The sequence below is a fragment of the Enoplosus armatus genome, chromosome 18, assembly GCF_043641665.1.
Source record: "Enoplosus armatus isolate fEnoArm2 chromosome 18, fEnoArm2.hap1, whole genome shotgun sequence".
Classification (NCBI taxonomy): domain Eukaryota; kingdom Metazoa; phylum Chordata; class Actinopteri; order Centrarchiformes; family Enoplosidae; genus Enoplosus; species Enoplosus armatus.
Window position 1 is genome coordinate 14250684 of NC_092197.1, and position 130265 is coordinate 14380948.

General features: G+C 41.8%; 6 protein-coding genes across 6 annotated transcripts; 2 read left to right on the plus strand and 4 right to left on the minus strand.

Moving 5' to 3' along the window:
* Positions 1-3624: 3624 nt before the first annotated feature.
* Positions 3625-5115, plus strand: LOC139300882 (coiled-coil domain-containing protein 106-like). Its single transcript, XM_070924049.1, has 4 exons — positions 3625-3718; positions 3950-4123; positions 4488-4679; positions 4808-5115. Exons 1-4 carry the CDS (start codon positions 3625-3627, stop codon positions 5113-5115), a joined length of 768 nt encoding a protein of 255 aa, XP_070780150.1.
* Positions 5116-6027: 912 nt separating this feature from the next.
* LOC139301665 (SOSS complex subunit C-like) lies at positions 6028-7859 on the minus strand. The gene is made up of 4 exons (XM_070925106.1): positions 7686-7859; positions 7079-7175; positions 6772-6859; positions 6028-6500 (listed from the first exon to the last, which is right to left on the minus strand). Exons 1-4 carry the CDS (start codon positions 7708-7710, stop codon positions 6402-6404), a joined length of 309 nt encoding a protein of 102 aa, XP_070781207.1. The 5' UTR covers positions 7711-7859; the 3' UTR covers positions 6028-6401.
* Positions 7860-8905: 1046 nt separating this feature from the next.
* snx30 (sorting nexin family member 30) lies at positions 8906-20056 on the plus strand. Its single transcript, XM_070924965.1, has 9 exons — positions 8906-9028; positions 12328-12543; positions 14473-14583; positions 14687-14845; positions 15534-15723; positions 16948-17147; positions 18002-18091; positions 18565-18717; positions 19481-20056. Exons 1-9 carry the CDS (start codon positions 8906-8908, stop codon positions 19556-19558), a joined length of 1320 nt encoding a protein of 439 aa, XP_070781066.1. The 3' UTR covers positions 19559-20056.
* A 5981-nt stretch (positions 20057-26037) lies between these two features.
* LOC139301760 (solute carrier family 46 member 2) lies at positions 26038-33568 on the minus strand. The gene is made up of 7 exons (XM_070925229.1): positions 33089-33568; positions 32411-32581; positions 30612-30827; positions 29965-30136; positions 28101-28184; positions 26566-26722; positions 26038-26095 (listed from the first exon to the last, which is right to left on the minus strand). The coding sequence occupies exons 1-7, from the start codon at positions 33566-33568 to the stop codon at positions 26038-26040; spliced, it is 1338 nt and encodes a 445-aa protein (XP_070781330.1).
* A 4210-nt stretch (positions 33569-37778) lies between these two features.
* On the minus strand, positions 37779-44045 carry LOC139301658 (PALM2-AKAP2 fusion protein-like; the record flags this gene model as incomplete). The annotated part of the gene is made up of 7 exons (XM_070925100.1): positions 37779-37922; positions 39289-39327; positions 40241-40419; positions 40653-42099; positions 42338-42439; positions 42545-42643; positions 43725-44045. Coding segments are annotated over 7 exons (2331 nt in total), but the record flags the coding sequence as incomplete, so codon positions are not given.
* On the minus strand, positions 44030-102617 carry LOC139301659 (paralemmin-1-like). Its single transcript, XM_070925101.1, has 10 exons — positions 102554-102617; positions 92624-92704; positions 87051-87172; positions 74214-74328; positions 73558-73585; positions 72437-72562; positions 70242-71069; positions 63156-63241; positions 44403-44653; positions 44030-44087 (listed from the first exon to the last, which is right to left on the minus strand). The coding sequence occupies exons 1-10, from the start codon at positions 102602-102604 to the stop codon at positions 44060-44062; spliced, it is 1716 nt and encodes a 571-aa protein (XP_070781202.1). The 5' UTR covers positions 102605-102617; the 3' UTR covers positions 44030-44059.
* Between the last annotated feature and the right edge of the window lie 27648 nt (positions 102618-130265).

Here is a 130265-nt window from a genome sequence, read left to right on the forward strand (position 1 = left end):
CATTTCAAAAGTCCCATAGCTGGAGCCAAGACGTCTCCTGCTCCACTGAAAAGTCCATTCTCTGTATATGTTATCACATCACACTTGTGTCAGTTGTATATTGGCCCATATTTGGCTTCCAAACTAGCTGTGCTGTGACAAAATCCTGCTCATATGTACATGTCTTAAACTCTTAAACTCTAAGGTAAATACAGTGAAATATTTGCTAACAGCCTTCAAGTGTCAAACTCTATACTGTAACAATAAACAAAACAACGTTTTGAATGGAGGGGGTGCTTAAAATTTACAAAACAGCCCAAAGACTGACAGAAAAGATCCTAATGCAAGCATAAGAATTACAAAAATTACAATATATTTGCATTTCTGCTATATTAGAGGCATATGGTACTAAATTTAAAATTAATCTGCACAGGGTAGATGCCAAAACCTCGAAAACTATGAAAACTAGTCATTTTAATAGAATTGTTCTCATATAATATGTTATAAAATGATATAATATAATTTAAGTGTCCGGGTGCGTTGATGTCCCCCGGCCACTAGAGGTCAGTGTTACATCATACAGTGATACAGTGAGAGGAGGCAGCAGTTCCTCCTCCTGTCCAGCTGCCGGCAGTAAAGCGACTTTCACGTTGGATTCTGGCTCTGTTAAACCTTCCAGACAAAGAATGTGATAATTAAACAAATGCTGTACATGTGAAATGATATTCATGATATTTAATCAAACATCATTTACGTCATAACAAGATTAATAGTCGCCTCTGTTTGACGCGGCCGACGCATGCGGGATAAATGAGGACGATGCGATGATGTGAAACCCGCCTGGACTCACAGCTGGAATGTTTTAATTTCTAATAAAAAAGGTAAATATGAGACATGTTGATGGGCTGCAGGAGCTTTATTCTTGTGCCTGGTGAATTGTGGTTTGCCTGCAGACAGATATGTAGGCAGTCTGATGATCAACAGGACGTCTATTTCTCGTCGGTGATGGTTTGAGTGTAGTTTTAAGTGAGAGTTGCATGCTGGACTCACTCATCCAGCTGTGTGTGTGTTATTGTGTGAGCGCGTATGTGTGTGTGTGAGGGAGAGAGAATGTATGTGTGTGTGTGTGTGTGTGTGGGGGGGGGGGTCTGGGAATTTTTAGGGCCTGCTCATTCTGTTCTCAGCACACATTTTTACACATTTGAAAATGTTGCCTTTTTTAGGAATTAGGAAGGACAGAAAGGAAACGTCTGCAGACCTCCATAAAAATCTCGAGTAACAGTCTTCCTCTAGAAGAACCTGCAGGTTCATTAGTATAGACAATGAGTAGGAGGACCAGTTAACTGTGTGACAATTTATGATTGATTATAGAGCTGGAATTATTATCTGATTAATCGATTAGTCAATCAACAGAAAATTAACTCTTTTGATATTCGAATAATTGTCATTTTGCCAGCAAAGAAACTAAACATCTGCTTGTTCCAGCTTCTCCGATGTAAGGATTTGATGCTTTTCTTTGTCATACATGATTGTAAACTGAAGATTGAAGATTGAACTGAAGCCATGTTAATCGATGATGGAAAAAAAGTCTCAATCTTAAGTAAATTCTGTATTTATTTTAGCAAATAAACCTTGGCCTATAATCTGTTTGGACTTCTGACAGATCTGAGCCTTGTAATGTTTTAAGCAAAGTTTAACTCAAAAGTCCATCTCAGGACCAGGCCCATTTGAGTTCAGGTCTGGGATGGTTGAGAGTAAAAAGAAATACCTGAGCACTGGAGAACTGGCTACACAAATAACATCATCTAAAGTTATGTCAACTGGGCAGATATATAACAAATATAAATAAACTTTTGTACTTTGATGAAGTGATCTATGTTTTGGCAGCCCTAATAATTGTTGTACTCTAAACCACCAATGGCTGCAGGCTGTAGACACCCTCTCCTCTCTGTCTTCTCCAGGTTTCTATCATGTCCGATCAGATTCAGACCTCCTCTGACAGTCTGTGTAAACTCGTCCGCTGGGCTCACAGCCACGGCACCATCTGCAACCTCATCCCCAGCCTGCAGCACCTCACCTGTGGTTCCTACGGTAACGTGCTGACACCAGAATCCGGTCCCCATGGCAGCAGCGTCCCTGTCGCCATGTGGGGTTGTGGTGCTGGACACGCCTACCACTGGCCCCTCAGTGACCGTAGCAATGGCTGCGGAGGCTCAGCAAATACCATCCAGGGCCAGGTGAGGTTTGTTGGAGGGCGTCCGTCCAACAAGGTAAAGTAGAGATTTGAGGTATTTTGTCTGCATAATCTTGTTCAACACAACCGTACTACTTTGGAAATTCATCAAGATGCTCTCCAAATGCAGTTTCAGTGGTGCAGTCCCACTTTAAAATCAGCAGGTGCTTCAGGGCTCTCCAAGCCTTTAATGCTCAGTGAAAAATCTTGAAAAATCAAGTCAAACCTGTTGCACTTGGACAGTTCTCTCAAATCGAACCATTCCTACACCTGATTGGATGGATGCATCTCTTCCTGAAACTTTATCCTTAACCTTTGTAGGCAAGAATCTTCAAGGGAAGCAGCCTACCAAGTTGTGGTCATCTGAATTTGAGGTTACCAAGATGAGATGGTTTACAGAGGATTCAAGATAGCGTCATCTCGCTCATTTTGGGATTCTGAAAACTAAAACAACAGTTCTATCATCTAAGGGTGAAGGAAAAAGGACACCTTTCTTGGCTGGAATGTATTCAGTCTTGAAACGCAGATTTTGAAGGAGGCAGTGATTGTCAACCTTCTCCTACATTGTCTACCAAATAGAAATGGATTTCTGAATGAACTTGAGTTGAAAGATTGGCCATTTAGTTTGGCAGAAACATGGTTCATTTTATTTTGTTGTTGTATGTTTGTAAGTTGTATTTGAGGTGCTGGAGTTGATGTCTACCAAAATGTCTTTTTTGATAGAGGCTTTAAAGGCGCTCTAATGAATGGCGGTATCGCACTTCCACAAGACTGGGGGCTTGCAAGAGACACATTTAAAAAAAGAATGGTCAAAATCGATGCAGCAGAGGCAGAGAGATCTCAACTTAAGCCTGGTAAAGTACAGGTGAAGCTCCTACTGGTAAATGCCCAAATCTGCCAGATTCCATGTTTATAACGCAGGTTTCCTGTCAAAAACTTGTAGTCTTCACGCTCGAGCCAGATAGAGATTCAGACTGTCACTTTAATTTCTCATCTATTTTCTCTTTCTTACCTTCCAGGTGGCCGTGAGGGCGTCGTGTGACCTTTCTTGCAGCGAAGCAGCATCAGAGGGGGAGGAGTTCAGCAGCCGGCTGTTTGACATTGCTGGATGTGATTCGTCGGCAACAGATGAAGATGGCGACTACGAGCCCCGCCCATCCAAGAAAAGAGGCGGGTCACCGGGAGGGGCGGTTTCTGGGAAGAAGGTCAAGCAGGAAGTGACCTCAGCAGAAGATTTTGACACTACTGCTAACATGGCTAGCAGGAGGCTAGCAGTGACAGACGATGTTTCGCGGGATCGTCAGGCACCGATCACACAATCTCAAATCACACACACACTGTTGCCCGACAAGCCCCTCCCTCAGCCCCAGCATGGACAGGACCTGGGGTGTGAGGGATTAGTGGACCCAGAGATGGAGCTGCTGGGAGGAGGCAGCTGCATGACAGGGACCACGGAGCAGGCCGATAGATGCAGCTCTGCCACAGAGACTACAGAGAAGACTGCAGGTACAGCTTTGTTGTGAGGCTTGGAAAGACGTGCAGAGACAGAGCATGCATGTTCTGATTGGATATTTCTTTTTTATGTCAGTAGGAATAAAGGTTTATTTTCCAGATAGTGAAAACACAAGATTAGATCATCATTATTAAAACACTAGATTATTTTATGAGACAAAACAATACAGAAAACAGTTGTATATGTTTGTTTGTATCCAACTGTCCGGCTTCCTGTTTGTGTAGGGGGGCAGAATGAGCTGGAGAAGCTGCGAGCATTACTTTGTGAAGAACGCAGCCGCAACCAGCAGATGACAGAGATCATCTCCAGCCTGAAGCAGGACAAAGAGCTGCTGCAGCACGAACTCACTAAAAAAGCTGAACTCATCTGTGACTTCCTGCAGGACAAACTGCGGCCAGGTAGAGTTTGGTTTGAAGATCCACCGATTATCGAGAGTATCTTTCATGCAAAATGGCCTTTTAAAGTCCTCACATCATAGTGATAAAATAAATAATAGCCTACTGATGACAACAGTGGTAAAAGAAGTGAAACAAATCAGTATACTAATCAGTAAACAGTAAATTAGCACTCTACATTAAAAACTTATGGAAGTCCAGGAATGACAAAATCAAAATGAAACCCCCATTTAAGAATAATCTTTAACGTACTCTAAACTATAATACTGCATCTAAAAAGTTTCTCTTGCCGCACTGTATAACTTTTTATTGGTATCTTATAATGTTAACCAAATTCAATCGACATTTTGTCCATTTCTAACTCTAGAGAAGAGATGGTCTCGCTGCTCTAATCAGATGGAACCGGGAAGTTCACACATGACCTCTCCTGACGATGTGGCGGGGTTTGATTCGCCGACACTGTTTGACTCGTTTGAGGAAATGGAGCTTCACCCTTTGGAGCGCCATCGGACACTGAAGACCAAGAGGAGCCGGGACGGAGAAAACACCAGAGTCAGGAGTAAGGACACGACACAACAAGGAAGATTAACAGCTGTGGTTATGAGTGCCCAAAGAGTAGAATGTATTATTATTGTTAAATATTGCATTAATTGGCTTTTTGTTTGTGCTGACGTGTCTCCTCTCCAGTGAAAAACGTGGTGGGTGTGATAGCACGCTACATGGCAGCCCTACAAGAGTTTCGCCGCAGCGTTTCCATGAAGGTGGCCTTTGACCGGGTCGGCGTGGACCGGAACACGATCTCCCGTACAGCGGCCATAGCGGAGCTCAGCCTGGCCGCTCCGGAGGTGTTTCACGCGCTGGCACCGTGGGATGAGAAAGAGGAGACGCTGGCTCATTATGCCCACCGCTGCCGACAGGCGATGGACGACAACATTAAGGCCAAGATCAAAATGATGAAGGCAAAAGGGGAACTGCTGCCCATTGTGTCAAAGTGACAGTTAGAGCTAGTTCTCTGACTGACGTCTTCTGACTGAATCAGAGGCCTAAAATGCACACGTCCTCTACGTGTAAAAAAGAAAATCCAACACAAAGAAAAAGGCCAACCTTGGATTCTCTTCTTCTGCTGTTAGATTCTCTACCATCTGAATTATATTGCCAGTTTGTTGTCGTTTTCAAAATCTCATGTACTTCGGATCATCACGTGGCTGCCATAGATTCTGGCCACATTTCTGCTACTGCGGGTGTAGAAGTCTTTCTGCCTCCTGTCCAATTGATTTGTCCATGTATCGGTGCAATATTGTGACTCTGGACAGAATAAGCTCTTGTTCCTTGATCCTCTGGGACAGTCACCAAAACCATTTATCATTATTTTGTTTAGAATTCATGATTATCAAGTTTCAACTTTTGAAAAAACAAACAATAAAAATGACATCCAATGAGTAATTGGTTCATTCTGTGGTGGTCACCCCAAACTCTTTATAATGAGGTGGCTCTACCTTTGATGTTCCAGTTTTTTTAAGCATGGTAATGTGCAGTATTTATTCTGTTGTATGTGTTGTTTTTGTGTGCTGCTGACCGCTGTTTTACAATAAACCCAAAACGCAGTGAGCATTATGAAGTTATGCAAGTCTTTCATTTTAGAGAGGAAAAATATGCCTTCTTCTATGGGCACGGTGTGGCATAGGAAATCCAATTTCAGGCACTCAAGTGGATGGTTAAAAGTGAGAGCCCTTTAATAAATATGGGCTAATACATTTTAAGGAGACACCAACGTGGATCGGCACACTTGCCTTCCTATGGATGCAGACGTGTCCCCCCCCCCCCGTGCAAAATAAAAACTGAAATTCAATGTATATACACATACACAATTGAATGAAACTATTTTATTATGCAAATATTGACACAAATCCATTTCAAATGTAAAAAACCTGACAAAATGTGCATTTTATGGAAAGCCTTGCGATTGGTGCCGTGACAGGCAACAGAGCAGGATAGTTTATTTACAGTGTTTCTGTAGCTGACAGGATGTTTCACAGCTGTCTGGAATCATCTCCCGGCTGCTTTGAAAGCTTTCTTAAATTCAGCAGCCAGCTTGTTAGTCTGGAAAACGTAAAAATGATAAGTCACACTCCCCTGAGATCGTTTACCAAGTGACGAACAACTGTCCATTAATCACAGACTTAAAAGAGAAAAACCTGGAGAGACACGGGTCTGACACGCATGTCATTTCGAAGCTTTGTCTCACACCAGGCAGCAGGAGCAAGAGCAAGAGGTAAAAAGGTCAAGACTCGGGCTCCAGGCGTGGAATGACGGGGAGGATGAGGTTCCCAAACGAGGAGTCCTGAGTGATGAAGAAGCCTGAGGAGTGTGTGTGTGCATGCTGCAAGAGAAGACACAGTTAGACAAAGGCAGAATTACAGAGAAACCTTACAGCACAGCAGCCATGGTGAAAACAACAGTCCTTTTTAGTTGATGTAGAGAATGCAGGAGGTGTTTGTTTGTTATTTTGACTTCATGAAGTGTTTGTGTTTTCACCCTCACCACATTAAGCTATTCAAACACGACTCAGTACAGGTGCAACTGCATTAATAGCAATTTGTTGTGCCGTGGGAAAGGACATGAAGTTGCATTTGTGTTTGCTTGTGACACACCTGCAGGGCAGCTTTCTGCTGGGCAGCGATGTGCTGCTGTTCTGCGTTGTCCCTGAACTCCTTCAGACTCGGTCTGGACAGAGAGATGCTACAGGATGAGAGGGAGGAGAGGGCAAGGGGGGAAAAAAAGAGATAGTTGATAGTAATGTTAACTTGCAACTGGAAATTTGGTGACAATACCATCTAGTATATATTGATGTATACTATGGATATACGATATCAGTGCTTAATGTCCCCCCAATACAAATGCTTCTCCATGGTTTTGACTGAGATAAAACTACCCTCCATGGCTGTACACTATCCCTACCTGGCTCCAGGAGTGTTCATGGACTGATTCTGCATCAGCCGTCTCCTCTCCTTCTCCAGCTCAGCCAGGATCGCCACCCGTGCCTTGTTCGGGAAGGCTAGATGGAGAAAGAAAGAAGAGGAAGAAACAGGAACAATAAGCATCAGCTAACATCACTTACACTTTGAGTAAATACAGATGTCTGTGCTAACCACAAAATGATTGTGATAATAACCAATGGTAAATGAGAAAAAAAAAATCACCTGCATCTTATTGTCTTGAGTTGCAGAGATAAAAAAGTTAAAAGGAGTATAAAAATAAGATAATGTTTAACATTATATAAATTATGTAATGCTTTACAGAGATTAGAATGACATTTAATTATATCCTAGAAGACAGATCAGATTAAACAGGACAAATAAAAATTAAATCCATCTCCACAATTGACCAGATATTGGTGGTGAATATCATAAAGGGGTTGATACAATTGATTTATTTCGCTATCATGCATCAAACCCTTTGGACTGTGGAGCTCCACTAGATTATTAGCTACGCCCTCGGGAGTGGTAACAGAGTGATTGATAAAGACAAAGAACTTCAATACCAACACCCAACACAAAACAATTACCTTGTCCTGGAGGATTAGTAGCCATGTCGGAGCAGGTAGCAAGAGACAGGTCAAAATAACAAACTACAGAAAGGACGATATTAACGGGGTAAGCTGTATTTGTTCGTGTTTCCTTCCGACCATCTAATGCTGCACCGGTGGCTAACGGACAACGGTGTCCCCCTGGAAGATGAATGTAACTTTAACTTGAGCCGGATAAATAACACAGAACTTGCTGCTGTACAACACAACAGTAACTGAAAGTTTAAAATACCGATAAAACTCGTGGTTATGTGCGGTCTGTCCGTCGCATTTTGTCCGTCTCGAGACCGAGTGCCGGTTTTTCAGCTAGGCAGGCTAGATAAGAGTGAAAGAGACGAGGTCTCACTCTGCTCCTATTTCCGGTAACCAAGAGAACGGCACAAAGGCAAGCAAATGAGAATCATGAAGGTATATTACCTAAAAATAACTGTTATAAAAAATGTTGTGAGCTCTTCAAATGAATCAGACATATCATTATGGAAGCCCACTTATTTGCTCAGATTTCCTCAAATATTAAATGTATACGTCCAACAAACTTAGTATAAAAGTCATGAGTTTGCCATGTAATTACTTGGTCATATGCAAGTTATTTATTAGAGAGCACAAATTTCTAATAGCACATGACAACTACTGGCTTGAAATTATCAATACATCTGAGTGAGCTATCTCCATGATAAATTAGACAAGTCCATTGATACGGTTGAAAGCTGTGGGAAGAAAACTAGTAAATAGACCTTGAGTTAATAATGTTTTTCTTGTCTAAATACATGTGTATTTTTAATAATATTTTATTCATATTGACTGCTTTTTAGATCATTTTCCTTGTAATTTTTGTTGTGCTGTGTGGTGTTACAAGCTAATAAACATTGGTAAAAATTAGCAGGCTTTGCACTTTCAGTAACAGTTGATTAGCTGACAGCTGATCCTCTCAATAGACGATCTTGAGAGTTTCATTCGTTGCTTGTTGTCACGTGACGCATATGTTTACATCCGGGTTCGTGTAGTTTAACCTCCGGAGCTGCGCAGTGGGAGTCAGCTGACAGTTGTGACCAACCACCGGGTGAAACATCTCAACTGAAGAGACCCTGAGCGGAGGAAAAAAGCCTCCCTCTGTCTGTAAGTTACTAACCGTATCAACCGCGGAGAACCGGGCAGCCGTAACCCCCGATACCCGGCCACGTCTTCCCCCCTCCTGCAGGATGAGTGTCGGCGCTCCGAGAGGCCTGGCCAGCTCGGGGCAGAAGCCCATCGCGGAGATCCTTCATCCGCTGTCCGCTGCCGAGGAGCCGCTCTCCGTCACCGTCAACGTCGAAGGGGACAAGGTAGGGTCTGCCGGGGCTCTACCGACACCAGTGTGGCGGTTTGATAGCAACCAGGGGATGGAGAGAGGACGGTTAACCAAACTAAACTCTACACACTAACCTGTTTTCAGGCTGGGACCAGTGTTTAACGCTACATCCATCAAGTAAACAGCAAACAGATGGAAGTTTAATGGAGAAAATGTTAATCAGCGCCTTTTCTGGCTAAAGTCCATTATTTTGATTTACTCAACCTGTGCTTAGGTTTACTGTCCGTGACTGGATGTTAGAGTTGAGCCTGAACTGTTTGATTTTTGCCACTGATAAGATAAATCAAAAACAGTGTTTTAGCTAGCTATGTCATATAAAGGGACTTTTTTCATTATTACAATACAGCAACAAAGAGGGAGAAAATGCTTTTACTATTGCACACAAAAGGTCACTATGAGTAATGTGTTTAAACGATTTAGATTATGTTTTAACACGTGTTGCATTGCACTGAATCCAGTTTACACATATTTTGGTTTGAAAATTCTTTCTAATAAAAGGACCTGACATTATTTTCAGCCTAGGTGTGCTGTGTAAACAAATCACGAAGCTTTTATTCTTCCTGCTGTTGTTTTACTTAGGAGTAACAACCTCAGGTTTTGCAGTTAATTATTGCCAACAGGAGATGTTGTGGTGGGTCTGGCCGACAAGGTTACATTGCATGGTAAGGTACTTTCCTGAGGCAAAAACAACCTCCACACAAATTAACAATGGGAAGCCTGTGTCTTCTCCCACCTCCAAGGAGGTAATGGTTCTGGTCCCAGTCTGCTTGAGTATTCAATGTGTCAACACATTTCAGTAACATTTGCTGACAGTTAGGTCATGGTCCAGGGAACAAGTGATTCTTTTTTTTGCCGTGGATCAGGATTTTTGAAGGATTTCTTAACATTGCATTCTTAACATTTTTAACCATTTTTGCTATTGTCTAATGAGCTGGTATATTTACTAGAATGACAAACGTTTGACCATATATCTCATGATTGTCTGTAAGTGATTTTTTTAAAATGCAAATTCAGATCCAAATGCAGATTTTAACATTTATAAACATTTCTTATTATTGAAATAGTATTGTGCCACCTTGGTGGATGAATGTGCTCTCTGGGTATTGTCTCACGTCATATTTTAAATATTTATCCAAGCAATATTTTTATGTGCACCACTGCTGTGAACAGATTTTGTATAGCAAAAGTCTGTCTCATTGTTTGTTTGTTTGTTTTTCTTTCTTTTTATTCCTCCTGGGGTCCATGTGAAAAACAATGTGCAGTACTTTAGTGAACATAGCACACTAGATGTTAAACAACCAAATCACGTCATTGACCTACTGCTAAGGGTTCAGTCTCCGTTGCCTAACCTGAGTAAGCAAACAGGAGTTTGTGTTCATACAGACATTTTTGAAAATCTGGAATTTGCAGTTCATGACTTATCGTAACATTTTCGACTCAGTCCCACAATATCAATACTGTAGGGATATGAGATTTAGGGTACAACTATCACTGTCTCACTGTCATGGCTCACTGGGACACTTGAATAGAACAGAGCCATCGTTAATGCTATTATGCTGTAACACATGTTTCCTACTATGGTTATTAAAATGTCTGCTGTGAAAAAGGCCCATGAAGATAGTGATGTGGATATGATGATCCCTCATCTTTCTCAGCTAATAACTGTAAAGCCCTAAAAGCCCTAGAACAGAGCCCTCAATATAATATTTCCAGATTCTTCCCCCCTGTCTGTCTGAGTGTGGCTGTGTTGCAGTGGCCTGGTTGTTCATTCACAGTGGTGTAATGATGCAATGCAATGCAATTATCTGAACTGTGATTACCAGTGCAGGTTAGCACCACAGTGTAAAAAAAGAGCACTTACAACGTCAGCAGCCTGTCCCTCTGAGTGTGTGTGTGTGTGTGTTTCTGTGTATGTACAGTAGCAGAGAGAGTGGTGTGAAGAAAATGTGTTTGTGGTCAGAGTGTGGAGTCGCAGAGTGTGTATGTTGGCGTGAGAGAGGGGTAGCACTTTTCTCGACTCTGCACACTTTGCACACATGCCCACTTCAGGTGATGTATATAAAAATAAAAGTGTGTGTGTGGCAGAAAAAAAGTGATTAAGGTTGAACATTAGCTTCTCTGCACCTTAACCTGTTTCAGGAAGAAATGAGCTCCTCATGTGAGGCAAGATGTGGCCCTAGAGCACATTGGCGAGTTTAGATCAAGTGAAATGTAGTGAGCGATTTGGTTGGTGGTTTTATTATTCAGAACCACTTTTGATGCCTGCAGCCCTGCTGACTCTGTGTTTTGCCTACCTTCCTGTTGCAGTGTTTACATTTTGGCCTTTGTTTACATTTAACATTCTGTTGCTTACTGTCCCTGCTGCTGTTTGCTAATGAGATCTTCTGGGTCCTTTCTAAATGTGCACGAATACATTAGTCCATTGTAGAAATGTGTTGTTTTTTTTTACATATCTGTTGGACTTGAATGAGATGAAACAGCATTTAGAAGACATCAACCACAAAATTCTCTTTACTCTGATGTCCAAATCCACAGGTTGACACTTTCTGCTGCCTCCACTTTTGTCCATTTTTCGCCTTTTTATAGCTTTTCCGATCACTCATGTTGTGTTTGGATGGAGCCTGCAGGGGAAAATTGTTGTTTGCTCCTCTACTTGTTGCTATAAAAAAACACTGAAAAATTGAGAGTGCTAGAATGAATTTGACATCACGTATTTTACACCGACCCGTGGAAGAGTGTCGTCTGTGAATGGTCTATAAATAGTGATGTTGATCAGACCTGTTTTTGTAGACTTGTGATTGTGTTGATTAATGCACCAAACACCTTGTTTGTCCAGAGTAAGTAAGAGGACGTCATGAAGGGCACAGATCTGTCTGTATAAAATAAAAGTCACCATCTGTTAATGGCAAAAACACACTAACAGTTTCTTTCAAAAAATATAACAAAGTGAAATAATAATTAGTTATTTTGTCAACAGATTATATAACGAGCCATTGCTTTCCCACAATTGGATTTTTTGTATTAAGTCTGTGGAAATGCATCCCCAGTCCACAAATGCTCCATTTCTCGCCTCTCGTCCATCATTCGGTTAGAAAGACGGGAGCAGTGTCGGATGATGTAGGGTGTGTATGCAGCAGCAGCCTCAACAAGAGCCCCATTGACCGAGAGAAACAACTGCATCACCATCAGCATCAATCTATCAGCTCTTTGTTTGCAGCTTTTCCCCCATTGCAGCATCTGAATTTGATGTCACTGTGGTCTCTGTCTACGCAGGAAGCGGGCCTGACCAACGGCACGCCAGTGGAGACGTCAAGTCCCGCCTCCGCCTCCTCGCTGTTCAACAGGCTGCAGCTGGATGACGACCTGGAAGCAGACGTCCGGGACCTCTACGTCTCCACAGAAACCCGTGACCTTTTTGTCACGGTCGATGACCCAAAGAAGCATGTCTCCACTATGGAGACCTACATCACCTACAGAGTTTCCACCAAGGTCTGCTATTGGCTGGTGTCATGGTAACACTGTCTACCTGATTTTCTTTGGACCATAGGGGCTGTACTAAACGTAATGGGATTATAGTGGTTCTTAATCATGTTTTGGCTCACCTACCAGTCATTTATACTTAGTGTTACTGCTTCAAAGCGTACAGTTAATATCTCTGCACCTCTTGGGAGATATGTATTACATCACAGTGAACATTTAGTCCTCTTAATATTTGTCATGTTTGGTTGCGTTACATTATTATAATAATTATATTTTGTTTATATAGTTTTTATATTATATGCTCCTCAACATCCATGTCTGCTTGTACTCAGTCAGCTTCTCAGCAGCTGACTCTTAAAACCCAGACAGTTGGACCTTTTTCTTGCTTTGTAAAATGCTGTGCTGTGATCTTAATACAGTATTAGTATTTAATGGGATAAAACATGAGAAACTGCCAGTATGGAAGATCAAAGTTAAAGGTACCATGTGGTGTTCTTGAGCGCAATGGAGTAATGTTTTTATGAGTGGGTCCCTGTTTTGTTTGCAATACATTGTTTCATGCTATTCCACTGATCGACAGTTTGTGGCGGCAACGCGTAGCAATGTGCCAACAAAGGCAGGGAAGAAAAAGACTAAGCTAGCAAACATGGATGTAAACAAAGGTTTCAGATTCTTCCAAAAATCATGCAAATGTTTTATCATGAAGGACATTAACTCAACACATTGTTACATTCTCTATAATGCACACAGTGTGTTTTGGTGAGAAAAACTGAATGTAAAAATATCTTTGTTTGTCTACAAGAAAACTCAAGAGAACATAAAAGATACACATAAAATAGGAATTTCCGAAATTTCCAGAGGGGAACCGCCTCATGGTATAGGTTAGTGACTCTCAAACTCACTCACTCACATTTAGAAGGCTGCAGATTTTCCACAAGGGGGAGCCGTCCAGTCATTGTCAGACCAGTTCTACACAATGCTGCAGCAGAACTACAGACATGCCAGTGTCGCCACCTTCAGGCAAAGGATGTATCCCAACGGTGATGACACAGATTCCAGTTAGGAAAACAGTTTTACCTCAACCTTCCCATAAAAACTGTATATTCCAGAGGGGAGATCATGTTCAGTAACTCAGGTTTACCAGGTGGATCCTCAGTTCCACCCTTCAGATCTCTCTGCCAGTAAACAGAGCAGGAGGAGATCAGAGCCACCACTCTGCCTGACAGAACTTGACTTCCAGCAGAGAATCGTAGCTTTGGAGCCCTCTCCATCGTGTAATGAAAGAAACAGATTCAGAGGGAGACGCTGCCAGCAGTCGTCGGGTGGCGTCATGGCGACAGTTGCTATGTGCACTATGGTGCTTCAGCTCAGAGGCTGTAGACAAATATCACAGCCCAATATGAACACAAAGTGTTTTTTGAGAGCATGTGGGGGGGGGCGTCTTTTAACACTGTATTGTCAGAGAGAGTGTGTGTGGGTGTGTGTTTGTGTGTGTGTTTGTGTGTGTGCACAGTCAGCTGTATTTCAAGGTCAATGAGCGTACAGTAATCCTAAATGGGCTGAGATGAACTGAGACATGGCAGCCCTCCAGTCTCGTGTATATATGAATTCTACTGCTGCATGCTAATGAAAACTAGTTGTAAATAACTAAACTAATCATAAATAAATGTATGTTAATGCTGTGAAGTAATCCATCAAGCCCTCGCACATTCTATAAAAAGTAGGTGCTTGTTTGTTTATGATGGTCCACGCATGGACTTAAGTTGGCTTAAAGTTTATAGTGTTCTCAGTTGACAGAAACACACAATTGGCCCCCCGGTTACACAAGGTAAATACATTTGGGTCCCCTCTCAGGGTTATGTTAAATTTAGAAGGTGATATACATTCTGTATTCTACCAGGCGAAACAGCACATGTGTTTGTGTGTGTTTTTCTTCAGACAACACGGATAGAGTTTGACCTGCCGGAGTACTGCGTGCGACGGCGCTACCAGGACTTTGACTGGCTGAGGATCAAGTTGGAGGACAGCCAGCCGACCCACCTCATCCCTGTAGGTCAAACGAGCCACGACGCAGCCTTCTGTCCTGCTGTTCATCGAGAAACGCTTAATTTACGTCCTTTGCTTCTCCTCTTTCCTCCTCTTCCTTCTCCAGCCGTTGCCGGAGAAGTTCGTGATGAAGGGCGTGGTCGACCGTTTCTCGGAGGAGTTTGTGGAGACGAGGATGAAAGCTCTGGACAAGTTCCTGAAGCGAGTTGCAGACCATCCCGTCCTCTCCTTCAACCCACATCTCAACGCTTTCCTGTCTGCCAAGGTAAGACAACACAAGGGTGGAAGTTTTGTTTTGTTCTTATAAGAATGTTCATAATCACTCTTTCACCCCTTTAACAACAAGTTTGTCACAGTTTTATTTTTATTGATGCAATAGTTTATAAACTGCTTATAAACTGTAGTGACTCCTTCATTCATTAACACAAGGTGGACAGTCAGTCCTTTTCCTGTCACATGCCTGTGTACAATACAGTGTATCTCAGCAGCGACCTTTCAGTAAAAAGCAATACCACAAAATACTTTTGCTTCCTTACTTGTGCATGTGTGTGTGCTTTCTCCACATCTGCCATCAGTCACAAATTTTGTCTCTAAGTAGCTCAAGACACAAGACTTTATTGATCCCTGTGGGGAAATGAGGTTGTTGAAGCAGTAAAATAATTGGACTGAGAAAGAAGACATAGAAAGAAAGTAGGGCATAAGCATAACAGTATTAAATCTACAGTGTAAAATGTGTGATGAGACACATAAAACAGCAGAAGAGGCTGTGGGGTTTTCTAAACATGTGGGTGACGAGGCGATTTCTGTGTTTAAGTTGTACAAGTTACATGTGAACTGTGTGCGACTCTCTTCACAAAATGTCCTCTTAGCTGTTTTATTGCCATGTTAACGCATTTTTGTCGCTTCGCGCCTCTTGATATCATGTGGCCTGTCTTGTCCCCGTGTGTCTGCAGGACCTGAACAAGCGTCAGGGTCTGGCCCTGCTGACCAAGGTGGGCGAGTCGGTGAAGCACGTGGCCGGAGGCTACAAGCTGCGGGCGCGGCCGGCCGAGTTCTGCGCCATGGGAGAATACCTGGACACCTTCACCCAGAAACTGGGGACCATCGACCGCATTGCTCAGAGGATCCTCAAAGAGCAGTCAGGTAGCAGACCAATGATGACTGGTTGATGATTCTTCTTCTTTTTCCTTTTTTTAAACTGACTCATCCTTTAAAACTTATAGAGGACCTAGTGGGCTTGTAAATGCTCATTAAAGAGTTTATTGATTCATTGTAATTTGACAATAAAGAGAGGGATCAATAAAATACTTATAGAAATAACAAATGAAAAATGTATTCCATTAAGAATAAAAAAAAAAGGCATGAGCAACATAAATAAATAGATCAATTAATACTAGATTCATTCATACAAAATGAATAAAACAACTTAGGAACTAAAGGTTTTAAACAGGAATGTAAAAGAAGCATTTGTTTTTCTCTTTGATCTTCCATTTACCACTTCGATTATCATTTCCACAGAGCCTTATTGCGGTGAAACTTTACATATGTTCCCTGGGATGTAACACTTTCACTGGAAGAAGCCACTTCTTCCAAACATATATTTTAGGCACCAGGAAGTAACATTTTGAAACATCAGTGTGTGCTGCTTGCAAAAGTAGTACTCCTTATACTCTACTTCTTCTCTCAGTAGACCTACTTACTGGCAGTTATTTGTGTGTGCCACATTGTGCTTGTTGTTAGCTTGTTGTCATGAGATGGTTGAGTCTTCAGCTGGGTGCCTAACACTAGCTTGTATGATGAATTTATCTGCAGTATTGACTTATTCAGTGCTATAGTGTTTGGTTTGGAGAAAAACCCACAGACCTTTGGTCCTTGAGGGTAGCTGGTTGATAAGTGCAGGCCTAACTCATGCATGACAAGTGATTCCGTTTATACCTGTCATCTGCTGTGTGAAATGCTCCATGTCACCATCTGTTCGGGTGCCGCTGTCTTTGGCCTAAATGTCCTCATTTCCACATTGGAGGAGATAAGATACCTGTAGATAATGACGGCCTATGAGCTGACGGTTAGTGTCAATAAGCAAATGCCATGCATGCTCGACTTAGCAGCCTGGCGTTTAGCCATCACCCTCTCTCATGTGTAATTTACAAATATAGATTTTTCAGTTAAACATGGCGATCCCTCCGTATCGCCTGTGAGGAGAGAAGAGAGAAAGTTCAGCTGTGATTCGTTTTCCAGTCCAGCAGCGTCTTGTTACGGCGTATTAGCCATGCAAACTTAAAATCTAGACACAGAGTATCCACAAGTCATTAAGTAGACGCTTCTTTTCTTTAATTCTTGCTTGGCTTTTTTTCTTCCACCCTACAGAGTACCTGACAGAGCTGCGGGAGTACGGCAGCGTGTACTCCAGCTGGGCGGGGTCTGAGGAAGAGCTGCGGCGCCCCCTGGAGGGCGTTGCCGGCTGCGTGACGACGTGCTGCGCATCGCTGGAGGACCAGAGTGACAGCATGAGCCAGGACTTCCTGCCCGTGCTCAGAGAGTACGTCCTCTACATAGACTCCATGAAGGTGAGAGGGACGAGGGATGGCGTACGGGAAAGTTTGTGTTTGCTTGATGTTTGCAGAGAGCTGGATACGGTACAGTCAGTCAGCCTGGCGTTAGTGCAAAAATCCCCTGCTGCCCAAAAAGCATCACCCCCATAGACTTCTATTATAAAACAATATATAAAAAAACTATTATTTAATTTAAAGAGTAGATCCGTCATCTTGCCTCATACACTGTGTCCCAAATCCATACTACATACTAATTCTAAACAGTGTGTACTACATACTAATCTTCATAGTGTAACGTATTGTAACAGTAAGTATACAAAAAACATACTTTACCATTTTAAATGAACAGGAAATGATTCAATAAGTCCAACATCGTCAATCAATTTGGAATGTGACTGAAAATTAAACTTCATAAATAGAAAACAAAATGTTTTTCCTATGATTTAATACTTTATTTGTTTTCCAAAATCTTTCTGCTGTCTCACCACCACCCACAATTTGTTGAATTGCATTGTGGGAGACTAGCGTGCCTCAACAGCACATGCAGAACTCATCCAAATTTAGTATGCATGCTGTCTGGTTTGAGGAAACTCAATTCTGTCCCTTTTCCAGATTGAACATACTACATACTAAAACTGAAAATTCGAGTGCAGTGTGGATTTGGGACACACCTACATCTTGTTTGACCCTGAATAGTGGAAATGGCATCTGAGATTCTGCATGTGTCACGTCCTGCTCCTCACCAAGCTCCTGACTCAGCATGTCTCTCTCTGCTTAATAGTGTTGTCTCTCAGAAATGTTCTACTATCGGTAAATGCGACACTAACAGTGCAAAGTAAAACAGCTGATGTTTTCCGCTTGATTTACAGAATGTTTTGAGGAAGCGAGACCAGAGCCAGGCGGAGTACGAGGGCAGACTAGAAGCAGCCATATTGCGCAAACAGGAGGACAGAACGCCAGTAAGCCTCCTCCTTCCTCTCATCTGAATCTAAAGCTCCTTTCAGGCCTTAAAAATGCTGTGCTCACTGTTGCCATTTCCGGTAGTGTCTGTACTTTCCCAAAGTTCACTTCACCGTATTACTTTCTATCCCTAAAATGTCCCTTTTGCAACCTTGTGACGTGACATTTAACCATTTAATACAAGTGTTTTAACCATACAACTAATGATGTGTAAACAAATTGGGTGAATAGTAGGATACCTTTTGTCCATACGTCATACTAACTCCACAAAGAAAGACTCTCAGGACATGAGAGGGAGAATTGGTGAAAGTCTTTTGTCACTTTGTCAAATTTCAAATGTCTCCAATACAACCCTCCCCTCCAAAACTCCTGCACCGCCCAGACTCCTGTGGTAGTAGTCCTGAAACCTATAGTCTTAGTATTATGTCCCCTGAAGGCCCCTGTAGCTGTAGTTGTCTCTGTCTCGCCGTAGATGCCGGTGGAGGTAGAGAAATGCCAGGACAAAGTGGAGTGTTTCAACGCTGACCTGAAGGCAGACTGGGAGCGCTGGCAGAGCAACAAGAGACAAGACTTCAAACAGCTTCTTACCAACATGGCCGACAAAAACATCAACCACTATGAAAAGGTATGCAGGCGGCTGTCAAATGTAATGACTTTAAATCTCTGTGGGAAGATTTAAGTGTCTTGTGATCACTGATCAAAACATTTTCATTGTTAAAAGGAACATAAAATATGATCTGTGCTGTATTAGGACATATTCACACATAGAATCACCAGGTAACTCAATACTCAACAATTCAGTTGGTATTCAGTAGCATTGTTTTTAAAGACTGATACCCACAGGTCTGCAGTAAACACATAGTAATAAGTCAGTACTGTTAAATAATGTAGTATGTGTAACAAGCAGAGCTTTGAGACCAGGTCCAGTGGCGTTCTAGCTGAGTTGAATGAGCTGTCAGCTGTTGACCTTTATTTATCTGGGGGTAGATTCACTGAACATGAATGCTCTTTAGCAGAACCACCCTGCTCACACAAGTTGGCACGTACAACAGCAGTCTGATCTACTGAAACAGTGGTGGCAGTGAGGGAGGAGCCAGGGCTAGTTTTTCACCTACACACCAGATTATCTCACCAGTACAAGGGTCAAAGAAGGGGTCCCAGACAGTCAGAGGCAACAGAAAGTTGGCTTGTCAACATGAATGCCATCAGTGAGAGTTAATCTAAAGTTGAACAAAATGTGTAGCAAAAACAGATGATACTGTATTTATATGAAGCTGCCACAGATTGTTACTTCTCCTATCACTGCATCTCCCCGTCGCTCCCTCTTTCCCTTTCACCTAATTTTTTTGCCTCTGTCGACCGTCTTCACCCACCTCCACCCTCCGCAGTGTCAGGCAGCATGGGAGTCGCTCATAACTCTCCTCCAGGACAAACAGACTGAGGACAAAACGAGTGAGACGAACTGAAACACCTCCTCATGTCTCTGCCACCCCCCTCCCCCCTGTATACCACTACTCTCTCATGCCAAGGACAAGGACCAACCGGGGCAGCAGGCTCGAACTGCTGGACTCTCTCTGCCCCAGTTCTCCTGCCAGATGATTGTACGGAGGGGAGTCGTGTCTCTCGGAGATCACAACATGTGAAGGAGGTAACAAAGCGGTGCATTCAAGGACAGCGGGGATAGAGACCTGCTATGTACAGACATTTTTTGTTTTCTTTGTCGTTCTTATTGACTTTTTCTACTTCACATTTCCAGTTAACAGTCAGTTGCCAATGCTGCTTGTGTTTATTTAACCACGGCCTCAGAGAGGTGCGTTTGTGTGAAGGAGGACAACTCTTTAGCGTTGCAGAACACTGATAAGATAATAATATTGTGCGTGAAGTATGAAGTATTCAGAGCATCCCCAAGATTTCCTGTCAGGTTGTAAAAGCCTCTGATGTAACAGTAAAACTCTCCACTGAAACCAGACTCATGGAATTCTCTGTCATCTCTTAAAGGCATCACATTGGCTGTAAATTAGAAGCTCATATCTTATACTTAATTTAAATATATCTGTTGTTTCTGCATGTTTCAGACCATAAACTATTATATACTTGCCATTACTGTTGACCATTTTCCAAAAGTTCATAAACTTCCTATTCCCTGCAACCATTGTTATTATGAAAATCAACTTGCAGATACTTGAAACTCGCTGTGGCGTCAGAGCATCACAACACGGCCTTGCGTGCATGGGTGGAGAAGAAGCAGGAGGTGCCGTGGCAGACTTCAGTAAAAGCCTCTGATAGTTCTTTGAAAGGGGAAACTTTAGGATGTATTTTTGACCCACATCCTTAAAGAGAAATAGAGAGATGATGAAGCAAAGCCACATTTAAAGGGAAATTCCGGTGTTTTTAAACCTGGTCCCTGTTTTCTTTTTTTTGTCTTTTTTTTTGTTTTTTTACAAAATTTGGTGTCTAAATGAGTAATTACCAAAAGCTGGCTGCCAGTTGAGGCGATCTACTGGACCAATTCCAAAACATTTGGTAACTATTACTCATTTAGACAACAATTTATTTGCAAAAAAAAAAAAAAATAGGGCACAGGTTTCAAAATACTGGAATTTCCCTTAAAGAAATGACGCCAAAAGTGTGGGCGTATTTCGAATGTTGAGCTTTATCAGGAAAGTGATTTGTGTTGGAGATCATTTTGTGTTTTTACTCCATGAAGCTGAGCACGGATACACACAGCAGATTTGTGTTTTGAGAGCAGGGTAACAGCACCATCTGGTGGTTAAGCTGCTAATTGTTTTCATTCTTTTTAAACTGGTGGCTTGTTGGTTTCTCTTGATATCACATGTTTTTACCATGGCCACTCATACCTGCTGTAGGGGTTTCACCTCTCTTCTTCAAGCAAGGGCTTTAACTCAGTTGGGGAGGTTAAAGGCAGATTTACTCAATGAAAAGCATGCAGGGACACTGTAATTTATTGTCTTTAAGCAAATCACAAAAAACAAAACAGTGCGTTGGGAACATGTGACACTATCGCACCCCATTAACAAAATGGGTCTTGTTTTAAGAGGGGTACGTCTCCAAGGCTGGATATGACCTGAAATGTCCTTTAGAAAAGAGTTAAGATCTGTCTTATTTAACTGATTTAAGTTGGAGTTGCTGAATTTCTTACACATGAAGGAACAAAGAGCACAGAGGCTTCTGGGAAATCTTTGCTGTGTCAGAGGAGTTGGATAAACCAGTGCTCAGAGGAGTTTTGTGAAAGCTTTTCTGGTTTACTATACTTTAAAAGCTGAAGTCACTTGTTTGGTGTGAGACTAAATGACTCAGTAATGTGGAAATGGTTTGCGCTTCAGTTCTGCTAAAGCCTCTGACAGAGACGTTTGACGATGTGTCCTCGTCTGCTCAGCTTTGACTCATTGGAGTCATTTTTAAAAAGGTGTAGCAGCATTGCAGCACGTACGACCAACAGCATTTTTGCGTCACACTTGTTTCCTTTTGTGTTTGGTTTTTTTTTTTTTTGGCTCAAAATGTTGCTGAAGTGGCCTTGCATTAAAGGAAAAATCAATTCTAAGATATCCTGTTATACGTCAACCCGTAATCTTTGCTGAACCCACTTTATTTAGGGATTTCTTTCCCAAAATGGCTTTCCACCATAGAGGACAGACGCAGCTTGCTTAGAGTTTATCGTTATTCGCTTAAATATCCTGGCTGATTTGAATTTCCTCGCCCATCCTGCTAGCTCATTACACTCAGCATAAAGTAGCAATAGCTTGACCATTGATGAGCAGGGCACACTCAGTCAGGGACATCCTCATCAGAACCACATTTACAGTGACACTGATTTTAACTTGTGTTCATTTGTGGCACCGATCCCACAGTGCTGTAGCCTCATGAACAGGAAAAAAAACTTTATTTTTACAACAAATGTAATCATTTCTGTTTGATAAAGAATTCCTTTAGCGTCATTTTTTGTTTATTGACAGGATTTCCAGAAATAAGGTGCTGTTTTCATTTTTTTCAGGTCTGTGCTCATAGAGGCTTTGTCAAAAAGAGAAAGATCTCCTGTGTTTTCGTTGTTTCTTTTAAACGTCCTTTAGTCAGATTGTCTTTGAATGGCCCTTGTGCTGGCTGATGTTACATTACTGAGCCTCCCAGTGTAGCCAAATGCGGGTACTGTAATACAGCGATAAGAAGAAAAAGAGGAAGTGTCTGTGGCTGCTTTGCCAGTTCTCTCTTTGTCTGTCCTTCTTGTTTTCCCCTCAAGCTTTCAAAGCACGAAGCAGCTTCTTCTTACTATGAGAAGTCAGCGAGGTAGACAATAGGACTTTTATTTTGGCAATTTGAATGCAGCCAGTAAGATAGAGAGAAGCTTTCTGAGTAGCTGGCAGCTTCAGCGGACAGTTACTACAGATGCACTGATGCTAAATTCATGTATTTATACCGAAATATTAAGTCCACTATGAACAGCCAGAGGTGTTTGGAACTTAAAACAAAGCCTCTGTATAGTCTTTTTCTTTCACATATACTGTAGAAGTCCCTCTATAATAAGATTTTGCTAATTTTCCAAAAATTTTTCTGTTAATTTTCACAACTTGCATGAACATGCACTGCAATTAAAGATATTTTAAAAAGTGTTCATCCAAACCTCACAGACTGAGTCACTGTTATTCACTTCAACAGCAGGAATTTGGGAAAGAGAATGTTCAGCAAAGTTAAAGGTGCCCTGTAGAGTTGTTGAATACTTGTGGCACCATGGAGCAGTGTTTTTGTGAGCGGGTCCCCAATTTGTTTTGTTTGTTTACAAGAAAACTCCACAGGGCACCTCTTTAAAACCAGATTGTTTTATTTGACTGTAATGTTTTAGATGTCAAATTCTGTTCACCATACCATATTGGTGCATTGCACTCGGGAACACCACGAGAAATGAGACAGAAAGTTAATATAATGACTCGATAAGAGCTAAGGAATAGGAAATGTAGCAAACATGATGAAAGTTAAAAAATGATCTGATGGGACTTTGATCACGCTGTCCTTGTAGTTCTGTTTTAGTTACTGGATCAGATCGATGCCTGGTATCTGTTTACAGCTGAGCACTGTCAATCGTGGCAGTAATTTTAAGAAAAGAGGCATCGGTGCATCTGTAGACTTTCCTGCTATCAATGAAGTAATTGTACCGACCTGATGGAGTGACCTGACATGCACTGAGCATGCACAAGTTTCGGGATCAGTCAGACTTGTTTGAAATGTCTTTTTGCTCTAATGGCAATATACTGTATATTCAATATACCCCAATGTACAGCTGAATTATATGATACAGCTGAGTCTATTTTTGTATAAAAGAAGCAGGAGATCATTGTTGGGCTTCCAATAAGTATGTGAAGATCATAATAATACATTTTAAAAGGGATATTTTTAGAGATTTGTACCTACAATGTCAAACTTGCATAGCCAAATATGAGGAATGAAACATTTTATTTTTACTTTTGATGCTCATTGGAGCCCCAACAATAGTTCTCAGATTCATTTACTTCTTCTAACTCATAGCCATTGTAAAATCGCCATCTTATACTGGGTGCCTGCTGATTTAATTTTGCACTATATACTTAGCTCCACCCCCTGGCAGAAATGTCTGCTGGAAAAATTAAACTAAAAAAACTACATTTGCTTTCTTTCAGTTGCCAAAAATGGCAATAAATAGTCTGGGGTCGAGTTGGTTGAGACATATTTTATGTCTCAGTTTGGAAACTCAGTCCTGTAATGTAAAGAAAGGCATTGTCTGCAAACAGGGAGGGTGATTGCTGCCACTGTACAAGCCTGTAAAGAGCGGAGAGTCGGGGGAGACGGGATTTTTGTTTTTCTTTCATGTACAAATCAAATGTTTCTAAGCCAAATGTCCCCGTCTTTTCCTGCTGTCTCCACACATGAAGAGGAACTCTGATTTGCAGCAGAGGATAAACCTGATCAATCAAACCTGTATGAAAGTTGTGTAAATCTAGCTTCAGTCTTTTTATTTCTGCCCACCCCCCTCCCTCCCAGAGTGTACTGTTTACGTTCAGAGTTTTTATTGTACATTTGGATGTTAATAACATCTTGTTGTAATTGTAAATAAGCTTGTATATTGATGTTGTTTTGATGCAATTTATCTTTACCTCAAATGATTTTTTGGATATATTGGACCAATAATAAAAAGGACGAATGCATTTGATAATTGTCTGCTCAGGTCTGATTTCTTTTTTCTTCTGTAACATTTTGTTATCTGAAAGTGCACAAAAAATAAGTCATTATTTGATGAAAATACAAAATATATAATAATGTTCTTAGGAGTGTGCAACAAAAACATGAATGAAACTAAATGTTTACTAAATGTTTTAAACACTTATTTTCTGAATTCAGGTGAATTTCATAATACATTATATCCAGTTAGTTTCATATAAACAAAGTCATATTACAAACCATACCTCAGGAATGTTTTATTAAAAAAAAATAATAATTAAACTAGACTATTATACAACCTGCAGCTCGATGGCCCATTACTGCAAATCTTTTTCTTTTTGTTCTAAGCCTTACACCAACATATATTGTACCTTAGATGTAATAACCTTTATTCAAATTGAGAAACTCATTGACAGGCGATGTGTGTGCGTTTCTTAAAGTGACAACAAATGAAAGTGCAATGACAAATGAATGCATCAAATAAAAGTAATAATAATGCAGGCTGCATATTCTTCCCTTCAGATTCTCTATCGGTACCATAAAGCAAACTGACAAGATACACACTGATCTTTTCCAAACCTCTTTTCAAGGTGACTTTTGAAGGCTCATTGTCTCAATAGAAAAAAAACACATATTTCTTGAGTCTGATTTCTTTTGTTAAATATGTTGATAATTTCATGCACAAGCAATATGGCTGTCAACCAAACAAAATCACACAAGCTACAATTTAAACAATAAGTCAGACTATCAAACCATATATAGTACCTTTCAAACAGGTCAATGCAGTTCAAAGTGCCTTACAACCAAATACAAACTTAACTGACCAAACATACAACTATAAAGAAGTAACTGCAACAAAGCCAAGTGAACAGAAAAAGATATGATAAAATGCACAAGCGAGTAAACATGAAACACTCATGACTGAAGACTGAAATAAAGGAGATAAAAAAAAAATATCAGTGAAACAATGAAAATCATAAAAACACCAAAGTCAAAAAATGTCATTTTAAAACTACATTTTCCTTTTCTCTGTCAGCCTTTCCTGCCGCATGTAACTCCTGTTGCACTCCAAAATACCAAAGAGTGCATCTATTTACAGAGCATTTCTATTGTGGAAGACAACAGTTGATGTGTATGGTATTTTGATTTTTGGTCACACTCTCACTACTAATATATTAATGAATCTACAATTCATAGTCTATGGACGACACACTGGCAGTCTACACATCTCAACAAGTACAAAATCCCAATAAAAATATAATAAAAGATGCATATAATAAAAGATGTACTGGTTACACAACATGAAATGTATGAAGTCAGTCATTCAGTCACTCACAAGGGACTTTTCATGTCTGACACATTCAGTGACAAATCCACATTATGTTGAAATCACCTTGGTTGTGTTGTTGAGGACATGGCGTCAGTTGTTTTGAAGCAGTCCGGACTGGCTGATGTCAAAAGTTCAACAATTTTTGTCAAACTGGACAATTTCATGCAATAATCTGTGTCATTACATGTACAATCATACATACATACATATTACAAAATGTTCCTGTAAACACAAAACCTGCTTCGTGCTCCTCCTGTAACAGCCAAAGCCTGCAGGAACTCCTTTCCTGAAGTGTCAATAGTTTTAACTTTATAGGAAGTGAGATTAAAGGCACGGTTCTCCTTTTGCCCATTTCAAGTTTCACTTCCCGTCTGCCTTGTACCAACGCTGTTGGTGGTGATGTTGCTGCCATCAGTCTCCCTGAATCCTCTGGTACTGTCGCCTCTGAGGTGATCTGCAGCCGACGATGCTGGAGGGAGGAGAGAGGAAATATTCTTGAGAAGACGAGGCAGCGTGTGTTTTTAAGTCCGTTTTTCATTCAAGGCTGTATATCATATCAACACTGGACATAGACAGTGTAGACACAGTAGATCTTTTTCTCATACCCTGAATGATTTTATCTTAATAGGGTATAGAAAAGATTTACTGTTTTTTATTTTTATACCCAGATTTTTAAAAAGTAGCAGATTGGTTTATACTGATTTTATTTACCCATGCACCCAAAACTTGTTGTGTTCCACTTTTCCCAAGATGATGCTGACCACTGTCGTAACCCTACACTAAAACTACAAAGATATCGTGTTTACAGAAGTGAATAGAAAAATGGTAAATGAAGAGCTCTGAGAGTGCCTGTAAAAAGTAAAACAAAACAAAAAACATGTAAGCAAAAAGCCATCAGTTGTCATCACTGCCAGCAACATTATATCGTGCACACCCTACCTGACAGGTATCATCCCCAGTACTGTAAAGACGCTGGAGAGCATGAAGACGAAGCCTGGGAACCAGTCCAGGGTCCTCTGATAGATCTTAGTAAAGGCGGGGATGTACGCCAGACCGGCAAACTTCAGAGCCAACTGCAGGGAGGTGAGAGTGATGCCTGATGGGAAAGAGGACAGAAGGGTCAAAGGAGAGAGTAGGGGAAACATATACATACATACATACATGTTCTTTTGATATAAGTAACGAAGTGTAAAAAGAAATGGGTGGTTATGTGCTGGGCTATTTTTTGGCTGTAGGACCAGTTGACTCCAGAAAGTTCAAAATGTCGAACTTTTCCTTTAAGGTTGTCTAGTCTTGTTTTCATATATATTTTTCTATTTTCTTGCACGTGTGTGTGTGTGTGTGGGTTGGGTGTTTTGCATTGCACTGACTTCTTACACAGACATCATGTCAAAGCAAAACCCTGACAATGAATAACCCTGCTTCTCTAATCATCCGTGAAGGAAGCAGGAAGCACGGCACTCTAACCAGCAGCAGAACAGGCTCTTTATGATGCGTCATCTTCTTGGTATAAACCAGCCTGACTGCAGGTTTCCAGTACAAACCACTCCCCCATGTGTGCATACCTGTCTACAAGTTACAAGACTTCTATCACAGTGAACATCATGTGTGCTTTTATAGTGGTCAAAGTTATTTTCTGCCAGGTGACAAATACTAACATGTTTTTATCACACAGTAACTCCTTAAACATCACATATTGATAATATCAGTGTCAGAGGATCAGTAAGGTTTTTTTTCTTTACCTCATGACCTTTAGACTGCAAACTCAACTTAAGGGGAAATGTCGTCATCCCTCTTCCACAACTTCCTCCTACATTCACTCTGACATACTGGGACCCTGCACTTCTCACTGATCTTTGACACTCGTAGTATTTTCATACTACAATATGTGAATACTAGTTCCAACTACAATGCAACACATTATAGTGTGTAAAATAATAAAGCCAGGTGTCGCTGATTTGGCAGAGTTTTGATTTGCATTGTGAGGGAAAAGAGTGATGATCGTCTTCATATGTATTTGCATTTTAAAATTTTCATCTATTTTCACTTTATTTTTGCATCCAGCACTAATTTTATATATTTAAAGGATGAGTTCACCCAAATCCCGGTTACTCTGGATAATCCATAGACCCTGCTGTGAACATTTTTCTTCTTCTACCGAAGAAATAGTCCCTCTAAATATCCATTTAATAACCTTAAACTGTAAGCAGCAGCAGCAGCAGCTTTTAATAGCAACTACAAATCACACGTGTGCTGTCCCACGTACTCTCCTTATGTCTTACTCGTCAAATGAACATGTTGAAACCATCAGTAGCATGTGTTTGCATAATACTGCTGTATATCTAATAGTTGTTTTCACTGTTCAATTATCTGTACTGATGTTATTACTCATCTGCAGTGCTTTTACACACACACACACACACACACACACACACACACACACACACACACACACACACAGGTTGCATACTCACCACATGAGGATGCTGGAACCTGCTGTGACAGCAGAGCTCTGATCGTGGGCATTGGGATGAGAGCAAACAGGGTGAGCGAGCGAGCTGCGGACAAATGAACACTCATTATTTTCTTTCCTCTCAGTTCTCTCTCCGTCCACGACGTCCTTTTGTACACCCCACCACCCACCACCCAAAATGCAGCTACTATTGTCTCTCTTTGGCAGGGTGTGTGTGTGTCAGATCTCTAATGGAGCTGCAGCCAGTGTGGTATCATCTCACCCACGCCATGTAAACAATCAGTATTTTGTGTGAAAGTAATACTGTAACCTGAAGACTGGCTCAACATCATATCAGTTTGGATGGAGGCTTTTCCATTTGCTGTTGTGTGCAGCTTGTGTCTGCTAACACTAACGTCAGCTCGTTAGTTAGCTAGATGTGTTTTCTGTTTGGAATTAACAGAAGAAGAAGAGCTGGGTAGTTACCATGTTCAGCAAGAGCTGAGCGGTAAAGATGGAGACCAAGTCGGCTAAGCTAAGTTATCTGGCTGGCTGCTAGTAGTAGCTTCATACTTCAGATACCAACTTTGTCAAATTAATATGTTAAATTGACTTCATTCATGTCTATAAACAAAACATCATTCTAGTTACAATAATATCATTTTGTATGTAAAATAATGTGTGATTTGTGCAACTATCGAGCCATTGGGGAGCAAATTTAGTGCCACTGGATAATTTGTTAATGCACTAAAACATTTAGACATTTCCAGTAGTGAACGTGTAAACATAATGTAAACAACTACCACAAACACTAAAACTGTTGTATGTCTCTCTCAACATTTATGGAGACATAAATCTTATTATTTATATAAAATACGATTACTATGGCTCCTACTTCCTCATTTTAGTTCCTACATTCTTATCATTTGTGCTGATGACCTAGATCGGTCAGAGCTTGACTTCGAACACAGATAAGATGAATTCAGTTCCTCATTAAGCTCATTGAGTTGAACCTAGAAAACCAACAAAACATGGATACCTAGTTGTTTCTCTGTTTGTTGTGTTAGCCACTTGACTAAATGAAAGTGAAAAAGTAAACTAAACCTGATCTTGTATTTATAGAACAACCTGTTGAACCACCAAGTCACGTGTGAAAGACAGTGAGGGAGTTTTTTACTCTGTGGGACAGCGCTGCCACCAACAACAAAACAACTGGGTTTCTGCTGTGAACAGAGGAGGCCACATAGGGGAAAAACAAACGGCTGCATTCATTTCTCTTTTGATATCCACATCCAACATCTCACTGATGCTGGAAAAAATATGTTAAATACATTTCACACTAGTGCTGAAACAATTTGAAGATTTTTTAGCAGAATGGTAATCAATTGATTGTTAAGGTCATTTATCAAGCAAAAATACTGGTTCCAGATTCTCAAATTTTTCTCTTTCATATCAATGTATATTGGTTATCTTTGAAGACATCACCTCAAGCACGGTGGGCTTCTTTTCACTATCTTCTGACAGACTAAATGATTAATCAAAAAGTAACAGATTAATGACAGATTAATTGTTATTTGCAGTTCTATTTCAGTCCACCGAACGGATTGAATTTAGGAAGACCGAGTAACCCAGTTTAATACATTTAAGTAAAAAATGTTTAAAAAGAAGGGTTATTATTCCAGTATTTAGCCTGGTGATACAATATAATGGGACGCATGTTAAGGAGGAGATGATAGAGTATGTTTGTGTTGTAGCCTTCGTCAGTGGGTAAGACAGAAAACATGGCATGAACTGCAACCTGCACGGATTTTGTTGGGAGGGGTTAAAATGTCCATTAGACACGATGCACCACAAACCGTGCCTCAGTCTGAGATGCTCAGTCTTACCGAGATAGAACATGTAGGTTGCCGTGACGAAGGACATGAAGTAAATTCCCGAGGCGAACGACAGCATGCCGATCAGGATGAGCACCACGTCGCTGACGCAGCGGCGAAACACAATGACACCCAGGAAACTGGTGAGGAAAATCGTGCAGCCTGCTGCGTTCCCATAACCCACCTGGAGGAAGAGAAAGAAAGTGAGACAAAGTAAAGGAGAAAATTGGACAGAAAAAGGGAAAAAAAACGCAAAAGTGAAAGAAAGAGAAAAAAGAGGGAAAGTAAAGTTAAAAGTGAGACAAAATAAATTTGATAGACTGAAAAAATTAATATATGCTACATTGTAGATAAAAACACACAATACATGAATCTACAGTATGCAGCTACATACGTTGCAATAATTCACATTTAACTGAGCAATCAATACAGACTGTGAAACTGAAACTAACAATTCAATGTTAATCAGCATTTTCCAGTCTACGTAAAATGTGACAAGTGACGGCAGCAACTGTTAATAATTTCAGCTGATTATATTCTATGTTGCTGCCTAATCATTTTATTGGACCCTGTTATTATATCTTTCATGCATCAAAATCACAAACACAAAACCTTAATACATACATACATACACACAAAGAGAATGAAAAAAATGTGACCTGCGTGGCGCTCCAGCTGAGCGGCTGTCTCAACACAAAAATGGCCAGTATTTCTACGGCTCCACCCACTGCAGAGCTGTACAGCACGGCAGCTGCAAACAGCAGAGCCACGTTCACCCTGTTTCTCCCAGCAGGAGCCTCCACAGGGTCATTACTGGAGGCGGGAGAAAGGATGTGGCAGTCGTCGTCTGGCTCTTTGTTGGAGACTTGTTTCACCTTAAATTAAGATGGACACACACATTTAACATTTGCATGAGCTGAATACCGCTCAGCTACATATATATATATATAGACATATATACACATTGTTTCCTGTTAAAGTAAAGTGAATGTTTAGGCTAAATTTGGGCATAGATCTCCTCTGACTTTCCCTCCTTTCCCCATCACCTGACTGCCCCACCCATCTACACACCTGCTCCCACTTCCTCAAAACCATTTATTCCTATTCCCTACCTGTCCAGAGTTCCTCATTCACCTGCTCACCTGGGCTTCGGTCGGAATAGTCCAAAAAAAATGACGTCCTGTGTCTTTTCCTAAACACTTTTGACCTCAAGATGTGAAGGAGAATTCATTAGGACTCGGGAAAAGACAACCATGGTGCAAAGAGAATCCGACTGCAATTACACTAGGTTACATAATTACGCGATAGCAGATGTTATTGACGAGGCTCTGCCATGGTGAGTTTATATGTTGCCGCCACAAGGAATTGTGGGACGGCAGATAAGGAAGGAAGCACTGAAACACCTTTCCTTAGCATTTAGAGAATTCGACCAGCTCTTATCATGGCTGCCACTGAGATACTAACCGGTTCATTTCACTCAGTCAGCAAAAAAGACTACTTGACCTCATTCTCACTTCCCTCATCGGCCCTACAGTTCCCCTAACCTTCTGCTCATTCACCTGTTCTCACTTCCCTCACCAGTCACTCAGTACGTATACCAGCCCAGATCCTTTATTCCCTTGTCAGTTCGTCCTAGTTGATATGTTCCTGTCTAAGCTTGTGCTTTTGCTTTCAAGCTTCTGTGACGGGAACCTACCTGCCTCCCTGTTACCTGCCTCTAAGCTATTTTTGGTCATTAAACTACTAAAGTCATCCTGCTGCCTTGGTGTGCGTTTGGATTCATTCCTGCATTTCCTGAGTCGTGACAAATCAGCAGCCACAGAGAAAAATAAATGTGCGTACCTAACGGCCAATCACTGGTCCCCATTAGTTGTCAAGAGCAACTCCTTCTCCTTTGTTTAACTATGTCATTCTTATTTTGTCTTAATATACACAGAGTTTACAAGGGTGAGTTTATTTCAGTGTCTGGATCCGACTCTATTTGTGACACTTCAGTTCCACAGTATTTACAACAGCCTCCATGAAAAAGGTTTAGCCTGATCCAGGGAGCCATTACAGTCATGGGATGTACTACTCACTGGGTTTTACCTCTTACAGAAATTGGCCCAGTGATTTATCATCAATCCAAAATATTTCCAAAGGTGCGGCAAGGTTGAGTGAAAACAGCGAAGCAGTTCTCCGACTCTGGCTAGATATTAGCTGTCAGAATAAAATGCTTCAAATACATTACACATACAAAATTAAAATAAACCTAAGCTCGATAAATCAGGCATGTTTAACACTGATCCATATATACATCTAAACTACTGTATATCTCAACAATTATTGCCAGATACCAATACACTGGGCAATCTATGGTGCAGCCTTAGCTTACAGAGACACAAAAAATCAAAACACACACATCCATACAGGATACCCTCTGTATATTCCACACACACACACACACACACGCACTGACCTGCAGCAGGACTATGGAGTGTATGAGGCTGAGCAGGTGCAGCAGTGTGCTCACGATCAGCAGGATGGTTCCATGTCCCAAACTGGAGGCGTACAGCAGGAACAGATGACCCGACACCAAACTGCCCACCAGACCTGCGGCTCCATACAGCAGCTCCACTCTCATCATCATCTGAGTGGGACATGGACACAAATTACTTGGGTTTAGGCCAATAATTTCAATGCATTTGTCATGTATGTAAATATCCAGATTATTTACCTAAAGAAAAGTAGCAATACTCCAGCGTAAAACCACTCCATTACAAGTGGAAGTCTTACACTTAAAATGCTGGAGGCTATGCAGATTTTGAACCCACCAACATTTGTCACAGCATATCTACACAAAACTCAAATCACTTTATTGGTGAATGCACCTTTTGTGAATGTTTGTGTGTGCTCCAAATGAAGGAAGAAATCGCTGAACAATTAAAATGTGTGCAGTCATCCAGGTAGTGAGATGCCAAACAAGATGATTATCACTAAAGTAGTCCTATAACGTCAAATGCAGCCTTACAATGAACACAGTATGCAATCATTTTGTTGTGATAATGAATGATGTTTAGATCATATAATACTTCTATAAGTAGCTTACTGACTGTACTATGGTGTGGATCTGGGAACTCTAACTGAGAGTACTGACCTTGGACCGGTCAGTCGCCGTGGAGCCGATCGAAGCCAGCGTCATCACGCCGGGCCAGTAGGCGCTGTACCCGCCGGACAGTCCGAAGACAACCGCCGCGCCGAACATCGCCTCCAGCGGGAGGCGGAAGATGACCACCAGGAGCAGGGCGAGCCTGGACAGCACGTACCCGCTCAGGGGCACCACGATGGGGGCTCTCCTCCAGCCGCGGTCGCTTAACCTGGCGAGGAGCAGCGCGGGTAAGATCGGAGTCAGCTGGATGATGAGCGTGTACGTCATGTAGAAGTCCGACATGGCTTTCTGCTGGCTGTCCTCCCTGGAGAGATGGGCATCCGGGTAGGTGGCGTTGGTACTCCGGTCCCGGACCACCATCTGCAGGGCGGTGTCGAAGAGAGTGCTGCCCAGCTCCTCCAGCACGAGGATCGGCTCTATCTGCCGGAGCACCGTGAAGGACGTCTGACACAAGTTCGGCAGGACCATGACTGGACTTTGCGTTGAGGTTACTCAATACTGCCAGCCTCAAAACTGAGACTCGAAATCAGACTAAACGTGAAGAACTGCGCGAGTCAACAAAGCAGCTGCTGAAGTTCTTCTGACATGATGAAGGACGCCTGGACTTGTCGACCCTGTCCTCCTCAGAGTCAGCTGTGAGTGTGTGTGTGTGTGTGTGGGTGTGGTAGAGAGAGATTTGGGAAACCACCGTCATCTCAACCTAATAGACTTATTTCTTTATTACTAAGAGACTACCATCTGTTTTGTTTTTTTACGGAACATCTTTGAGGAATACCTTTGCGTTCCCTCACAATAACGTTATTTTGCTTCAGCGTTTCGCATTCCCTCTGATCCACATGAGGCTGAGCTGTATCATGATATAGTATCATGACATAGTATCATGATATAGTATCATGATATAGTATCATGACATAGTGTTATGATATAGTGTTATGTATTCTGCAGCAGACCGAGTGGGCTTCCAGAAAACAATTTTCGGTTCTGGGAATGTTCCGCGAATGTTGCCTGAAGGGTTGGGGGACGTTCGCTAGACCCCTGCCGCGAACGCCCCCCCCCCCCCCGTGGTTATTCAGGAAAGTTTTCTTAACGTTCCAGAAACGTGCGGACTTTCTAACAACGTTGACGGGCCGGAGCCTGGAGGATAGGGGGACGTTCGCCAGTAATACAGACAGTTTGATTGTCATACACTAACTTTAGGAACTGTATCAGAGGGATGTCTTCAGAAGCAGAAAATAGTCACAGAACACGTTATCTTCATGCACCCAAACCTTGTCAAACGCTATTCGAAACACTTGAAAAAGTGTCTTGCTAATTTCAGAGGTAACATTTGAATGTGATCTAATTTCATGTGATTTACCTGTAGAAGAAAACCCCGGGTGGTTTAAACTCATGGGCCTGTCCTCTGCTGAGAAACTGTGCATTCACACACACTCCATTGCACCACATGGTACTTTCAGAATCAGAATCAGAAATACTTTATTGATCCCCGGGGGGAAATTCAGAAGCTGTATGTTTACAAGACTAAAGCTGATTGTGAGAACAATACAAAACCACAGGTACAGGTTGTCTTGGTTAAAAGCAATAACATGCACGAATGAAGTACTCAGGAGTCCCACACTTACAGGTTTTGTTTTTAATGAGAAAATATTCATAATATGTATAGTAGGTGTATAACTGTGAGTCTTACATGTGCTACAAAATAACAAGGAAGCAGAGTATGAGCGTACAAGTGGTTAACATAGGAACAGAGGTTATACTGTATACTGTAGAATAAGATCGCTTTAACACACACAGACAGTGCGAGTCCCACGCTGAAGCTTGGGGGCTTCTGCAGGCCAAAAACAAGCTACCAGCATTTAAAAATGATAAATAAATCATCTCTGCACCATGAATTCAAACAACAAAAGCATAATAATAATAATAAATCACACAATTATAACTCCTCTGGTTGTGCATGATGTCTGTTACCATTTCAAAAGTGTATTTAATGAGAACTCAAAATGATTTGGGGGTTTGATTGTGTCCTTTGAAGCTGAAATATGGACAGTGTGTGTGTGTGTGTGTGTGTGTGTGTACAATAATAGTTTGTCCATCTGGCTGATTCCGTTTGTCCCTTAACTCTTGTGGCAAAATGAATCTCACATCAGCACCAGTGACACTGTACCTCTGTCTCATTTGTGGTCTCAATAAGACACTTCTTTTACATTTCTGCTGCACCGCAAAAAAAACACGTCTCCGTCTCATAAAAAAGGGACATTAGTCCTTTAAATACTTTTTTTTTCCATTTTATATATTATTACAAGAACAAGGAGGATTCTCTGGAACCAATGTGTGTTTTCTTGTTTCAGGGGGGGACACACATCACACAGGCACGAGTCCTTGCTTTTCACTTCAGGTCTGTGGAGTCAGTGGCACTGCGTTTCCCTCAGAGAGCATATCGCAAGAAGTTGGATAAGTTGCTAAGAGAAACTTGTCCTGCACTCAGGATGGGACCGTCCACATAAATATAACAAGAGAGTCAGTATTGTCAAGGGTTAGTGTGTCCCACAAGTCTTTATATTTTACCTCAGTGTACATTTGTATTTCAGGCATTTAGCTGAGGATTTTAGCCAGAGAAAGGAGGACACTTGAACAGGCCATGCCAGCAGATGTGGTGATCAAAACTGTGACCTGTGGTCTGCAGGGAAATCTCTTTCTCACCATCCTCCTGACGTTCCTAACGCTGAAAGAAAATCTCAAGGGCTTCAAAAAACAAACTAACAAACTACTGACAAGTAGAATCATTTTGCTACTTTTCAGCTAAAGTGGTTCAAAAATACTGTTTCTGCAGCCATGTTGACACATTTCTACTTTGAATTCTCATATAAAGACAGTCCTGTAGGCTCCAGGGATTATTCCGATTGTGTTTCAACGTGTTTACTGTTTTCTTTCTGAACCTGAACTTTGTTTTCTACACCTGCGACAATCCATAGTATCACCACACTCATAGAGGCCTGCATTGTGGTCATTTTTTCGTTCATTTAACAAAACAGAAAGTCACATTGTCCTGCAAAATCAAAACTCAAGATATATTAGTAAAAAACCCCAACTCATGAATCTCCCCGTGTTATATGTTATTAACATATCTTTCTACTGATAGTCATTTGCCGTCTTTTTGCTGCTTGTTGTGTGCTTGTTTCAGGTTAGGAAAGGAGTGTAATTTCATGCACACAATCAGTACTTCTTAAATAGACTTAAGGCTGACTAAATAACAACATTCTGTTTTGGTGTAACAACTTTTTTTTATAAAAAGCTTTTTTCAATATTTTTCATCAAACTTTATCCTCAGCTAGCAAGGTTAAGCAGATACGCACTGGAATCTCAACATACATGTTCATATATCAAATACACAGTCCTACCTCAGTATAATACATGAAACAACTGCTTACACCAGAAAGCACAGGTCAACAAAGCGACGTAGCCAGCAAAGGTAAAATAAGTGATTTTTAGAATATAAAACCCCCCCGACCCAGCCCTTTAATTAACACACACTGACGCAAACATGACCCGCAGTTAGCTTCCCTCCTGTTTGAACTTACTGCACTTAATAGAAATTACGTCACTGCAGAATAGTGTTTTATACACAGACTTTCTATCTAATGTGGTTGCGTATTTTCTCTAAGGTCTACTGAAACTGTAGTAATACAGAATAGGAGAAGATAAAATGCATCATACATATCGTGCATCCAACAATTAGTGACTGGTCTAAGGCAAAAAAATGAACCTTGATGCTAGTTTTGCAAATTTCCTCGCTAGCATTCAACAGTTCGAGGACGCTGACACTCAAATCGGCACTTAAGATTTAATGCAGATACTTGAAAGGATCGAGAAAGCTCCCACCAACATGTCATATTGTGTGTTATATCTGTACTGTGGTGTACTGTGGCACTGCAGGACACAGAAGATAAAGCTTTCTGAAAGTGATGCTTCCGGGTGGTTCAGTTTTGGGAAAACATCGCAGCATCCTCAAATCCAGGTAAAAATTATTCTGAAATAACAGAAATGTCAACTTTCAGTCAGCCATTTCTTGATAGTCACTCTGAACACACCTGGTTGTTGTTTGCATCTTTTTATGTCCTGTTGGTAATGAAAACCTTTCCACACATTTTGAAGGTGATTGGGGTTGTTACCAAGCACCCATTGCCAAAACAACAAGTCCCAGGCAACCTGTCAAAATAAAATCTTTAGATTTCAGACCATATTTCAATAACGAAATTACAGGTAAATGAAAAGTCCTATGAATATTTAAGTCATTCAGCGTCTACCAACTAGTAAAAACCTTTTTTATCCCAAATACACCTCTGAACAGCGCTCTTAAACCACCGTTAAACCTTCTCAAAGTGTCTCCAGACTCACCTCAACACTTCAAATGTCTCTCACATGCTCAGTCACTCAACATACTGATGCGCCTTCAATCCTCAGGTCCAAAACACCACAACTTGATGCATCCCTTCGATGAGCCCCATTGGTCAAGTCAGTGGGTCATGTGATCATCAGAATACTATTAGTAAAATAAATACTGTTTCCTTTCTCTGTCCTTTATCCTTCGCTTCCTCCTCATCCTGTTTGCATTTTTCCTTCAGTCTCTTCATCCTCCTCTTCCTTCTCCTTTCCACTCAGCCCCTCAGAAAGGAGCTGTTTACTCCTCCTCCTCCTCCTCCTCCTCCTCTTCCTCCTCCTCCTCTTCTTCTTCTTCCTCTCCTTCCTCATTGGCGTAGATACCGGCTTCCCACTTTCGTGCCATGTCACTTTTCCTCCTGGTGACACGAGTGGCCTCCAGAACCTGTCATTACAAAACAACCCGTCAGATACATGCACAGTCAGAGCAATGTAACAGTTAGCATGAGCCAGCTATTTACTGATAAAACCCATGCTCTTTATATAGGGGATATAAAGGCAACACAATCACAAAAAGAAAACACACCACAGTGACTTTAATATGGCATGCAGTGTATGTCAAAAACTGAGGGAGCGCTTGGTTAAACCATCCTGCCGTGAAGGTCTCACAACTTATGACCTTAAGTTGAACCTATCCACCAAATGAAGCGCACCTGCAGTATTTGACAATAAAAACACATTTTACACCATTTCAGGGAAAGTTTCATGCTTGAGCACTGGATTTGTTCCATATTTTATGTTCCCCGATCACCATCGCTTTCACACACACTCATGCCAAGACACACACAAACATATAATCACATCTTCACACACAGGGAAGTTTTTTTGTGAGCATGAATCCACGGTGAAGTGGATTGTGGGTAGAGGTGCTTTGTTTAGGTCTGACACAGTTACTGAATAAATGTTTTTCACTGAGCCCTATGCAAGCTTTTAATCTACTGTAACTATGACCTCCAGTCGATGATGATCGCAACACAGACGTCCACCACAGAGACGTACAACTCAGAAAAGTTTTAACAGTTAATGCATCTTTGAATGCCTCTATATATCCAATTGGTAGAAAAATACCATTATTTATTATCTATATATCCAACATTTGCACATTCATAAAATGTAATGTAATGTCATTAGCTATTAATTTTCTTCTAATACTTTTAGCGCACATCTTTTATTTGTTTTAGTTTTTTAAACCGGTGATGTACAGTATATGTTTTGTATACAGGGGGCAAGTGCATAACATTATGCATGGGGGGGGGGGCAACCAAATCCATGGACAAGCACATGCAGCACCACAGAGCACAACAATACGGCAGTGAGACCACATGCAGACCTGGGACCAGATAGAAAACTTTGTAGGTTTCTTTCACAGGGTTTCAAACTAAAAGAATACATCCCCATCTATATTTTCTGTTTATGTTTCCTATCTGGGAGGCTGAGTGGAGTGACACTTATTGTTGACTCATCTATGATGTGTACATTTAGTGGATTACCAGCGGAAATCTCCACTCTTATGACTTGAACTTTCTCTTCTTTCATAGTTCACCTGAAATAACCCTCATGAAAACAAACGGCTTCAAATCGCCATGAATAAGCAGTTCCTTCAATGAAATGTGATAAACACATATATATAAAAAAAATCTACATATAGACAGGAATGTATTACTTTTTCTAACAGTTTTCTCTTTAGTCTGACCCAGGTCTGTCAGTAAAGGTGATAAATGGAGCGAGCAGGTTTGGGGTGCAACAGGTACCTCGGTGGTTACCTCGTTAGCCAGCAACAAACGGGCATACTGACCGACCAGCAGGAGGGAAGCAACAGTACATATAGTCAACACATGTGATGTCATCAGGGATGAACAGTAACAAGATCAGCAACAACATCAGATGAGCCTGCTGCATGTTCAAGATAAATGCAGGTAGATATCTTGAAAAATGCTATGAATGCAATGTTTCATTGTCAGTTTATGATCCGCTAACGGTTGTAATGTAATGATTCCCTCAAGCGTCTCTTTTATTGTATTTTTATGTTAAAGCGAGTGTGCTGTCTGGTGCTCATGAGTTAAGAAAACAGGTCGTGTCTTAATTTTCTGGTTATGCAACTTTTTTCCATCATGTAAGCCGTTTTGCAACTGAACCTTTACAAACAGTTTAGTCTGCCAAGATTCAATACTTCCTCTCAAGGGAGACCTAATTCTGAACAACGAAACACTGCCAGAAGTAGCCTGGAAATAAAAGACCTATTCAGATACAAAAAAAAATGAGAAAAGATGGACTCAGGACAGAAATCCCCCAGCGTCTGTGCCTTACTTTTAGTTTCACTTCTTCCTTCATGGCTGGGAAATTCCCTTTGGTGTTGTACAGTATTTGCTCATGCCATGGGGGGAAGCATTCAACCGTGTTGACATTAACAAATCCCAGTGAACCACGAGAGTCAAACAAGCACGTAATGTGTGATGAGCTGCAATCACCTTATTACTTTCACTCACTGAGATATATTTTGGAGTCATGTTGCATGCTCTCTGTGGTCGGAAGTTCAACAAGAACTTCTGTTTCATTTATATATTTATCATATTTTAAAATTTTACCAACCAACAAACAAGGGTTACACTAGCTGCTGTTCACTAAAAGTAAAGTAAAAGTTTTTTTTTGTAACAAGTCTTCCAGTCTCTCTGCTAATTTAGTTTCTCCAGGTTTAATACTTACACTGTTGTCCTCCAGTTTCTCCCTCCTCTTCACCTTGTGTGACTCATAGTCTTCCATAAGCGTCTGCATGAAGTTTTTGGGCCGTGATCCGCCAGAGTCTTCGCTGCCGGCGTCAGACAGGGCTCCTTCTGAGGGTGAGGGCGAGACAGGCGGCGCAGGTCGAACCTTCTCGATCTTTCCTGCACATCAGAGAAAGTTTGACACATGATCAATTAGCATGATCACACCAAGAATGAGCAATTTTCTATACCCTTTCTCACAACTGACACAATGACACACAGGCACAACTAATAATATTAATGATGACTGAATTGAATTTAGTTTTTTTTTGTTCTAGTCTTTTGCATTCTGGATCATTGTTATAGCCAGGTGTCTCATTCAGGGACAAATGAGAAACACGTTACTGACTAACCTGGTGCTGTCCTCGCTGTCAGTGTGAGTCTAGCTGGCAGGCTGTTGCTTTTCATCTTATCTGCTGGGGAAATGGTGGTTTGCCGCATCCCTGTCCTCATGTGACCATGACTGCTGCTGGAAGCGTTGCTGGGGCGGACGACAACAACGGGCAGCGTCTCCCTCTGTTTCTTCAGCTCCTCCTCTCTCTGCTGAGCTGCTCGGATCTCCTCCTCGATCATTGACAAAGTCCGCTGCTTCTTGGAGCGCAAGCGGAACGGGCCGCTGGCCGGCTCAACCTCCGGGGCTCGAGATGCTGCTGCTGTGCTACGTAGCTCAGCCGCCTCTGAGTATTTACTGAAGTAGCTGAACTCTGGTTTCTCTGGGCTTGGAGGAGAAGGGGGGCGGTAGACTGGGGTTGGCCTGGGAACTGGAGCCGCTGCGGCAGGGGCAGGAACTGGAGCCGGAGCTGGGGCTGAGGAGGCTAGCGCTCTGGCGTAAGAGGACTGGATTTTGATCCTGGGGCCTCCATCTTTGGGTCTCTGAGGTGGTGAGATGGGTTGAGAAGGAGGCGGAGAAGGCGTCTGGAGCTCTGGCTGCTGTGCTGGACTGGAGGGCCGAGGCGCCTGCTGTGATTCTGAAGGCTCTTGGTAAACGACTCTTACCTCTGGCCGTCTGTCTGGCTGAGGGGACAGGTTGGGTGGAGCAGGACTGGAAGACACGGGTGATTGGAGACTGGGAGCTCCACCAGAAGACACAGGAGAGGAAGAAACTGGCACTGGGCTACTTGTAGAAGCTGAGGATGGAGACACAGGGGCGCTCAGCTGTGAAGAATTCAAGTCAGATGGCTGCCACTCCCCTCCGTTCTGAGCTGCCAGGGCATTTTGGATGGCATTTTGGACAAGCACCCCTGCGTGGTACTCCAGCTCTTCTCCTATCAGACTGCCACTGGTCTGCCCATTGACTGGCGTGGTGGGCTGGGGGGTAGGCGGTGACACAGGGGTCAGTGGCAACGGGGTAGGTGGTAGTGAAGCCCCGCTATCGGAAACATTATCCAAGCTAAACACAGTGGTGTCCTGAGAACGGACAGATAAGTCGTCTAATCCCGAGTCAGACTCCTCTGGGTGAAAAGCTGGATGGAAATGGCTCTTCCCTTCCTCCTCCTCTCGCAGGATTGTCATTACGGCTCGGGCACAAGTAAATTCTCCCGCAATGCCTTCATCAGACCAGGTCACGTGGCCCTCTCCGGTTTCTGCAACGACGTCTCCACTCCCCTGGCTGCCCCTGGGTATGGATTTCGAAAAGGGTTTGGCGGAGTATATGTGTGGAGCCACGTCCCTCTTGGTCGCCTCCCCTTGCAGAAACTGCTTCCTGGCAGATGAGAAGTCGATCTGCTCCTCCACAATGTCCACCTTCCTGGTTAGCTCCGGGTCAAAGGTCACCATGGTGGGAGGACCTGACACCTGGGGCTGCAAATAGAGATGGGAGGACAGGATACAAAGGAGAGAGTTAGAAGAAAAGAAAGGAACTAAAGGTGAGACAGAAATGTAACAATAACAACAAGAATTGCCCTTACATATATACATAAATATAAAAGCTCACTAACTACTCAACATGAGCTTGGATGTCAACCACACACATTTTGTAACACAACCACTCATCTGCATTGCCTCAGAATGGCATGCTGCCTGTGTGTGTGTGTGTTACCTGTGTATAGGTATAAGTAGGACTTTGCTTCTGCTGTTTCCTCTCCTGGTATTTCTTCAGAGATTCAAGCTGATCTGCGTCCAGCTGTTCCTCCAAAGGAACCTTGAATGAATGAATCAATCAATCAACCAAAGAACCAATCGGTTAGTTGGTCAGGAAGTCAATTTAAATGGTAAAATTGAAAACAAAGATTCAATGGTATGCTACCTCCTGAGGAGGGTTCCACCAGCGCTGGGCGATCCCAGGGTTTTTCTTCACTGCCTGGTCTTTGATCAGCTCCTGGCGCTCACGCTCCAGCTCCTCAACCTGATGGGGGAAATGAACCAGGAGAAGAAGAGAAAGGAGGAGAAAATAATATGAATATGAGCATTTCTAATAGTTTGATATTGGCATAAGCTTTTCTTGATGTATCAGTTGACAGTAGCGAAGTATTTAGTGTTTGAAGTCACTTTGCCCCTGCATGCAAGTATCCAACTTGCAACTAACCCTAACCCCAGTCCAGTCCAACGAGGCCTGTTTGAAGCCTGCTGGCCGGTGATACAGGTAATAAATGCTTTCCATTGCCTCACCCACCAAATGTATTGCCCTTGAGCAAGGCTCATAAGCAGTGTGACTGAAAATCTTGTTTTCGAGAGAATTTTGTTTTTCCACTGGTCATCACTTTCCTTACCTCTGATGAAAATTTGAACCACAACTGAAATTTTGGGCACTGCTGTCGCATCATGTGCTTGTGTTACTCAGAAATGAACTTACGACACACTTTCAAATTTCATAAATCCTTTGTTTCAGGCTGATATTTCTTGATTTCATGAATTGCTAAACTAAAGCGCATTGTGGTAAGTACACTATAAACTCATACAACACTGTAGATGAAGAAAATACTACTACTGTAGCTTAAAAATACTTTTTATTATATATGTATTTCAGACCTCTGTTGACAATCATTAATACAATTTTCAATATTTCTTAAGTCTTTTTTTACTTTTGGTTTTAAAATTGTTACAATATAAAGGACTAGACTTTTAGACAAGGATCGAGAAGTATTAATACTGTCAATATTTTGTTTTGTTCTTTTTATCGTGTCTCATACAACAAAGCAAGCAACTTATACTCATTGACAAAAGGCAATAATCACAGCCTGACTTTAAATGGACTAATCCAAGTAAACCTTTATTTATGCTTGTTCACATTATGTTCATTTGGTAGGACTTACTCAAACATACTGTAACTGTCTTGTCCTTTCTCAGAACTCTTATTACTTATTAATACTTTTGTCAACACAAACACTGAGTCTAGATTCAAAACAACAGTACCGCTGTATTGCTTTTTCAACTGTGTGTCTGCGTACTGTATCTGTTACAGCTGATACATAATCTAAGCCGTTTACCTCCTCTGTGGGTCGTCTCCTCGTCACCCTGACCTGCTGCCCCTCTCCGGGGGAGAAGAGCTTCGCTGGCCGTCTCTCCTCCTGAAACGCTCTCAGCTCAAACTTTGCCCCGCTGCTCCCCGACTCCTCTCCCTGCACGTGCCCATTGGTCCTCGCGGCAGGGTCCTCCTGGTGGAGGAACGTGGTTTGTCTCTGCCCCTCCACAACGATTGATTGGTGATTGACAGGAGAGGAGGCCGACACACAGACAGAAGGAGCGTTTCCATCTATGCTGATTGGTCTGGTGTGTTCTGATGGAGAAGAGTTTCCGTTGGTGGGTGTTTCTGAGGCGGCGTCTAAAACCTGGTCCAAGTAGCAGATCTCCTGTAGACACAGCAGATAAACAAATTGCTGTTGTGTGTGGCTATTGTACTATAATGTTCACCAAATTCCTCCCACTGTTATAGTCAGGGGATAATATGCAGATGAGATCAGCCATATCACTATCCAGTAGTAGCTATTGAAGGGTGTGAACATGCAACTTCATGGAAACGGTGCCAAATTAACTAAATTACTGAGCCATATGTGGCAGAGGAAACCCCTGTCTGTTTAGGCTAATATTGATCAGAATGCTGAAAAGAAAAAAAAAACCCAGCAAGGGTTTTGATGTTGATCTCCATTCCAAAAAAGAAACTTAACATTTGAGCTGGGTCTTGATCAGAGAACCTGTATACCTGCACCACCTCGCTGTCGGGAGTCTCTACTTTCACACCATCTGCATTGTGGGCTCGGTTACTGGGGCTGCTGAGGCAGCCATGTTGGATCTGCTGGCTCTCCAGCTCCATGGTTGCTGGCCTGTCAGTGATGACGCTGACCGATTCCTGGAAACTGACGCTCTTCAGGGCTCGCTCTCTTGGTATTGTGTCATCCTCAGCTGCCCGCCACGATTTCTGTGTCAACAAACAAACAAAAGACACGAGGTTCAGAGATACTGTACGGAGAAGCTGCACACTGTCTCAAGATCACTTTAATAAAAACAGGAATTACTTAAGATTTTTCTCAGAGAGGTCAGATTCTTCCAAATTTCAAAAAAAAAAAACACACACACACACCTAAATCTGTCTGTCTGCATTGCAGTAGTGCAGTGTGTTCAGTTAAACCTACAGTATACAGCAGCAGCAGGAGTGTGTTCTGACTGGCTCCCACCACTAGGGGGCGCCAACGTCCATGCTGCTGCTTTTTGACAGACCATAAAATCTGCCACAGTGCTGAAAACTGTTGTGTCTTTGTTGAAAGACCTTCACAGTTCTGTGAAGGAATCGGTATTCTGAATAATAATTCAAATACAGTCACTCTTCCTGCCAAACATTTCTTCTTTTCCACAACTATTACACAACAGCCAAACTGGCAGGTGGGATGGCAGATAATTCATTTTATAGTTTTTGGAGAAATGTTTCCAAAGAAGAGAAAGACGTAGGGAGCTATCATGAGCTTTTACAACTGTGGGTGGGGACAACCAAAACTTTATGTTCCTGTATCACTGGAAAGTCAGTTGTCAGCAAAGATACTTCAGGTTCTGCAGCTTTAAATATATTTCAAGATGGATAGCCTCACATTTGCTCTGTTACACACATTCACTCCCTGCATCTTCCCAACCTCAGCTGTTCACGGAGCAGTTTCACTGGTGTTTTTGAATTAAGTGCCTGGCTAAAGGCCACATCATTAGTAGTTTCTATGAGAAGAATATGTCTTCCAAAACCTTAATTGCCCTGCTGAGTTGGTCACGCAGCCAGTAGAAAGTGGTCGTATAACTGCTAGACAGCGAAATAAGTTGTAAAAAAATGCAATAAAATGCCCCTCAGAATGAAATGAAATCTTACTGTAATACACAGCATATGTTATGAACAAACACAAGGAAAGAGGAACACTTTTATCCAGTGATGTAATTATAATATTGACAAATAACAGTTAACAGTTACTCAATACAATTATTATATTATCACTGAAAAGTATGAAGCAAAAATCACCAGTTAATGCAATACTGTGATGTTACATCAATCATCGTTTCTTTGTGACTTCATTTTATTTTCTAAACTAATAGAAATGTATAACCTTAATACTTTACTGCCACACCAACTGACTTATCTATTGTGGTAGAGATTTCACTGACAGTGTGATTTATCCAGAAAAGGAATGTACAAACGGGGGTCGAGTGTCTGGTTAAAGGACACGTCGGCATGCAGGGATCAAACCTGTGACCCTCTGTTTTTGTGAACCATCCGTCCGACACATTCCAGACCCACCGTTAGCAAGTAGCTACATTTACACACTCCTGTCTTTACTGACCTCTCTGTTTCTACACAGGCCGCTTAAACAAATACTCTATTGGCTTCCTGTTTTACTGCCTTGCACCCGCAACACCTCTATTCCAAGGATGTGTTTACTTCCATGAGGGATTGTTGACCCCCGTGAGAGTGAGTGTGGTGGTTTAATGAGGATCACTTCAGTGAATTGGCTCACTGTTCAGTTAAAGCACACAAAACCATAAGGAAGAAGTCTTTGCTTTTTACCCTCTTAAAGACTCAGACGCACAACCAGACTGCCAGTTAATGATAATCATGGAACTTTCACCTGATGTGAACTGATGTGAACTATCTACATGAGGCATAGTTTCAGCAGAGATCAGTGGCAGATTTCAGTCAGACTTAGTATCAACAGAAAGAGGGCAGCCTAGCCTTAAATCTAGATCATTTCCTTTCCCTTACCCACCCCTCCTTCTCTTCACTCCCTTTGGGTTTCTTGGTCCCTGTCCCCTCTTCCGCTGAATCCCCCCCTCTCTCTCTTTACTGCTCTTTTTGCATCTTTTCCTTCTTCCATTGCTTCCTCTGTCCTCTCTGAGATTGTTAGGAGTGAAGAAACAGTGGTCAGTGAAGTCACATGGTGGATTATAACACCATGCTTCTCCTCAATAAGCCGTCTCTTATATATACTGAAGCAACACTCTCCTCCTTCTCACCCCTGCTTTCAGTCCTCTATCCTCCCTCCCTCCCTCCTTACCTCCTATCCTCATATCTTCTGTTTCTACTGAGAGAAAAAAATTCTCTGGGGGCATTTTAGTGACCGCTCTGGCTCAGTCACATGCAAATTCCTCACTTTATATTGTCTCATGAGATTGTAATATATATATAAAGACATATATGAGAATAAACACATTCTACTAAAGGAATACCTCACACATTTCCATTTCAAGACTATTGAGACTATATAATGGCTATAGACTAAAGACTATATAATGCTATAATGATAATGCCAAGCAGGTGTTATGTTTACCATGTTCGCCATCTTAGTTTAGTGTGCTAGCAAGCTAATTAGCACTAAAGTTGTTGATAGATCAGTCTGGCCCAAAGTGGTGGACCTATCGAACAACTGTAGTTTCTTTGTTTTCTTCTCTTGACCCATTGTATATACTGTATGTGTATGTGAGTGCATGTGCAGGAATGTGTGTGTGTGTGTGTAGGAGTGTGTGTCCAGCAGGCAGGACAGTACAGAGGGGGAGGATATCCTGTTACTGCCTCAGGAAAACAGCACTACAGTACAGGAATGTCTCATATGCAATATTATTCTGCTACACACACATACACACAATACACGAAGTGTGTATGTGACTGTAGTTGTGCAGCAGTGCATGCCAGCATGAGGGGGTTCTTTCAAGTGTGTGTATTTGTACAGGAGGTGTGTATTCACGTGTGTTTCTGACTCTTATTGAGGTAAGCTGACATTCCAGACATAACTAGCTGTCCTCAAGGCTCGGACTCTAATACTTGTGATGAGGGACACTGTACACCCTGCCTGGCCAGCTAAAGGAGCAAATGTGTGTGTAAGTGCAGAAAGAAACCATGTAACTGCAATGAAAAAGCTAAAACTCTTCGGTCTGAAAACATCAGAATGTGTTATTACCCATGGACTAAGGTTCCATTAGCATGTAAATACACATAAATGTCTATGTCGTCTATGTATAGCCCTAACAGTCACGTACCCTCACCACCATGATGTGTCAGCTGTGTTTGCTTTTGGGTTTTTCCAAAAAAGAACAGAAAGTTACGTAAAATCTAACAAAGCGAAGACATTTTTACCAGTCTAGCCTAATTTGTGGGTCTATTTCAGGGTGAAGATGTGGCTTTAGAGTTTTGGATCAGCATTAAGTTAAAATGACGGTATTAAGGTTAAAATGTGGGTGACAAGGTCAGATAAGAAAAGGATTATGTTGGATTTTAGGGTTTAGATAAGTTTAGATCACAGTTAAGGTTAACTTATTATTTTATGGCTCGGATTTGGCTTTAAAGCTAAGATTAGGGTAAAGATTAAGTTGCTTAAATATAGCCTAACCCAAAGATCTGAGTCTAGTGTTATAATATCATTAGGCTTAGCTTAAGTTATTGTACTATGCACTGCAACGGTTTTTGTTTAATAACTTTAAAAGAAAAAGAAGAATCCCCCTTACATATCAACCTAGGAGTAATGGTTAAGGTTAGTGGGAGTGTTAAGGTTAATATTATAAGGAGTGGGAATCAATGAATTCAATGGAAAGTCATGGCAAGTATAGTAATACCATCATGAGCCTATCTGAGTCAGCTATGACTGTAATATGTTCCGTCTAAATGCTGTCTCATTCTCCGCCTGTCGCCATTCCCATCACATCTGGAAATGCTTGAGCTCTGACTGTGATGCACAAAAATCACAAACACACACACACACACACACAAACATACACACCGGGCTGCATGCTTGAGACGCAGGGTGTAAGTTAGAAAACATTTACGAGAATATGAATGCACCCGAATACTCGCTGACTGGAAGTGAAAACACAAGACCTTGACGTATCCCACACTCTGCGGTTTTTCTCTATCTCACACACAAACACATTTTCCATGCCTTTTATATGGCGTCATCGGCTTCCATCAGCACATGCTGTAGCAGGAACACATGGCAAATGTAAAAAATGGAAGCCTGATGACGTATGTCCTCAAACACACATACATTCACACACACACTAAGCTCCTGTGTAACCCAGTGTAGTCAGTGTTCCCGGCTCTGTTTCCTGGCTAAATATGATCCCGTATAGTAACTGGAGCCGGCTGCTGGTTCAGCCTGGTGTTCTCATATCCAACCAGCCTGGATTGTGAACCCAGGCCAAACATTCATGATTTCTGTCAGTCTCCACTTTAGACAGTTTGGAGATGTTGAATAAGAGCGACTAAACGAGTGGCTAAAATGACACACCGGTTGGCAGAGTAAGCACATACAGACGGGTGGGCTGGGTGAGGGAGCTCACAGCTGGCTGAAGAGAGGACTCAGTGAGGTCTTCAGGCCAAAGTGTGCAGAGGACGCAGTTCAGTTCTCACGACAGTATGTTGTAACATCTGGACAACCTGCTCTTGAAATATCAATACTCTAAAATAATATGTATCTATAAAAATATGACTATAAAAACAAATGCATGGGTTGGACTTTTGTCTATTCTGACACTTATTCCTCTTTTCTGTTACAGCATTCCAGTTTGCCCTCTGTAGCTGACATTTCATTGAAGCTTGCAGAACACAATATTTTGCAATGGGATCAGAGCCATTAGATTTTATTCTAAGTAGCCATCTACTCCTTTTCTCTCCTTTTTCTAATCACAACAAAATATAATCTATCTAATAAGACAAGACAGACAAGCCATAACAATACCTTAAATGAAATAACAGAACTGTGCCACAACGCTACACAGTTTTATACAGTTAGTACTCACCTGCTGCTATGACAATTACCTTGTGTCTCAACAGTAGATTTCTTTATTTTAGTGATATCTGTAAATCCATGGTGTAATTTTCAAAAGCAAGCTTCCTTTAGTTTAGTTTTCTTTTAATGAGCGTTTTTCCTATTTAGCTCTGTTCACTTGAGTCCAGCCTTGGTCCGTCCTGTTCCAGATAGTGGGAGTGCCGGACTTTTCCCTGGCCAAGCCTTTTCCTCCTCTTCTTCTCCTCCTTTTCCTCCCCTCCCGTCTCTTTCCTCTCCTCCACAAAGCCTCTCCTTTCTCAGTAACATTCCTGCCGGCTGCTCGGTAAGCTGTGATGTCATGGGCTAAGTGTGTGTGTGTGTGCGTGTTCCTCCAGATGCCCTCCCGCACAAAGACCCCATCTATGCAGGCCCTCATACAAACACACACACACACCAAAAACATCCACCCTGTGGCTCCCCACTCCTCCCTTCCTGTGTAAGACCAAGCCCTCTCTTTCCCCACTCCTTACGTATGTCGCTCGCCCACTTTCCCTTTAACCTACAGCTCCTGTCAAAACTGAGGAGATGGGGAGAGAGGCTGGCAGAGAGGCCATGATGAAGAGATGATGACTGAAGAAAGGGGGAGGAGGTGATAAGGGAGGTAATGGTATTTTCTTCTGTCATCATCAGTCTGTTGACTCAGTCCCACATGAGGATTAGACTGATGTACTAGTTGTATTCACCTTTTAATAAAAATGGCTGCTGCCTCATTCTGCCTTAAAACTTCAAAGTATCTAATAATTAGTGCTCCTATATGACTTTACATGTAACAGGCTGGTCTTAATGCTGTTTCAGAGGCTAAATAAGACTTTATTGGAGAAACCATGGCAACTATCAAATAACCAAACAGCTATTGGTAACTTCAATGCCACACTGAAGGCATACAGAAATCAAATTTTAACGTCTCAGGGTGACTTTAAGGCTCCTCGTCTGTATTGGTGGTGTGTGTGAGTGTGTACCTGTTGGGTCATAGGATCAGGCCAGTGGAAACTAGAGCTTAATTAATATATTTGAATATCCGGGCTGAAATATCACATTTTTCTCAAAATTGTGCAACAAAACAAAAGTTTAAAAAATTAAACATACTTCAAAAGACAGTTTTGGAGGACTTCTTTTTGACCTGTACAATAATTAGTCTTTTAACTTGAGGTTTAATGCCCCTGACATTATCTATCCAACTGACTGAAATCAGGGGAGTTTGTTGAGAAGAGCAGGGTGGTCCAGAGGTCAGAGAGGTTATCCTATTCTGTAGCTGCAAAGGAAAGACTGCAAAAGCCATTGTGTGCAAAGCATTTCTCTGGATAACATCATTGTTTACGATGCAAAACAAACAAAACACAGAAATTAAATGTGACTTGTGCCATTAAACAAAATCCTAACACCCCCGTCCCTTTCAAGCGTCCCCATTCATAATGACATATCACAAGTTCTAGGCGAGTTCCCAGGCTAAAAATAACTTGGAGCCATATGATGAAGAGAAATCAGTCACACAAAATTGGGACAGTAACCCAATTATTGCATATGCACTGGGGAGTTCAATTCCTACATGGGTTGTAACACACAAATGGTCATTATGCCAGTGCTGGTGATATATAGAGGGAAGAGCTAACGACTACAGAGTCCAGTAATGGACAAGCTGTGAAAGATGAAAAGAGATACTGTTAGAAAATGAAAAACAGAGGAAAGAGAGGCTGAGGAAGACAGCAGAAGTATATGTGACGGTTTATTCATGTGTGTCTGCGTGTGATCGCACCCTATCTGGGTCAACACCATCCTGTCGATAAAGAGTAGTGCCCAGAGCAGTCTTATGTCATGGAAGTTGATCATGATTGATCAGAAATACAGTGAATGACACACTTAATCATCGCAGCATGCAAGAAAGACACAAATGCCCCTACACACACACACCCGCACATATACCACACAGTACAAACATGATATTGCTGATACAGTAAGAAACCAGACAGAAAAATATGATCAACATGTAAATCACATTTACTCTTTTAGTAATTAGGTCATGTCCTGAATGGCTCCAGGGTGTGCACTTTGTGTCTCCGACCGTGAGCGTGTGTGTCAATTTAAATAATGTCAGTAATTTTGTATATGAGAGAACTGAGTGATGCTTGCAACTACGTTTCTGTTAATCTCAGGTGACAGACAAAGCTAACCACCCTGTGTGAAGTGTATTTAGTCACCTTTGAATCCTAAAGCAGGAGAGTCTTTGATATTCAAAATATGGGTTTTTGGCAGAGTGTGCAAACAACCACTTGAGTGTTAATTTAGAACAGTCAAATATTCACAGTGTCAACATGAGATGAGAACTCCTTAGCTTTGTTAAAACTAGGTGTTGAATTAATAAAGACATAGGTGCACTTTTTCTAATGTATTAAAACAGAGGTTTTAAAGGGAGCATTTAACAGTGTTACGAGTCCTTAAATGAAGCATTACTCTCTATGAGCATGGTCTATTTCTCTCTGTACTTAAAAACGGATTTTGCTGGACATTAAGGAGACATTTGACATTTCCAGAACAGGAAGGAAGGGTTCATAATGATGTCTGAGTTGAGGAGAAAAGTGTCAATTAGCTATTGTACCTCCTAATTGACATGATGTCTGTGTCGAACAAAAAGCAACCCCTTTCACATAATAGCTGCCAATAGCTGAGTCCAGCAGTGCCTGCAGTGAAGGGTAATGCCCTCTTAAATCCTTCAGTCTACGGTCACTTTAAAAACACTCAAGTCCTGTATAGTACACTTTTAAAGAATTAAAACAAATGATGCTGCAAAGTGAAGGAAGCAACTGATTGGATAAAAGCCTATCACAGCTCACAGGTTATCTAAACAGGAAAACCAGGAAGCTGCGCTAACTTGTATCCATGGAAATGGCCCTCAACACAGGAAATACACCAAAAACTAGAGGCCACCTGCACTAGAACACACACACACACACACACACACACACACACACAACCACAGACTACTGGCAACATGCTGTGAAGTTCACCGAGGTCAACATAAGGCAAAATAAATAGTCTGAAAGACAACAACTGGATTGGCCAAGTCAATACAAAATAGATATAAAAACTATGAAAAAAGCATTAAGCATTGTAGATTCTCTTTAGTGTGTTTGAAAATTTGCTTAGTTTTACATTTTAAATTTAAATATTTCAGACCTAGCTTAACCTAATGGATGGTTAGCTGTTAGCAACGCTGAAACAACATCCCCAAACCCACACAAGGACTTCTGGGGATTAAACAGTTCACAGCCAAGCAGTACAGTATCAATAAAGCAATGTCCGTCCCTGTTTGAGAAGCACTAGTACAATAAGGCACACAAGCACAGTGACAGCATACTGCAGCACTGCAAAGGAATAACAAAGAAGGCGATGCTCACCTACCCAGTGCCAGAGAGCTTGAAACAACAACAAGACTGAAATCATGTTAAGATGCCTTTTGAGTTGTGAGAGTTACAGAGGAATGCACCGCTTGTCTGGACTCATGGCAACTATTTGTGTCCCTTTTCAAGTCTCTCATGACACCACTCACGCAGAACCCAGACCCCCCTAAGACCCCTTCATGAAACAACAACAAAGGGCCCGACAGGCGCTACAGGGAGACTCTCAAGGCTGAATACTAATGTTACACTCCACACATACACACACACACGCACATACACTTACGTGTCCACAGATGGAGGGCTCTTCTTAAGCAGAAAGGTCTGTAGTCAGAGAGTGTGACCACTTGTGTGCACAAGCACTGGACAGAGAGCTTGATTAAGACTCCCAGCACAAGTAGAGGACTAACTGGGATAAAACACAGTCTTGCAGTAACACCGAACAGCCATCCATTATGAGTTATGTCTTGGACTGAGTAAAAGCACTGACTGTATTGCTTTTTTTTAAACTGGGGCCCAGATCTGTGTGCACAACAATATTTCATACTGTGAAAGTAAAACAAACTGTACTTTGCTGGGCTTGTTGCCCAGTGAAATGGCACACTGTGTGTATATTATGTGAGCATTAATGCACGGTTGCAAAAATAAGCTCTGTTTAAGACTCCTATGCAAAGTAGAGATCATCCTGATTGCCCTCGACAGATTTATTTGGCAACACTTACAGTTTGCTGTAGATTACATTGCCTATACACAGCTATGGATCATAAGATATTAATCATGTGAAACTAATTACTGACTAAAACTAATTTTATCAAAAGTCATTTACTGACTTCTGTAAGCAGGGACCCAGAAACAGCTATAAAGCCATGAAGTGTAATAAGTTCATTTGATTAGTATGCAATCAACCAAATGGACCGGACGTCTTCAATGGGGAGTAATATGGTTAGATATTACAGAGGCCTGCAGAACTGTGACAATTAAACACAGCCTAATACATATAATATTGCACAGGGTATACTGTCAAATAACCCTGTCACCTACTGTTATATGATATATGCCTATATGTAGGTATATCAGAAGGGATTGGGGGTACATTTTGTATCTGGTTATTTTGAGAGTGAAAAAGTATTCAATTTAAAATGGTATTAAACAGAAAAAAGTTGAATAAACCTGAATTTAGTAATTAAATGTTTGGATGAATTTAAGAGTTAAAATCTACTGCAGCTATGCCAAAAATCTCTGTCATGTTACCTGTATCGTCCACTTATGGCAGGATTGACAAAATGTCATGACCAAATGACAAAACTTTCCCGGAAATCAGGATGCATTGCCAATAACTTTTTTTAGCAGTGTTCCCTTCCTTTCCTCAGCCTAACTTGGTTATGCAACAGTCCAGCTCTCTCCTGCTGTTAATCCAGCATGACACAGTACTTGCTGTCAACTATCATTCCCTTTGTTTCATATCACATCACACACAAACACACACTTACACACAGTGAACACGACAATTCAATGACCACAACCATTTCAAAACACCACCCTTTAACTATACAGTATACAGGTAATGACTGGTTCCAGACTTACAGGCAACACAAACAGCACTACTCAGGTTCATCTACAGCCAGATTAAACTTTATTCATAAACTTTAACTCCAAAAAAGTCTGTTACTAAAATACTGTAAGTAATCTCAAAACTGAAAGACAAATATGAGCTTCTATGGAATCAGACAGACAAACAGAATCAAAAATAACAGGAAGATTGTGCAGGAAACAAGCCGAGGACAGACGTGAAGGAACAAATCTTCACTAGAGGAGGAGGGGGGACACATGGACGGCTGAGTTTGAGGGTTTCGAGGATGTGGTCGTGCCTGCTTTCTGTGTGTGTATGTCAGTTTGTGTGTGAGCGAAGAAAAAGCCACCGAGCATATAATTGTAATCCTTTCCCAGCATGAATCAGTCCATTTAGTATTTTGTCCCACAGGACTCTCAGTGCAGAGACCACACAGTGAGGCTAGCCAACAGGCCACTGGGCAACCCTTGAATAAAATTAAGACATGTGGTCAGAGAATCTAACATGTAAGCTCTTTTTGGAGGGACTTTATCTATAAGCTTCACACACAATCAAAAAATGGTGTATAATGATAAATTGGTTGCTGGTTTCCAAGAACAGATTTATCACAACTGCGTGCTTGTCTGATTTTTATTTAACAGTGAGGTCAATCTGCATCATTAACATCATCAGCCAATCACACGTTAGTACTGTATGACTATGGGCACCACCCATAACTGTTAGCTCAAACCAGCACTTTAAAGTTAGCCTGACCTTAAATGCACTGTTTGAGTCAAAGAGTGGAGAAAGATTAGATCAGTGAGTTACATTACGGCACAACGCTCACTGGGATGGCAGCTAGCTATGTTTAGAAAGCTTGACACACTTACCCCCCCCCCCCCCAAAGCTAGCTAATTAGTTGGTTTGCTATCACTACATGTTGCTGACTGGATAACACAATTTGTCAAAGAAATGCAGCACATTTAGATAGCAAGCCAGAGCTAACACACTTTCATAATAATAGCTCTAAATTTATCGTTTTGAGGAAAAATAAGTGAGTTACTCAATTGATAAAGTGATCATCCTGTCAAACACAAAGAAAGCTAGTCTCAATAGTCAAGCAACTACAGTAAAATCACTGACAACACTACTGATATGCTGACCTTATTATCGATCACCAGCGCAATCTTCTTCAGCATGACTTGATTGATAATGTAACAGCCAATTGGTTACATTATACATATTTGCACTGTTTCTAGAAATAACATCTAGTCCTTATGTTTTGATGATGCACGGCTACAGGGGACCCAGCCTGAGCAGCACATAAAATAATTATTAAAGACCTGCAGCATTAGCTTATTCCCAACATTTAACAGATCAACACTGTTGTCCTAAGAGAGTGAACCTCTTCCCAGTGTTAGCTTATAGCATTAACTAGCTCTGCTCTGCCCCACAGTAAAAAGAGCAGTGTGTTAATCACCTGTCTATTTCAGGAAACTAGCTCATTAGCTGGCAGCAAAGGAGGCGTCACTCAGGAACAAAACAGCCTTGTGACAGCAAACATGTCTGAGCCTGACAACTGCACTATTTCCCATTTATTTAGATTTTTTTCCCATCAGTGCTATTTTCTGTGGTTTCAAAGGAATACCATGGATTCAGTACAATTTTGAAATACAGCAGCAACCACTTAACACCATTCTGAGTGTAAATAAAGTTATATATACACATACATATATATATATGTGTATGTGTATATATATACGACCAGAGAGAGTTAGAATGACATGACCTGAAATAAGCTGACCTGCTGATGAGATTTAAATTGAATTTATTCCTGTCTCTGCTTGCGCACGTTACCACTGCATAAACAAAATGTCTGAACTAATACACTCCCAGCAAATTCCTGAAGTGCATCTTATCAAAATGTTTTCAAATCAAATAAAAACACGAAAACATGAAGTTTGTGAGAAGATTGTCCATTGACTTAGTTCAGCTCCAACACTTAACTCTTATCACTGACTAGTTTTGATATAAAACCAAAATCCAATCCTAACCTTAAGCTAACCTTTAAGGAAAACTCCCCTCAGATTCAGATTCCTCAGAGTTTGTGACGTTCAGCACATTCCAAGAGTTATTGAATGAATTATTGTTATTTATTTGGTGTTCCCTCACTCCAGCTACCTTATCTTCTTCTGATTCAGTTACTGATTTCTTGTATTGTATTCTCCAAATAACTTTTGTCCAGCTGAGAGAGCAATTGCGATCGTGACAGCAGCAGTAACTGTGTAGAGTGAGTTTTTACAGTTAAAGAAAGTGAGAGCTGGGCCCTGGAGGTCTGCTCAGGACTATTTCTTCAATCCTGCACCACTGCCCGCAAATCTGTCAGCCTCATCCCAAAGGAAGATTTTTCTTGAAGCAATGGGGAAAGTGGTAGTTATGCGTCACTTCCCATAGCAACAAGATACTAACCAGATGGTTGAACCTAAACCATAAATCCAAATTCTTGAATTCTTGAACCCTTGAAGAAGTAACAGCAGGCCAAAATGACCTCACTTCCCAAAAATGCCCTGACTTTGAGGGTCCACAGCTCGGCTGGGCTCTCACAGGTACAAGAAATGATGACGGTGCCCCAAGCCCCCCCACCCTCACACATTCTGTAAGTAACTCTGACATTCCAGTCTAAAGCTGGAATGTGATAAAGAGACTTCTGCAGCTTTTCACCACCAAAAACACAGCACTGTGTTATGAGATGAAGCCCTGACATTTGAGGTCAACCTCCCTCCTGACTTCCCGGAACTACAGATGAAGTCTGTGCTTTAGTATTTCATCAAACTGCTTGTTTATTGTGAATTCTCATGTGGAAATGCAATTCAGCTCTCTCTGCTTCTGTCAGGGAAGTAAAAGCCAATTAACATAGTTTTAAAAGTGAGAAATGTTCTATTCAAAAGCAGTTTTCTTGATTATGTATTTTTGTGCTGCATTTTCATTGTCTATGTGTGCGTCTTTGTTGTAAACAGTATTAGAGCCAGCAGGTGGTTTGTGCTTTGCTTTGTGTTAAATGAATGACTTCTATTGCACAGTGCAACAATAGTTGGTGGATGTTGTGGACAATAGTGGGTGGCGGAGGTTGTGTAATGGTGGCCATCACATGGCTGGGTTGTATTGTTGCGTTTCCTGCATCCCTCCAGTTCTCTTCCTCTCTGGAACACAAATACCAAAACACTGAACAAAATCCTTTTCTAAGATGGAATGTGACAAAAAATGACTCTTTGACCTTGTTATGTGCTTCATTCAAACATTTTTCTTTCATTGTCATGTTCAAAGACACAAATCTCAACAGAATATGGCAGTAAAAACCCTGGTTCCTTAGGATGCACCAAACTATGTTGGAGAAATAGCTGAGCCAATCAGCTATGAGCCAGTATCAATTCATACAAAAATGACAGCTATACGTTGACATATTTCTTTGACTGACACGACTAACGATGAGTTAACCGCTCTACCGTAGCTTCTGTGTCGAGTGAAAATAACACAGACAGATAGATAAGTCAGTCACTGCTGATCAGCAATAATAAACACGACATTAGACTGAATAAAGTGAAAACAAGATAGCAATTCAGTTTGATTATCTGGCAATATCAAACCTATATACACTATATATACAGTATATATATACCAATATACCCAAACCTTGCACAATGACTCAGGTGGAATCTATTATTGTACATTTCCTTTATCTATGACATCATGATTGGTTTCATCCCAATTTGAACACATTTTAAGCATTTTAGGCACTTTTGAAAAGTGCCTTCATCTCTTCAAATTTGCTCTTCCCTTATCGTGTCATGGTGGCTTATTTTTGCTGTATTATCAAAGAGGAAGTTATGAGAAATAAACCAGAGTCACACACAGACACAACTGTGTCCCTTCATCACTTTTAACTGTCATCTATTCCCACGGGCCAAACAAAAATAGCCACAAAGTGTAATTCATGCCACAAAGAACTACTTAAAATTCCAGCCACTTCAAACATGCACAAACATGAGAGGGCTTTGTTTAAATGTTGGGGAAGTTATTTTCAAGGTCTCAGTCTAATAGCTGGCCTGAGGGGCACTCACATGATGTCCAATGACAAACACCCCAGCCACAAGTTTTCTTTCCTATTCATGTTATCCATTCATTGTCAGCTGATAACACATACTACATCTGTGAACTGAGAGGTAACAGCATACAGCATATCCACAATGTGGCACAACTCAAAAGATAGCACAATCGTGTATCAGTGACATTAGTGTCCATCTGAACATCGCTGATTTAACTGTTATGTTTGGCACTTCACCCAATACACACGGCAGAGTATCACTCTCTTCCTGGAAGACAGCCAGCAGAGGCCCATCAACAGATCGGCCATTGAAAGGCCATCGGCCAGTTAATGTCAACAACACTTCGAGCCGCGTGAAGCTGAACAGACTTCCTACTAGCATCCTCCACCTCCCTCCTTCACGTTTTCCTCGCTCGCATTATATTCACCACTCCAACAACCCCCAACACACACACACCTGCACCGCCCTTTATCTCTCCTTGTACTCATTGTTTCTTGTCATCACGTCGGCATCTCTCATCCCGTCTCTCCTCCAGTAGCTCATTTCCACCTCCAGTACTGTGTACTCTTGGCTCACCAAGCTTTAGCATCATCAACCTCACAGTTGTTATATAACCTGTGATTGTGTGTGTGTGTGTGTGTGTGTGTGCTTTCTGGGAAGAGGGAGGGGTTAGAAGGAAGACGACATCACTGATAACTTGTTCCTGTCAATGTTCTCACACTCCAGGGTGCTGAGAGGGGTGGGGATGGAAAATGTACTACCACCAGACACATACACACTGCACAAACACACACAAACCTTGAGCTACACTAACGGGCACTGACTGTCTCAATGGGACATTCAGTATGTGGCAGGTACTGTACCTCCTGTCATTGACTATCTAATCACATTGGAGAGCTGGCTGTGATTTTTCTGTCCCTGGGGCTAGCGGAGGTATTGGCAAACACTCAGTCTGAATTGGCAGTTTGCTGCTTCGCGTCGTTATTTCCAGAATCAGCCAGTAATTTCAAATGATGACCAAACAAAACACTGAACGTGGATGATGAGCTATTCTAAACAAAGTGTGGGCAACAAAAACAGATTTAAACCTCCAACACAACTTTGTTTACCCCTCAATTTTGAATGTTATCAGTGTGGAGCTATTGGGCCTCATTTTACTGACACAAATATGTGGATGCTCCAAAAATCTGCCTGAAAAGGTGATTTAACACACAAACCGCCCTTTCTGTAATGAAACATGTTGATAAAAAGCTGTCCTTATCGTACTGATTTGACGCTGCCTTTGCCTCCTTGCTTCCTCTAGCCAGGTGGATGTGTTTGACTGTCTTACTGGGGCACTGCTGTTTATACTGATCGCAAAACAAACTAAAGCTGTCAAGTCCAAGATTAACTAGGAATGAACACATCTCTTTGCAGAGCAACTGTGAGAATGTTCAAGGACGCATGCTTGATGATTTCTGGAGCTTCCATCACCCATTTTGGTATCGTACTCGTCAGCTGCACTCAGGCAAAACGTCAGTAACTGTGCAGTGAGGTAAAATCAATCAGCGTGATTGAAAGTGATGAGAAAACATGGTCATGGTGAGTTCACCTTAGGTTCTTCTGATAACAGCAGGAAGATTAACTTCCTGTATTTAACTAGTAATATTTCTGCTCCATGAGTGTGCATTTTTAGAATAAGTGGCCGCAGTGGATTTGATCACCTGACCCAATATAGGCTACTTATCAGCAAATAACTGTAACATTGAGCTACACAGAAAAAGAGGACCACATTCAATCTCTGATTTGTCTAAACAGCAAAAATGCCTCTGATGCTCTGGTCCAACACCAGCGTGGCAATGTCTGTCCCTCGTTAAACATGAACATTGTTAAAGACTGCAATCAGAGAATTGCAAGTTGCTTGGCAACAGCTACGGGCAAAGGGAAAGATCAGAAACTCACCACAAGAAAATCAGGAGCAAACAAATGAAGTCTGGCTTTAGGTGGTTTGCTCTGAACATGTGCCAGCATGGTTTACTGTGGTTTGATCAGCTGCTACTCTGTGACACACCAGCACAGTCGTGACTGCCTCTCCTTTTTGCCTTTTTAAAATGTGCATTTAATATTCAAAATGCAATCAATGAGTGCTTTTCGGTCAGGGTGGGGCTGAAATTGGGAAACTGACCATGTGCTGAGAAATACTATCACAGAGACCAGATAACACTAAACCAACACTAGATCATGAGCCATTATGATAGCGTGAGGATGGGTAACTAGACTGGACAAAATCAATGTGAGTAAAACAGCAAACATCCAGTTAAACAACATTATAATGGTTTCGATGACGGAACAAGTCGCAGCACCACCAACAAGACTGCCTGTCCGGCTCTGCCAAGTCATTCAGTGTGTGGATGATGGAAACCAGGTTAAGGTCATTTCTATATCTAGGTTAAAGTGATGCAGAGGAGGAAGAGGAGGGGGAGCACAAAGAGAGAAATAGAGACTACTGCAGCAAGCAGTCTGGTCCACTGACCTCCTTTGAATGTCTCTCTCTATCAGGAGAGGAGGGTGCAGTATCCTGTGTCCTCCGCACTTTAAAGCCTATCAGTGGAATTACAGGCCCTGTTTCTATAATTCACACTCATACAAAGAAACACACACACACACACACACACACACACACACAGCTAAAAATGACACACACACCCAAAGCTAACGTTACACTTTCACTGAATATCTATTCCTGAGTTTTCTTTTAAACTTTGTTAAGATATATTTCTGTTGTGTTTTGAGCCATAGTTGTGTTTTAATTCAATCTACCTGTGTGGAGAAAGATGTCTAGCAAAGCGCTGATCCCCCGGAGCTCCTTACGACCGACTAATTAACGGCTAATAACCAGGATTAGTTTTTAACGGCGGAGGCGTAACTGACCTGCTGACCGTTACTTCTTCTTCTTCTTCTTCTTCTTCTTCTTCTTCTTCAACGTTCACCTCGAAACAAAAACGTGACGGCAGCTGCGCACCACCAGCCGGCGGGACGTTAGAGAAACAAACGGACAAGAGAAGTAACGGAACTACGGATGCTCGTGTTAACAGCAGTGATCACGGTGACGGCAGTCCTCTGACTGGGATGACATTGAGCTCCTTTTACGCGCCAGCTTTTCCAACCGGCGGTTCCCTCCTCTTCCTCTCTCCCCCTCTCTCTCTCTCTCTCTCTCTCTCTCTTTCTTTTTTTCTTTCTAGGCACGCGCGCTGAATAATGCAGGGCTCGCGAGGTCCCGGGAGTGTTTTCTGTCCAGTTCCAGAGACAATCAGAGAGCGAGCAGCCAGCGCGAGCTCCAGCCAAGCACAATGAGGCCGACCCGCACGGATCAGGTTACCGCCGTACTGCCTTTCATTCATTTATTCAGCTGCAAAACAATCTGACTGCAGACCAGCTAGCCCCCCCCCCCGGCTCCTGAACCCCACCTCTCTGTCTCCCCACCTCTAGCTCCACCCCCTACCCCCCTCAAATGTGCTCAGGTGGCATTTTCAGAGAAACAAAAACAAACTCAGAACACTCCAGAACTGGCGGCGGTGGTAGGTAAGTACTGTACAATTTAAGATAACTACTTTACTTGAACAATAGCCTATTTATATGTCTGCTACTTCATGCTACTCCATTACATTTAAAGGGGCACTACACCAATTTTATACATATATATATATATATATATATATATATATATATATATATATATATACATATACACACACACAGTTCAGTTGATGGCATAACCCTGATGAGATAAAAATGCCACAAAGTACAGCAAGGCCATATTAAATATATATACATATATAAATACAATGGGTACTTATAACATACTATAGAAACACTGCTGCAGGATGTCTCAGCACACTGCAGAACAATATGCACCTGTAGAAAGGAAGCAATGTGACTGAAAGGCACTCCAATCATGCCCCCCGAGCAGACGTCTAATTCAGCACAAACACAGTCTGTGTGGGAGCACATACAGTACACTGTGCAGGAGTCCAGGCAGACAAATAACAATGATTATCTCACTCACAGCAAACACATTTTCACCTTCTGCTCTTTAATGCCTTCAGGGAAAAAAAAATCAACCCTCAGATATGATATTTGTGTCACTTGCATTTTGTTGCACTAAGAACTCACAGTCCTAACTTGTTCACATTCTCTTAGCACTGTGATTGTCTTGTTCTTCCCATGATTTGTGTGTCACAGGTACAAGAAAATTGGTCGGGAACTCAGGTCGGGGAAAATTTCTGACACACACACACACACCCATATAGCGAACACATTTCTGTGAGTGGCAGTCAAAAAATGGATAATGGAAATTGTCTCTTGGAAGCCTGTAATCCCCTGTAAAAGGTGAACAAATAGTCCCCTCTTTATATCATAAGAAGTTTCCTGGCACCCTGGTGTAGCCCCTTACTCTATTGATGTCAAACCAAGCTTTCTGACAAATGTGTGAGTACATTATGTGTAGAACATCTTGCAGAAACACTTGTACCTTTAAAAGTTTTATATTCAAGTAATCACGCCATTAGTTATACATGAAAACACACTCACACGGATACAGACTACTCACCATGGCAGTGTAAGGATGTCTGGTCGGACTGGGAGCTTGATACCCATTTGCTGTTGTCACGTTAACCCCTGGTGTTCGGCCATAGCCTATGATAAAACAAAATTTGAGTTATTGTTACCGCTGTCATCTTTGTTAACCATCATCTTCTTTCACGTTCATCTGCACCTGTGAGTGACCTGTACATTTCCCAGTGTGTACCCACCATCTCTTTGTTAATGTGCTGTCACTATCAACTAAAGAACATGTGAAGTATCTCCAAAATATTGACTTTTTAAGAACTAAGGAAAAACAGCCCCTTTTGGGCTTGTTATCTGGTTATGAAAGGAGTTTCATACACCCCAACAGGATGGAATAATCCTACAAATGAAGTGAGAACATTAAAATCCATCTGTCTTTCACATGTAAATGTGACACTGTGAAAAGCTAATGACGCAGGCATGCTTCTGACCTGTATTACAGCACCCAACACCTGCTATTCTGTAAAACAGGCACTTATCAGCATTATAAAATTATTTTCAATTCAACTAGAGCAACTGTATTTGCATGACATGGCTGTGTTTTTATCTTGGTTCTGTTCTCTGCTGCTTCAGTGACCCAGTTCCACCTCGAGCAGTCAAGCTCATCTGATTTCATATCTTATCATCCTCAATCTCCTGACACCTATGCTCACTGTGACTGAAGTCACAACACAAAATATCAACATGAATCTGTCAAAACAGGTTCATACTGCAACTACTGTACTATTGCTTTTACTAGCCTACTTTGACCACGGCCACAAATGCTACTACTACTAAGCTGCTGCCACTGCTGCAACTACTGCAACAGTAGTAGCTGTAGCTGTCACAGTGATTGTGAGTGGAGGCCAGCGGTAGAAAGTAACTCAAATACTGAACTTAAATTTACAGTATTTTTAGGTACATGTACTTGTGCTTTGGTCATTCCATTTTAAACTGCTTTATACTTCTACTCTACTGCATTGCAGAGGCAAGTATTGTACTTTTTACTCCATTACAGTTATTGACAGCTGTAGTTACTTTGCAGATTAGAAGGTTATATACAAAACATATGATCCAAAACTACCAAACATTAAAATGCTGCTTAAACATGAATGAATGAGTAATAACAATCCTATAGTGCTTTGTCTTATAATAATACATATTTTTAAGTAGCGTTTTGACATTGTGGTTTTGCTACTTCTAAAGGGTCTGAATAGTTCTTCCTTCGTGGGAATAGTAGTAGCAGTATTGGCAATGATATTAATATTAGTAGTAGTGGTTGTAATAGTAGCAGCAGTATTAGTAGCATCAGCAGTGGTAGTAGTGCGTTAAACCTCCTCCTGTAGGATGCCAGGGAAATGACATGTGGCTCTCTTGTACAGAATAATGTCAGTCACAATGTGTCACACTGTCATGTTACTGTGTTACTGTGTTACTGTGTTACTGTGTGTGTGTGTGTGTGTGTGTGTGTGTGTGTGTGTGTGTGTGTGAGAGAGAGAGAGAGAGAGAGAGAGTGTGTAATAATTATCTGCAGTCATGGTTTCTGTTAAAGACATCAGACTGTCATTGTCTTAAGATAAACCAATTAGTGTTTATTATCACGGAAAACACACCCATCCTCTGTGCAGGAAGTGTGTGTGTGTGTGTGTGTGTGAGGCTTAAATGCTAGTCCTGTTTTCAGATGCTGGCCGGCATGACGTCTCTACTATAGTCATTTATCACCTTGTATTGTGTCTTCTGGGAAAGATCATGACCAGATCATGTGTGTTTTAAACAAGAATAATAACACCCAGTCCAAGATAGACACACATTATCAAAGGAAAGATGACATTCTACAATAATCCCTGTAACTCCAATGTTACTGTACTGTACTTTACTGGTTTCACAGAACAATATGGTTTGAATGTGCACTATCAGTGGTATCAGTAAAGTTAGATGAGTGAGCATGATGTGAGTGTTGGTGTACTGTTGCATGATTTCTTGCAGTACCTGCTATTGATACCAGGGGGGCGCCTCAGGGCTCCTGTAAACTACGGCATTGTGGGTATCTAGAGTGATCTAACTGTCTATTTATTCAGTTTACCTACCAATCTTCCTACTTTCCTTCCTTCGACACCAGCTTCCTCCCTACCTTCCCCTTCCTCTCCTACCTATCTTCTTAAACACTTAGTCCTTACTTTCTGATGGTGCTACTCAATATTCTTTGCAGTGTGTGAACTCATTAGATGCCACAGACACAGTATGAGTCCCTACAGGAATGTTGCAGTAATATTAGAGTGATTTTTCATGAGCAGTGGGTAGTCATACTGAAAGAGAGAGCTTACATTAAAACTCGTACGGCCATCCTGTATTCTGGTCTTTAACAATTCCAACAAATCAAGGAACAGGCTTGATGCCATGTTGCAATGTACCTGCTTTGAGAGTTAACCCACTTACTTTTAGGTTTTAGGCTGTAATCTCATTCTCAGAGCATTTTACAAGTATTTCTTTGCATATCTTTCGGCCAATGTTTTCATCCCATTAATTATTTATTTAGCTGGTTTTCAAGCTTTTATTGCATTATGTGCTATTTGAATCTAGAAAATATTCTGAAACTAAATACTGTCTAAATATTCTGAGCTACTCTGAATAAAGAATGTCTCAGTGAATCAAAGCAGTAATTATGTAAACCTGGTTCTAATTTCCAAGTCACTATGAGTGGAGCTTTAGTTTGTTTGTTGGCCTTAAATAAATGACTAAAAGTTTTATTTATTATATCGGACATGAACAGTACAACCTGACTTTCATTCGTGTGTTTGTGATGCAAAGACGCTCTCCTCTTCTCATTCACAGTGACGAATTACCTTACCTGACTGTATTTTTAATCCTGTGTGTTTTCAATTTAAATAATAAGCCAATGAGTTCATAGCACATTGCATGCATGTAAAACCTGTCTGAATTGACATTAAAGGGAGACCCTATTTTTCATCCTTACACACTCACAAACTCAGGAACAAAGAGCTGTGTCTTATGTGACTGTTGAAAAGACTCCAAAATGTCACCTAAAATTAAGTGTAAAATGTGTGTGTGTGGTGTGTGTGGTTGTTAGTGGCAGTGGGTATTATAACAGATAGGGGTGCAGTAAGGATAGCTTGTGATCTCTTTGTCAGCAGCCAATGAAGAAGTGAATGTTAGAGACAGATGGAAAGAACAACAAGCAAGAGACGGCAGGGGGGCACTGGAGAAACTCAGCTTTATTGACCAAAGATAGAGAGAGGATACAGACATCAGAGAGAGAGAGAGAGAGAGAGAGAGAGAGAGAGAGAGAGAGAGAGAGAGAGAGAGAGAGAGAGAGTTGTCATAACCATAGAAAGAAAGAGAGAGAGAGAGTTTGAACAATAGAAAATGGCTCCTTTTTGTTTTAACAGTCCATACAACTGTGAGGGCAGGCAGACAAGAAAAAGAGAGACCCCTACAGAGTCAGAGGAGTACTGCAGGCGTGGCAGTGGGGCTGGTAAACTCAACAAGTCTGTTTTTCATGTACAGCTCCTTGCATTACATCAAAAACTCACACAAACCCAAACAGGCAAACCGGATTGGTCAGGTCCTCTTTTCCTTTTTTTTCTTCTTTTTTTTTTTTATGTTTTTTGAGATAATGATTGCATTTCCTTTTTGAGGGTACATACAGTAAGTGCTTCTTTGCTCTGTTGCACATCATGTGTGTGTGTGGGGAAACTAACACTACACGTTCGAGAATACACTTCTCTGCATAGCCTCCTCAATCTTTAAAACCAAACAGTCATGCAATGAATATGCTTTGGCCAATCTGGGACACTGAGCAGGACAACGTTAGTAATTGTCCCCAGGCTACACGAGCCTTGCAGTCTGTATGCTGCAAATAAACTTAATAAGGGAAAATAACTGTGACAAACTGCTCAGAAGAACCATCTTGGTGTCCCCCATGAGATCTGCTGTGGTGAATTTGAAGATGATAAACAGATGTGGTGAAGAGGATAATGTGTGCTAGCATCTTTTATCTGTAAAATACTGATTTTGCAGATGAATTTCAACCTTTTGTACCTTTGATAAAAACATTTAAAAAAATGTAATGGATTCTTGTGGTGGATTACCGGTCTCAGACAAATCAAGTCAAGCAGATTTGAAAGTTTTACTAAAAATGAATGGAAACCAATGGCTGCCTGGAGGGTATCAATATAAAAACTTGCAGTATGTTTTGGAAAAAAGGCTTTGCAGTAATATAAATTTAATATGATTTGACTTTAATAGGCAACCATGCAAATCCAAATGGTATGGTTATTTAAGATTCTGCCTCTGCACAATGTTTTAAGATCCTCAGATGCCTTCAAGGCCAACGGTAACATGTCTGGGAATGGTAGCAGTCGCCAAGAGTTCATAGAAGGTGGTGATGGTCGGGGGGTGGGGGGTAGGGGGGGGGTTAATAGTGAGATTACACACAGCAAAGCAGTGAAGTTAGAGAATGAAAATATACAAAGCTTGCATTTGTGCACTCATACAGTCGTGATATGGCATCGTAGGACATCAGAACAATGTCTTAGTACCCATTATAATCAGAATTATCTCTAGATCTCTATATAGATGTGGAAAATAAAATCATCACTAAATAGAATATAGAGCATATTTACATTCTTTATCTACAGGGGAAACGAGAGCCCCGGCGGGGCCTGGTGGTGGCCAATCACACTGACTGACAGCAGCAGTGGCCAATCACACTAAAGCATGTATGTTTGAAGGCCCAGCCTACAGTTCTGCACTGACAGGACAGTCGAGAGGTGGGATTGTATAGCTGTGCAGAGAGCCATGTGAGGAAAGAGCTGATTTACCCAGAGACCTTTCAAATGCTGGAGATGTGCTATTTGTTGCCAAGGAATATTGTTCCTGTCTTTCATTCTTTTTATGACCATTATCAGAGTTAGTACACAGTGCGGAGACGTTATGTTCTTTACTCTACGGCCAGGAACCAGTGAAGCATAAGTAGAGAAGAAAAAGTACTGCACTCTGAAAATGGTTGTTGAGGCTCTTCAGGTCAGTCTTGGTTAGTGGAGTATTCACTGTTGTTTTTTAGCCATGTGAATAAAAGCATTTTGATGCGAGTGAATCATATTAAGACCCAGGTTAGATTGGAACCAAAGGACATCATGGCCACTTGATACACACCTGAGCCACAAAAACACCTCAGAATCACATTATCTGGATCCGAAGAGCCTCTCTAACCTCTTTGTGAATGTGCAGACGTCTTCTTCAATCACAACCATGTAACTTTATTGACCTCACTCTAATGACAGGTTTCTCTGTGGGAAAGTGTAGTTGCTAACTCTCCAGGAATCAATTCACCAGAGGCCTATTGAGCACCATCCTCTCTATTCCATGTAACATCAAAGACACTTGAAATGAAGCAAAAAATCTTCCGAGAGCATCCATTATTGTTCAACAGAAGGAGGATGATTACCGCTTTTGAGAGCTTTTCTGAAAGCCAGCCAAGTAAATGTCCTACAGTGTAATATATATATATATATATATATGTATATATACATATATATATATATATACGATGTTATAATGACACCCAGACCACATTATTTGTAGCACCCTTGTAAACGAGGGCCTGGTTGGTGACTACAGCGAGAGCTGGCAGTGTTTTCAGTCTCTTTGAATTGTAGAGAGTATAATGGACCTCTGGTGGCCTTCTGCAGTGATGAAGTGAATTTAATGGACATGTATTACACACAATCTGGCTCTAAAAGCTCATTTGAGCACAACTGTCATAGCTGTAATTTATTAATACAGTAGTGCTTGTTAATATTCATTATTCACAACTTTGTGCCCAGGTTGTTAGTGGTAACCCATGTTTGCTTTCACAGGTGAAAATACATGTTCCCTCGCTGCCAGAGTGTACTCATTAAGCTGCCGTTAGCTTCCTGTGCTTTATAGGAAAGGTTGGCTGTTTGGATCCTACTGGCTGCCAAAAGGTGTTCCACGGCTTCTTATTGGCTGCTGAGTGAGGAAGTACTAGAATAGGAGGAAATGACCTCAGCAGTGAAATAGCTGGAGTTAATGGACAGAACGACAGAGAGAGAGATGAGGAGAGAGAGTCCTGTTACTACTAACTACAGTGTCAAAAACCTCAGGTGTCCAATTCAATGACCTTTTTAAGTTTCAAAAGAAAAGAAAAGAAATGTTCAGATAACAACAGCAAACTGAAAAAAAAGGCTAGTAGAAATTCTAATTGTGTCTAATAATGTTTTGTTAGGACTATCAATGTGGAAGAATGAAGAGGCACATAAAGAAACCAAGGCAACAAGTACCCTCCTCCTCGCCCTGGTCAGAGAGAGGCTGTACAAGGTAAGGAGGGGGGAGGGTTTGGGTGTGTGGTTGTTTATGTGTGTCTGTATATGTTTGGAGACAACAGGAGAGAATCTGTTGAGCAGGGGGTTGAGAGGAAAGGAGGTGGGAAGTGACTGAATAGAGAGAATGTAAAAAATAACTGAGACTGTGTCTGTCTTTTTGAATGTTGTTAGAAACTGGCTCATTATCTGGTTGATTGTCCTTAGAGCCAGACATACTGTTTGGTTAGACAGCATGGCAATGTGACTGATTGTCCGTAAAGTCTTTTTGACCACTGCGAGTAGTTTTATGTGACCTGGTTTAAGCTGTTTGTCGACAATTTTCTCCATCTGTGTGCCTGTTTTTACCATTAATATAGCAGCACGACAACAGCTTCACTCCTGCATAATTTGAATTCATGAAATATACTGCGTTGTCTGAGGAGACAGGAGGCGGGAAGACAGAGACTCCATGTTGACAGAGAGGGGAATGAAAGAGCAGAGATGTAGAGGTAATAACGGAACTGAGTAAAAAGTCAAAGGTCAGACAAGAGCGTGTGTGCGTGCATGTGTGTGCCAGCCGATCAGAGTCCAGAGGAGGAGGAGGAGGAAGGCAGGGCTTCTGTTAGTAACCATCCAGAGAGAGAGGAGAAGAGAAGGGTGTTGTGGGTAATAATAAAAGGGTGGAAGAGGGAGAAGATTCAGTCACATGAGGATGCAGCACTCGCAGCGTTTCCTCTTGTCTGTACCTGTGGCAGGGGTGAGGCCGGGCGGGGGGACCGTGTTGGCGTCGGGATTCGCGGGGGGCGAGGAGGCGCTGTCAGGCTCACGGCCGTCAGATGACAGTTCCGTGCTGACGGCCTCAGACGTGGCCGGCCGTCCCGACACGAGGTCGGCCGCCGTGCCGTCGATGATGGATAGGTCAGTGACCGTCTTCTCCCTCAGTGATTTCTCATCATCTTCGTCGATCAGGACCACTTCGGCCTTCACAGCGCCGTCGAAACCTAGCAGCCGCCTGCTCTCGCTCATGTCCTCAACGTCCTGGTAGCCGAGGAACACCATGGTGACTGGGTGCTCCGCGCTGGCTTGGGGTGGGGAGGTGACCTCGCCGCCTGGGTGGGCTGAGGAGCCGGGCTGGGTGGTAATGGGAGCAGAGGGGGGCATCATGCCAAGCCGTGTCTCCCTCTGGAGGGTGACCTGGGCTGGTGGGCTTGAAGGGATGGATGGCGGGGCGCAGGAGGGCGGAGAAAGATCATCAACATCTATTGGGGAAACATAGGCCTGCGGGGCAGCTGGGGTCACCGTCACATGACCCCTGCTGCTGTCTCCTCCTTGTACGACAGGTCTGGCAGCTCGCTGGATCAGCTGGTCAACCTGCGCAGAGCTCCAACCGTTCTCCACGGTGGTGGTGGACACGCCCCCAGAGGAAGTGACCTCATAAACCACCTTTCTGCCATCATCGTAGACTTTAATGCCACGTGACGCCGCATCCAGCGGACTCACGCGGTTGGCTGACAGGATGCGCTGCTCGCCGGTCTGCGGGTCGTGCTGTACGTTGATCTCCATGGCAAACATTGCTGTTAGGAAGGGAGGGGAGAAGGGATTGAGGAGTGAATGGGAGGAGAGACAGGGAGGAGGGGTTGATGCAGAAGGGAGTGGGGTTTGAAGGTAAAGTGAAGGGATGGGGAGGGACCAGATGAGGAGGTGGGGGGTGTTGGGAGGAAAAGGTGGAGGGAGTAAAGCGTGAGGATGGGGACACAGTGTTCTCTGAAAAACCGATATCTGCAATATGAGTTTCTCATTCAAACTGCTATATATGCAACTAGTAAAACACAAAAAATTACCTTAACTTTATCCTTTAGAGAAGCAAACCACCGAGAGAGAACAAGACAAAATACCTTCCCTCACTGTGCAGACAAGTAGACTGTAGATTATACTCATATTAAGAATGAAAGAAGAATAATCATACCTACAGTTTTGTTCTGTTCTTACACTTGTATTTTGCTGTAAAAGCTTTATCTAACTGCAGCTAAGTCGTAAGCACTACTGTCTAACTTTATCACGCTGCCCCAAAAGCTGAGCTTTTATTTTGTAGAGCTATTCCCCACTGCAAAGTCAGCAACACTAAAAACAATGATACAGATGTAGAGAGAAACTGTACTGCATCGCAAAGAATAAAGAGTAGAACTAATACAAATATCAAGAGTAAAACTAGTAGTAAAACAATTACTAATTCTAAACCCACTAGTACCAAAACTAAAAAGCTAATAATGATAAACCTACTGCTATAATACAGCAATACAGCATTATAGTACTACTACACTAAAACTAATGCTAAGTCAAAAACAAAAAAATATAATATAACACTATCACAGAGACTAAAAACTATACTGTTTCTAATACTAATATGATTTCAATACTGCTACCAATAAGAATATACTTATACTGCTAATTTAAGTGAGGCTGATCCTAATACTTTATCATACTAATTACCAGTAAAACAAAAACTAGTAAATCTAAAAATGTTTTTGTATTTTAGCAATAAAAATAATTAATTCTAATTCTACAGTCTGAATTGTCATCTTGTCAAAAGTTATTCCTAACATGAACTGGAACATTCTCCAAAGTCAAATCAAATAATGGTCCAGTTTCTGATGTCCATGTGCTTTCAGTATACGTGGACACACACTGTTTAAATGTATGTCGTTATGAGTTTATAACTGTGCTGGCATGAATGTGTAACTGTTAAAGTCAATATGAGATTTGACTGAATTTGTGCAAACGTGTGCGTATCTGTGCCTGTCCACCCTCCATGTGCGCGTGAGTTTGTCCTGGTTATAATCCCACTTGGCTGCGGCCCAAAACCTTCCTGTCCTCCCTCCCTCCCTCCCTTTCTCTTCTCTTCTCTCCCCTCCCTCACCCTCCTCTCCTCCCTCTGTCTTACCAGGTCTTGGTATGGCGTGCTCTCCAGAGGCAGGTGGGCCGGTCCGGGGCTGCGTGGCCAGGACGAGGTGGTCAGGGTCGGGGTCCGTGCAGTCCGAGAGAGGGGCGGACATGCAGCCGGTGGTATCTAGTGAGCAGGAGGACAGGAGGGGAAATGACACATGGTGAGAGGGACGTTGGAGGCCGTGAGGGAGAGCCACAAACACACACATACACACTCATACGACAGGCACATGCCGATACACACACACGCAAGCTGGGTACACACATACACACACATCAGTGATGTGTAACCACACCCTGACACAAAAACACACACAGATACAGCCCAGCCCCCCAACAGAGAAACTAACCACACCCCTGAGTGACCCTGCCCGCCCCTATTCCACACACACACACACACACACACACACACACACACACACACACCATCTAACTCTCCTCATCTCTCTTGTTTCTGTGTCCACGGCAACTCTAGCACCCCTGAGGTTCAGTGCTTATGCAGCAGAAGTGTGTGTGTGTTTGTGTATTTGTTACTGCTTTGTGTGTGTGTGTGTGTGTGTGTGTACGTATGTGTGTGATGGCAGGAACAAAGCTTTAGGGGCTTACAGGGCTTGTTGGTGAATAGGGGGGGGGATAAAGCCAGCGACTGCAGGCTGCAGAGTCATGGCCTTGTGTGTGTGTGTGTGTGTGTGTGTGTGTGTGTGTGTGTGTGTGTGTGTGTGTGTGTCTGTGTGTGTGTGTGTGTGTGTGTGTGTGAGCTTCAATAGTCTCACTGAGCCGTGTGTGTGTGTGTGTGTGTGTGTGTGTGTGTGTGTGTGTGTGTGTGTGTGTGTTTGTGTGCAGGTATATATATGTCTATGTGTGCGTCTGTGGGTATGAGTGAGTGTGTGTTTGGGGGTTCAAGAGCGTGCTCTGGCCTGCATCTCTCTTGCCTCAGCGAGACTATTATCCAGACGCACACACACACACACACACACACACACACACACACACACACACACACACAAATAGAAAGAGAGGGACCCCACTGCTAGGAAACAACAATAACTCAGGGGAGGACACCAACCCAATGAAGTGTGTTAGTTTTTGGCGTGTGTGTGTGTGTGTGTGTGTCATCGCTCATACCTCCATCCTGGGTCATCAGACTCTGAAAGAGAGACAGGAGGAAATCCACATGAGCCATCGCATGAGTGATATCTTTTGGAGTTTTTGAAACATAATCATGACTGAAGGCTTTATACAATAAAGTATAATGGAATATATTCAATAATAAGATCATGTTTGTCCTTTAGAAAGCATTTTAACACCAACTTTAATTTGTCTTTTCTTGTTTATGACTATCATCCAGTTTTTTCAAACACTGCCAAATTAGATACAGTATCCTGTCACTACTTTGAAAACAATCCGTTTGGTTTGAAAAGCAAATTGACTTCTGTAGTGCTGCCCCCATCAACATTCAGCATTTGGAGCAATATGGCTGCCAAGAGCATTTTTAATCAGTTTTACAGTGCAAATAAAGATGAAGTGCTCTGTTTTGTAAACACAAAGCAACCTGATTCATCTCATTTATATCTCACACACTTTTTAATTAGCAGCAAGATGTCTGTACAAGACTCCATGTCATTTTCGCTGTTTTTAATTGTATAAAAAAAGCAATTATAGTGTAATTAAAAAACTGATAACAGATTTCATATAATTATTTTCAAAGTCAACAATTTGTCGCTCTCCAAGCAGCTCAAAAGCTCACACAAGGTTCTAGGTTCATGTTCTTCTACCTTCTGCAGGTCTTCTATTGAGCGCTCCGTCTCTTTCAGACGCTCCCGTAGAACCTGCTCTTTGGCTGATATCTGAGACTCCTCACTCTCAAGTGCACCGATTTCAGACTCCAGCCTGCAGACACAAAATGTACAGGAAAATATTTTCTGTTATGATATTGGAAAAAGTTGAAGAATCAAGGACTCAATCAAGGCAGGAAAAAAAAAAGGATTTTGTCAGATGGCAGGTTTGGATCTAGATTTAACAACAGTGGTTAGCTGCCAGTTGCTATTTCGTGTAAGTAAAGATGCAAATGTATTCATTTGGATGTGCAACAATGCATGCCCCCCCATACATGCTTCTTCTTTAGGATGAAGAAACATGCAGTGAGAGAGATGCATTTTTCACTGTACTGTACAGTATAACATCTGGTTAAAACGTGCCTCAGACCACCTGGTTTTGGCCTGCAGTCTGTTCTGTGTGCCTCCTGGGTGCATTTACACCAGCCTTTTGAAGTGTATAATTCTGATCTGGATATAATCCAGATGCTCCAAACCCATTGAAATGACCAGACAGAGATGGGGGATCAGTAAAAAATGCACGGCCATCTGGCCAAGAGCTTTGCCTGATGGACAAATCTCCACATCCTCTATCAGCAGGTTATAGTCTAACAGTCAACTGGGCACCATGGTTTTAGTAGTGTCCAGAATGACTCCCTCTTTAGTGCAAATTACCAATTCTTTTAGAAGAAGAAGAAGAAAAAATAAGTTCCATTTTAACATTGCTGAAGTAGCTTTACTGTTGTATTCATAGCAATAAAACGTAGTAATTCTGTAGTATAATGTTATAATTATGCAGTTTATCCTGATTGAGTTGTTGATTGAGATTAGCCTGACACGGAGGCTGAAGTATGACATGATCCATACAGAATATCCTGTGCTGCTAATCCTATTTGCAGAAGGCGTGTAAGTAATCACCTAAATCCTGATCTGAGCTGAAGTACCAATACAGGCATACAGCAAGTTCTCATGTCAGCCGTTGCCTTCCGTTTTCTGATCTGCTGCCTCTATGGTTCAGGTCTGGTTGAGGTTAGGCAACTAAAAGGAATTGTTTAAGGTTATGAAAAGATCACCTTCATGATTAAAATGAGTTACCATAGAGAATCATGCCTTTATTACTGAGAGAGCCTTGGGAATGTCAATACAACCAATTCTGGTGAGGACAGTCTCAAGACATCAGTACCATTCCATTGCACCTAAAATAGGCCTATGAACACATACACGTACATACACACACACGCATGTTCACTTGGACATTTAAGAGATGGATGTAGCAACAATACTAGGAAGCGGCCAGGGAGGAGGACCAGGGTAGCTTCCTCACTCACTGCCAGCACTCACAACACTTCAGAATACACTCCTCTGAGACGCAAGGAATTTGTGCGTCAGTGTGTGTGAATGTGTGCGTGTAAAAGAGATATTAAGGTTCATAACAATGCCGTAAACAGTCGGTCTTCCCACAGTATTCCAGAATCAATATGGCGCGGTTATCATATCAAGCATCAGTGACCATGAACAAGCACTAGTACACACTGTCCTGACTGTACTGTTTGCCATTTGAGATACATTTTACGTGAGGCAATTAGCAGAAATATAAGTGCTCAAGTTATTGGAATGAATAGGCCAAGTTCAACTGTGAACTGTGTTGAGTTTTTAAAATATCAACAGTGAACAGGGAAGATATTTTTGGGACACGTTGGCGCTAACAAAATCGAGGATTGTGTTTTTAATGTTAGCCAGAAAACCTGGTGCCTTGGCTCTGATCACTGAGGTTTAACTAAACAAATCCCTGCGGTCCGCACTCATCACTTCACCGTCTGCCAGTGTTTCTACTCAAGTTCATCTTTAGCAGTGTGATGTTTGTGTGCTATACAGCTACCTGAAGACTTTACTGTGGCACTGGAAAGCTTTCATATCTGTGAGAAACAAATTCCCTTCTTCATTGGTATGTACATACCCTCAGAAACCTTAGCCAAATGGCATATTATATATATGACCTTTATTTAATCAGTTAATCTAATTGAGATCAAGATCTCTTTTGCAAGAGAGTACAGCAGAGCAGTAAGCACGCACATTGCAGAAGCTGTGATGTAGTGGTTTGGTGCAGCAGTGGAGTTGATCTGCAGTAAGAAGAACAGTTATTGTCGGCTGCATCTGTTGTTTGTCTCTGCTGAACGAAGCTGTGCAGTGCTTTAAATGTGGTGTCTTGTTTACGTCTGAAAACTGAACAAAAGCATTAGACCAGTTTCTTATCATAATCTTGGCCTTATCTAACTGTGCCCTCAAGCCATTGTCTGGATCAAAATAATCAGCACAGTTCGGGGTCGTTCAGCGTTACTTGAAATCAGACGATTCAAGGGTCTGTGTATTCAAAAAACAACAGTGTATTGGTACGGCAAGATTGTAACAGATATAGCAACATGCACAAAAGCTATTTTAACACCACTGTCAATTCTGAAGAGAGCCAGCGTCTTATCAGAGCGCATTGTCTATTATAATGCAGCATATCTGGCTCGTGTTGGACTGGAACTTGATAGCCACTTGGCTGCTTAATCATTTATTTAGTTTATACCTATACTGTAGCATGCAGCATATTCAGCACTCTTACCCTTTCTTGAGTAGCTTTTAAGCATTTTCTCCAGCTTTATCTCTGGGTGTATTTTGCGGTCTAGGAGTCTTGACAGCACTGAGACAGTGCAGTTATTTATATATACAGACAGTGATGTTGGACTGTATATCCTATGTTTAACTTCAGCCTTGCTGCTATGAGAAACAATGACCCAACCTTGGATTGAGTTGCAAGGACTGCACCACAATGTGCAATCAGTTTATGTAAGTAGACTACTTGCTATACTTGGACCTCTAAATATATCAAATTTACAAGTTTTTCTGGTGTTGCACATCTTCCAGGCCTAAAGACTGCAGGACATGCTAACAGGGTGTGCTGAAGGATTTATGCTTCATTGTCCTCCCAAAATATGAAGTTGTAGACGTCATAAAGCTGATAACTTACTGAAATTATGAGGAAAGTTGTCTTTAAACCAAAGTGCAGCAATAAGTCTTGACAAACTCCACGGCTAGTCTGTGGTAGATTCATTTTTCATGTCATGTTCAACTTTGATAAACTTTAACACACAAATGTGACCAACAGCAAACTGTTTGACAATAGAGGAAGCTACTGGAGCTTATTAGCTGTGTTGAATTTAACCTCCTCTCTCATAGTATAAACTGCTCCTTATTGTCCTGTTAGCGACCAAGATAGCTTGCTAACAGTCAGTCGCCATCCACAAAATTCAACACACTTTTCTGCTGGAAAGTGAACAATTTTTTAAATTCTCATCTCTCCACACTGGCCTTCTTCAGCGTCACCTGCTCAGCTACCCTTTCCCCTTAATACTAACCGACTTTTTAACTTTTATATTCTGCCATTCCCTGGACTTGTTATGTGTCTTGTTTTACCCTCACCTATGTCTTTTCTCTCTGTGGCAGATGTTTGTAGTTTGTTGCCTCTCGTGTGGCTACTCTTCCCTGCTTCTCCCTATCTCATTTCCTTTTTTCCCTTTCTGGCGGGAAATGGCTTTTACTTCTGCTTCCTGTAAGCTGCATGAGGTCTTTCCAAAATGGGCTAGAAACAAGATTTGTGACCGGAGGAGGATGCAGGTTTCTCACCCTACTACATCACTGCTACTTCGGGCACTTTGTTATAAGGAGCATCCCACAAGACAAATGTTTGAAATATTCACAGGGCAATATCATCATGTTGGCATCTATTGTGCATAAATCCCTCTCAGTTACTAACACTAAATTGTCTTCTCGTAAATAAATGTTTTTCCTTCTCTGTGAGTATGCCCTGTCACTTAGAATGAAAAACCACTCTAATATTGCCGTTATACTCCTGTAGGGACTCATTCTGTGTCTGTGGTAACTAATGAGTTTATCCACTGTAAAAAATATTGAGTAGGTAAGACAGTAGGTAGGAAGGAAAGGTAATATGTGGATGTGCAGAAGGGTGGGAAGGAAGGTAGGAACTAGGTGAGTATGAAAGGAGAAAGGCAACTTGTTGAACAGTACATAATTTCTATATACATCACAATGCAATCCACCAAAACACCACAGCAAACTACAACCTAAAAATGATTCTGAAGTTGGATCAACACCACTCTCAATGAAGCTTCACAAAGGCAACATTTCCTACAGGACTCTTAGACTGGATTACATCATCGTGTCTTTGAATGTGTTAACCCATTTAGTTTATGTGCAGTGCAAAGAGAAACACACTGGCAGTGGTCAGACTTGTGTCTGCCGCCCTCTGGTGATCAAACCTCAACATGACCAAAAAACTGAGCAGAGAAAGAGAATAATTAACATGATGGAGCTTGTTTTGTGACCCTTCCTATGTTAAAATCAATCTTCACCTCCCTAAAATAATACTCATTTATCCTGCACAGTGTTGTGTTATGAGGGACAGAATGAAGAGGAGACATTGTTTGGTTTAGAGGTTTGTTACACTGGGCACTTCTCTTCTGGGGGGTTAAAAACCTATTATGAATGAAGGCTATAAATCTTCCAGAGGGACAACACATCCTACATACCCTGATTTTCTTTATTGCAGAGAAGGTTATGTGGGTTTTGCATGTGTGTGTGTGTGTGTGTGTGTGTGTGTGTGTGTGTGTGTGTGTGTGTCCGCAGGAGACAGGACCATGACCTCACTCTGTCCCTCCTTCCCCTCTACGTCCTCCTCGTCCTCTCTTTATACTTTTATCCCTGGCGTTGTTACTATCTCTGTGGCAATCCTGAAAGAGACCAGTGATGTCACTGTCCCACCCTGTCAACTCACCGCAGGCCAGTTGCCATGGATACGCCTGGGTGGGCAGCAACTGCTTTCCACATCATACAGAAGGAGGAAGAGCAGACATCTGGTTTTATGTGTGTGGTGGATGTGTGTGTGTGTGTGTGTGTGTGTGTGTGTGTGTGTGTGTGTGTGTGTGCTTGCCCATGTGACACACAGACAGTCAGAGATACAGAGGAGCAAAGTTGCTTTCTAGGTACACTTTCAAGACACAGAGCTGCTCCCTGATTGGCTGAGGTTAGCCTCAGTGGGCACAGCCAAAGAGCCATAGTTTTTCAAAGCAGTCCATGAGGGTAAGTGTAGCTGTTGTAGTTTGTACAGGGCACTGCTCATTTCTCCTGTCACCCTCAACTCATCCATTTGTCCAATTAAGATGTCACGCAAAAGAAAAAAGAAAACAAAAATGAACTAGATTGGGTTTGTTACATTGTGGATTTTATGTTTTTTACTTTTCTCCAATTGTAGTTCATAAGTTATACAGCATTTATAGGCAGTATATCAACAGATAATGAATAACACTAACACAGTTGCATTAATATATATATGTATATATATATATAATATCTTCATAAGAGTTAAGTTAGTTGCAATTGCAGTTACAATGTGCTATAAACCATTTATTAAAGTTCATATGCTGCTCATAATTGCTAAATGGGGGTTAAAGTAAAGTGTTACAGAATAAGCTTTAGTGTGGTGATTTATGACAAATGTATCCTCTGATGTGGTTCATTTTTCACAAGTTATTCCAGCACTTGCCTTTTACAGATCTTCAGTCTTCATCAGTGCCATTGTTTACAGTTGAAAGGGTACAAAAAGGCAAATTACAGGTTGTGTTGTAGGCAACATGACAGGGCAAGCAGAATGGATACTAATCTGTACACCCAAAATACTCATTAGAAGTTGTAGTTGAAGTTACATGAAGCTATAATTCACTTAAGATCAGATACAATGTCACATAAATGCTGAAGTCCAATGTAATGTAGTGGAGTAAAACAATGAACGTAAGTGCTTACAAACTATACTGAGGTAGCACTTTGTTATGTGTCACCTGTTATTATGTGCACTTACATTAAGCAGCGAAGCACTTTAGCTGTGTGTCTGGCATAATATCCTACTGAGTTTTCTTTGACTTCCTTGTCGTGAAGGGACTTGGGAAGTTGTCAAGAACACGTTCAGAGGGTTTGAATAATAATATCCGGATGTCTGATTGATAGATGAGCTGTCTTTGAGTCCCAGCTCAGTCCTTGAGAAGCACTGTTGTATTATACTAAAAGGCCTTAATTCATAACATGGAAAGCGCTGTACAGCGTGCTCCGAGGCTGTGAGACTCTCATGAAAGAAGCTTTTAGAAATGTCACCTCCAGGTCCTTCAAAAGATGAATCATTCTGAATTCATCTTTGTAGTCCAAAGAGCTCAGAATTATGAGGTTGTATGAACTTGTTTTTATCAAAACTGGTTATCTACATATTTCTGAATCTTGCTTTTTTTTCTTTTTGATTAATCTGTATATTATATAGTTTTTCGCTTAATCTCTTAACAGTTTAGTCTATGAAAAATCCTGCAAATGTCTTGCTTTATTCATTTAGCTGCAAACTAAATGCACCCAAAGGCACATTTCAGGCTCTTTTAATAAAAATTTAAAAAAATTGTCTGCCAGGAAAACATTGTCCAACCAGGGGATTTACTGTGTATTTTATTATTTAGTTGACACTCTCATTTAAACTGACTTTAAGTGAGAGCAACAGCTTAATAGGCTTAAATTATAAGACTGTAAAATCATCCCAAAAGGAGGGCGTGTAACGATAAAAGTCAGATTACAAACACTCCAGTGTCCCTAAGGAATGACAAGACGTGTTTTTTGTTCAAGCAAATGGCCGTGACGGAGTACCTTTTCATTCCTTTGCATACACAATCATTTTGCTTGAAAAGATTCGTTTTAACATCAAGATAGATACAAAATGCTACATTTTGGGGGTTTTTGGAGACGTGGAACATGAACCAAGTGTGTTATTACTTTGGTTTGGAACTAAAAAGAAACAGGAGGCTGTGTTGGATCTGATTTTATCTACAGTAAATGAATCATGGTCGTGTCATGCTCTTAAATCCAGTCTATCCCAACATGGTGTCTTGGTCTGAACTATGTTACATTCAGTGACTCATTTTGGACTTGGAAGCAGTTTTGTTAGGTACAGTTTTGGAGTATGCACTTTGTTTGGTTGCATTCAGCTCGAGCTAAAATTGTTTTTGAAATGTTGAGAAAGCTCAGGAATAAGAGCAGGTATGCTTTACAGACTGCATCGCTAGACAACTGAACTGAAGTGAAATGATCTGAAGTGAACAGCACCGCTCTTTTCTGGTCAGTTAAAAACTATGTGCTCTCATGCTGCCACTGCGAGGCACAAAACAAATATTCTTAGAACGTTATGTAACACGATGCAGGGCACATCAATGGGCTTGTTCCAGTAAGTATAGTTTGCTGTAGCCAGACTGCCTGCTGGACCGCGTGTGTCCTACAGACTCCATTTTTCTCTTCAGCAGTGTTTAGAACAGAGAGTGTTCTGGTCTGGTAACTGATTGATAGTTAGACAAGATTAGATGAAACGTTATTGATCTCCTGTAGAGAATTTAGGTCACTGCAGCAGCACGACTCAGCAGGGAAATTAATAGTCTTAGCACACATAGCCTACATAAATAGGAAAAAAGAAATTGATCAGTGTGTGAATATACTAAATGCGACTAATACATTTAAAGGAACAGTTCTACATTTTGGGAAATACGCTGATATGCTTTCTTGCCGAGAGGCAGATGAGAAGATTGCTACCACTCTCATGTCTGTTCAGTAAATATTAATCTACAGCTAGCAGATGGTTAGCTTAGCTTAGCACAAAAACTGGACACAGGGGGAGACTCCAGGAAGCCAGTGGGCCCTGGCAAAGAAATAGTCCAGTACATAACCCCCCATAAAACTGCTATGTGTCGTTTTTACACTTCAGTTTTCAAACATATTGAACAATTGTTCATTAGTGAGATTTAGAGGTTCTGGTAGGTAGATTTTCTTACTTTTGGATGGAACCACGCTAGCTGTTTCCCACCTGTTTCCAGTCTTTGTTCTATGCTAAGCGAACCGTCTCCTGGCTGTAGCTTTATATTTGATACACAGATATGAGAGTGGTATTGGTGGTAGTGTGTTCATGTATTTCCCCCAAACTATTCCTTTAACATAATTAGCAAAGCACATCACTTACTTGCACTACTACTTAGAGTCCCTACTAACAGAGTAAAACTGACTGGGGTAACTAAATATGAAATGCACGCACTATAAGTATATGTTAAGTATAGGTAAAGAGGTTAAGTATACAGTATTACAGATGCATGGGCTCATGTTGCTGCAGTGGCCTACTTTTTTATCCACGCTGCAAAATATAATTGAACTCACTCATGCTTCACTTGCATGATCCTACACTCTCTGACAAAATACATTTCTCCTAATGGCTCTTCCAATGAGCTGAGAAACTTGTCCTGTAGCTGTGGCAGGAAACGCTGTAAAAAAAAAAAAGAGAAAAAAAAAAGAAAACCTGCACTGCTCCCCTACAGTGATGGCTACACCCACATGGGGCTGTCTGTGCGACATGAAACAAGCAATAATCCAAAAGTAGCACGGTATGGGTCGGGCCACATTGTGAAAGGGCCTTCTGCTGCTGTGTCCCTCTCTCTGTTTACTTAGCCTGTCCATGTAATGATAGGGATATCTGTAAAACTACCACTGCTGCTGCCACACGCTCTCATTCTCAGTCTCTCAGTCTCCTTCTATCTGTTTGTTCTCCACGCTCTACGAAGTAAGTGTCCTGCACACAATGGCTGCTGTTTCTTCCTCGCTCTTGTCGCTTTGTGAGTTCCCCAAGTTGGGTTACAACAGGGAGAGCCACCACACAAACTGCCTCCATTTCCCTTCTCTCTTTTCATCTGTCTGTGCTCTCCAGGCTCAATGACCTCAGGTATGAAATAGCCGGTACAAAGATTGCACTGTTCACTCTTTTTTCCTCCGTCACTTTATGTGATTTCCAGTTTAAGGTCAACAGCAGGCAGCACCACACAAAGAAACTGCTGTTGTCCTTATGTCTTTGTGTTTTGTTTCTTATAATGTGTTTTCCATTAGTTTTGCATAATCGTATGGGTGATCTGAAGAGACGCTTGTTCTTTCTTGCCTCTCTTCTGTTTTTTCTTCATGCATTTAAAGCTCAGTAGCACTACAGTTGTTCTCCATAGACAGATACAGCTGTTCCTCCTCCTTCTTTCACTCTTGTTTGTGTGTTCTCCAGTGCATGAAACGGTACGAGCATCTATAAAAGAGCTGCTGTTTTGTCTCTGTCACTTTCTGTCATTAAAGTGTCCACCAGTGCATGTGTTATTAGTCTAGCAGCTGTGAAAGTGGGATGGACAAGACGTCTGGGCTTCTGTGCTTTTAGCTACAAGACAGTGGAGTCTATTTCAGATATGTTTATAGGTGGAGGTGCGCATAGTGTTTATTGGAAATCCAGGTTTACACACGCACACACACACACACACACACACACACACACACACACACACACACACACACACACACACACACACACACACAGTCGTGTTTCCATCACTTCAGAGGACATAATACTTTGACTTACATTCATTTCCCAAACCCAAACCACTACTTGCCTTACTCTATCCTAATCTTAAACCAAGCCTTCACACTAAAATTGAATGATTTATGTTATGATGATGAGTCCCCACAATGTGACTGTATAAACAGCTTTATGTCCCCACAATGAGTAATACACGCTCTACAAGCACACACACACAGATAATGCAGTGTCCAAATTCGTCCCGACTATTCACCTCGGGCCCTATCGGTGGTGGAAAGACTCTGGTTGCCCGGGTTACGGGATATTCTGGGATGGTGTCCCACAGAGTGTAAATATAGATGCCACACCCTCCGCCTGAAATGTACACACACAAACACACACACGCACACGCACACGCACACACACACACACACACACACACACACACACACAGGCGCGGGCTGTCTATTAGTGTCCTGTCCTGTCCAAAACATCTAAATACAACAGCATGACATCACACCCAAGTGACAGACAACAGACAATTCTTAAAAGAATTGTATTGAGATCATTTAGTAAAATAGTTTCATTACAGGGTTGCAACTTTAGGATCTGTGTGACTGAAGGCACTCCTTAGACTCCCACACATGTGCTTTAAGACTTTATTTTTCCCCACTGGTGGAGATTGTTTTCTGAAAGCCTCGAGAATTGAATCCCAGACAGCTGAGCTCCTCTCAAAGCAATTTTCAGCACACATCTGAGACCCTGGTTCACAATGGTAACTGCTTGAATTGCTTCTGCAGCATTGCCTATGTATGAACATGCAAGAAATTGAAATGATCTGATTCCGTGCTAAACTTTGGTTCTGTGGAATGACTGTTTTTCAAGATTATAACTGATACAACTGATATATACAGTATACATGCATATTTAAAGAAACTTTTGGAAGTGAAGTGTAAAAGGCTATTACTTAGATTGTGCCTAAAACCAGAACAAGGGACAGCTGTATCACAAAGCATACACCATCTCTTAGATTTAGTCAAAAACATGTCCAAAATTGTAATTTTGGGCACCGAGTTTTGCAAATACAGAATATATTCAGGTAATATTCAGGCATGTTCCTTGTGATACTGCTTTGGTTGTCATCCTCCTGTCTGTTGGCATACTGAGGAACTAAATAAAGCTGGATTTGGCGTCACTCTGAACACTCAAAAAGATCAAAAACACATGTCAGCGTGGCACAGTAAAGCGTTATCTTTGTGGTTTTAATTACTTAGAAAAGCAATTAAAACCACAAACTCTTTGAAACAGAGTGTCAGACAACAAGTCTATTCAACAGCAGCTGAATGAAGTGATTCACACGAAGCGGCTCCACAATCACAACTGTACTTTGGGCCTTCAATGCTCCCTCTTTGACCATTCACTGCCGTTCTGTTTATACCAGAGGGAATGTCCTGGTGGTCGTGACAACATATGATGTTGAATGTTATTTGAGCGGTGATAAGCTACAGTAGCTGCTGGTTAACAGAGTCTCTTTCATGCAGAGGTTTGATAGATGAGGAGGCGGAGCGTGCGCCTGACTCACTGATGCCAAACTGACCCAGAGTCTCTCTACGAGCCGGATTTCCATCGCTCAAATACTGTCTTGCACTCCACTATTCGTTATCATATTTTTTATTTTGTTTTTGTTGATGCAGTAGTTTGTGTGTGTCATATTTCCCTCTACTCTTTGCTACATGGTGCCAACAGTTTCTATTGCTGTAGGCTGTGCTCCTGTTATTTGTCTTGCCTAAAACAAAATCACAATTTGAGGCTTTTCCTTTTTGCCCCTTCACTCAATTTCCCAGGCATTTTATGAACTTTGAAGGGCATTCTTGTCCATGCTATTGTAGATGCATACATCATTAGGCGAAGTTAGCATTTCTCAAACTTCTTCACTCTTTTTCATCATATGAATACACAGTGATATGCAGATATTCAGTCTTTGGAAAACTATGCACGTCAATTAGCCACCAGCCCACCAGAGTGCAGGCTTACACACACAGTGATCACACAACTCATTGATTCATTTTGAATCAATGAGTAACCCTGTTAATACAATAAGACTTTCATTTCATTTCACATCAACTTTCATTGTTAATGCATCACTTCAGGATACAGCTGTATCTTATCTACTAAAAAAAATAATAAAAAAAGAAACTTGACTCAGAAATGCTTGTTCTGTCTCAGAGAAGACGAGGTGCGGCTCTGCCCGATTCTCACACACTGTGACCGAGTGTACAAAGCATCACGATGGCGAGAGCTGCCTGACGCTTTATTCATAGCACTGGTGATCTCATGCGCCAACTTTATCGGGGAATAAGTGACTATCTCACAGCAATGCTTGATGGGAATCAGGAAGCTCCTCCCAGAGACACAAACGCAGGAAGTGCCCACAGAATCACATCACTCTACTTTTCCCCTCTTTTTCAACCTGCTCGATACCTCCCTCGCTTCCTCTGACAATTACGCCCCGCTTTCACTTACCATTCTTCTATCTTTCTCTTTCTTCAATCCTTGACAGCTCTTGTCATATCTGTTTTTAGAGATGATACGTACAGGAGCTCTTGATGTTTGTTTTCACACCAGTACATGAGAAAAACTAAAAGATTTTGCTCTAAGGTTACAGAACTGCTAGATACTAGAGCTGCCCTGCAGCATCCCATTCCTCCCATACTTCTCCAGTTACAGTGTGTGTGTGTGTGTGTGTGTACGCGCGCGCATTGTAGCCACTGTGCGGTATGAGTGTGTTTGTGCTGAGCCACATATAGTCTCACAAAATTAGAGCTCTATACTGGGTGTCCGGTGTGATGCTTCAAATAGGGCTGATGTAATTAAAGTATACTATTGTTGATGTCCTCAGACTTTGATATAGCTTTGCAGCTAAAAGCATCACAGTTCTTCATTTGTAGCATCACATTTGACTGTCTGTGATGTTTGCTAATCAGTTTTAAAGTGAAAAAAGCTGGTTGAAAAAAGTCTGATTATTTTTCAGTATTTCCAGCTTGGACCACATGGACAAGATGTTAAAATCTGTGCCAGAACTGAAGACAAGATTTAAGACTGGAGGGAGTAGATGGGAGGCAGGCAGATGATATGATTGGTATTTTAAGAAAATATCTCCATTCAGTCAGAACTGAATACTACACAGTGCTGGAAGGAAAAGCAGATGTGCAGTAACAAAAACAGATGTGACAACCATTGGCTATTGTTACTCTGTTAATCCTGTCTGTTCGGTATATCAGACAATGGCAAAGTCACCATGAAGACTAAACAAAGCCCACGACAAGTGTCACTGTGGTGTCCATTACCTGTGTATCATGTCTTCCAGCCTCTTCCCTTGTTCTTCATCCTGTTCCAGCTGTTTCCGCCGTGCCTCTCCTTCCTCCACTCCCATTCCCTGGAGGAGCCATCGCTCACGCATGGCCTTGGACTGAGGAGGGAACAGAGGCACGTTAGGTGATAACAGAGGGATTTTAGGTGATGTTACATATTCTGGCAGCCATATTGGAGGTCCTCCACCTCAGCCCGACAGTGAATGTGATGAGCTGATTGTGATTTTAAATGTGCAACTTGTCCTTTTTGACATTTTAGATTGAAGAATGCTAATAATAACAATGTCTTTGCTAAATGAGCCCGCTGGCTAGTTAGCTAGTAAACAGTTTGCTCAGGTTAAAGGCGCCTTGTGGAGATTTCTTGTAAACATACAAAGTTATGTTTACATTCACAGTTTCACACCAAAACACATTGTGTGCATCCTTGAATGTATTTCCTTCCCCATAAAACATTTGCAAAGCTGATTTTTTAAAATATTTTGAAACATGCATTGTTTACATCCGTGTTTTCTAGCTGGCAGTTGTCATCTTCCCTGCCTTTCCATACGCTTTGTGACAGTTCTCTGGGTCATAACCACCAACAACTGAGAATCAGGTGAATTGCATGAAACTGGTTGCAGAAATGTGTATCGCATCTCCGTCATGCTTGCAAGCAAACATGCACAACATACGAACAAATTGGGGACCCCCTCATCAAAACATTGCACCGTTACACTCTTCAAATAGCCTTTCTTTTCTAGCCTGGTTGTGATATTCTTAGACTTTATTAACAGCCAATGGACCTCCATTACAGAGACTAATTTGTGAGAGATTTGTGAGATGACTGCCAAGCACAGCTACGACAAATAAATAGGCCCACACATGCGCACAGTTTTCACATAACACAGACTGATAGAAATATATCTACTATCCAGCTGCAGCCTGAAGACACAACAAACTGTCCATCTCAACAGGGATAAAGTATAATGTGCCTCTCTCCTGTTTTAATCAACTTGTTTGATGTTAATAAGACAGAGACACTGTGGTTGTTTGGCTCTGCCCATTGACGTTTAACAAAGCTAATGAGACCATTCTGTCTGCACCATGGTGTATTAAATACACTAAGACAACAGGGGTGAAAGTGCCAATCATCTCACCACACAGGGGTAACTGCTTTCCTTAATGTTTTACAGATGAATGCCAGGAGCTGTGTGTTTATGTCACTGACGTCTGGGCTCTGTTTTGTTACCACAACAGAGTTGAGCAGGAACACTTCGCTTCACCTTTGGCTGTTTACTGTAAAACTGTTGCTTGGCTCTAAGTCCTAGAGCTGACAATTAACAGTATGAGTGCCTCCACGTACACACACACACACACACACCACACAATGAGGTCTGCAGAAATGATTCCAAAGCATTTTACCACCTGCTGTCAGAATGTGGCAGCGGAGCTATTTGTTTGTTTGTGTCCGCGTGTGTGGCGGCTGCACACCCACATAGCCGAGCTAACCTCACATAGATCATGTGCGTCACGTATTAGCCAGAAATATTTTGAATGGGACTCAAGTTCCACAACCTGTTTGTCAAGTAGACTGAATGAATGCACTTCTCCAAAATCCAATTTATCCATTGAATTGAAATGTAAACATCACAGAAACTGAAATACCTTTGGATGATTATAGTTTTCAAGGGTTAATGTTCCCTGTCACACCTTTTGCTTTGTAAATTTCAACATGGCTCATTGCTCATTTTGTCCTTGTCCAAATCATGAGGATAAAAAACGCCTCTGTGTCTGAATTTGAAGACTGGAGTTAAACTTTAAAGTCAAACTGACTGGTGCTGAGCCTGTGGGGCAGTAGCTATCAGCCCTTATGCTGCTAGTGATAGTGCTAGTGACACCGTACAAGCAGCTAGTTGCAAGTGACTCCATAGGACGAATAAAGATCATGGCAATATTCTGTAAGTGAGGTAAAGAACCCATCATGGAAGCAGAGGAGGATGCTGGCCTGTAGCTGACCTGGACCTCTGACCTCCCTGTGGAATTTTATCACTAAAGTACTACTGTACAAAAAAAATATCATTACATGTAAATAAAGTTTTCTGGACCGTTTCGGCAGTCAACAAAACGGTGACGAATACAGTTGTGTAGGATAATTGACCAGTTGTTTCCTCTGAGAACCGGCCTGCTCTCTCTCACCCTGTTTAATAGACTTTCCATTTCCTGTTGAGCTCTGACACACAACCGCTCGGAGCTGGACTCTTAAAGGGAAGGTTTGGGGTCGTTCAGAAGGTCTATGCTATTCATCAGAAACTGAAATAACTGACCAAACATCAAAACGGCAACATACATAACTTCCTGAGGGAAAATCAACTCTATATTGAGGAAACCAAGCGTCAGCAGAAAATGCTGGGTAAGGTTAACTTTACTCTGAAATCATCACGATGTTTACATGGTCCCAGACTCAGATCAACGCCTCCAGTCTGAGAGGCTTGAATCATGCAGCTCAGAGGTTCTTATCAAATCTCCAGGCTCCAGTCTCCATTTCCTCTCCCAGGCTACTACGTCTCTGGAGAGCCGACTACAAAGCCTGCTTCATGCTGCCTGGCTGTGTGGCACTCAGAGGTAATGGCCATTAAATGGGACTGTGTGACCAGATGCTGATTACATCTGGAGTTCAAGCTTGCTGGTGTTGTATGCAAGAAAACTAAACAGGGCAGTACACAGGCTCTGTAGGGGCTCCACTCCCGTTTAGCTCAGTGGACGATAGGGCAAACATGTTTGAGTTAGGGTGCATTAAGATGATATCTGTTACTTCTTTTCATTTTTCTCTGGGGAGCATGGGAAGAACAAAGGGAATAAGATCCATCCAATAACGCCATCTCACATATTTATGAGGAGTCTTTCAGACTTTTGAGTTTGAGATCTGCAGGTGGTGCTCCCGTCTTTGTTCACCTATGGTGGCTCGATAAAAAGCTGGTAATGTTGGTTGCATCATTTCCTGTTCAGCAGGAAAGAGCTGGAGAGGTCAAAACTCCAGCGACACTTGTTGTATATAGAACAACTTTACACTTTACAGAAGGAGGGAGCTGCCAGACACCAAGTGGGGCGCTGAATAAGGCACTAACCATGAACTGTTGTGTGTCAGTCCCCATCTCATCCCCTAATGAAGACATAAGATGCCCAAAAATGATAATAAAAAACAGACATAAGGTGTTTAAATCGCAAAGCAAATGGAAAAAGCTTCTGTGGCCTGGATATTTGCTGAATTATTATCAGCCCGTGACAAAGAGTAAACCCCTTGAGGATCTCTGCAATGCAGCATTGATTGAATAAAACAACACAAGCTAGTAGTCTAAAGTGTAGTTACTGCAGTAATCTGAAATGTCAGCAGTTGATGTCATATCTAATTTGTTATGATTATTACTTTCCATGCAGAGTAACCAAAAAGAGAAAGGAAACGAAAACAGACTCTAGCAGAATGAAATGCATCAGCGTTACATTCAAGACACACACAAGAAAATGTGTAAGTTATATAATATAAACGTAAAATTGCTACAATAATTTGTACTTGCAAATGCTTCAGGCAGTACTAGGTCAGTAACAGTAAACTGACGAGTAAGGCTTAGATTTGTTTTAATGTATGTTTTGCAGCTGAGCCCAGACTGCAGGAACCTGGACTCAAGACTGTGAACAAACCTGAGCTTAACCTTCATAAATAGTTGTACTGCATTGAACACACTGCTTTAATGGTGTCAAACACGCTGCACACATGGCTTCAATCAATGTTTCTCTTTTGTCGATATTTCCACGAGTGGGTGTTAAATGCTGGAAAACGCCTGCATGTCGGAATCAAACTTATTTAATAAAGGACTCATTCATGCCAAGTGTGTGTAAAGGCTCTAATTAGAGAATGGAATGTATTTTTATTGCAAATATTACAAGCTGGCTACCTCAGATACAGTATTTGTAGTGTAATGGGTTCCCACAGCCGTTTCCCCACCCACCCTGCATCTGTGAAACAATTCTTCTTAGCCATCAGCAGTCCACTATGCAAAAAGTGCAACAATATTTTTTCTAGAATTAAACTCACTTTTACTTATTTTTGACTGCATTTATTCACACATACATTCTAAAAATATGATGAGAAACAGAAAGTAGAGTTAAGAAGCAGAAGATTTAGCAGAACATCACATGATGGATCAGACGTCAAAATGTATAGGATGACTATATCTGGTGTGTCTCCACCTGACAGGGCTGGTCACGTGTTTTTCTGAGATTGTGTGCGAGGTCAAGGGACACATTTTTCACTGGTTGAAAGGTTCAAGAACTCCACATAAATTACTGATGCCCCAGAGCTGTTCAAACTCGCAATCTGTCAGCAGTTTGTGTCCCCGTTTACGCCGCACTTGCTATTTGAACATCAAATCAGTGTTTACTTGAGACAAAATCTTGGCTTACCAGTAGCGGCTGGCAGTAATTATTAAGGGATATGTTTATGCGTGTTTGTTTTTCTGGAAAGAAGAAGAAAACAGCCAGGCCCATCCTGCTTGGCCGAGGTAAACTGTGCTCTAACAGGCCTGCACACCAGGAGCCCTGAGATTTGGATGTTTGGATGGAATGAACCACTACCTGTCAGCCAGAAGCCCACTCACACATTTATCCGTGCACACAAGCGCACGTACGCTTGGAAGCAGTATGTAGGCACAGAACAACACTGTAAAAGAAGGCACATGACGTTTTGTGAGCACACTGTCTCTTGATCTCTCTGTACGACATTTAGGGTCAAGGCAAGAACTATGTTTGGAAGAGGGAAGAGGGATTGAGTAGATTAAGACAGATGAATGGGTGTCACGCACACATCTGTAAAGCTTTCTTTGTGTAGATCATTATTGACTCCATCCCTCCGCTAACTTCTAACCCTAATCTGAACTCTCTACCTCACCTTCACCTTTACACTGACCTCATTCTAATCAACCATAAACTCAATATCTGACCTTAAACTAGCTGTTACCTCAAGCGATGCTTCATCCATTATGTCTCACATACAGTAGCCCGTACTACTGCAATGTTTAGCCTAGTTGTAGACCAAACAGTAAATGTGTCATAACATATTCAGGCAATGAATATAAAGCTGTAAAAAACATAAGTAAGCAGAGAGGTCCAGAAGTACATTATAATGCATAAATATATATATATATATATATATATATCCCAGCAGACTGAACATTTTTTATGCATGAAAGCCAGTTAGAATTGAGTATAAATATATAATTTAGTGGATCAAAAACCTTCACATGGGCACCGTCTTTGCACCATAGTCAAAATTGAGCAAAAGTTAAATTATGATCATTGTCATACCTTTTGACTTGTGACAATTTATATGGCTGAGCGAATTCAAAATGCAGAACTAGGAATGAGTAGCCTGACAAAAATAGAAGCCATGTGTCATCAGCTATGTGCGCTGAATACGTTGGGAACAAACTGAATGAGGACAGATTGTAGATGGGCCGCCTGTAATTTCACCAGCAGCAAGACCCCCGTGTTTTAAAAATACTGTAACACAAACCAACCTTGAGATGCTGTAGCTGTAACACCAGGTCATCCAGCTGGCTCCTTTTGTCTTCAATCTCAGTTTGCCGTTTTCGCTTCTCCTGAGAGACAAAAAAAACAAAAAAACAGAATCAAACTCCACTCAGTTCAATGTTTCATTGTTGTGGATTCATACCGTCAGGAGTTTCATTAGGTGTTTTTATTGCAGGGCAGTGGGAAAAGCGTGGTGATGCACTAATGCACGCCGTTGTATTGATTGATTGTCTTAATGTAAATGTTCATCATCTGGAAGACAAGATCCCTTCGGGGCAATTAAGGTTTTCATACATTCAATTTAAAAGGTGAGCAGCTTCTTATGGAGTCTACTGTCAATTTAAACGGATACAGTGTTGTTGTCTACTGGGTGGGTGTCTACAGTCTCTGGTTTCAACAATACAGCAGACTAATGAGTGAAATCAGAAATTAACACATCTAAGACAGATAAAAGATAACATATAACAGGCTATAACTCGAAGAATATGTTTCTGAAAGGATATATAAAAACCAAAACTGAAATATTCCACAATTCCTCTCCACTACACTGACTCCATCTGTACCGTTAAACTTCTCATTCTGGAGAGGCGGAGAGAAAAATAATAGGAAGGAAGTGAAGTATTAGAGGGGTCTGGGGTCAGGGCTTATCACGGGTTGAGGGGGGTCAGGGTCCACAGGCTATCTAAAGCGGAGGGATTAAGCCTGAAGCCTCTAACTGGTGCTGAGGTTGAACTTGAGGTGAGTAGAACAATCCTTAACTTCATGTGGAGATGAATGAGGCTGACACTTGGAGAACGGTGAGTGGGAGGTTTGAAACCAAAAAAACCAAAAAAGAAATACTAAACAGACTGAGGCGATGTATGCATGGGAATATAAACAAAGCAGATCCCAGTACAACCCTGTTGGGGGCTGAAGGGCATGAGATACTGCAGATGAGTATGTGGCTTCATATCTCTCTCTTTCTCTCTCTCTCTCTCCCTCTCTCTTTCTCTCTCTCTCAGTGGGAGCAGAACGAGGATTTCTGTAACGTTTCCGGCTGCCTAAATATAACCATCAGGGAAAACCCCAAAATGTGAATAAACGTTGGACCGCCTCTCAAAGGGAGTACAACTGAGCGAAGAGTGACACAGAATGGAATAAAGAGGAGGACTGAGTATAGAGTAGCAGAACAGATAGAACAGAGCTCAACAGACTGGCATAAAGAAAAACAGATCAGACTAGAATCGAAGAGTTGTTGGAGTTTCAGGAAACATGAGAAAATTGAAAAAAAAAAAGTTTAGGCTGGAGGACTATTTTCTCAAATTTTTTCTGAAAGAGAACTCCTTAAGTTTACATTTTCCTGACATGCGACCTGTTGTGGTCGTGTGAATAATGATTGTTGTCTCTCAGAAGTGAAGGCAGAAGTACCGTGACATTGTTATGACGCTGGAGGGTTAGGGTTAGGAGGCTGGGGTGGAAGGTTGGGCATACAAAAGCATCTGACATCTGACTTTGACACCAGAGACATGCTCTTTGCATCCCTTCTCCCACTAACAGTCAATAATGACCACAACCTTTCCCTGACTGTAACCTAGTAGCTGTAGTCGCCTAGACTTAACCAAACCATAAAGGTGGCAGATCAGAAAATGGTCTTATGACTTGTTATGGTGAGGCACTGAAAAACAATCTGTTTTGTCATATTTTTTGATCATTCTGAAGCCTTTATTACAGACAGTGGAGAGGTGACAGGAAATGAGGGAGAGTCCGGCCGGGATGGGTATACAAAGCATCTGACCATTGTGGTTCATGGTTGAAGTCTTAACCCTAAACTACAGGGGCACCATTATTTTATCTTTTAGGAAGGAGGAGGACTTGTTCAGAATGATATGCTGAGCTGTCTTCTTGTTGCAGGAAATAGACATAGCTTTTTGATGCATAGGAACACAAAATCTGAAAATACTTTTGAACAGATCTAAAATCAGGAAAAACAAGACACACAGTACACAGAGAACAGAATAAAACAACTTGAGTTTAACAGTCTATCAAACACATCACAAAGCTGCACACAGAGTGTGAAAACATCTGCACCAAACCTGAGGTCATCTCTCTCCCTGTCACCCACACACACATGTACAACCACAACCACATACACACACATACACACACACACACACACACCGCTGCAGCCTACACAGCAGCAGTTCCCATGGCTTGTGAAGTACAGCCAGAGAGCCCGAGCAGAGGTATGGCCACCAGATGTCAAGGACTGTTAAGGACATGTGGTCGAGGAATGGGCAAAACAAACACACACACGCAAATACACATCAACAGAAACACACAAAAGCAAATACACTCAGATACACACAGATAGGTAGACACTAATATATTCTCTACATAAAACTCAGACAAGTTGTGTGTGTGTATTCTGTATGGCCAGTGGACAGAATACACACACACACAAAGACGGATGCTTGACATTCACAGATCAACTGTGGTTTGAGTGGTTTGCATCACATTGCAGAAATAAAATGTATAAATTGGGCACCCCCATCCACCGCAATGTTCTGCTGTATCTGTATACTAAATGTAATACTTTATTTCAGTGGTTGTTAAACTATCCTAAAGGCCTTTTTAGACTGACAATAGCTCTGCGGCAAATAATTCATTTCATGAGGCAGCGCAGTGGGGGTGCCTGCTGCAGAGGGATGTGGGAAAGAAACAAACAAACAAAACAAAACAAAAGGAGGGTAGTATGATTAAAAAAAAAAAAGCTGACACTGCCTCTTTTTTTGCAGCGCAATGCAACATAATCTCGCACCACACTGCACTGGCCACTCAAATGCTGTTCATTGTGGCCCACATGCATTGCAGGTACTGTAGAATACCAAGTAGTGTACTTTTCAGCAATGTGCCTATTTACCTTTTATCTACTATCGAGATGGAGAAGACATCTTAGCAGCAGTAAAATCTTAGACAAGTGCTGAAGTCTGAACACGACAGCCTTGAATTGGCAGGGAGAAAGACCCCGAGCCCTGCTCTGTTCACTGTATTTTCCCCCAGAGAACACATCCTCCTCCTCAAGAAAATATGTTGACATTCTTGGTGACACACTCATGACTTCCCACACTCTGACTCACTGAGTGTTGGGCCCCACTTGGCTTGCTGCAAAGCTCTTATACAGAGGACATCACTTTTTTCACTACAGTTGGATACAAAGTTCTGTGTTCAATATTTAAAATGGTTAAGCCCCATTGGAGACTTTTTAACATTGTTGTTGGTTTGTTGTTAGCTTCACAAACCAACCAAATGTCACATGGGCTGGACTGAGTTTATTGACCTCTCATCCTGCAGGGTTAAACATTTTGGCAGTGGAGAGGCAGCAAAACTTTCACTCTTCTTCTGTGGTGTTCACACCAGAAAAGACAGAATTCAAGAGGCCCTTCTAAACTTAACCTCTTCCATTTTTGGGTGGTTTCCTGTAGTAGATCTGTGTAATGTTCTCAGCCCTTACAAATTGTTCAACATTACTTTTGTTACTGACACATGGCCTCACAAATGGCCTCATTCTCACCTGGACGAAACCAAAACCAGATAAAGAAGCCAATAAAGGAGCCAATCCAGACTGGTATGAATATGAATGAATTAATCATTAAATGCTTTATTTGTGCTCGAGTATATATATATATATGTATATAGCGATTGCATAGCTTCCATAAAAAAACATAAAATGTACATAAACACATGCAAGCAATTGACTGCAAACACACACCTGCTTTCTGCACTACTGATACATATAAGCTCACACGCCCGGCATGAGGTCACACAGACTTGATTGCAAAGTGGTAAAGAAGTGATGTAACTCTGTTTCGATCTACAGATCTGCTGGTGTTGAGATTGTGAACAGAGGTGCGCTACAGATCAGATGGGTCACATTGTGCACATGCCAACACACCCAGCAGAGACATCTCACAGTGAAGATCATCTTCCACTCCACGGACAGCCATATCTGAACGCTTAGAGAACAGAGACTGAAATGGACCTGCTGTTCAAATGTCATGGGTTTGATTCTGCACTTACAGCGCAAGAAAGATCTTTGGATAATAGTATAAACCGTGAGCCAGCACTCCCTGATTATGAATGAATACATTTAGTGTCGAAACAATGAATCGACAGAAAATCAATCAACAAGGGAATGAAAATAATCATGAGTTGTGGCAAACACCTGCAGGCCTTCAGTATGAAAATGTCTGTTTGCCATTAGTGGTGACTATGAGTGTCAGACAATGCTAATTTGTTGGGTCTAGAGCGAACAGACAACGCTAACCTGGCAATTCCTTAGCCAATGGTGGTGTCGATAAATGCAAACTTCAGCACATGGCTGAAATGTCTTGCACGCTGTTGTCATTCGATAGCAGCAGGTGGTGACTAAACTCATCATGTCCATATTGAGGAGAGACACGAGTATGTATACCACATGGACGTACACATACACAAACAAAACATTTTTTTATTATTCCTGCTTCATGAGTGAACACACATTGCCACTGCTATCAGCAAGTGTTATTAGGAGAGTAATGAGAGCAATAATGTGTTGTCTGCTAAATGTACTTTTGTCTCTCTACCCTCTACAGTATCTCTCTGTCCTGTCACTCTGCACTGTTTACTATCCAATTAAGCTCAAATGTCATGAAAATTATTTCAAAACCAGCAGCGCCCACTAGAGCTGCATTCCAACCTCTCCTGTCTCTGTGAACCCTGACCCCACACACACACACACACACACACATACAAACAGGCATGTACACACAGACACACACACACAAACACACCAGAATGTCCAGTAGGTCCAAGACAGCTGCTGCTAATTTTAGACGACATGTAATGCCTGGCGTGCCCCAGACCCCCTACTACCCAACAAACCACACCCACCCTCTTCCCCCTCAAAATGACTTTGCCCCAAGCGCACTCCCCACCCCCATAAAGCGGTGAAGTCCTTAAACCAAGCCTCCCCTAGCCACCTATCCACTACTGCCTCTCCAGGATCCAATCTGCGCTGTTGGTAGTTGGCAACACCCACATTTCCAAATATTCAAGACCACAGACACTAATTCAGGAAGCCTATCGGGCCTTAACATACACTGAAACTGATGCAGTGACTCCAATGATTCATCACACACCAACAGCTATGTCTTTGAGCCGTCTGTATACAGTATTTCTGTTCATGGAGCAGATGGGGGCTATCTGACAACGCTTTTTGTCGACTGGACCAAATAACCCAGTTCACATGTTAACTAAACAAAAGCTTAAAAGATGGCCAACATCTGTTATATAGGCGGGAAATATTTGATTTTGCTGCACTGTTGAACACCATGACAGGGATGTGTCTGGTTTAGTCAGACATGTGTCTGATTGGGAGCAAATAACTGACACAGGGAGAAACAATCTCTCACAGAGGTTGTTTTAGGCTATTCTCGTTGCTCTGCAACACACCGTTTCCATTACCTACTGTAATTAAACTAAGATTGCAAATAAAAGCAGACGACAGAAAGTTAAAGGCTAATCTGTTCACTGGAAAACTGTAAGAACTGCTTTTTTCCTTCAAGGCATTCAAAATGTTTGTATTGTTTAATATTAGCCTAATGTGTGCACTCACAGTAACAGTTCAGTAACAGGTATGTTTGACTTGGAGCACAAAGCAGTGCCATTAAATCTGAGCCCCATGATTCAGAAGTGCAGAGGAAAAAGCACTTAAAGTAACAGAAAAAGGTGGAAGTGTGTTAAAAATGTGATCACAGTCTCAAGTGTTTTTATTATCAGTAACTCACAGTTAGGAGAAAACACTTGACTCCATTTTGGTAACCTCAATCAATATTTTCCAAATTGTTTTCAAGGGTTCAATGCTGACAATATGTCAATCTATAAGTAAGCAAACTGCACAGACTGAAACTACACATGCCTGCAGGCTGCCCAGCCCCCCACTCTATTTACCTCTTTTAACGCAGCCCATTAGCCCGGCCCTCCACTGCATGCCGCAGTCACAAATCTCAGCGTATGCCAAGGTCTAGCTATAGCACCCCCCTCACCCTCACCCTGCCCCACTCATTTCCCTCTGTTAGACCTTGCTAAGTGGATCCAGAACACTGACCAGCTTCCAGAAAGACCCTGAGTAACACAGATTAACTTCTCAGAGCTCATCCAAGGAGATCAACCTGCGGTTGAATCCAGGAAATAATACAATTCATAACTGCATATTAGTCTCGCAGAATTGTTAGTAATACTCATAAAGCAGCCAGAGAGGCAACACAGATTTAGAGTTTGAGCTGAAGATCTTTTTGCAATGAAATATCTCTCCCACCATGTTCTCAGTGCCAGCAGCTGTCATTTCCTCATTCTTTGTCTTTCCCACAAACACACACATCATCTCACTCATCATGCACCACTTCCTGATTCCCCTTTGACTTGGCCCCAGACGATCTGCGGCCTTGTGTGCGTTTGGGGGGGGGGGGGGGGGCAGCTAAGAGTCCAAAGGGCTGAGGTCATCTGTGTAAACATATCACAGACACTACAGAGAAGTCAGTGAATGAAACTGTTCATACAGACACACACACACACACACAAACACACACACACATATATATATGTATTTTGCCGTGCTGCTCGCAGTTGGCAGGCCACATGGGCAACAGTTAATTAGAAAGATGAAGCACTCACCATTCATTGGCTGATCTCAAAACCACACAAATTGGGTTTTGGTGAACACACAAGTTCACATGAATAAAAAACACACACACGCATAATCAGTTTTTTGAGGAACCCGGACCAGGCTGTACTCCAGCCGACCGCCATAATTACATGTTAATAATATACCAATTACAGGTCTGGGTTTAACAACATGACATCACAACTGGTACCCTAATCTGACCAATTAGTAACCATGGAAACCTGCACCGCTGGCAGCTTGACAGGCCGTAATCACTATCAGACTGTGGGAATCTTTGTATGTGTGTGTGTGTGTGTGGCGGACAAATGAGCCAATTGACTAATCAACTCTTAGATTAAACACTGGCAAAAGTCCCACCCTTTGTTGTCCCAAATGATTAGCGCTCTCGTATGTAGCAAACAAACCAATCAGTAACACATTCTTTCAGTCTATACGGAACTAACTCAAACGAGAACCATCTTTGCCATGTTCAAAAAAAAATGCAGGAATTAAACTACTGTAAATAAATTGCGCGGTAGCTGAGAGACGCAGTTCACAGCTCTTCTGGTCTTTCAATAATTAATAAGTAATAAAAAAAGTACATTCAGAAGAAAGTTACATAATGCTTGCAGGCAGTATGTGGTCATTCTGGAGCTGGGTGATATATTAATACAATTAATTTACATCTTTGTTTTCTTGTACGATTGAGAGGGTAACATCGATGATAACTGGCGACCTGAGTAGCTGTCTAGAGTCACATTTCTGTAAACTGTTGCACATGAAGATCTGAGGTTTAAATCGTGTTTTCATCTTTTAGCATTTGTGCAGAAAAATAAATGCATTAAAATCATGAATTACCCCCAGGCTTGAAGATAATCAGATAAAATGTTTTGGCCCTTTCGCACATATTCACAACCGAAACTTGAAATAAGTCACTTTATGTGTTCTGAGCAATTGTAAAGAAGACTTGTGTAAATTCTCTATAAACGCTGTCTCACTCCGACTGCTGTGATGGAGCAGATAGGTATATCGTCCTTTCTGCTAAGCTAAGAAAAAAAAAAAGGGCTGGTGATTCACAGCCATTAGTGCCATGCTTTATTCATGAGCCACAGAGCACATAGACCTGCCTCTGTGGTAAATGAACATTGGAATGACAGCTGCCTGCTTACCTGACAGTTATTTATTTTTGGTCCAGTTCAATAGTAAAGCAAGGCACTCAAACTTAAAGTCCATATGGCATGTCATGAGAACCAGATTCATTAGCTGTGCGTCCATCTGAAGACACAGAGCTGACTCTAACCCTCTGATTTTAGAGGAAGCGTCCAATTTGGCTCGAGATCTGCTAAAGTATTGAAGAGGCCAGACACTGATGGTGATGACAATGAAATCTCAGAGAATCAATAATTGATGAAATCATTAGCATGTCAGCTGCAGACCGGAGACAGCGTGTGTGTGCGTGTGTGTGTGTGTGTGTGTGTTTGCATCAATCTGCAGGGATTCAGTAATGCTTATTCAGAAAGCCAGAAAGCCAGAAAGTCAGTCAGACAGGTCAGAAAGAATATCACCATCCTTGTTGAAGACAAAATTGAAATTGAAATCCCCTTTGAGATGCTCTGGGAAACTTCGACCAGCTTCTGTATTTACACTGAAACCTGCGCTGGCTGGCTGATGCTGAGGCTTACAGAGTGCTTAGCTGCCTCAGAGAGTTGTTAGTACTATTAGTGCAATAGTAACCCTTCTCTATTTAAGTGCCTGGTAGGACTTAAAAGCTATTAGTGCAGTTATTTGTCTTTGATACAGCGTACACACACACAGAGCTGAGACAAGACAGATGCTCATTTGCAAGAGGCAAAGAGGCTCAAATGATTTATTTCTTTTCAACACAATGTCACAGCTCTTGACACTTACAACAGTCCTTCAGGGTAGAGTTAGACCTGAGAGAGCTTTCTTTGTAGCGTTTATGACAACGGCCACCGGAACATTCTGCAGTTTCTCTTGGCCCGGTGCAACAAACCAAAACTCATTTACATGATAAGATAATCAATGATTTTGTACTGTTTTGCAGGAATGATGCAAGAAACAGAAATGCTCGTGAGAAGTTTCCGCTCTCTTTACTTAAGTGCCTGACTGGTTTAAGTACATGCAGCCTGGTATGGCTGCCATGTTCCAACGTGGCCAAAATAGCTTCTCCATCTGCTGCTGCTGCCGCTGTTCCCCCCACTTGCGTGTATGAGTGTGTGTTCCTGTGCCTCTGTGCGTCTTGAGTGTGTGTGGTATGCTGTGGTTCCTCGCTGGCGCCAAATTTAGTCCCAGGCAGTGAATCCCGGGTCCAACCATTGCTCTGAAGTCCTACCAGCACCGAGCCAAACACTTCAACAGATGCATAGGTCATCATGAAACACAACGACGGGCATCGAAACATATTCTAGACCACCTCGCAGCTGAGATCCTTGGAAAGATACCCTGGAAAGCACATACACCTAAAAACCTCAGACTTCTGGCCAAAAAGAAAAAAAAGAACTGATTTTCCACCAACTTTTCTCTGAGTTGGTTTCTCCCCCCCAAAAAAAGACATGGAAGAAGATGAAAGCTGACACGAACAGCAAGACAAACACAGCAGCGCAGGATTGAAGGCTGGTGAGGCAGTAAAGCGCATTACAATGGGTGCAACAAAAATTGTTTTGTGCCACCAAAATGGGTGTAGGAGGCTATGATGTCATGCTGGAGGGCTCCCAACACATTATTCAATTTTTTATTTAACGACCAAAAAGGAATCTGACACAGACTCCTCTAAGCAGGTTATTGGCTTCAGAACCACCATAAAACACAAGGTCAGACCACCGCTGCTCCACGTTTAAATTTCAGCCAAGATGTTTAGTTCAATAAACTTGGACTTTGGTAAGGAGCAAAGAGGCAAAGACAGATGCAGATACTTTTTACCACCCTCTACATGTGCTGGACGTGAATGGAACATGAATGAATAATGTGACTAGGCAGACAGAGCATGTCAGAGAATGAGAGAGAGAGAGAGAGAGAGAGAGCGGGAACTAATGTTGCAGGAACTCTGAGGTGCCAGACAGTCAGGCGAGATATTGTACTGTGAATGACAGAAAGAGATGAAGTCAAGGTGAGCCGGGGTAGCCATGAAAACCCTCATGTTTTTAGTCACTGACAGACTAACAGACAGCAAAGCAAACAGACAGGAGGCCAAAGACAGTTTAAACACACTCCGACTTACCGCCAAGGCCTGCAGCCGTTCTTTGTGGAGCTGAGCCTCCTCACACGACATCCTGAGGGGGAAGCAGGGGAGAGGGGGGGGGTGAAAGGAGAAAGGAGACGTGAGATCTGGGAAGACGGAGAGACAGAGAGTCCCTCAGCCAGAGACACAGAGGCCGAGAGGGGAAAGGGAAGTAGAGGAGAGAGGGAAGAGAAGAAGAAGAGGAGGAGTATCCAGACAGGGTCCTTCCTCAGCAGTAATCCAACCAGAGAGAGGAGACAGTGGGAGAAGCTGCTCGCACTGAGAGGACGCAAAGATCTCTCAGTCACTGGCCATGTGCCTCACACTCTGCTCGCATTCTCTGTCTCTCTATCACCCACTCTTTCTTTTGCGCTCTCTGTCTCTCCTCCCATTTGTCCCCTCCTTCCCTCTCTCCCTCCCTCTCTTTTTTAGGCATGAGCCATGTGTGATTAAACAGCTGGGAGGAGCAGCTGAGAGAGAGAGAGAGAGAGAGAGAGAGAGAGAGAGAGAGGGGATAGTGATAGCGTGAAGGTGGGGGGGGGGGTGAGAAGAGAGGGGGAGAGGAAAAGGAATGAGGGAGAGAAAGAGAAGGAGCAAAATAAAATTGCAGAAGTAAGGAAAAGGGAAGCAGAGGAGTAATTTGTCATATTTGAGAGCTGAGAGGAGACAGTGGGAAATGGAATATTAACAGTTGAGGACTAAATTCTTTTTTCATTCATTTTATCTTTTATCTTCTGCCCAAAAGTTCTACTTTTTTCTTTCCTAACTTTGATTGAGGCTTATTTATTACAGAGATAAACCAGAAGATCAATATACACACTTATCCCTCCTATCACAAACATTGATCGCTGTTTGAGAGAAGGGGAAGGTAGGAATGACTTCACTGATTTTTGTAACGTTAGTAACTTATTGGCATGTTGGTCTGTTTGAAATTTCTTTCAGAAAATCCTCAACAATGTAATATACAAGCTAATCAATTTAGCATGGCTTGGCATTTCCATTGGCTCACAATAGGGAATCTGTTTACCACAGTCACAAGATTTAGTTTAAACACAAAATACCAGCATGTGTTTTGGACACAAATTTAGCACAAAAAAAAGAAAGAAAAGAAAATAGCGTTCCTCAACCATAAAAGTATCTTGAGACAATAACAGGAAATGAAAATGACAACTTTTCACCAGCAAAAGACACCTTGTTGTCATGTTTTGGGACATAACTCACTGGCCAATTGATGCCACTGCGGCGTTATCACAGGCCACCACTGCACTATAAGCTGAAAACACATGATTCTTGCGGTGCAATATATTTCTCTCACTTTCAGAAGAGAGACAAAGTGCCAAAAACCTGCAAGTAGCATGTTACTCTTGATTTAAGATGTTCTGATCTTTTAGTAAAATTCTGTGAGGCTACAGGCAGCGATGCCGCCCACACACAAACAATCCTACAGCCGACTCTTCAGGATCTATTTCTGGTCACTCCGGTCACACATTTATTCCAGCGCCTTTCAAAGTGACTTCAATAGAAGCCTCCTACTTCACAAAAACAGGAACAGGATAGAAAATAAAAAGGAAGATAATTGTGTCACTCCATGAGCTGATGTGTGCAGATGAACATCAGTGGAACTTCATTGGAAATACAAAAACTGCAAAAACAACTTTAAAAGGCACGACACACACACACATGCGCACACACGCGCACACACACACACACACACACACACACACACACACACACACACACACACACACACACACACACACACACACACACACACACACACACACACACACACACACACACACACAAAAGCAGAGTTTGTGTAAATGGGTCACTGTTACCTGTGTCCCAATTTTCTTTTCTCCCTATTTTAACTCTCTAGGTTCACCTGAGTTTCATCCGTTCCTCTTCTGCCTCCCCTCTTACACCTTCATTTTCCTCCTCTCTTTTTCTACAAACACATTCATGTTCCTTTGTTCTTTCCCTCCATCCTTCCTTACATCCCTTACTTTTCCTCCTCTTGTTCTCTCTGTCCTTTGCTGCACTCCTGCCCTGTTTTCTACAATCATCTCTCCTTTCCCACATCAAGTCTTTCTCTTTCTCCGCTCTTCTCCTCACTCCTCTGTCTTCCCCTCTTCATCCCTCCCTCCATACGTCTTCTTCTCCTACAGACCTCCCATGATGCATCTCTGCCCTCCATCCCTTCTTACTCTTCCTCTTATTCCCCATCATCCCCTCTTTCCAGGCCCCCATTCCTCTTTGTCTCCCACCTGTCCCTCTTTCTATCTATCCATTTCTTTCTCGCCCGTCCTCCTCGCCCATCCTCTCTCTCTCCTCTCTCTCTCTCTCCTCTCTCTCTCTCTGGCTTTTCTCCATCCCTCCTTCCACCAGCAGACGTCCTTATAAGGAGAAACAGCAGCAGCAGTCCGGGCCGACTCTTTAGGGAATACAGAAGCATGTAACACACACACACACACACACATTCTCACACACAAACACACACTGACATAACAGCCACTGCGTTACTCCAAGGAAAGTGTATAATAAATAACCGCAGCTGGAGAGTATCTGCCCTGTAAAGCCAGTGGGCAGCTGCAAGACTCGAATAAATCCAAAATGACACTTATTCAGCCCTCCTTATTTGCATGTGAACTGTTAAACATTTAAGGTTCTCTGGGAGTTTGGTGTTTAGGTGTAAGGGAGCTGTTAAAAGTCAAGTAAACCATATACGGCGACAGGAAGGTGTTACACAAAGACAAGTCTTGCTTATCAATTCAGGATTCAGGAGTGCTGATATTTTTATGTGCTGCAGCCAGTTGGCCAGTCTCTTGTACATGACAGCAGTAAAAAGCATCTTCTCCTCTTCAAACTAGAAATAGACATTTTTATTATTTATTCATTTCTATTTTTATATATTCAATATTTTTGATAAAAGGTGGTATTTTTTGTTGTTAAGTGTATTGGACAAAGCAAACATCTTCCAGACTCTATCGAGCACAACATTCATTTCATGCGTCCTGATTACCTGATAAGATAAACAAGCACTACACTGTTGAACACTACACTGTTACTAAAGCTGTTTGCCAAGATGATAACATTTTGCATGCATGTGACGAGCTAGTTTTAATGATTGAGAATTATGTTTTTCATTCTTTTGTCTATGTATTCTGTTGGATAAAATCAATACGGCACCATTTTAACATACTTTAGGTTTACCATCAAAAGAAAGCTGGGACCCGCCATCATTAAAACACATTGCTACATCTTTAATGCGGGCACATGCAGGTTATAGACCATGACCTGTTTGGGGTCTTGATAATATACAGTTTATGTTATGAAACCAGGCTCAGCCCTGCAGCTGTCTGACTTAACAGCCAGCAGCCGAAGACGTCTGGCCTCTCCGAGAGTCTCTGTTTGACCTGGATTTACACCAATCACATCACCATGTTGGCTGTTCCCACTGTCATTACAAATCATACCTCTTCATTTTAACATTATTCTACTTCTTTACAACATTTTCTGTTTTATCTCCTTCACTTTTCTCTCCTGACTTTTTAACTCTCTCCTCGCCCCCTAAAGGGCTACCACCTTCCCTCCCCCCTTCAATCCCTTAATTCTGGCATCAGCTTCGTTGGTTGGTTGTCGTTGGAGACAACAGCATCATTGTTCCTCTGCATCGCCACGACGACGCGATGACCTCACTGCACAGCCAGCCCAGCCCGTCCTCCTCCTCCCCATCCCAGCCCAGAGGTAATGGCCTCCAGATGTGGAACCAGAGGTAGGAAAACACACATACACACACAGAAATATAACAACATGCAAAGAGTGAGTAGGAGGCAGAGGGAATGAGCAAATATGGACAAAGCAAGTAAGTCAGAAAAACTGTGTGTGTGTGTGTGTGTGTGTGTGTGTGTGTGTGTGTGTGTGTGTGTGTGTGTGTGTATTATGTTAATGCAGCCACCCCCTTTGCCTGCCTTTCCTGAGCTTAGTACTCCCACATTGCAATTCTCCCCAAAATAACTGAAACACAGATAGAGCCACACATCTGGTACAGACTGGCCTGTGCTGCTGACTGAGTTATTGTATGTGTTTGTGTGTGTGTGTGTGTGTGTGTGTGTGTGTGTGTGTGTGTGTGTGTGTGTGTGTGTGTGTATGTGTGTGTGTGTGTGTGTGTGAGAGTGTGTGAGTGAGTGTGTGTGAGAGAGAGAGAGAGAGAAGGCGGGTGAAAAAGCAACCCAAACAGACATATTTCTGGCTATGGGAGTGCCAGACTGTGATCTCATTCATATTTTATACATCACTGAGGGAGGTCAAGCTGTGTTTGTGTGTCACACTGTCTGTCTGTCTTCCCTGAGCACTGCTGTCATTGTCATTAGTGATGGCTGAACTTTTGGAAGTCACTTTCAGCAGCTAATCAGATATCAGCTCTCCCTGGTTTATCTGCTAAAGCCACGCAAAGCCAGTTCTAGACACTTTTATTTTACTGTGAAGGTTACAGGAACTGATTACTTTCAAAGCTTTGAAGAAATTTTAGTGAATCTATACCTGTATATATATATATATATATATATATATAGAGAGAGAGAGAGAGAGAGAGAAAAACTAATTAACCCAGTTGCTCATAATATGAATGACAATTTAGTTAGTATATATCAGTTCAGTCTATCATTTTATTCCTCTCACTCTGTGTTAATCTCTTTGGGGTGATTTTATACTGAGGGAGAAGAATTCACATGCATGTGCATACACATCAATGCATGCATACGTGTGTCTGCATGTATGTATAAGACTTTTTTTATTCCATAAAGTAGCTTTTAATTGTTTGTATCCTGAGATGCATTTCAGATGAGAAGCAGATGTCTTGGCCTCCAGAGACTCAGATTATCACCGCCTCAGCATGTTCTTTCTGCTCCCTCTTTCTCTGATTGTCACTATTTTTCTTCTGCTCTGTAGTTTGCACGTCTACTCTTATCCAGTGTTTTGCAATTCATACTTCCAGAAGTATAATGGAGCGGAGATAGATAAGGAAAAAAACTACATACTGTGTAAAAAAGCACCTTTTGTTTGTTTTGCATTTAATATCATTTTTCACTGTAAAGCACTTGCATGTGTATGAAATTGGCCTCTATGAATAAACATGAACTAATAAATACACAAGAGAATGAAGCCAAAACAGTGAACAAAAATGTAACAATAACTGCAAAAATACAAATATGGTGGATCATTTGGGGCTCTTGTTGGGTTGCCACCCTGTAAAACTGGATATGCTCAGTTCATCCCATCACTATTAAGAGTCTCTTCCCTCTGAGACTTCCCTGAGTGTGCAGTAAATGGCAACAGAGAACGGGCCATCTGCCATTGTGGTGTCTGCGCTCGACATGACCACAAATACTAACTCATCTTTCTGCTGAATCAGTGGACAGCCCAGGGAGAGTACAAGTGTGCATGGAGTTTAAAAATGGGCCCACAGCACAGAGCTGAAACAGACAGAGCTAAGGAGAGGTAGGGTGTGATAGACTAACTGAATCACGACAACCCTACCTCATTTTCCCAATTATAACATTAACTATTGATGCACCAGCAAAACGTGTCTGCTTCACGCTTCCCTGCACCTTCTCTGCCTGCTTCATGGGTGCGGCTCTGACAGAGGACACACACAAATCCCTGCGACCTGTCACTCAAACTGCCTGTCGACAGCTGATCAAGTCTCTCAGCTTGTAGATGAGCCGCTATGTAACAAGGTGGTTATCACTTGAACCGGCTAACCGCTCAGCATCCCCTTATCTGCAACATCTACATTTTAGACTTTTAATTTAGAACCACATATGCACAGGCTGTGTGATCACCACAATAATGATTTACATACCCTGCACCAGGACATAGCAGACTGAACAAGCTGTACCATCAGTGACATACAGGCATCAAATTTGCAAAAAGAAGATGATCAAGCTGCAGCCCCCAAAACATACAGATGTTTAGCAGTATGCTAGCTGCATGAGATTACGATGCATAATGCCATGTCAATATGTCTCAAGGCCTGCAGGTGCATTACTGTACACATCTAGTTTACAGCCCCTGTATGTTATATACGTGAGCCTTTCTGTTGTTCAAAGCAAAATCCACCATAAGCACCTCAACACTGTTAAAAAGAAAAGTAGTTAGTCATGAATTTTGTGAATTCCACTTTGTTGTACAGCAGCCATATGGATTTCTCCACTGAAAGTAGCTTCGGTAGAATACAACACAGTACACCCACAAAGCTTTGAATGTTAAAGAACAACTCCCACTCTCCTGCTCTCACTACAGCTTCACTGTCACTACTTCTCTCCTCACCGATTCACATCAGCAGCTGCACATTCAGGTGCAACAGAAAATGATCACAATATTTGAAGAGTTGGCCTTTCGCCTCAATGAGACTCTGGAGCGACCAACGGACCCAGCTGTTTGATGATTTCCAAAGCTTTTGACTTCATAATGCTCCCATTTTACTGCAGCCTGTAACTTTAACGTGACTGTCTTTGTCCTGCTCTTCATTAGAGTTGAGGAGGGTTTACCCAAAATACACCTACCTAATTTATCCTCATTCTTAAAGCTTTTCTCTTCTGTTAAAGTTTGACATGTGGTTTGAAAAACCTTTTAAAAAGCGTAAATCTCACCTTTGTGTGGTCTTTCTTCATCAGGTGTTTCTGTCATGTTGTTTGACACTCTGCTAAATTCTGGGACCACAGTAAGATTTTCTCTGACTGTTAGCATTTTTCTGACATTCACCATCTTTTAAGCAACATTTTGTAATTGTGACACTCGGCTGTGTCTAATCTAAACTACTTTCCACACGTTTCCACTCTTAATGTTTATAGCTTAAACTGGGCTCACTGAACAGGTTGAGGATTGACTAACTCCAACAGCTACACTGTACTGAAAACTTGCTAGCCAAGCTACAAAGGCTACAAACAACCCATAATGCAACTCTTTCTTAAAGCAACAGGCCCACTATGTAACACCAGGTCTGCTCTTGCTCCATTCAAAGAGAATATCTGGTGTTACAAAAATGTAGATGTCTTGTTTTTGGATAGAAAAAAGACTACCACATTTACAAACATACTTAAAAGTGTTATATAAAATAAAGTGTTATATATAATTTAATCACAACATAACATAATTTATTGTAAAATACAGGGGTATTTTTCTTATTTTCTTTTTATATGTTCTTTCATGGATTTTAAATATATGAAAAAAAAAAAATTCTGTCTGGAAATGCAGCTGACGGTTCAGATTGATTTGAAAATCTGCTGATATCCTGCATCTCTAGTACTTGTGGGACACGTCATCAAAGGTTTGACAGTCAGCATCTGAACAGCAACATTTTTCAAACCAAAGAGCTGCCAGTGTTACATGATTCTTAACACATCGCCTCTGTCTGCTTGATAGTTGTCTTTGCTGTGATGACTATCATGTATTAATCATGAATGCAAATACAAGTTTCAAGTCCTTTGATTGATTGATTTTCATTTTCAGATGCAGACACACAAATCACACACAGGAAGAAGGGGTCTGCAGCATGGCGGACTTTGCTGACACGCAGAAGATGGACCAAGCCTGCAGCCTCCACATTGGCTGTGCTAAAACATGCCACATGACACACACTGAAGCACATTCACACATACTGTATTTAAGAATAGGGACAGTGAGAGGATGAATACGATCAGGAAGAAGGAGTGCAGAACTGATTTTGTAAAAAGACACATAGAAGACACGGATGAAGACAGTGACAGAAACAGCAAAGAGAGTAAAACCATGAAGGGCTGATCTGCCGTGAGGTGAGAGGTTTTGCAGAGAGAGTGTGAGGGAGAGTGAAGAAAAGAGAGGCAGAGAGAGGAGAGGAGAGGGAGGAGTGTACACGGTGTACCGCGTGTCTCCTCGCCAGTCATGACTGAGCAGCAGCCTCACCATGACGGAGCTCCGGTTCCCATGACAACCCAGCCTGTCAGATGGAGGGGAGAGAGAGGTGGAGGGATGCAGGCAAGGAGAGGAGAGATGGAGGGAAAGATAGGGAGAAAATGCAAAGATAAAGAACATCGACTCACGGTGCCGTTGCTGTGCCGTTCCTCTGCAGAGGTGTGTCCGACATGGCTGCAGCACCAGTCTCCTCTCCTTCTCCCGTCCTCCTGTTTTTTTTTGACAGAGTCGTGTCCTCCTCTTCTCTCTCTTCCTCCTCACCTCCTCCTCCCTCCCCTCCTCCTTATCTTCTCCTCCTCCTCCTCCTCCTCCTCCTCCTCCTCCTCCTCCTCCTGCTGCTGCTGCTTTCCTCCTTTCTTTTCGGTGGGTATTCGTCACACCAGAATGTGTCAGAGCAGCTGCTTCTGCCGCTCCTGTGTCGCCCTGCTCTGCCAGCAGAAGAGGACGGGTGGAAGCATGTTTATGTGTGTGTGTGTGTGTCTGTGTGTGTGTGTGTGATAGAGAGAGAGAGAGAGAGAGAGAGAGAGTGGTCGCTTGTGTATTTGAATGTATAAATGTGCAGGTGATGCTGTCAGTGAGAGATAGAGAGAATGAGGTACAAAGCTGCAGTGACCAGGAGCGAGTGTGATAGATGGAGATGAGAGAGGGAAGGAGGATGAGACGGGAGACGAGCAGGATAGAGAGCAGAGGATGGCAAAGAGACAGCAGAGAGAAAGAGAGCCTGAGGGGAGTAACAGTATAATGAAAGGAGTGGCCAACCTGCTCAATCCGGCTGCTACCCTGAGAACAACCTTTCCCCTGTGAGACTGAGGAGGGATTCATTTAAAGAGGCAGATGGGATACTCAAAAACCCTCCATTGTTAGAAAGGAAAAAGGAAGTATATCTTCCACAAGTACGCTCTAGTGTCCCGCAAGTCTAAATGGGACAAGTGTTTACAGAAAATGGATGGACAAGACCGAATGATAGTGAGCAGGATGTGTCAGCTATAAAAGAAACCCGCTGATATTGGATATTTCTGAGCAAATTCAGACAACTAAAACCAAAATGCATTTTAAGTCCTCTTTACAATCCTGAAAATAATAATAAGATTGAAGATTGTTTAAAATGTGTCATTTAATGACCTGCCATCACCAGACCAATTCACAAATACAAATTAGTCTGGAAGCTCTCAGTTAATTTTTGATTTCCAAGGGGCATTATCAGCGGGCACAGACCAAAATGCCTCTGGACGCTACAACCAATCAGATCAATGGAACCTGTGATGTAGCGGTAGGCTGCTAGGCTAGGTAGCTACTTCCAACATCTAATTCATATGGCTTCTAGTTCAACATAATACACAGACGTTTGGCATGACATGATTTAGAACACTTGTACGTAACGTGAACTACCGTCCAGTTCACTTAATACTAAAACAATAGCGGATTCAGAAAGTTCCACATCAGCGACAGGCATCTTGGTTGTTTACGAAAATGCCTCAACAGTGCTTAAACCCGCCCCATATTAGACAAACAGTTGTGATTGGTCCGACCCAGATGGAAATCTGTCTGAAATAAACAAAAATAAATAAAACATGACTTTGCAGATTTGTCTGTTTCCCAGGTTAGCAGATTATAGTGTTTCCACTCAAATTTCTGTCATTAAGCAGATCAGACAACAGGATGAAGTTCAGCTTTGTTCCGAGTCCAGTCAGAAAAATCAAACATGTCTAATGAGGCAGGTCTGAGTTACATTAAGACATCGAGAGATAACACGTGCTGAATGCCCATGGTGATCAGTTTTTTACAGACCAGTGTGAACCATCCACAATGAAAATCAGTGACCAAACATATCGTAATGCAAATGGTAATGTGTCTGTTAACCATCTGCAGTAATATGTTCCTGGCTGCAGGTTGAACTGGCTAATGACATATGTGAACGTGAACCTTTTCAAAGTTCTGAAGGATTTTTTGAAGACTGCTAATTGTACACCGCCTAACAGAGCTTCAGAGGATAATTATCAAAGGACCATCAGTCAAACTGCAAAAAAAGAGATTTAATGTGTCAAGTGGAGCAGTCTGGAAAATCATGAAAGCACAGACAAAGAAGAACAGCTGTCACGAGTTAAATCCAATCGGCACAGATATTACAGATGTTTACAGCAGAGAGCTGGCTCATATACTTGGCATGCCACCTCATTTTTTAAACAGAATTTCTCTTTTGAAAACGCTCCGATGCTCGACAATCCAGTTGCTACTGTAAGTGTGTTGTAGCGAGAACAGTTTAGTCTGTGGGTGCTTGCCTCAGATATTTATCCAACAAGAAGCTCTGCAGACTTTTTATTGGGTCTATAACCTGCTGGCTGAGTACTCAGCAGCAGTGACTGGAGGGCAGAGGCAGAGCAAGATCTCTTCTTCCATCCTACCTGACTTTGCTTTCCTCTATTCATCTGTTTCTTCCCTTCGTTTCCTCTCTCTCATTTCCTTCCCTCTCCATTCCTTCACGCCCATCATCTCCTGTTTTTTTTTTTTCTGTAGAGAACTTATTGTCCTACACACATGAACAGCCTGGGAATGAATCAGTGTTAAATACAAAGCAGAGCTCCATCATTAAGCGAACTTTAAATATTTATACATTCATTAGATTAATCAGACATTCCTTTTGTTTTTTGAAGCAAAGACAGAATGGATAATGAGGTAAAAGAATGATAAAATTGGAAGGACAACATTGCAGAAAGTTTAAGAAATAAAGAGAGCCAAATGAGTTGGAAATGACGAAAAAAAAGAAATGGCATATTTAATGTGACGGCAGCAAACAGTTGAATCTCTCAGTGTTTACTGTTTCGTACGAGCAGTAGAGTAAACAACATGTCATTCCCAGGCTCAAAGCACAAGGTGAAGGTCACATCTCTTAAAGTCCAAAGACATTTCACATTCCTGGCTGTCACACATGTAGATGTTTACACTTGTAGAGACCCTTTCTTCCAAACTCATCTGCCTCCTCTCTGCTCCCTCCTCTTCCTCCTCCTCCTCTCTCTCTCTTTGCCTTCCTGACGCTCCATGTTGAGCCCACGGTTATCATGTTGTGTGGTATGCCAGTTATTCCGAGGCCGCTCTTCAGGTTTAGGTAGCGACCTTAAATGGGCATCACACATGCACCCTCTACCCTCCACACTCTCACACACACATCAACACTCGCTCCCACATACTCCCACCCTGCCACCCGGCTGTGTGTTATGAGAGTTGTCAGTGTGTCTTTGATCATGCTGCTGAATGGAGGCTTGCATTAACATTGTACTATACCTTAAAACCTTAAAGACATCTAGTGCTTTGATTAAATAACTTAAGTCTCAATCGTTACATTTGATTACATGTATTGACAATAATTATTACTCAGCAGCGATATAATTACTGTCCTTTGCCATGGGTCCTTTTTGCTGTTTCCACCTTCTTCATGAGTCCCTCCAGCGAGCGTGTGTCCATGTGTAGCTTAACTAGTGCATCATTGTCTTAGATCAGTGGTGATAAAAGGCTCTAATGTTGAGAAATAGAGACACAAGTTGAGATGATGCTATCTTGGATCAGGATGATGTCTTTGCCTGGAGTAAGGTGTTCTAAAAACTTGAGTAACTTTTGAAAAACTGAAGTTTTACTGTTATGAATTTGGCATATTTGTGAAAAGTGCAATTAGAGTTTGCTTAATCAGAATCACAATCAGGTTTATTGCCAAGTAGGTTTTCACTTACAAGGCAAGTGCATAACAATAACAGTAAGTAAGAGAAATAAAAAATAAAAAGTACTGCAAAGTCTAGAAACACAAATAGAATATATATAATATATATATATATAATATTATGATAAGCTTGTCATGTAGTGTCATGTATTGTGCCTCATTGGACTACAGGCACAGTGTGTCATGCCTTGTGTGTATAATCCAGTATGATGATGATGATGATGATGATGATGATGGTGGTGGTGGTGGTCGATGTCCTTTTTAAACTATGGAGTATACTGCCATCTTGTGGATTTATAAAGCCATTTGAAAATCTCTGACTTGGGCAACAATTAGTGGTAGTGTCAAAATAGACAGAATAGGGCAGAAAGCAATGCCATCCTTGATTCATTGAGGGTCATTGATTAAATTAATAAGCATATGGGGTGTGATTCTTGCAGAATTATGTCCAACAAACTCAAGTCTAACTTGATTACTTCAAATTATTTTATGTTTTGTCTTTAATCAAGCAGTTTATTATCATTATTATTACTATTATTATCTTGTTATATCCTTTGCCTTTTTAGCTCAAAACCACTCAAATAACGATATGAACAAATGTGTGTATAAATGTATTCTGGAGATGCAGGTTGTGAAGCAGGAGTGGTAAAAGAGAGGTCTTGGTTTGTGTCCTATAGACGAACATTAGAGTGCAAACATTTCTTTATAATTCTGCTGGGATTCTAAGATGTTTTACATGTGAAATATGTTTAACAAATGATGTATACATTGTCTGCAGGACCAATGCACAACAAATAGGGAATAATACAGTGACCGCATCGCCAGAGGACATCCAGCAGAGGGCACAGCTTGTTACAGGAAACATGTTCCACATGTCCAATTTTTAACTTTTTAAGGTTTTTAGGTTCTTTCAAGATCTTAGTAACCTTTATGTTTTTTGATGTATACTCTAATTGATGCCATAACTATGTGTGTGGTTATATTGATGCAGTGTAGGAAAGGAAATGTTAGTGGAGGTAGCAGTGAATTGAGAGTAAAGAGGGTTAGGAGCAGGACACAATCTAGTTTTTCAGTTTTTGTCTTTGCAATATAATGGAATTGACCTGAATTGTAGACGTTTTAGAACAATAAATTATTTGAAAATATTTTAATGAAAAATATACACATGAAAGGACCCCTATCTCCCTGCATTGATGCTCACCTTTTCAGTTTTGTCTTGAAAATCAATGTTGTACGTCTGAACGCAGTTAGTCTACTATTTATTACACATCTTGTCATCTTCGTCATATGTGATGTTCTGTTACTGTACGCCTATTTCATTAGTGTCAGGCACACAATTTTACAATACTGCCAGGTCCGATTCCTGCATATTCAGACAGACTGACAGACAGGCACACACACACTATGGGAAAGTAGACAGAGAGCGAGTTGGTGATGCTTTATGCTCCGGTGGGCTTTAGTCGTTGATCCAGAAAGTCTGTCAGCTTAGATAAACCAGGAGCCACAACTGGGATTTACTCTGACCCACTTCAGAAGTGTTCCAAACTGTTTTACTACAGCACATATCTGACATCTTCCTACAGGGGGGACAAAAGGGGCATTAAGTGAATCGAGTCACTGCGCTGTGACCTCCTTTGTGAAAACTAACAAGTCTTTTTATCTGTTTATTCATGAATATGAAATTCAGATAATAACAGTAAAAGATTCCTTCAAAGGTACAATCTGTGATCCAAAAGGGTCAGGCAGCAATAAAACAGGCCTCACTGTATTATCTAGAACAATTATTAAAAGACTTGACTTTCACAATGGAAGTAAGTTATAGAGGAAAGATAATGCCAATTGGGAATCTACATAATGCTAATTGTAATTCTGCTTCTCTAATGACAGTTAATATATAGGTTTATGAAGAGCACGCACCACTATAGTGCATGTAGCCAGTGTTAAAGTTGCACTAAATGTAACAGTATACGTTGACCTGTCTTTTACATTTAACACATCACAAAAGAAATAAAAAAATGTGTTTAAACAACTCAAAGCCAAAGTTAGCATATAGCAACATATACTAAACTCTGATACAGCCAACAAGGAGTACTGCTGTCTGACCCACTTCTGTTGTGCAAATACGTGTTTGCGTCAACGGTGGTGATAAACAATTCATTAACATCCTTGGCAGGATTTGGGGGATGATGAAGGATGATGACATCCCTCTTGTCGGTGCAAAGTTATTAAAACAAATGAGATATTAAAGAAAAGAGTTACACTCTCTGCTGCTGCAGCTACGGCCGCAGGTGATTCCATTTTAAGGCCATTTTAAGGCCCAGTCTGCCATCAAAATATAAAGTAAATGTATAGTGACAAACGGCATCAGATACAATGACAACATGTGACATAAAGATCAAAGGCTTGTCAAAGTTTACAGTGTTTCATAGGTGTCCTCTCTACTTAATGTCAGATTTACATAAGCTAAGCGAAGCAAAGCAAAGCTGGCTTGAGGCTTTAAGATGTTATGGTGAAAACAAAATCTTAAATCAACATTCGCTTGCTAGCTTTTTCGACCATATTCCACGGCTATGAATTTGTAACCCCTGTCTTTATTCAAGATCTGTCTTTGCCATCAGATGTGGACGGCCTCCCTGATCTTTCTCTGGCTGTCCACTGACTTCTGGTCAGTATTTGTCTGATATGTTTTCCCAAGGCCAAGAATGAACCTCCACACTCAAACCTAAAAAGATGCGATCCAGCTGCAGTTTAGCAACAAAAATTGTAGTGAATTATTTACTCTAACATAGAACCTACAGAGAGTGATGGTGAGTTTCTGAGGTTTAAATATGTATTATGGGGTTTGTTTTGTATATAAACACACAAAGAGATTTAGAAAACTCTCCTCCTCCTACTTATACTGTGTTTACAGTGCTGGTCGGTGGTAAGATCTCCATATTTGTCCCAGTGCATCTTTGGTCAAACTGAAATACTTCCACTCAGGTAAAAAAGTGAAGCTGAAGAGTCTCTCAATAAGAAAGGCACAACAGGCATCTGCTTGGGAAAAGTGTAATTTTTCATAGGCTGTACACTAGATGATAGACGAGTGAGGCATCAACATGAACATGTTTGGGTGAACGCACTGAGCTGTCATTAGTTCCTGCTTACAGTTTTCAAACTGTGACACCATCACAGCTGCTCAAAAAACATCAAAATTTCTCCTAAATGATCTGCCAAAATCTGTTTCTGAATAGGTTTGAGACCAGGAATAAGGCCACATACTTACAGAATCAGGCTTCACTGTATATCTACAAGGCGTCGTTTAAATAATCGGTCTCATGGTTCAAGAGTTTCAAGAGGTGGCGAGTTAAAAACATCATTTAAACCACCCTCCAGAGCTCACTGGTTCAGCTTCTGGCTGCTGTGCTCAATCGATTCTTGATGATGTTTTGCAGGCTGAAGATTTGTAGAAAACTGAGCTGGTGAGCTGTGGGTGTGAGGCGGGGTGAGGTGCAGTGCAAGGTTATATTTGTCATCATCAGCGTCCAGCCGCGTTCTACATTTGTCTACATATGAGCAGTGTGAATAAAACATCAGAGAGGAGAGTGTTAATTTTTCATTCCAGTCCATTGACTAGCCGGCCAGCCTCAGTAGACACACACAAAGACCATGCTAATAGCTCAGTTCAGAGCACTGGGGTGGTGTGTGTGTGTGTGTGTGTGTGTGTGTGTGTGTGTGTGTGTGGGAGAGAGAGAGGGAGATATTATAGAGCTTTCTGTAAAGGGAGGAACAGTTGGGAAAGCCCTTTCAGCATTTAACTGGGAAATCCCAAGCAGTGCTTTGGAGGAGGGGGAGGCGTGTGGGAATCGTTTTTGGGGAGAACCCTGCGCTCAAAGGGTGGAGGGGTGGTGCTGTGAGCGCATACACAATGTAGCAACGTGTGCGTGTGTGTGTGTGTGTGCGTGCAGTGAGGAGTAAATGTTTGTTTTGTGGGTTTAATGTATTTATAATTGTGATTTCTGTATGGGTGTGTATGTGTGTCCCGGTGCGTGTGCATGTGTGTGCGCAGCTGTGGCACGCAAAAGAAGGCCAGGGCCCCCGAGGCAAACGTGGCTGCTTACCCGCTCGGTTGCCAAGGCGACGGGGAGATGGGAAAGGCTCTGTTGGAATTGCCATTAAAATGGAGAGCGGCACACCACTGCATGCCTGCACACACACACATGCACACAATGTATTCACATGAAGACAAAGCAAGCATACAATCTCACAGCATACGCACACGCACACACGCACACACACACACACACACAGTTGCAGGGTTCCTCTGCATCAGTGGTGCTGTTGTGGTGTTTATCAAATGAGGGATGTGATTGGTGTGTTGGAACGTGCAACCCAGCCACCACTACAACATCAATATCACAATTAACGGCTCGTAATCCCCCTGGGCACAGGTGTGTGTGTGTGTGTGTGAGTGTGTGTGTGTAATAATGGGACAATATTAAAATAGTGCTGTGGAAGCGAAAACAGCTGGACCCAGCAGGACACTTAAAGAGAGAAACGAGCTTGTGCTTTTACCAGTGCAGTCTCGTCTCTCTCTCTCTCTGTCTGTATTTTACTCATATCCTTGTGATTTACTCGAGAGTGAGCACATTTTTGGAAAGCGATATTTGGGCCAGACCTCACTTCTTCAAAGAGCTGTTTGATAGTTAAGACTTGATTTTAAGTTTGAGGAATTAGGTTTAGGTTAAAGTCGGGGTCAGGGCATGTAGGTGTGATGGTTAAGGTTGCAGTTAGGGATTAGGAAATTAATAATGTCCTCAACAGCTAAGGGTCCTCATAAGTACATGCTGAAGTGCTATTGGATGGTCTTTGCTGCCAAGTGATGAATATTGGATCATCATCAAATTTAACAGTCAAACTGCACTTTGTCTCTCACCAATTGTCACAGAAAGAATGAGATCCCAGTTACAGGAGCTCAAGATGATATTTCTCCCCAGAGTGACGGGTCTAGCTGTAGCCGAACTCAGTAATTCAGGAAGACCTCGCAATTGACTGTTCGCTATGACCCGTTGGCCTTAGTTACTGTTGCTACGCCTACGCTGCACATTTGCAGTCCACAATGATAACGTGGGCAGATTAACCGCTCTAAATCTTTTGTCGTTTTTTGAAGTAATGGGGTCCTTGATTTTAGACAGCGGTAGACAAAAGGCTATTATTGTCTGCTGAAATGACAACTGTTGCCAGCACATTTTATTAGCTCTAGCAAGCTAGCTAGCTAGTTAAGCTAATGTTAGCTTCATGAGTTTGTTGAAAACTGCGGTGGACTTTTTCCAGCTGGCTTGTTTTTAAACAGGAACCCTAAAAAATGATCTTAATTGGCTATATACATGATATGATGCTATAAGACTCAAAGACTGCAAAGGATCACCTGTTGATGATCCGTGTAGCTTAGGGGTGGGAGATATGGTCAAAATCTTCTATCATGGTAATGGTATATATCACAATACAGTAATTATTCTGTAAATTCAATTAAGAAATAGTTTAAAATAACCATATCGTACTTCATGCTCTGTAGATAATTTCACTCTCCTCCTCCACGTTTTCCTGTCACTCTCTTCTTCTGCGGCGGTTGGCAAACCAGCTTAGAGGTGCATTACCATCACCAACTGTCGCTCTCAAATCACGTGAGAACATGGTAAGCAGCTTTCTGTCTAAATCACATTACCTTGCGAGGCAGCTGGATCGATACGCTAAGATCAAGGCGAGAATCCAGCACCGAATATATAGCAGAATAGCCGAATCCAGAGTTATTTTCCTGCCGTTCATGTGAGCGAGCGCAAGCCACCCGACTCCCGGTAATTTCATACTCGGAAATTGAACTATTTTGGGAAAGAAATGGACAAAAAAATCCATTACAAAAATGAATGCAAATATTTGGGCTGTGATGTTTGGAATCTTCAACCAATGTTTAATGCATTCATGCTGCACAGGAAGCTAACATGCACCTGTGCTTTGTCCTGCTGATTTGCATTGGTTGGTGTGTTTAACAGTGGAGGGAATGTCCCTGTGTTGGAATCCTCTAAGGCATGAACACATTTGTTTGTGTGTTTATAGCCCCAGCAAGAGTAATCAGTCCACACACCACCATAAAGAAAGGTTAAACTAAATGTTATAGAAAACCTAGGAGCTAAACACTTGATTCCCAGCTGACTTTAGAATGTTTATTCTGCTACAAATGAAAGTGCATTCAAGGAGTGTGATTTGCAAAAAAAGGGGTGGTGTTATGTGGATGGCTGCAGCCTTCATGTATGAGATGGTGAGGTGTTTGACAAAATGTGAGTTTGCATGGGAGATTGCTACTAACGTATATGTGTGTTTCTCTCTCTGTCTTTGTGTGTGTGTTCTTCAGTTGTTAGACCTAATAGGTTCACGTTGTTGCCCAAGGCCACAGCTGCAAAAATACGGTTTCATAATACTGCTGCTTTGCTGCCAGCACAATCCTTTTTTTTTTCAGTCACTGGATCCCCCTGCCTTCATATCTAGTTTTTTTCATCCTCTTTCTTTTCTTCTTAGATTCTCTCTCCTTAATTTAGGCTGCACCTCCCACCCCTTCTCACAGACAAGGAAAATGTCTTTGTTTTTCAGCCTCCCTTTACTTCCAATATCTATCAAATGATATCTCTTATTTTAGGCCTAAATATTTAATATATATTGTTTGTCATTTCAACACCTTTTCACCAGTCTTTGTCTAATTTGTTTGCATTAGAGACAAAGGCAAGTCTCACCAAAAGCTCACTCAATCAGATTTCTGCAAAGCTGCGCTCCTCTGCATCATCAGCATGACATCATCAGGAAGTCATTAAAGTCATTATGACGTCGCCTGTCATAGTCGAGAAGCACATTGCACAGCAGTGCCCTCATATGATGCCTCCATGTCATGCGGTTTATGTGTTGCCACGTGTGTACAACATGTGCTGGCCTCTCCTAATGTGTCTGTTTTGTCACTTAATTATCAAAACATTGTGATGACGCACTATTGAGAGGACATTGTGGAGTAGTAAGAAGTGGCCATCAGTTGTCTGCACATATCCATGTAACTAGATGTAGAGTTTCTTTTCTGGACTTGTTTCCTGTAAATGTTTATAATAAGTTCTTGTTGTCTTTGGTTGCTTTGGGAAAAGTGGCAAACAACAAGGACGTGGAGGAGGCTGTAATTAACGCAGTGCACCATCCTCTTGCTGTTCGGCTCATCTTCAAAGGACTGTAGAAACAGAGGTTTCAGAGAAAGCTTGGCTGCAGGTTTGCTAGGTTTATCTCTAATTAAATTAATGTTGTGTTACTATGACAGATCATTATCCAGCCCTAAGGGCAAGGATTTTTGATGTTTTTAAATGGATCTGTGTGTAACAATCACTAAAATGAACACTGACACAAAAGCACGATGATGTCACAGCAAGATGTCAATGTGCAGATGTCACACTGCCAGTAGTCAGTGGAGTCATCCCGATTCATGAATAAGACTGTAAGCATGTTTGAAGGATGCAGACAAAGCAGAGAAAGCAGTGTGATGGCACATTTGTCTAGATGCATTGTGATGTCACAATAAAGGTTTTGTCAGACAGTGTGCTGCTACAGTCTGCAGCCCAGTGACCATGGTGTTCTCTGTTTTGAATACCCACCTTTGAGGACCTTTACAGGTTGCAGGTTCTATCCACCTTCTGTACTAATCTCATCATACAGCTTCATAGACCGAATGTAACATAAAGTAGAGTGAATAGTTAGCAACAGCAAGTTAAACTAACAGCCAGTAAAACTCCTGTCCTACACTGTTTTCCTCAGTGATTTATTTTTTCTGCCTCTGTCACTCGGTGAGTGGCGGGAGCAAGTTGAAAAAACTCAAGCGGGAATTAAAGTGCACATTCTCAATCAGAATCATCAGAAATACTTTACTGACTTGAGTAAAAAAGTAGCGTAAATTTAGAAATGCAGTAAAGCAGTATGCACAAATAAAGATATAAAAAATAAAATATATACGTTTACAATATTTAAGTGAAAAATTAAAATAAAGAATACATACAATTACAATGTATATGTATGTGTGTATGTATATATATACAGTACATATATGTATTGCACTGGTAAAAAAATGTCTGACATTCAAAGGGAGGCGTTAAACAGTTTGATGGCCACTGTTTAACTGCAAGATCTGCATCCGCCCTACCCTCTCCTTGGCGGTGGCGGTGGTAACTGCTCGCTGACTAAAATGCATCTTAAGGCGTCATTTCATTGGGAAGAAGTTTGCTACTAATGTGAGTGTAAGACATAACAATGCTACAATCAAAATGCCCGCCAGAAGGTTTTTGTTGACAGAATGGAGGCAAATAAAATCCTGATTAGACGAGTCACGTCTGCACATTTTGTGGGCATATACAGTATAATACCAGTATAGTACCAGAGGAAAATATGTCATCAAATGTCACTATATGTACACTTGAAGGTGAGTCACATCATGCATAGTTTGCTGATTGGACCTTGTATATCTCTTCGGTCTACTCTTGGGTGTATGATTTACAGACTTGACTTTGTCCAAAGGAAAGCTGTGCATTTTATGTTACACCCCTCTCACATTCTGGTAATGTAATTACTTCAGTGTTGACATTTATGATGTCAGCAGCATTGCTTCAGTGTGATCCATGCGTATGATCCAAAACAAAAGATGTTCTGCTACAATCAAGCATTATGTGCCTATCAGTTCACTGCATTTATGATGACAAATTCGTTTTAGTGAGACACGAGTGACCTTTGCAGGGTGGATTAGCATCAGGGGCAAATGGAAATGTAGGCTGCAAAGATATTCTGTTCTGCGACACACGAATCTTACAGCATGGAGGATGTTCATGCACAGGCGGGTGGCCGTTAGGTTTGAATCACATTTGTACTTGTGCTGTGTTCACTGGCCTGTGAGACTGTGTTAGGGGAGGAGAGGTGACAAAACATGAGAGAAGAGGAGGGAGGGAAGAAAAGGTTGTAGATGCTTAAAGAGGGAGGAGAGGAAGAAACAAAAGATTGTATGTTGTATTATTTATCTCCTGCAGATGTATGTCTACATTATTTATCCTCATGGGCAGCACATTTCTTCTCTGGCCGGAAATAAATTACCTTCTTGCTGTGGGGGATTTTATATATCACAGTTCAGATCCTCTGTGTGGGACTCCTGCCCACTGTGTGCTCTTAGGATGCAGAATTTAATCCATCAAAATATAAAGTTTTTGGGTATTTGGATATAGTCACATTTTTATATTTCTCTTTTGGACACTTCAGTGCCCTGAGCAAACTCCATTACTAATGTGTTTGCTTCTCTGTGTCTCCAGTGTTGTGTATATGTGTGTGTGTGTGTGTGTGTGTGTGTGTGTATGTGAGTCACAGTGCTACAATGAGCTTTCAGCCCTCTGAGTCTCTAATGGAGATGAATGCTGCCTCCTCCACCTTACAACACTGATTTAATCACACAAATAGGCAACCCAACTCACCTTGGTGTGTATGTACTGTGTGTGTGTGTGTGTGTGTGTGTGTAATCCTCTATCATTGTTTATGTCAGACCACAAGGTACAGAATCTCTGAGAGAGCACCCTAAGGCCTGCGTATGAAATAGCACTAAATTGTGTGATAGTGTGTGTATTTATTCATGTTTGTGTATGAATATTTATTTCCATACTTATTATGACACTGTCCTCACAAGGGTGGACAACCAGACAGCAGTCTGCGTTTTGAGGACACCCTGCCACTCCTCACATTTTGAAGAGTTATTTTTGGGTCAGGCTGCGGGTTTTTACGGATGAGATTAGAATTATGATGAATTTGCCCGAGGTTAGGTTAAGCATCGGATGTGAGTTTATGAAGAGGAGAAGGTTACTGCAGATTTGGGATTTTTGGTTTTAAATGAAGATATAAATCACTGAGGCTAAGATTAACTTTCAGCTGGAAGTGCCATGATGGCGTGTCACAGTTTAGGGAACAAAGTCAGTCAAGAAAGTCCTCAGAAAGTTTGTTCGTGTGTGCCAATTACTATCTTTATAAATCAAAGTGTATAGCTTAATCGGCATTGCCATGGCAACCATGTAAAGTCCTCTTCCAGTGACATCATATCCTCCATTCATGTTTCCCAGGCTTCTCAGAGAACATCTGCTCCCATTCAGTTCAAATTGTTCACTTCAAGAAGTGATTAAGAAAACAGGATTGAGGGGACTATTTTCAGTCAGCAGGAGTCATCTTTTACTTTTATTTGCTTTTTTATCCTTTGTGATGACCATAGAAAGTACAACAAGTTCATATTTCCAAAGGCCGAGCTCTTCTTTAGTCTTCCGATAAGGACAGCCCTATCTGATTGAAGCATCAGCATCTGTTTGCGTCATTGGCTTTTAATGTGCAGCATCCTCATTTTGATGGATGTGAAAACTGGGCCACTCCGTTTTGTCAAGCCGCACGCTCATTGTGCAGAAATTGTATAACACCCGAGAATGAATGAGACTGGGCTCTTGTTTCTGCCTCTTTTCAGTGTGTTCAATTGTTTTTTTTTCTGAAATCTGTAATTAAATGTGTTTAGTAACCGTGGCATCAGAACTAAAAACTGGCATTCATGGTGCAAAATGTTCCTTTGTTTTGAAGGAGAGTGGAAGGTCCAGTTCCACTTTGAGCACTAAACACTATCCACTGGGACTGTAATAAAAGAAGCTATAATGTAGACTACATATTCTCCTGAATGTGATGGATGTGGTTCAAGTGTAGCAGCCAGCGGACAGTTTAAAGGAGACTTTTGAAATGTCAGATTTAATAGCGCTCCAGCTCTGTGGGAACTGTTTGAAAAGTTAGATATACACTAACACGGCTCTGAAGCGAAACTTTTAGCTTGATTTTATTTGTGTTCCAAGAAAAGAAGAAGATCGCTCCTTTACTGCAACGCTCTGGAGGGCTTCAGTCTGGTGGGATTTCTCAGGGGAAATCCCCCGTCACTGTCTTCAAATGCACAGAAAGAGATGGAGAACGAGAGAGATGCAGGGAGAGAAGCTGAGAGAGGAGCCGCAGAAATGGAAAGAAGCTGACAAATGGAGAGAGATGTAGAAACAGAGGCAACAACAACAGAGGGGATTTTCCACGGGCTGTGTTTATGATCACACAGATGAACACAGAATGAAGCAGGACAGAAAAACACCACAGAATGGGTGTGATGATTTATGGCTGATGCAGATGAAAAGCTCCCTCCGCAGCACTGGGCTTTTGTCTTGCTTCCCTAATCCTGCCTGCACCCCCTTCTCTCTCTTCCTTAAGCCCACATCCTCCCTGAACGTCCCCAGTCTGTGTTTTCCCATCATCCCTCTCACTCTTCTCACACACATCTCCCTGCTTCCTTTTCCCTTCAAATTCACAGAAATTCTGCCCTTCACTCCCCTTTAACCTCTCCTCTCTGATTTTTCCCCACTCATTTAAACATCTCCTTCTTCCCTCTCCTATCTCCCCCCTCTCACACATCAATCCTGCCCTCTGCACCCCTTCACTTCCCAGCCACGACCCCCCCCCCCACTCTCTGTGATCCTGTTAAAGCTTCATGTCAGCATTAGTGCTGGTTCACACAGCGGTACGCCACATATTAAGCCAGACAGCTGCTGTGTGAGTCCGGGAGTTGGAGGCAGACAGAGTCGAGGTCAGCACCAGCATCTGTCCTGCAAGGCCAATGGAAGGGAGGAGGTTGGGGGGTGTACTGGGATAGTGCCTCTTCTCAGTACAAGCAGATTGTATTTTTGATATAAGTAAACATGTCAGTGAAAAGTCTGTTGACTGTCCATAGGAACATGTAAAGTAGAGGTGTTTGTCACTTTTTGTAGAACTTTTAAGATATGAGCTGAGGTTGAGATTATACGCTACCTGGCCAAAAGTATGTGGACACCTGCACAAAGTATTTGAACACCTGATCATTACATTATTATGTGTTTGCTGAACATCTCATTCCAAAACCATGGGCATTAATATGTTGCTATAACTAGCTCCCTTCCCTTCGCTTCCAGTGTTTACGCTAAACTGAGCTAACCATCTCCAGCCTCCATCGATATGAGATATGAGAGAACTATTTCTTTAACTGGAACAAAGTGGCTCAGACTAAAAAACGGAAAAACAGCCCCGAGACCACATAATGTATGGATGGATGGCATGGATATGAATGACATGAAGATTGTTTCCAATTTTTTAGCTCTTGAACAAATTGGATGCATTTTATAAGATAATGTCTAGAAAATATTGTCAAATATTAACAACTTAAGTTGCCTTTCCTCCCTCACTCTCAACTCCCCTGCCCTCCATCTTTCCTTTCCCCCCTTCTCCTCCTTCTTCATGCCCCATCGTCTCCTCTTCCATCCTCTCCCCATCCAATCTTCTCGTTCTCTTTCCTCCTTGATCTTCTTCCAGTCCTCTTTCTCATCCCACCTCTCTCCTTTCTCCAGTCTCCTTGCACTCTTCATTCTCTATATTTTCTCCATCTTCCTCCTTCTCTTCTCTATCCACTCTAACCATGTGTCCTCCTACTATCTGATCATTTACATCTTTTCACCTCCTCTCATCCCTCATGTTCTTCTGTATCCTCTCTCCTCCATCTCTACTGTGCATTGCTCTTTCTCACCTCTCTGTCCTGCCCTATACCTCCCCTCACCTTTACATCTTTCCTTTGTCACCGCTTGTCCCTCCATTGAATGTGATTTTCTCTTCAAGGAGCTGAGCGTTCCCACCCTGGCATCAGTTTGTTGGTTGCCACGACAACCTCCTGAGCCAAGTTATTTATAGCAGCAGATCAGCATGACTCCCACACAATACAGGTTGCATGTGGACGCATGTTTTTTGGGGTTGTTTTTTTATACATTTGTGCCTGTGCATGAACTTTTCTTTCACAGATACAGTTATCCCAATGACTCAAGTAGAGGTATGCTAGTAGTAGCAGCAATATGTAAAAGAAATGCATATTGATGTGAATGAATCTGTCTGTTGTATGTCTTTCTCAACACAGAACACACCTTTGCTGTAAACGCTGAAAGCTGCTTGACTTTTCTCATTTCCCCTGAAAGTTGAAAAGATGACAGCGATGCAGACGGAGGAGTAAATGACAGAATATTGTCGTGAGTCTGGTGGATGTCAGACTCATGGCAGACTAGTAAAAGACATGAACAGAAAGTTGCAGCATCCCTTTGAAACTCATGACTGCTGGTAATTAACATGACAAAACACTTCATTACAAAATGATACCTAATGGGATGGGACATTTCCTTTAAAGCAAGCCACTGTGTTTGCAGTACAGTACTTTGTGTCAAGTTAATAGCCTACATAGTTTAATGAAATGGGGTTAGGCCACTGTAAAGTGATAGTCTGTTTTCTAAATGTACAATACTTACAGCCATGACAAGGAAAGAGGGAATCTCTGGGTAGCACTGGAAACAGACAAGTACATTTAAAACCTCTCCATTGTCTGGTCTTTAGGCTGTGTGTATATATGTGTGTGTGTGTGTGTGTGTGTGTGTGTGTGTGTAAATGGCCGTTTGCAAGTCTCTCTAGCAACTTTGATCACAGCCAAGGCCGGTGCTATGCGGCCAGCCTGTTACGTTACCATGGAAACGAGCCCACCACTTAGGAGCCGCCGAGAAACCAAACACCCTCCGATCAATACGCTTCTTGAATAATGGGGCCGTAGACACACACACAAAACACAGACACACACACACACACACAGCAGTCTCGGTGCGACTCTGAAGCTCCATCAATAAGTGTAGTTGCACAAATTCAGCCACTTATTCAGACAGAGTACAGTGAGGAGAAGGAGCGAGGAAGAGTCTTTTGAACCCTTCTGAGACACTTAACCGAGTGCTGGAGAGGGGAGTCATGGCAGCTGGCAAACTGCTGAAGAGGGAGATCTGGAGTGTGACTATCACTCGTCTCACCAAATGTGGTGAAATGAGCAGAGACTCTGAAACACAGAACACACCCTGTGGACATCAATAATGTAAAGATGACTTTGTTCTGCCATTAATAGGATTATGCGGCGATAGTGTGAAAAGAACTCACCATTTTCTTCTTGCTGATGGTTATATTTTTAGGTGGAAATAGGACTTTTGTCAATCTATCAAGGTTACTGTTCATTTTACGGAACTAAAACTGCTATGTGAAAGTTTATTCACATATTATTATTAAAATAAGAAAAACAAATTGTTTCAACTTGTCATTGGATTCGAAGGTATTAGGTAGTACATACAGTACATGGAGTATTCATTGTACTGACGTTTTATTTGTTTTTATCTATTTACTTCCCTGGTTGGCTTTGGTGGTTTAACTCTACCTGTTGCCATACTCTTAATTGATATATATGGATGTGGTAACCAATTATGAAGTGACACATATCCAATTGCTATCAAAACATTATCTATCTAAATGAATGCGTGGTTCACAATCAGTGTGCCGACATCATCTTTCCTCACCTGCCTTCATGTCCTTATTTCCACTTCAATCTTTCACATTTTCCATGTCATCCTTTCCTGTTTGTGAAATCACTTTTTCCTACATGTTAAATATGAATTATATTTTGATACAGTGTGCTTGTTTCACAATGTGAGGGAAGGTTAGTTATAGTGGAGGAGAAGGTAGGTAGAGGAGCTGGGTCATCTAAAGTTTCAAATCAGCCTAATAAATATTTCACTTCTCTGGTCTCAACTGAATTTGGTGTATCATTATGCATCGATAGGTCTGGTTATTAATAAAACACAATCTTGTCATTGTGTGCCCCTCCAATCATCTCCTCACCGACATGCTTTGGTACAGTCTCTGTTGTCATATTGGTGAAACTCTACACTATACACTATTGTTGAGTCTGTTCTTTGGCAGATGGAGAGAATAAAAGTTACAGCAGGCATACAGTATATGAGATGACAAGCGTACACACTGTGTGATACAAAGGCAGGTTCAAGAGGCAGGGATGGATCCACAGATATAACTGCTGCAGCTCTAGCCTGCCTACTTCAAGGTCTGACATGTCAAGATGCTCCTCTGCATGCCACTGTTACTGTCCTGTTTGTGTACTTGTGGCTCAAGCGTTTTTCTTTGAATGACTCTCAGTTGACCCCTCTCTCTCGTCAACAAGCCTTTTTAACCCTTGCAAGACTGCAGCTGTCTGGATGAGCTGTCGCCTTGCCCTTTTAAACTCAAACTGGAGGTGCTGGAGCCTGTGCATCTAGCACAAGATATCATACTTGCTTCATGAATGCCGTCATTCACATTTTTCTTGAAGTCTACCCAACAGCAGCTTAACCTTTTGACCCTGCCTATATGCTTCCAATGGAGGCCATCATTCACATTCCTCAGTATCTTACCACTGTTTGATCATTTACAGGATTAACAACAAAAACAAAACACCCACATTTCCGTGTAAGCTTTATGTCACATTAATTCTCTGGCAGAATAACCAACTGCATGTCACATTCAGAAAGAGGATGCTATAAATCAACATACAGGAACAGCACATTCATTTCAGAGAGGAGACATTTTCTGCTGAGGGTGCCTTCAAAATATTTGTAAACACAAACAACTTGAAATCTCTTTCCCACGGCCGACATTCCAGAGGGAGAACCTTTGGAACCGGAGCTTTCCAAAATACCTCCCCCCTGCATCTTCCCGCCTCTCCCCGATGAGAAGGAGACATTAATAGAGGGAATTTGGCTTCTTGCGCTATAGATGGTTCACTACTGCTCCTTCTAAACAGCAACTAAACGGCGCTGTCATGAAAAAGAACATGTTGGAGATACATTATGAGTATCAAGTGCAAAGAATCACATTTATGCACCTACAATACTTTAGAAAAAAGCAAAGTATGGCAGAAATGAATAAACTCTATGTAAATATCTAGACAAAACAATTATCCATTCCATTAAATTTAGATCCTGTTGTATTGCCGCAGGTCTTGGATCTGTGCGTCAGTATAACAGCTTTGATAACATGGTGCATGATGATCACCACAGGAGACAATCAGTGTTTTTGAAGTTTAAACTG

Bases quoted from the DNA above. Each gene is read 5' to 3' on its own strand.
- LOC139300882 (XM_070924049.1), top strand. From the start codon at position 3,625: ATGGAGCTGCTGGGAGGAGGCAGCTGCATGACAGGGACCACGGAGCAG. The intron at 3,719-3,949 runs GTACAGCTTTGT...CTGTTTGTGTAG, and splicing joins GACTACAGAGAAGACTGCAG to GGGGGCAGAATGAGCTGGAG. The intron at 4,124-4,487 runs GTAGAGTTTGGT...TTCTAACTCTAG, and splicing joins GCAGGACAAACTGCGGCCAG to AGAAGAGATGGTCTCGCTGC.
- LOC139301665 (XM_070925106.1), bottom strand. From the start codon at position 7,710: ATGGCTACTAATCCTCCAGGACAAG. The intron at 7,176-7,685 runs GTAATTGTTTTG...TTCTCCATCTAG, and splicing joins TACTAATCCTCCAGGACAAG to CCTTCCCGAACAAGGCACGG. The intron at 6,860-7,078 runs GTAGGGATAGTG...CTCATCCTGTAG, and splicing joins ATGAACACTCCTGGAGCCAG to CATCTCTCTGTCCAGACCGA.
- snx30 (XM_070924965.1), top strand. From the start codon at position 8,906: ATGAGTGTCGGCGCTCCGAGAGGCCTGGCCAGCTCGGGGCAGAAGCCC. The intron at 9,029-12,327 runs GTAGGGTCTGCC...CTGTCTACGCAG, and splicing joins TCAACGTCGAAGGGGACAAG to GAAGCGGGCCTGACCAACGG. The intron at 14,584-14,686 runs GTAGGTCAAACG...TTCCTTCTCCAG, and splicing joins AGCCGACCCACCTCATCCCT to CCGTTGCCGGAGAAGTTCGT.
- LOC139301760 (XM_070925229.1), bottom strand. From the start codon at position 33,568: ATGGTCCTGCCGAACTTGTGTCAGACGTCCTTCACGGTGCTCCGGCAG. The intron at 30,828-32,410 runs GTCAGTGCGTGT...TCTTAATTTAAG, and splicing joins ACTCCATAGTCCTGCTGCAG to GTGAAACAAGTCTCCAACAA. The intron at 26,723-28,100 runs GTGAGTATGCAA...CTTTCCCATCAG, and splicing joins GGTTCCAGCATCCTCATGTG to GCATCACTCTCACCTCCCTG.
- LOC139301659 (XM_070925101.1), bottom strand. From the start codon at position 102,604: ATGTCGTGTGAGGAGGCTCAGCTCCACAAAGAACGGCTGCAGGCCTTG. The intron at 71,070-72,436 runs GTAAGACAGAGG...CCTTCCTAACAG, and splicing joins GCACGCCATACCAAGACCTG to CAATGTTTGCCATGGAGATC. The intron at 63,242-70,241 runs GTACAGACAAGA...GTTTTATCATAG, and splicing joins CGGCCTCACCCCTGCCACAG to GCTATGGCCGAACACCAGGG.